At 40.6% G+C, this 144,179-nt stretch overlaps 2 protein-coding genes across 4 annotated transcripts in view; one reads left to right on the plus strand and one right to left on the minus strand.

The window, feature by feature from the left end:
- The first annotated feature begins 7,834 nt into the window (after positions 1–7,834).
- On the plus strand, positions 7,835–57,300 carry SLAIN1 (SLAIN motif family member 1). Of its 2 annotated transcripts, XM_057424048.1 has the most exons (8): positions 7,835–8,459; positions 11,637–11,776; positions 35,696–35,845; positions 37,747–37,896; positions 40,285–40,623; positions 50,244–50,408; positions 52,461–52,755; positions 56,240–57,300. In XM_057424048.1, the coding sequence occupies exons 1-8, from the start codon at positions 7,969–7,971 to the stop codon at positions 56,313–56,315; spliced, it is 1,806 nt and encodes a 601-aa protein (XP_057280031.1). In that variant the 5' UTR covers positions 7,835–7,968; the 3' UTR covers positions 56,316–57,300. The 2 variants fall into 2 exon arrangements, with proteins under 2 accessions (XP_057280031.1, XP_057280032.1); XM_057424049.1 differs by lacking the exon at positions 40,285–40,623 and having other exon boundaries at positions 7,838–8,459.
- Positions 57,301–133,827: 76,527 nt separating this feature from the next.
- Positions 133,828–144,179, minus strand: part of EDNRB (endothelin receptor type B) — a 14,602-nt gene continuing 4,250 nt past the window's right edge. Inside the window, exons 3-8 of one of the 2 annotated variants that reach the window (XM_057424045.1) lie at positions 139,255–139,367; positions 138,904–139,108; positions 138,440–138,589; positions 137,615–137,748; positions 136,950–137,058; positions 133,828–135,420 (exon numbers count right to left, since the gene is read on the minus strand). In XM_057424045.1, coding sequence (XP_057280028.1) covers positions 135,289–135,420; positions 136,950–137,058; positions 137,615–137,748; positions 138,440–138,589; positions 138,904–139,108; positions 139,255–139,367 — 843 coding nt within the window. In that variant the 3' untranslated portion in view covers positions 133,828–135,288. The remainder of the gene's footprint in view (positions 135,421–136,949; positions 137,059–137,614; positions 137,749–138,439; positions 138,590–138,903; positions 139,109–139,254; positions 139,368–144,179) is intronic. The other variant, XM_057424046.1, reaches the window with a different exon arrangement.

Below are 144,179 nucleotides of genomic sequence, written 5' to 3' on the forward strand. Positions count from 1 at the left end.
GCAAAGAAGCCGATTAAGGACAAGTAGAATCAGTGATTTTGAAAACTGGGGATAGGAATTTAAAATGTAATAGTGTGGCCATAAACAATGGTGACATTGAAATCGATAGCCAGACTTAACTGTAAGACGAATATGCCAGAAAATGTTGGTCTACTTTCATATCTTCTAGCTCCTCTAGGGAGTTTCCACTCCTGGAGCTTTGAATTATATTATCTCCATACGTAGTTTGAATCTCGGAATTAAGAATGAGAACCCAACTTACCATACTTGTAGCATTTTGATTGCATTAAAAATACTATTCTTTGGAAAATCTATAGAATTGTATGACTGATAATGCATCTGAACATTGGTCTTATCTGTTTATATAATTGATAATGCATTTGAGCATTGCTTTTATAAATTTACCAAAGTAATATATAAGTAGAAGAAACAGAAAAGCCTTTTGTAGCAAAATTCCAGTTTTCTTACCACAAACTTCTCTGTGGGAGCAGGCGTACCAGTTTTGACATGAATGACATCTGTGGAAAGCTAAAGGAGGAAAGCAAGGAAGAAAGCGGTATTTTTTCTGCCTCTTCTCATCTAGTGTGAGACATCCGCTATACTCAGTCAGAGAAGAGAACATGCATCAAGAACTCTGATTTCTAATTTTTACTCAGAGATCACCACAACTCTTTAAAAACTTCCCCTCCTTCTAATTCAGAATCAGGATCTTCTCAGTAGGAACATACATGAAACAGGGGAGCGGAGAGAGCAGGGACATTGCTTCCCATAACGAAACTGGAACGCAAGGAAAAGATCTAGATAAGAAGAATATTTAGTAATACCACAATTCATACACCCTTCATCAATCTAGAAAGTGTACTCAATAAATGCCTTTGCTGCACCACATTTCTTCTACTTACAGATTGTCCCAGAAATGGCTGATTATAAAGCAGCTCTCCCCCAGCCTTAGAGGTGTGTCTGCCATTGAACAAAAGGGACCCAGGGATGGCAAAACTTATAGATCCATCACTACCTGCACCCAGGAGACCTCGCATGGCAGGAGGAATGGCAAAGGTTTTTATGCTGATCTCATGATCTGCGGCAGGAAAGATTTCAAGTCTTTTGCACATTACATAGTATATGGAAGAGAGGGTCTGGAAGACAAGTTTAGATTTAGGCTTTCTAACGGTACCTAAATTCCTTTCTAGGTATCTTTGGCACTTATTGGATCTTTTCTGATTGAGTGTGTGACTGAGTGTGATTGTGCAAGGATAGGCTTTTGAATAATAGGTTAATTTTTAGATCCTCTGATGGGAAAAACAAATCATAAAAATAAATTACATGGACATTTCTGGATATTCAGCAAAGAGTTTTGTTTGATCAAACTGAACTTGGATAAAAGTTCAGGTACTTATTTTTTTAAATCATTCCCTATCTGGAAATTTAGCACAACCACTTTGACACAAGAAAAACCATCCAAGAAACTGCAAACTTTCCATGCTGTCGTGGTTTAAACCGAACCAGACAACTCATTCACTCACTTCCCCCCTTCTTGCCCTCCCCCTACTCCTGGAGGGAGAGTCGAAAAGAAGCAACCCCACAGGTTGAGATAAGAACAGTTTAATAGCTAAGGTATAACACAAATCACTACTGCTACCACCAATGATAATAATGATAAAGGAAATAACAAGGGAAGAGAATACAACACCTCACCACCAGCCAACCAATAACTTGCCCCCCCCAGCCCGACCAAGCACCCACTGATACCTCCTCCAACCCTGCAGACTCCCAGCCCTTCCGGCTAACTCCCAGTTACATCCTGGCCATGACGTGCTGTGGTATGGAATACCTCTTTGGTCAGTTTGGGTCAGGTGTCCTGTCTCTGCTTCCTCCCGGCTTCCCCTCCTCCCTGGCAGAGCATGAGGCTCACAAAGTCCTTGGCCAAACCAAAACATCATTGTTATCGGCTCTGTTCCCGAGCCGAAAGTCAAAACACAGCACTGCACCAGCTACCAAGAAGGAGAAACATGACTGCTACTGCTGAACCCAGGACACATGCTTTTTCGACATGGTAGCAGTACTGCTCAGATGCGCCTTCACAAAAAACACATTTACTGCTGGACCGAGGGGGGGGTTGTAATATTTATTTTTTCACTAAATATCTCACATAACCAATGCTAAGAATCTGGCTATTAATTTTTTTTACATGGTAACTTCTAAACCATTTTACATTACCATAAGGCATTCAGCCTTGGCCTGTACTTACTAAAATTTTGCAAACAATAAAAATCACTTAGTTATCTGTACGATGGATTGCAAATGGATAGTAATTTGGATAGTAACAATAGCAATTTTTTCCCACTATGTTGCAAAGCTGCTGAATTTCCTGAACCTGCTTCTCCAAGCACATGCAGATAGAAGATGAAAAAAAAAAAAAGGAAAGAAAAAGATCAGAATTTGTTGAACTCTCCAGTATAATCATGTCGGCACGAAATAAGGCATCAACTGCCACTGTTCCCTGGAGACAAATCAAGCTGAAATCTGGATTCCTGGCAAAATGTGTGCCATGGATTTTTAGCCTCCTGGAGAGAAGCTGCTATTTCAAAAACTTTACTCTAACATTAACAGGTCATTTATTAACAACCTTGAACTTCACATCTCCCCCTCCACCTTCTCCTTCTTATTCATCAGCAGTAAGCTTCTGTGAACCAAATTATACTCTCCAGTATACTCGAGGAGTATACTGGAGGCAATGCAAATGCTTAAGCTTCTTTTAAATCATAATTAGTCTTTGCTCTTGATGAAGACTCACTAGAATGAAACAGGCCATCCTGATTTGTAAGATTCAGGTTGATGCTTTCTGTCTATAAGGAAGGGAAAGGATTAATGCATTTGAAAGCCAGAGTTATTTGATACAGAATTGATGAGTCAAAATAAAATAAAAATGCATTGGATTAGAGCTGCCAAGGATAGTTATGCCTAGATTGATCTACAAACTAGCAGACCCTAATCTTAACGCATGGGCAATATCTTTGGATACCATAAATGCTGATTTTCTGGAGCAACTGGGACTTACTGAAAATGACACAATTTTGGATTCGATCTTATAGAAAAATCCATCCTAATGGTGATTACAATGTACTTCAATTTAATATTAATTCAATAAGGAAAAAGTCAGAAGGAATAATGGTAGCTTAAAACAAGAAACTATATGAAAAAGAAAAAGTCAATTAACAGGAAATTAGCAACAGCTAGGAAGTCAAAATGTTTGCAAGAGACATGGAAAATGAAAAATCCTTGCTGTAACTCCACGAAAATGTTTAATTGCTCAAATATTTCAGAGCAAATTTATAAATTTAGGAAAAACAAATTGCTAGGACCTGGTAGTATCTATGCAAAAACCCTACAGCAGCTCACATGTGACATTGTTGAACTTCTCACAGAGATCTACCCTATCGCTCAAAGCAGGCTTGGCGCCAAACAAACTGGAAACATCAGCTGGGACATCAGTTTTGAAAAACATGAAAGCTGCTCTGGGGAGCTACGTTTCAGTTAGTCTGATTTTCTATCAATCAGGCCAATTTGTACAAATTATAATACATAACAGAATACAGAGGCATCTGGATAGGTAGCATATGTTGGAGGACAGTCCACACAGCTTTTTTAAAGCAAGGTATGCTCATGAATATATGAATGTTTTGGAAGGAACCAGTAAGATTGGGGTTACGCTGTTTTCTTTATCTGAGTATATTTGGATTTACAAGAATTTTTTGACACAGTCTTTCCCTAAGTTATGACAATATGGAGTATTAACAGAAAGGAAACAATGAGTCAGAAAATTCAGGTTTCATTATGGAGGGAGATAGGAAACAATGGGAGGTTCAGCCCAACTTCCTTGGGGGCAAGGTTATATGAATTAGGGCTTGTCAGCCTGGAAGAGAAGTAAAGGAGTTTTATATAGTCATGAATGACAAAGAGAAGCTGAATAGAGAATGATTAATCATTCTGTCTTTCCCAGAAAACCAGAATGAAGGGACACCCAATTAAATTACTAGGCAGCAGATTTAAAATAGATAATAGGAAGCAGTTTTTCTTACAATACATAATTAAATCGTAGCACTAATTGCCACAGGGTTTTGTAGAGTCCCAATGTTTAAATGGTTTAAAAATGGGGCTCGGCAAACGCAGTATTATTACACATTGGTGGCTATCAAAAATAAATGGCCCAGATGTCCCAGTTTGTGAACTTCAGAAAGCTGGAGAAAGTCCCCAATATTTTTCTTGTTTCTCATATATTTTCCTTATGAAGCTACTATCAGCCTTTGTTAAAGATAGCATACTGTATTAGATGAACTTCTGCTGGCACGGTAGTGGCTCTATTTTTATAAAACTACATTCACAGTCATTTTTCAGACTGGCACTGCGCTTTAAAATAATCTCACCAGACTTGAGTTTACCGTCCATGCTCTGACCTTATTGTAACCCATCTTTTGTACAGCCCAGACTGGATTATTGCAATTAATTCTTTACTGGCTTGCCTGAAAGGCAGGTCCAGCCTGCAGCTATTGCAGCATAAAGCAACAGGCTTATTATCAGAGAAGAGCAGATGGGATTTGTAGACTTCCTGCTTCTTTGTTCTCTGCATTGGGAGCCTATTAGTAACTATACTGATTCAGAAATTTCTACTAATAGATATCATGTAAGTAGCATCCTGTATATGGCTTAAACCAGTAAAGATCTACTAATTTCTCCGGTCCAGGAATAACAGGTTTCATGGGCACATTAGGATGTTTGGGGTTGGTGTTAAACAGATTTTATCAATGCCTTAAAAAAATAAATTGAACCATCAAGCCTTTGCTGTGGTTTGTAAAGAGCTTATGAAGTTCTGGGTTGATCCAACTCATCAGGCAGTGTTGGGATACTGAATAGAGCTCATTAACAATTCATTAATAATGTCAGCATTGGGAGGAGAATAATTTGTGTTTCTTCAAACTGGTGTCTGCACTAGTTTTTTTTTAACCATGCAATATCCTGACCACACCATTCTGGCAATTGAAAAAAATCAGATGATACCCATTTCTTGGTTTGCTTGGTTTTTTTGTTTTTTTTTTTTTTTTTTTTTGTTGTTTTTTTTTGTTGTTTTTTTTTTGTTTGCCCATGAAATAACTCTGCTTGCCTGGTTCAAAGAGAAAAAGTAATTCCTCCATTTTGAATTTCTTTTGAGTATTTCCTCCGCCTCCTTGCAACATGCAGCACTGATATTGTCATAAACTTCTTCTTGGCTTTTTTTTTTCATTGTATATTACTGATGTCTAATAAGCTTATTATTACATGTGCTGCTTATAATTTGTATCCCTTTACAATCTTACTGGATTAGTTTATGCAGTTCTAAGAATTAAGGCGAGTATCACTATTAATGATAACAGCCCACTTTTGCCTGGGGCTAAAGATGTACAAACTCAATTCTTACTTTCACTTATGGGAATAAAGATTACAACTATCTGTAGTAGTGAAAACAGATTATGTTACTCACTCTGATGACACACAGTAGAATTGAGGTATCGTGGTTTAACCCCATCTGGCAACAAAGCCCACAGAGCTGCTTGCTCATATATTGGAATGGGGGAGAGAATCAGAAGAGTAAAAGTATGAAAACCTGTGGATTGAGATAAAGTCAGTTTAATGGGGAAAACAAACACCATACACACCACCACAGCAAAACAAAGAACCACTTCCCATGGGCAGGCAGGTGTTCAGCCATCTCCAGGAAAGCAGGGGTCCATCATGCATAATGGTTGCTTGGGAAGACAAACGCCATTGCTCCAAACGTCCCTCACATCCTTCTTCTTCCCCCAGCTTTACATGCTGAGCATAACGCTCTATGGTATGGAATATCCTGTTGGTCAGTTGGGGTCAGCTGTCCTGGCTGTGTCCCCTCCCAACTTCTTGTGCACCCCTACCCTACTCTCTGGTGGGGTGGAGTGAGGAGCAGAAAATACCTTGACTCTGTGTAAGCACTGCTCAGCAGTAACTATAACATTACTGTGTTATCAGGTTTCCAGCACTAATACACAATAGTTACATACCGGCTACTATGAAGAAAATTAACCCAGCCAAATCCAGCATGTGGGGCCAGACGGTTTTTATATTCTCAACATTTTTCTATTCCTTTCTTCCAAACGGACAGAGGAGATGCAACAAAACCTCTGGATTAAGCACTATTTGGTTGATACTGTAGTACACTGCTGGATGTGCTTAATCTCTTCAGTGACAGAAGTTGCATTATCTGGAAGTCAGCACTCTGTGCCCTGCTCAATCTTCCTTTCCAGTCATTCCTGTAGTACCAGTTATTATTATTTGCAATGTGAGAACACTTAAAAGACTGACAAACAACAGTGTCATCATCCTGTGCATGTGCAGAAGAAAGGTTCCAAACTATAAACAAGACAGAAAACTGTGACAAGCTGGATGACTTCAAAGTTGATTTATACTCCAAAGAGAGAATTCGTGTTTGTTCCTCCTTACACCAGAAACCTGAGACAGTGACGAAGCACAGTGAAGGCAGTGGTGGCTGTTGTTTCTACTACTCTGCCTAAAGCTGATGCTCGTGAACTGGGCAGCAACAAACTGATAGCTATTATTAGTGGGTGGTGGTTGGCTGAGCAGCTTACATGCCTCATGGAGATTTTTTCCCTATTTTATATCAGAGCATTAGGAGGCTTCAGGACAGTAACTTAAAGAGGTTGTGGCCTGTAGCTGTAGCTAGGGGAAATGAACCCAGCAAGGGTTGTGTGATGGCTGAACTGCCTCGGGCAACACTGAATCTTTCCTCACCTGCTGGGTGAGAGGAAGGGACATAAACAATGGCTTCTGAATACTGAGAAATGAAGGACAGTGTAAAAACACTAGCATGAGGGAAGGTCATTCTTCTCCCTCCCAAAGACTTGGAACATGACAAACCCATCCGTGTACCTGGACTATGTGACAAATTTCAGTATGAGGGCATCTCACAGGTCATGGAATCAGAATGGTTTGTGTCAGAAGATCATCTAGTTCCAATCCCCCTCCCATGGGCAGGAACACCTTTCACTAGACTAGGTTGCCCCATCCAACCTCACCTTGAACACCAGCAGGTATGGGGCATCCACAACTTCTCTGGGCAACCTGTTCCAGTGTTTTGACACCATTACAGTGAAGAATTTCTTCCTAACACCTAATCTAAATTTCCCCTCTTCCAGTTTAAAGCCATGCCCCCTTGTCCCATCACTACACATCCTTGTAAAAAAATTCCTCATACACATAAATAATCGCGTAGTTTTCTGCTGTGCTTGGCTCAGTCCTGGCTTCACCAGCTTCAAAAATACATTGCTTTCCCCGCTAAGAATCAAAACTCCTAGAATCAGTACGTTTCAAGCCCCTGAACGTCTGCTTTTGGCCGAATTCGTTCCTTTCAAGCCCAACAAAGCCTCTATTTGTGATTCCCATTCCCATCACACTTCCAATCTGCATAATCACAACCCTGGCACCACCAGGCTCTAATTACGCGGCTCACGGGAGGAGCAGCTCCCTGGGCCAGCTCCAGCGCGCAGGCGGGGTCCGGGGACGGCACCTTTGTTTAATGACGGGGGTTGAGCCGGTCCCGGGGGTGCCCGCGGAGCTCCCTAGGGAGGCGGCCCCGCCGTCCTTCCCCCGGGCCGATGGAGAGGGAGCCGGGCGCCTCTTTGTTCCCGCCGCGTGCGTGTGCGCGGCGCTCGGGCTGCCCGAGTGGGAGGGGATGAGGGGATCCCACCCGCGTCCTCGCCGCCACTGACGGCAGGCGCAGGAGCTGCAGCGGAGCGGAGTGGGTCGGGTCGGATAGGGCAGCACAGCGCCGGGCAGGGCCCCCAGCGCGGCGACTCCAGGCGCTCCCGCCGCCCGCAGGGGCCGGGAGCTGCCCTCCGGCGGCGCGGCGGAGCAGGTGCCGGTAGCGGTGGTGCCGGCGGCAGGATGGAGGCTGCCTTGCTGAAGCCGGCGATGATGGCGGAGGTGAAAGGGAGCGGCGCGGGATCCGCCGTCAGCGCCGAGCTGGAGGTGAAGAAGCTGCAGGAGCTGGTGCGGAAGCTGGAGAAGCAAAACGAGCAGCTCCGCAGCCGCGCTGCCGCCGCCGCCGCAGTCGCGGTCGCCACCGGCCCGCCTAGCCCGCACCTGCTGCGGGCCCCCGGCGGGCTGCGCCCTGCCAGTCCTCCCTCGGCGGCGGGCGGCGGGGCTGCTCCGTGCCTGCCCGGGCCGGTGCCCACCCTGCTGTGCGCCGCCGTGCTGGGCCCGCCGGAGCCGCTCGCCTATTTCAAGCCCACGCTCGGCCTGCCCGCGGCCGGCGGCGGGGGACAGGACACTGGCGGTGGTCCGGGGTCGGCGGCGGTGGCCGCCACCACGGTGCTGGACGAGGTGGCGGTGCTGGAGCTGGAGGACAGCTGCTGCGGACAGGACGAGGATACATGGTACATGCGGCGCGCCCCGCCCCGCCTGCGCACCTCGGACCCCGGCCGGAGTCCCCGCGGGCGCTCCCCAGGCTCCGCTTAGCGTTAGCCCCCAGATAATCCACCCGATCTCCTTCTGCTTAAACTTAAATCTGTCTTTTTTCCCCCCTAAAACATGTCATCAGTGCGGTACCCCCCTCGCGGGAGGGGCCCGTGTCCGTGATGAGGTTCAGGTTGGGCGTTTGCCGCCCGGTCTCGCTCTCGGTAGGGGATCTGTGTTTGTTCCCCACTTCGAGGAAGATCGCTTTTCTATAATTTCAGATCTCAGCCTAGTTTCAGCCTCCTGTTTACATAAGGAATGAAAAATACAGGAATTATTCTGGGAAAGCCTTTATCAGAGCAGTGGCTGCCTCCCCATCCTAAAATCTGCTCAGTTGTCTCCTGTCTTCAGGGATTTGGGAGGGCTTTTGTCTTTTAGACATTGATCTAATGGTTGGTTGTGTATCTCAGACGCCCATGTGGCTCCAAAAGGCTCGGCTGGGTGCTAGGAAATTGAATTAAGCAGAAATGAATGGCAAATGAATGAAAAGGAAAATAAAATCGACCTAGAGGAATGATTGGGCTCTCTTGAAAACTATATAGAGGGGGAAGTTATAGACTGGAGAACAAAATAAACCTGGTGCCTCGAGACTTGTCAGCAACATGGACAAACATTGTAGGGACACTGCTGGAATGCTGTGGAAATCGTTGGCTGTGTAACCATGTTAAACATAATTGGTGCTCAGTTATTCTAAAGTGTCAGTTATAAATTATGGATAAGCTATAGTTAAAGAACTGTTTTAAGGATCTGTCAAAGCTTTAAGGCAGGTTATGTGGTTAGTTTTCAAATCAAGCTGAAATTCATGTCATCTGGAAATAAAATACAGTGTAAGGCTTCTGAGATGCATTTGGCATCCTTATTTTCAGTAGAAGAGAAAGGATTTAAAAATTAAGCTAAATAGCATAAATATTTCTTGAATGCTCGTGGTCTGTACTTCACAATACAAATAATACCTTGCTGCAGCTTTGGAAAATTGCTTTTGAGAATCATCAACAAGTATGGAAATTTGTGCCATTGTTGATTCATTGTGCATAGTCTGCACAGGGCTGTTCTGGGGTTGTAAATCCAGACTCGAACCAAATTTTACATCAGCCCTAACCCATAACTTTCCTTTGCATTAAGAAATATCAAACTTGTTTGGTCCTGTCCTGTTAAACAAAATGTTTTCCCTGTTTACATTTCAGGCTGGTGGAAAGTCGTTATTTTGTGTGCCTTAGTACAATATCCTATTTTCCCAACAATTTCCTATAATTTCCATCAATTTCCTATTCCTTTCAACCTCTGGAAGCAATCCTAAATGCTTGAGGGGTGGGGTCGGGCAAAACTTGACCCTCATATCACACAACTGTGGGTCCACAAGAAGAATTTAATGGCAGGGTTTTTTTAATCAGTTTATTCCACCAAGAGTGAGTTGTTTTAGCTGTTGAACGTTTTCATTTCAAGGCTAAATCTCTGTCATTGTCCATGAAAGGTCAGCGGTGTGATGCTAGCTGCTTGGAGCTTGTTTGTAGTGTCAGTCTTTAAAGCAAACTGCGATCTGGAAAGCCAGAGGCCGATGAGTCAATCCTAGTTGTTGATCAGTAATTTTAGTCCTTGAATATCTGTGCAGTTACAAAACCCCATAGAATTAGAATCGTTCCAGATAAATCCAACCTATTTTTGCTGTTCAGCTTTTCACACGAACTCAGTTGTTCAGCTTTTGAAATACTTTTGCAGGTTAACAGGAAAGATGAAAGCTTTTCTGGTTTGCCTTTTTTTTTTTCTTTCGTTTCCTTTTTTCTCAGTATTTTTTTTTTTTTTTTTAAATACGCAGCCAGGCACTGCTGGAAGTCGAGGGAAATGAGTCCTCTCCTTGGAGAAATTCAATAGTTGATCTCTGCTGGGATTTCTGAAAGAGATAGCAATCACAGCAAGGATGTTTATTCCTTGTGAGCTGGATAGAGAGTGCTGATTGACTTCAAAGGGATAAAAAAAAAAACCCAACCCATTGATCAGACAGTGGAGAGCAGTTGCTCTCCGGGGATTTGCCTAGCTGTTGAGCCAAAACCCTGAAAGTGAAAGGCTGCTACCTGTTAGTGTTCCTCTGAGGAGCTAATCCCTTGGGGTTTTTTAGGTGTTGCCTTTTGCTCCACTGTGTGCAGGCCAGATTCCTTTGCAGCCTGTGTTTTCCTGGTACCTGAAAAAACTTCCTCTCACTGAAGCTTCATGGATGTAATCCGAAGTGGTCAGGCCAGGGAGCTGCCAGCGGTCTCCAGCAGCCAAGAATAGTTTCCTTCCTGGGAGACTTGCTCTCCCCCAGGTGAACCAGCATCTGCTTGTGCCCACTAATCTACAAAGACAGCAGCGGCAGCGCAGAGCCCAGCTTCAAGAATTTCCCTGATTTGATACCTGGCTTCCTAATGTGCTGGAGCATCTGCTTAGCCGCCTACTATTGTCTGAGAATAGCACATATACTCTAGCTTTTTTCCCTTTTATTTTCCTGCTGGAATTGAATATCAAAATTGGATTTCATTGTTTCTCAGCAAATGTTTTCTAATCTTTAAAAGCTTGATTTGCACAACATTTGATTCATCTGAGACAAGATACTGTGTGTGAATATCAGCAACACTGACAAGTTGATTAAATCGTTATAGGTAAAAGAGGGGAATAGTTAACAGTGAAATTGGGATTTAAATGTGAAATCCAATACTGAAATTATCTAACCTCCAGTAAAGTCAAATCTGCAAGGGAAAACTGACAGCTCCTTTGGTGTATGTACAGCACCTAGTGCATTGGAACTTTGGGCAGTGCTGAAATTCAGACAATGAAAACAAGTTTAGATTTTCAGAAAGATGAGATGGAAGATTTTTATGAGAAATCTACTTGAACTTTGTTTTGACGTGCCAGACCTGTAGAGTTCATATTTTGCTGTCACTTTTTCAGAGGGGAAGGAATCAAACTAGTGAAAACTCTTCTACTTTGGAAATCTTTTGTTATTGGATATCATATTGCGGGTCTCTGCACTGTTACACATTGTTAACAGGCAGGAAAGTGGGAATACAAAAGTAAACTTTGAAGTATTATGTATCTTCCTGATACTTATGTGTATTTTGGTTAAGGTTGTATGTCTTGCCTACCAAGACTCTCACTCCTCAAGAGAAATCACTGAGTCCCCTGCAGTGGTGCAGGCGTGTTCTGGATCATCCAAGTCCTGAGATAGAGGCTGCAAAACGTTCCTTATGCTTCAGATTGGAACAAGGTAATCTTATTCTTTAAATTTCTTTACTAGTAAGTTACCATTTTTGGTCTGGTATTTCACTCGTGTTTGGTGTTTTTCACAATTTAGCAAGATCCACAGATGGCACACATGCAAGGTTTTTTTTCTATATATGCAAGTCTTCCTCCTGTAAATGCTAACAATTGTTTGGGTTTTTTTTCTGCTCATGCATGTTTTAAAGTGTTCTCCTTTGTTATCCTTTTCTTCCCTGCATAACTCGTGTCTTTTAAACTTGGCAGTTTTTATCCATTGCTTAAAATAGTGAACCTCCCGGCAAGAAAACATTCATGTAAACTTTACTGTTGGTATCTCTATCAAGATTTTAAAAATGATGCTTTTGTTCTTTTGCAAAGTCAAAATTATTATGGTGCTCTAAATTTTTAGAGGCATATTTATCCACATCTAATGTATTATCAGGACTTTGCTGAGTATAGGACAGACCAAGAAGAGCTGTAAAATGACTGCTAGCACTTCTTTGTTAGGCTCTCGGTAGTCTCAAGGACTGGGATCTATCTGATGGATGTTTGGTGCCAGTGAACTTGTAGAATTATAGCTGGATGTGCTGAATTTTGTTCTAAATAAGTATCAGCCAGCATTATTTTTACTTTTTTACCACCCAGGGTCCTATTAAGATTGTAATGAGTGTTGTTGAAGAAAGTGGTTAAGGTAGGATGTTAAGGTTTATAACTCACTAAGAAAGAAGCAGCAAATGAACTATATAGGTGACAGGAGAAAGGAATAAAGCTAATGACAATATGAGCATATGGCTGTATAATCTAACTACAGCCATCATTAAAAGACTGAACATGTTCCTGTGTGCTTTGGAGGGTATGAGTAGCTGGGTAGCTGTGGATTAGTATTATCCAAAATCGGGTATTTAACAGAATCAGCCTCTGCAGGCATCTGTCTTTATATCAACTATAAAAGATTGTACAGTGATTATTGTCCTAACAATATTTAGTTCAGCTCATTTGCCTTAAGTTAGGTGGGCTAAACTGTGGTTCCTATGTTGGTAATGATCCAGCCTAGGTTTAGGGTGGAATTTGGCTTGTGATTTAGAAACTTCAGGCTCTGTAGTGTGAGCTTGTTGTCCATGCTTGGCAGTAAGTGGGAATTTAGTCCATAGAGTCAGAGGAATCAGGGGAGATGCTCAGGTGATGAGGTGTAGGAGATGTCCTCAAAATGAAGTCAGTGGCTCTCTTGAGATCAGTAATGAGTGCTTGAAACTCAACTCCCATCTAGTCATCTGTTGTCTGTGTGGTGTAAGATATCCCTGTGTGAATGCCCCATCCCTGGAAGTGTTCAAGGCCAAGTTGGATGTGGCTTTGAGCAGCTTGGTCTAGTGGAAGGTGTCCCTGACCATGGCAGGGGTGTTGGAACTGAATGATCTTAAGGTCCCATCCAGCCCATACCATTCTGTGTTTGCAGTCTGGAGCTGACTTTCATGTAGAAGCTTAGTTTGGATTGCCCCACATAGGTATCCAGTGCCATTTGAGATGTCTTTGGTTACTCTGGTTTCCACTCAGGACAGATACAGACTTTCCACAAGTCCTGTGTCATATCTGCCATACCTTTGATGATGTCTTGGCCTTTCAAGGGCCTCTCAGATGGGCAAGTACACTTAGGTATAGGCAACTAAATCAAGCCCCTAATATGAATGTAGAAACAAGCTCAATCTCTTTCTGTGCAGAAGTCACAGTGAGTGACATATGTCACAGAGTTCTGCTGACAGTGAGTTGGTTTAATCCATATGTTCTACTCATGATGGGTTCATGCATTTCCTGGGCTCTGTACAAAGTTTCTGAGAAATTACATGCCATGTATAAAATTCATTATGGGCGCAGTATGTTCAGGGAGGGAATAGCCTTGTGTTTCTGCTGCAGCAAATCTATGCTAAAATTGTTTTAATTAATAATTCAGTTAGACTTGATTAACTCTCATATTTCTAAAGATTTTATCACCTATACCTTTACAAATAATACATAATGAACCAATGTTGTATTTCTTACCCTGTGTAGAACTTTTTTCACAATATTTATTTCTCCCTCAGTTTGAAACCAGATGTGAGGTTGTTGTAAGAATCTAATAATTTTGTTTTAAAAGTACAACAGACTTTCTGTAACCTGACTTTCCTGGGGTTTATTTTGCAGTGCACTCTCATCAGTAAGTATATGTGTATAAATACATACAAATAACTTTAGCCTAAAAAAAAAGCATCTCAGTAAGAATGTCATTTTTCTTTTCTGGTCCTAAAATTTCAAACTTTGTCAGTTGGACATTGTCTTCCCCCTTTTAGCCATATGCCTTGCAAGAGCATTTTAATATTGAAAGAGCATTGAAATCTAGTTGTGCCTCTTGTGTTTGGCACTGAGTCAATGGTAACACTGAAGTACTTGAGAATTATTAAAACATGGAGTGAAAAACATTTATGAAGTACCAGAGCATGGTTTCTGAAATGAATTAGAGGTAGAATTGGTTTAGTAAGGTTGTCCATGGTGCATTAGCCAAAAATTAATCCGGTTTAGATTGTCATAGCTTTTTAGGCACTGTAGTGCACATAGAAATAAAAAGCAGTAAAAATTGATTTTTGTCTGCAAAGTCAGCATGCCTAAGTAAGTGCACACAGAAAAAAGAGCCGTGAGCCAAAAGTAGTGAATTTTTGCCAGGCTATTTTTCTGAGTTTTAAGGAATTCCTGTTGTCTTCTTAAGATTTTTAAATCTGTGCTCATTTATTCCTGTTGATGTAAATTTTCTGTGTTATGTTATATCTTGATTTTCATAAAAGTATTAATTTGCTCTCTGAAATATCCCAGCATTAAGATAGGTCATAACAAGGCTAAAACTCTTGTGAGAAACTCCTGGCAAAGCAGTCATAGGTGATGAATTAGTACAATGATTACTTGGTCTTCCAAGCTAGAGAATCAGTTGGATGATGCTCTTTTACTTTTTGCCTTGCTGTGCTCAACAGTCTGTTTCTTTTTGAGTGAAATTGACTGCTTCAGGTATTTCATTGTGGAAGTAAGATTTCATCTTGGAATAAATCTTCTACGGGAATAAGCACTATGGTGGTCTCCAGCAGGTGGTTCATCTGTGAACCCCTGTGAGAACTTGGACAAGGTCTACCGCTAAGTAGGTAAAGCTTTTATCTTGTTCATAATGAACTAGGCTTATTACAAACTGTGTTTCTGTGGATTAAGCATGCTAGCTTTAAAGAGGATGACAGTTAAATGTAACCTCATACGATAAGATCTTTGCTTGGAGTTGTTCCTGTTTTCCATGAACAATTAGTGTCTGGGTAATATTTGTTTGTGTGTCTTTTTTTCTTATTTTTTTGTTTCTCCCTGACCTGATCTAGATCACTTCTTTCTTTTTGCTCTTCTTCAGTCATCTTTTGTTTGAAACCTTTCTGGTTGGCTTTGTTTACAGCAGTTGTCTCTCTACCATAGGGTCAGTTCCCTCTCCCTTTGTTTTTTAATCTTGCCATCTATTTTATTTCCTTCAGATTCATTCAAATCAACAGGGCCACATAACAGCCTTAACAGTGTGATGGAGCTTCTTCTGTATTTTCTTGGTAGTATTTGGAGATTTTGGGGCACATCAGTATTAAGCCCAGTTAGCAGAGAGAAGCAGTGTGTAAACTTCCTAGCTGGTGCAGATGGGTATAGCCCCTCTGAAATGGGTGAGATGGTGTTGACTGACACCCTGGCTGAAGACACCCTGTATAGCTTCACTTCTGTAAAATGCTCTGGAGGAGGCAGGTGGATAAACTGAGGAGTTAAGAGGCTTAGTCAGTCTGTAGGAGCTCAGCTTTTATTCAGGGCCTCAAGGCATATCTCATCCAATTCAGCCTTCCAGACAGAAAGCTCCTCTTTCTTGGAGAATGTGAAATATTGGCTAGTTTCAGCGTTTGGCTTAGATGAGTTCTTATTCAGAAGTGCTGCTTCAGATGTTTAAGAAGTGGAGGCAACAGAAGTCTGTAGATTATACAGTTGGCTGCAGTAATTTACAATTTCAAGATTAAACTCTGCTTCATTTCCTAAACTGAGTAATGCACTTCAGGATGAATGCTGTTATGTCATCTAGAGAATGATAAGGTGTGTTGTGAAACACACCTGTTGTAGTTTCTTTCCAATTGCTTATTATTTCACAAACCTCAAGAACGTAGTCAGTAACATTTTAGCCTTTATTGTGTTGTATCCCAATGTCAGATGTCCATTAAGTTTGGTGGCCAAGCATATAACATATCCAGAAGAAAAAACCCAAACTAAAATGAATTGTTTAATTTAACAATGGCATATTCTTTTTACTTGTAAAAAAAACAGTATTACAGCTGGTAGGGATCCAAGCAGAAGATTTTTGCCTGGATATGCAACTTCTTGCTTAAAGAGAAAGAGGTGAGGTCCTGTCCCATGCTCCTAAATCTCTTTCACTTCCCAGGGATTCATAGTGAAGTGATTTAATTTGTAATCTTTAAGATACAAAATACATTTCATCAACTGTTAAGAGCTGCTGTCATAGGGAACTTCTGTGCTGTAGTCTGTTAACAGCAGAATCAAACAGAAAATGCTGTAAGTGGACGAAAGCTTTTATTTTGTGTGCTTGAGCTGGATCCAATGGTGCGCCCAGTGCAAGGTGGGATTTTTCTATTATTCTGATACAGGTTTATTTGCTGTCCATTGATAGATCAGAAATGTGTGTTGTGGCACTCGTACTAGATTAATAAGATTTAGTCTTATTATATTTTTCTCATCATTATTTTTCATATGTAATGGAGGTATAAAGTTTTATGTAAAATGCTTTTGGGGTAGAATGATACCATGTTGGAGCTTGCAGATGATTGGATCGTTGCTTCCATTGTAAATAATAAAATGCCTAAAACTCTACAAGGAATGAAAGAAGTGGCACAACAGGTTTGGTTCCTTTTTCTAAATGTTTCTGATAATAAAAGGTGATGAGCAACTGTAATTTCTGTCATCATAGGAGCACCTTTCGGGGAAAGCAGTATCTCAGAGGACAGGATGCATAGCTGTCTTCTGCAGAAGCTTAGTGCTTGGAGGGCACACATCCATGCACAGGAGCAATTTTCTATTAGATTCCATTTATTTGATGTAACCTGTTGTAACAGCTGCATAATTCCAAGCAGTTCTTAGAGGATTTGCAAATGATGATATCACTGGGTTTTCTGATGCAGCTGCTGATCATGATTTGTGTATTGCATCTGGGAAGAACTCTGGTTTGATACTCTGCTTGCATTTCAGAGTACCTTCTCTCTCTTACTGGAACATTTCTACTCTGCAGATACACTTCCAGATAGGAATATTTGGTTGAAAACCCTTATGGCAGCAAATGCATAAAAGATCAGGCACTTGTTCATTTCACAGATATCTCTTGCCTTCTTAATCTAGTTCTTAGATATGACTTCTGCTTTTTATTAAATTATGCATACTATTTAAGAATTTAATTTCATATTTGGGGATTGATTGTCATGCAGCTCATAAATGTTTTCTTAGAATTGATTTCTAGTTGTCATTACATGTGCCAGAAGATGCTGAGTTCTGGAATTTATCTAAAGGTTTGTGGAGAGGTGGTGTTGGATCTTACCTCAGTTGGGAAGATACCCATCCCATTTTAGAATATAAGTGCTCTATTAATTCATGCTAGCTGCTGAGCTCAGATTATCAACTCATCCTGAGTATTTAAACAGCTAGAAAAACACTGTCAAATTTTATGTGAGGATTTCAGCAGGCTTATTTAATATAACTTATTCTTGCCATATAGGCTCAGAGTCTGTAACGCAGCATATGTCTAAAAGCAATAGTAGTAGCATCAGCCCTGACAGTTACACTAAAAGCCAAGTTAGTGTTATCCAGCAGAGTACTAATCACTGGGTTTGTTTCCAAAGTATGCGGCTACTTTCCTGGATAGGCATTAAAAAGAAACATTGGATTTATTTATGGTTCTGGGGGTACTTGAAAGCTTATCCTCCAGAGATACCTTTTGTATGGAAAAGAGGATCTTTTCAAAACTGGGTTGTGCTGGAAGCTGCCATTTCATTTTTGTTCCTGACAGTCTGAGTCTTGGCAATTGTTTGCTAGCCCCAGTTATTGTTACAGCTTTTCTCTTACATGCTGACTTTCTTTCACTGCTTATTTTTGATGTCTGCAGAAGAGAGCTGGAAGTAACATTTCATAATGTAGATGAACCTCCCCCATGTGGTACACAGAGGTGGCACTGCCTCTTTACTAGAAGGTGTATTTCCATATTTTTACTTTCACAGAGCACTTTGGTTCTTGTTCTTACAGCATTGCATCTTTTGGGAAGCTTTTGTTCAGACTGTTCTATGCCATGGCCCCTAAGTATCTTTTGGTTGGTTACTCTTGGGATATAGTCCATAGTCCTGTAAATGTGCCATGCAGTTTTTCTCCTTGGTAGCTGGCCTCACGTGTTAATATATTAGAAGTCAGTTATCTGCACTTGCTTTACTGACTGTTCCACATCCAGCATATCTCTGTTCATATTTCATGGAAATAAAATATTTACACTAGTAGTTTGCTTTTACCTAAGGGTTCATGCCAAAATCCTTGTAATAAAATAAAACCTTTTTGACTCTCCCTGTTAATGAAATATAGTCGGTAAGCTCTAATCTGAATACTTGAGGTATAAGGATATAATTTTTCTTTTGTGGCCCTCCCTTCAGCTTCTATTTTATTAATTCCACTTTTAAAGTGGAATATAGTTGTAAAACTTACAACAACAAAAAAGGTTTTCTTGTGGGATGTTCACTTTTGGTGGGCTCCCTAAGCCATTTGTGAAGTCTTTGAATGTGGCTTGATCAAACACTACAATGGAATACTTCATTAAGAGATTTACACTTCTGAGAAATCTCAGGGAGAAAAGTAGTATAAATATGCCTGTGGGACAGAAAATTGCTTTTGTCAGTAAAAGAGGCTGAAACCTGGGTAATTCTTGTTTTGAAAAGCATTTGAAGCAATGTAAAAATTACATTTTTACTAATTTTAAAGATTCATATGAAAATAAGTCACAAAATGTACTTCAACATGTTCTTGAATATTTTATGATTGAAGTGTGAGATGTTACGGAAAACTGATCCAGGGTAACAATTGATTTTTAAAGTGACATTAAGCTGATAGCTTATACATTATTTATTTATTTCATCTTTTTATTTTATGTATTTTTCAAATTTTTGTGTTACCAAAAAAACCCCAAACTGTGCTACAGTGTAAAGTACCTGCAAACTGAGTCTATGTAGCTGTCTGAGCTAAGATCGAACCCACTTTCTAACACCAGAGAAATCTGTACAGTAACACTATTTTGGGATAGCTTTTTTCAGAAAAGCAGATGGCTGATGTCTGTGTATATTTAACCCTGTGCACCTCCCTACCACAAAGGGACACTGCAAATGCATTCTGACTTGGAACAAATAAGTTTCTTACTTTTGGAAAGAAAGCCAGCTTCTCTTGTATTCATCTTTCCCCATTATCCCTGGGAGTGTTCAAGGCCAGCTGAGACAGGGCTTTAAGTAACCTTGTCTAGTGGAAGGTGTCCCTGCCCATGGCAGGGGGTTTGGGGCTGTATGATCTTTAGGGTGCCTTCCAACTATTCTATGATTGGTACTACATAACCATACAATGTTGATCTTGCTACCTGCGCTGCATTAATTCAGGGTGAGTTGACTTGTATCTTGAAATGCACATTTCTGAAATGGTTGCACATAGGGGTGGTGGTGGCTAGCTTTGGTGAAGTCCTCATGCAGTCAGATAAATTCCACTAAGTGAGAAAAGAGTTGATGAGCTGTATCTTCTGCTGCATAGGAGAGAAGATCAGTTAATTTCTCAGTTTTGTCTGCAGTTGCTGGAGCACAGATTGTATCTGACTAAGCAGGGTGAGGATTTGTAACTAGAGAGCTTTTTGTGGTGCTAAAGGTTATGAGTAACTTCACCTAACCTTACTGGTTTGAATTAGATACCTGGGAAAAACTTAACTGTCCACTGACTCTGGAGAAGCTAAGGGGCAATTCATCCAACCTGTCTTCCTCCATTCTTAAGCAGTTGTCTGAACTGAGTCTGGGATATTCATTTCTCTCCACTAATTAGAAAAAATTTGGGAGTACTTAATGTTGGAAGGAGTTAGATGGCAATATTCCTTTTTACTTTTAGCAAGTCTTGAATACTTGCTGCATTTTGCAAGACTAACCCTCATACCCTTAATTCAGAGACTGTTTCTCATTGTCTCCTTTTTTTCAGTCATTGCACTTCAGACCCTGCTTGTAATCATTTGTTCAGATGTCTAAGTTCATTCTGCAGAACAGGGACAACTGGGGTCTTTTCATTTTTTTTTTCACATACCGATAGCTCATCTGAATCTTTCTATGATAGGCACAAAAATTTTGTACAAGGGTCCATACATACACTGATGAAATGGTGTGAACACTGTAGTATGTGTCTGCTAGTCATAAGTGAGATACATGGCATACTGCTTTGTGTTGCATATGAATCGCAGGGAGAAATCTGTGTGATTCAGTTTTGCTCAGACAGATTTTTTTTTGTCTTGATTACTGGAGCCAGACATGGAGCTGTTTCCATTGCGTCTGACTGCAAGTACCTTGTCCTTGGATCTCAGACATTTGTTACTTAATTCATAGAACATATTGCCCAGATTTATTCAACCTAATTTTAGGCATGTGTCTGGTATACCTAATTTAACAGCACAATCACTTTGGCCATGGTTCATTTACCTTAACAAGGTTACTAAGTGTAATTTGACATGGTCTTGGGTCCTTGAAATATCTAGATGGGGCAGATGGTATGATACAGGACCTGCACAGCAGCCTCACTTAACTAGACCAGCTGGAGCACCTCAGATGTCATTACAGTCTAGTTTTAGACAGCTGAACTATGCCCCTGCTGTTCTGTGCTAAAGGGTGGGCTCTGCTCCAGACTGCAGGTGTTTAAATGAAGCTGGCTAAGCATATGAGATGTGTTTAGTGTGCCCAAGTCTGGTGGACTTCAAGTTGCAAGGACAGCATTGCTATGTTTCTCCAGAGCTGAAGTTGTTGGGAGTCTCAGACCCAGGTGATTTCTCCTCTCCAGTCCACTAGATGCGAGGCTGCTACAGTTTCCTATTTTCATGTCCAGCCAGTTGTTAAGACTGAGTCTTGCCAGAAGGTCCCACACTCTCACTTGTCCATGTGCAGCCACAAGGATGTGTTTGCCACTTGCCTGGACTTAGGTTCCTTCCATTGTTCGGTTTCCGACACCCGTGCTGTGGTAGCTGACCCCTACATCCATTGTCCAGGCAGTATCCAGGCCCCAAACCTCTGGTCCTGTTTGCTAGCTAGTCTGATTTGATGTTTATTGGCATCTCACATGCTCGTGGACATCTGGTAGCTGGCCTAGACCCAAAGTCTCTCCAGTGCCAAGCCTGTAGCCCTGCAGTTGCTCAGTAATGGGTTCCCAGACCTCATCTGTCTAATTGGCTAGCATGGTTTGGAGTTTTCTAAACTCTCTCATACATGCATATGCATTTGTGCACTCACACGTGGCACAGACAACACCCTTTGTGCAGAAAAATAGTTGAGAGTTCAGTATGAAGTAGAGACTGATCAAGTGCAGGGCTGGCTCACATCAGTGACCTCTTGGTCACTTTTGGGAACTTCACAGTCTGTTCCTTGTTATGTCGAGCAACATTTCATGTTGCATCTGGTTACAAGTCATCTCCTGGCATACCTTCATACAAGCAGTATTTAGTATCCCATTATAGCCAGTAGAAAGACAGGGCTAGGTTTGGTTGTCCATATATGTGTGGCACTGATGCCCTTGAAATGCGCTGAGTGGATATCTAAAAGGCAGAATATACCTACTTGCGGGCAGCTGAATTGAGCTGTAGGTCTTCATTGACTGTAATCAGAGCTTAGGTGCAAAACTTAGTTGTGGACATCATAAACACTCAGAGGACATGTCTGGGAAGGTAGAAAGGTAGTGACAAATGCCTGAAGCAATCCTATGACAAAGCTTAATTTCTTTTTCTTCTTAGAAATGTGTTCATGTCTTATGACTTTTTTTTAATAGACATTGTTTTTATTGGTAATGAAATTGAATTACCTCTTCAATGATACAGGTATTATAATGCAGGCAACTTTAATATGTCACCTGCTAATTTGAAAGAATTAAGAGTTTTGGAAGGACAAATTGTAATTATTTTCTCATTCGCTCCGGATGTAACTTCAGGCAACTTTTAAATTATTAGAATGTTGGCATATGGCTTCTGTGGTTTTTCATGCATCATACAGCAGTATGTATTCATTACTTTGTCTTTTCCATTTAGAATTGCTGTTTACATATAACAAAATTCAGTATGCACTTTATATTAATGTTGTCATATCATTGAAGAGTTACCAGCACATAAGAAAGTAAGTGGTGCAAGATAACTTGTATTTTCAGCATGTGAATGGACTTTGGGTAGTATTAACTACTTGCCACTTCTTTTAAAGCCACTTGAAAGCCATGCAAAGATTTGTGTCAGAAATTTAAGTAAGCTGTTAAGGCCAGGGGCAGTCATTTGTTGTATCCTTCAGGAGTGACTCATAAAATGCAGTTCCAACTTCACTGGGCTCAAGGTACTACCACAGTATAGTCTTATTGGTAAAAGTAGGATTGAGTGTTAAGTCTTAAGAATTTGCATCTGACTGGTAGCATATCTTTTTTTTTGTTGTTGTTGTTGTTTTTCCCCCAATTTTAGAGTTATTTGGCACTTATGTGTTTGTGATTTTTAGCTTTAGGCAATGTTTTCTTCATAACACCTCTTAAGTCTATTATGGGTTCAGGGAATGGTTTTGTGGGCTGTAGTATGTGATAGCAGTTTAGTTATCTGTGGTGTTGTTGCCTGCAAAAACAGAGGACTGCACTTAGCATCCTAACAGCTTAAGGTCCTTTCTTCCTAGAGGTGCATGTCCCTGAAGTAGATCTGTGAAACACTAGAAAAACCTCTTTGTTCTTCCTTCCCAGTCCTTAGGAAAATTAGGGAAGGGAGCAGTTTATAGGCCAGCATGGAATAGGGTATGATGGAGTGATGGAGTCATCACTTCAGCCTCTTGCTCCATGGTGTCACCAGTTTTCTTTTTTTGTCATTTCTGCTTCACGTGTTGCAGTTATGTAGCCAACGTTAAGAGTGCCTCAGGGTTGTTTATTAAATGTCTTTTGAAACACTGTGAAATACTTCACTATAATCACAAATTAGTCTTTATTTCTAAATAAAAAAGATCCAGTCTGTAAGTAGGCACATATGTTCCCACTGTATTGGACTTGGTCCAAAAGAGATTTTATTTTTGGCCTATGTGGGTGCTGTTAAATCGGAGGTAATTTTACTTGGAAGAAACAAAATTTTTTTTTATGGAGAAGCTTGAAGAAACATCTCAAGCTTTGTTGTCTAAGACTGCTTTTGCTTATTGTGGACGTGACAGGTTCTAGTGGTGGAAAATCTGTAAAAAGATACTGTAGAGTTCTTTTTATCCTGAAAATAAGACGTGGGCAGAAGGATGTTGCAGCAGCGTTATAATTGTATTGATGGTCATTCTGCAAGTTGTATGCTTTGACTTGTCCCTTGTGCCATTCTTGTGCTTTCCCTGTTGTACTGTGCTCTTGATCGATAATGTTATATTCCTCTCTCCTTTTCTGTATGCTTACACTTACGTTACTTGTTTGCAAGGAGCAAGGATTGCCACTTTATTAAATGCTTGTACAGCTCTTGCTAGAGTGTATGTACCTCTGCGAGGTACTCGGGAAGTCTCTCGTGATGTCTAAAGTCACCCCATGAGAATTTAAGTTTAGAAATGTGCTCTAAGTTAGTGCCGGAAGAAACCTGGCTTTCTCTAGGGAGTCAGAAGAGAGTTGTCTATTTAGGCTAAAAATTGTCATTGCAGAAGCCAGAAGCCCTGACCCCCATGATAGTAATGATAATGGTGTCTATATCAAACATATGTATGTTCAGCCTGGAGAAGAGAAGATTCCAGGGAAACTTTATTGTAGCTTTTCAGTTCTTAAAAGGGGCCTATACGAAAGATGGGGAGAGACTTTTTATCAGGGCCTGTTGTGACAGGACAAGGGGTGACGGTTTTAAAAGAGGGGGGATTCAGGCTGGATGCGAGGAAGAAATTCTTTACAGTGGGGATGGTAAAATTCTGGCACAGGTTGCCCAGAGAGGTGGTGGATGCACCATCCCTGGAGATAAGACTGGGCTGTATGTGGTTCTGGGCAACCTGATCTAGATGAAGATGTCCCTGCTCATTGGGATTGGACTAGATGAGCTTTGGGGGTCCCTTCCAACCCAAACTATTCTATGATTCATTGAATCTATGTCATTTCATCCATTCTTCTAGAAGTAACTGTTTGGTTAGTATTTCTTCATTTTACCCTAGATTGGTGTTGAACCCTAGTTCTACACAACGGTATGTATTCTGAATACTTTATTATAGTTGACAGTCACATAAAATTCTATCAGTACTTTTCTTAATCCTAAACTTTTGTGGTTGTTTTTTTTTTTCCTTATTTGGTGTTTCAGAAGTATGAAAACCCTATTTTATAGTGTCGGGGGTTTTTTTGTTTTTTTTTTTAAAGGGTTTTGTAGTATTTCTCTGCTTTGGGTGATAGTGTTAACACATTCTCATAGTAAGCACATAACTGTAACACCTGCTATATTTATCCAGATTCCACAGGGGTCCTTGAGGGTAAGTGCTGCTTTTGACCCTGATTTAAGCCTAACTTGTAGTTTTTCCAGTCAGATTCAGTATAGGCAGCAGGTATACTTTTGCAAAAAAAAAGGGAGTGTGGTATTTTGGAGCAGGGTGTCAGAGTGAGAAAGTGTAGACAGAGAAGCCCTCTTCAAAAGCCTCCTTTCAGAGGTTTAACCTGTCAATAAAGATGGCAAGTAGATAATGTGTTTATGGGTGCTTCTTGAATGCAGGGGAAATTCAGAACTAACCAGTAAGGTTAGAAAAAAAGTGCAGTTTAGCATTAATATTTGAATTATTTTATCCTTTTTGTGTTATGATAAATGCTCAAGAGATTTATATCCCAACAGAGACACATATTTGAATTACACCTGGTATGTAATTATGACCCTATACTGTTTGGAGGAGGATGGGAAATTGTCCTTCTATGAGTCTGTTATTTACAGAATAGATCCCTTATCTCGCTTGCAGATGGTAACTTAAAAATGAGAAAAAGAATTACATATACTACCAAAAAAATTGAATTTAAGGAATGTAATTAGCTCTGTTTTTCTCCAGACAACTGTTCCTCTAAACAAAAATTTACATCTTTGATTCAAATTGTTGCTAGCAGTATAGTACATGTCCACCTAGAATTGCTGTACATCCTTTGTGGCATATGGCAATGAAGTTCTGTCTTATTAACTGGGGCAAAACCCTATCTACCTTCTCTGAAGGAGTGCACTAACCACTACATAATAGTCTTTTTTGGTTTGTTTTACCTCTAGTTCAGTGGATAGTCTAAATGAACATGCTGTCTTCAGCAGATCATGAGAGCACATGGTGTGTAGCTAATCTCTGATCTGCAGGGGGAGTTGAACTGATACCTGTTCTGTATAAAGCAGAGAAGGGATAAGTAGCCTTGTTCCTTATCCTGGAGAAGTCCCCTAAGTGTGGACTCACAGGGTGAAAGGGCAAAGGCGCCATTCCTCTAACTCCATTTTGTGAATGGCAGCTGAGCCTGTCTCGAAATCTGTATTAAAAAAAAAAAAGGCAAACTATTTTGTTCTCTAAAATAAGCCTTTCAACATGGGTTTTAGTTTTGAATGAATTTATTTACACTGCAGTTCAGTGTTTGCCCTATTACATATTTGTCAAGAGTTTTAGTTGATACAATTTTATTTTATTGTGGTGGTGTTTGCTGTTGTTTGTTTTTTTTCTTGAATGGCACTTTTACTACTGACTTCTATCTTTTATTCAACTCCTGAGACCAAAGCTGCAGAAAGGGAGCCTGTCCAGCAGAGCTCTTTGTGACTGCTGTGACTGCGATGACTCAGCTCCTGTACTGAATGCACAGGAAGATAAATATGATGGCACTGATGATCTTAGATGTACCAGTACAAAGACACAAAGACTCAAGAGATCACAAAGCAGCTGTTGTTCTCTAAGGGATGAAAACAGCATTTCCAAGAGTGGGTGCACTATTAACACTGGTGTTTTAGAATTGCTTTGGGCTGATTGAACTGGAGACATCTAATGTACAGTTGCAAGATATTAGGGAGATTTAGTTCTGCACAAAAAAGCTCTATTAGGTTAACTGGTTTTAAAAACAGGCTTCCTTCTCAGACTGAAGTTGAAAAATACACAAAACCTGTAGTTTTTTTGCTATGTAGATGGCAGCTTGCTGATAAGGTACAAGGTTTTCATGTTCTTAGTAGCCTTGAAGGGTATGCTTGTATACAGAGCATATACAGGCACACAGATTACCTCAACCGTCCTTGTTGTGTTATCAGAACATAAGTAGACACTAAGAGTTAATCTTGTCAGTGCATACAACCTGTCTACACTGCGCAGAGGCATGCCAAACAGCCTAGCTCTAGTACATCCATCCACACACTGCAGTGCAGTGCTGCATTGATAATATAGTAATAATATATATCAGTATAGCTGTCGCTTGGATCCAGCTTGAATGAATAACCCAACACTCCTCTATTTCAACTCTCAGGTTATATCTTCTCTAGCTACCATATGTGTCTGTTTCTCTGTGTTAAATGTGCTAGAAGTGCATTCAAATAAGATTTATACTAGCTTTTTTAAACAATCTTAAACTTCAGGGTTGAAACTGGGGACTAATTGAAAAATAGAGACATCTGTGGAGCATGAGATATTTCTTCCTCCAGTGACAGGGAAGGACAGAGAGGAGTATAGCTGTTTAGGTAGGACTGGAGGTCAAATTTGAACACTGAAAAGTAGTTGAGGTGAATACAGACCACAGAGTTTAGTAAAGACAGAGGACATGCTGCATTTTTCAAAATGTTCTTCCTCCATCTCTCCCCTCATGTGTAGCTGGAATTCAGATTGGTTTCCATACAATAGCTTCTGTAATAATTTTTAGTCATCAAGCAAAATTAATTTCCGGCCTTCACTTACTAGTGAAGTGTATGGTAAACTGAAATTCTGTTGAAAGCCAGACCTTCCATCACTGTAAAATTAATCCAAGACAAGAATTAAGTGAAATGTCTCTAACCTTATGGTAGGAGGGAAGGTAACTAAATAAATAGTTTTTTTAAAAAAATGTTCTTCTGTAATTACATCTCATGTACAAGATAGAAATAATGGAAAAAATATAGTAGTAGAAACACAATAGGAAAAGGACCATGTTGATCCAAAACCTACCAAAATCTCTAGAAGTCCTTCTTGTTGTTTGTGCATTGACCTTATGTTAGTTCCTTAAGGTATTTAGCCTACTAATTGTAAGCTTTTTGGAGTGAATGTCAGATAACTTTGAGAGGAGTCTTCTGCTTTATATTTAAGGTTAGAAATATGGTAAGATGAGATTCAGTATTTATTGGTTCCCACATGACTGAAAATAGAATGAGTTCATGCTCTTGACTTGGCTGACAGCAATCAATACAAACTGTTTAAAACTCTGAAGCTCGATTCCCCATAGTCAGAGATTTTGCTTGAGGAGGACTTTGCAAAGCCTGCCTAGACACCATGCAGTGGTTCTGACACACAGTAGAGCTATACATGGTATTCTTGCTGTTGTTCAAGTGTTGGGAAGATCAGGTCTGTGCTGGAGACCTGAATGCAAAGTAGTTTGGTTCATCAAGAGTGTGAAAAGATGTGGATCCATTACCTGCTTTGGGAATGGTTGTCGGGTGTTGACATAAAGATCAACTTTCTGTAGTGGTATTAAGAGTCATTTACACATCATACTATATTGTATTGGCAAAATACCCCTGCACTAACACACTATTTGATGTTTTAAGTATTTTGAAGTATTAAGTGGATGTGGCAAGTGTACTGCTATGGGGAAATAGTTATCCTTGAGCTGCAAGACAGATGCCCAAGAAAGTACCATAGAATAGTTAGGGTTGGAAAGGACCTTAAGATCATGTCATTCCAACCCCCCTGCCATGGGCAGGGGCACCTTACACTAGACCACGTCACCTGAGACTCTGTCCACCCTGGCCTTGAACACTGCCAGGGATGGAGCATTCACAACTTCCTTGGCCAACTCATTCCAGTGAAGAACTTCTTCCTTATATCTAACCCAAACTTCTCCTGTTTAGGTTTGAACAGGTAATTATCATAAGTGTTAGTTCAGGAGTAATCTGACAGAAATGTCCAAAAATGAAATTACTAGCTTTTACTGAGTCTCAAAAATGTCACTGCACCTGCATGTCTTGTACAAAAGTAAAGGAAGCCCCTTTAGGAATAGGGGATATGAAACTGCTTCTCCTTCCCTTGAATGCTGAGGCAAATTCCACATCTAAGGGAAGCCCCAGGGGACAGAGCTGTGTGGCTGGGGAAGAGGAGGACCTGTAACAAGAGTCCCATACCCAGTACGTGCACCAGATGGATTAGTAGCTTGAAAGCCTGCTCCTGAATAATAGATAACCATGTCTGAAGAAGTACAGGGCCAGATTTCTCTAAGTCAGTTTTACCACCAGATGCTTTTTAGGATTAAGTGCTCACTGAAGTGCATAGATCATGATCATGGGCCCATATTAGAAGCAATCCCCCCACCTCAGCGTGCATTATTAACCTTATATATGAAACTAGGTTTCTCACTCCATTGATTCCCAAATCTCTGCTAATGAGAGTGGTGAGTTAGAAGGCTCAGTACACCCCAGGGGACATGCCCAAGAAGGGCTCCCCAGATCCTTCCTGTAAAGTGGTTTGCAGAGTCTTTCAAAATAGCAACTCTGATAACTACTCTCTGTCTCAAAGTGAAAGAAATTTCTGCCTTCTCCCTTGGTTAAGGAACTTTAATTAGCATTTTTGTTGAATATCTTGATTAGATTATGGGCCTGGATTTAGACTTTAAACTTTGTTTCTTTACAGCAGACCCTAAAATTAGTATTGTAAGAGCACATTTTATACAGAAATAGGAAATATTAACTGTGTATATTCTGGTCAGCACTCTACAGCTGTATATAAGCTTTGCACAGGGTCAACAGTAAAATACAAAGCATACAACCAACCCTACACATCCCATTGCAGTTAAAGGCACCTCTTTGAGAGGTGATGACAATATGACAGTGTTAATTCAGACAACACAGATTTAGGTCTTCCTGGTTTGATAATACCACAGAACTGTTAGTAATCCAGCGCAGTAGCTGTCGAGCTGCTGGTCAGCAACGCTTTACTGTGTGAGCGCTGCATCCTAGGCAAGTATCTCTGCTGCAAGTGTTGAATTATGGAGGCTGTGGAGGTGAGTCCTGCAGCTTCATACTCCTTGCTGCTGCTTGTTGGCAGACATTCCCTTAACTGCTTCAGAACTAGAGAGAATGTCATACTCAGTTGGTTTTACTATTTGTGTTGTGGCAAACAGAATTTAAACCAGTGCTGAGTGATTGCAGAATGTGCTTTCTACAGTACTCTGTAGGATTTTGCTGTATCACAGTCAGTGAAATACAGACAAAGCAGTTACCAAAGGTAATGAATTCATGAAGGCAAATAAGGTTGGGATGAGTTTCACAGCACTTAATGCAATGAGCATGAGCGTTCAAATTTTGCTTATGATGACATCAGAGAATATGAGCGTCTCTCCCAGTGTTACACTTGTGTGTAAGCAATGATAGAATAATGTTTTATGAAGGAAAATGTAAACTATTTCACAAAGTGTGCCAAGCCAAATGTTTTCCCTTTGGATTACAGGCAGTGAGTAAAATGTGATTCACCCCGATCATGATGCTCAAACAATGTTTTAAGTGGTATATGTATCATGACTTCTGACACAGCTCTGCTTAAATGTAATTCTTTGCCATGATGCAGACCGCAATAGCAATGTCTGTGTCAAGACACCTGTTTCACATTAGAAGAGTGAAGCCACCACTCATAAGTGTGGCATGGAGCTTTCTGCAAGGTTATATGAACTATTTGAGAACAGATTAGTTACGCCCGCCAGGTTTGGTGCTGCTAGCGAAGGTATGCTGATAGTAGAAGAGGCATTAGTTTCTTGTCACAGTCCTACCTTTCTTTAGGTAGATGCACCAGTCTCCTCAGAGCTTATGCAGGGCTCTTGGACACTCTGCTCTGCTGTGTTATAAACCAACCTCAGTCTCTTGTGGATCTGCTACATTTGGAATAAGATCATAGATGGTTTGGTTTTGGAGGGACCTTAAAGACCATCTCCTTCAAAACCCATTGTCAGGGCACCTTCCACTGGACCAGGTTGCTCAAAGCCCCATCCAACCTTGCCTGGAACACTGCCAGGGGTGGAGCATCCACAACTCTCTGAGCAACCTGTTCCAGTGCCTCATCACTGTGGTTGTCTTCCTTTCATCCCTTTATACAGGAATGTAACTTGCTTTGTCAGGGACATATGTCCTGTTCTAACTTCATTTGTGCTTCCAGGAACTGCTGCCCATTCAGATCTACTTGTGGTGAATAGATGATGGCTTCCTAGCTTGTTTCAGTCGCTACATGCTGTGTGAGCCTAACTAGAGATCTGATAATTTACAGCCAGAATCAGCAGAGAGAGGAGGTCTATCCAGTTGGCACAGCAAGGGTTGGAGGAAGATTTTTCTTTTGCTTGGTGTGCACTGTCTGCACATCACAGTGATAGACTTTTACCCTTTGAATGATATTGTAAGGTCATTATTATTTTGTTCCCTTTTTGTTGATAATTGTTAAAATGCAATGAAAGTGGTGGTTTTCTCTGCATTGTATGTGTAAGCAAGCAGTTGGTGTCAGACATTGAGTTAATCTTGCCTGCACTTACACACATTGTGGAGGCTGCTCTTGTTTCTTTTGGAGGCAAAGTGGGCTTCAGCAGCCTCACCTTCCTGCTTCTATTTTCTGCTTCTCCATCTCTCCTTAAATGCTCTGGTACAACTTGACTCCATCTTGCTGGCAAAGGGCATTGAAGAACTCCTCATTGTTTGTTTTTTTGTTTGTTTTTTTTTTTAATAAATTAACAAAAACATCTTTTTAATACAGATTGAAAAATTGATCTAATTGAGCATAAAGTCTGTCAAGGACATCAGTACTTGGGACATTGTACCAGTGCAGCCGAGAAGATGGCATGGGGAGGACTGGGGTAAAGCATTAGCCTGTAGGAAGGTAGCGAGGTTCCCCTTTCAACTGGAGGGGCTGCCAAAAAAGGTGTTCAGCCACTTTAATTGGGTATCTACAGCTGTTTCAATAGGATGCATGCAAGCATTGCAGTGCTCTAGCGCTGCAATAGAGTTGCCTTTTTCAGTTGCTTAGGAAAAGGGAAAACTGAATGCAGTCTCTGAGATGTGTTTTTAAGCTCTGTTTATTGTTCTCTGTAATGAATACTGTCAGAGTGAGTTTTGTTTGAATACAAGATACAGAGATCTGTATCGGAGCCACTCACACTGTGCTGCCTTTGTAGGTAGTGCAGACAAATGGGCACGGCTCATGACCTTTTCAAGTGGATGTGAGATCAATTCTTTCCCATCCTTTCTCTTAGAGTATATTGTGTCTTGTGGTGACTAGGTCAACTATCAATGTTTATACATTAAAGCATCTTCATTGCGTCTGTGACACAGGTTCGAGCATCCAAAATTGCCATAAATAGATATTGGAAGGGAGTGAGAATATGGGGATAGAGCATACATACATGCCTGCCCTAACACTCTGCTGGTTGTATTTCCAGTTCAGAGACTGACTGAACCAGGTGTTAACTCTGTTTTAGATGTGATTTATTAACCTTTGGTGGATTCCTCTTCTGTGAATTTGTGCGGTCTTCCTATGTAAGTCTCTGCATTCACAGTGCCCTTTGGTAAGCATTCCTTGTTTTGGAAAGCTCCTAATTTCTTATTTGAATGCTCCTAAAATTAAATGAGGTAAACATTCTCCTTAATAAATGAAATGGTAATAGTTTGGCTGAAGAATCTGGGGCCGTATATTTTGTTCCAGGTTACCTTATATAGTAATACATGAGAATGAGTCTTCTGCTCAGAAAAGTGTATCTTTCTTCAAGCTAGCTGAAATGTAAGAGCTTGTATGCTCATGAATTCTGGTTAGGAATCCACCAAATGGAATGAAAACGCATCAAATTGGCAGTTTATATAAAATAGCACTTGCTGAGTATGAGAACTGGGGAGGGAGCAGACATTTGGGTCCTAGGTCATGCCATACTTCAACATAACATTTGGCCAGTTTCTCAGAAAAGGGAAGCTGGAAAGCCAAGTTTGACTACTGTATCTGCTTAGAAAATTTGCTTTTGGACCCATGCATGTGGAGAGAGGTGTGCATGCAGAAGGAAAATGAATGCTGAGACAGTTACATTTTTTCACAAAGCCTCTGTGCTTGTCCATCTGTTTATTTAAGGATGTACACTAAGTTGTATTTTGGAGACCCTTACTTACTAACTCTTGAAAGAAGTCCTCTTGCACAGTCTACACTGATACTGTTAAGTAATAGAATTACAGAGTCACAGAATGGTTTGGGTTGGAAAGGATCTAGTTCCAACCCATCTACCATCAGCTGGGACACTTTCTACTAGACAACGTTGCTCAAAGCTCTATTCAGCTTGGCCTTGAACACTTACAGGGATGGGGTGTATCTGGCTCATCAAGTAGAGGACCTGTACTTGATTTGTCCTTGTTTATATCAGTGTAACCCCGCAAAACTAAAACATAATGAGAGTCTATGCTGATTTTTACCTCATGTCCCAGATTGTTAATATTGCCATTAACTTGAATAGCAATTTTTTTCTTCACTTTCAAAAGCATTCTTCTATATATGTTTAGCAATATGTACCTTATATAGTTTAAATGAGAAATTGCTTTTAGTAAAGGAATTGCTTTAGATATGTTACAGCATCCTGTGGTTTTGCAGGGTGCTTCATTCCTTTTCAGCCATGCAATTCTGTAGATGTTTACTTGTTCAGACTTTCATGTGAGATTTTCCATCAGTTCTTACCAAATGCCGATTATTCACAGGAGTCAGTATGGTGATGTTTATGTAGTTGCTGATATTTTTCAATGTGAGGTATTTATCTATTTTAGCATTTTTGATATCTCCAGGGAAATTATAAAAATGTCTTAATTGTACTTTGATATTTCCATTGGAAAACTAGTGAAAACTCCCTTCTATATTTGATCCTGAACAATGGAACTAATTGTATGCCAGAAAAGTATCATTACTTTGCTGATGCTTGAACGCTATGAAGTTTCATTTTAGGCACAGTGGTGAAAGTTCCAGAATTGGGGATATTTTACATTGGTTCATTATATAGAGAGATTGGTCTAGAGTTTCTTGGCTTCTTTGTCCATCTTGAAAACACATACGGTTTGAAAGAGGAGTTTGAAATCTGCTTTGCCATAAATACTAATTACATTCTTCATGCGGGCTCTTGCTTTCATAGTCGCGGTAGCTGTTGCTTTGTGCTTAGTGGGCCAGTGCACAGTGGTTATTGTAGAGGGTAATGAATGATGTTTATTTGTGCTGTGCGGTTGACCACATCTGGGGTGAGAACATGCTGGCAGCTAATTGGCTTGGCAGATGATCAGGCTGCTACAAAACAGGATCTTGTGTTAGGCAGAAAAATAAAATCACAAGGAACTGTCAGCGCTTGCTCCTTACCGATGGTTTCTAGTGGAAATGACAAACATTAACTGCGAATATGATATTGAGATCTACTCTATTGCACAGATTTCTTTCAGGGAATGCCTCAAATCAATTTGCAGTTTTTAACTCCTTGTAAATTAATCTCATTCCCAGCAATTTGTGTTAGTTACTAGCTTATAGAGTGGCGTTCATCTGCATGTGCTGTCCTTTTTGTCCTGGAGCACCTGTGTGCCTGACTTCTGAACCGTTCATGCTAGTGGATGTAAAGGACAAATAACACTGCCAGGAAGTCTGTGTTGTGTTGCTTGGCATCAAGCAGTTTCCTAGAAGTGGTGCTGATGCTGCTCCTAGTTAAGGTCTCAGACCTTGAGGTTTCTTTAAGCTTGAAGAAACTAGAATCATCAAAAATGAGGAAGTTGCAATTATTCTTTGATGAGAGGACAGCAAAGATCACAATTTGAATTTTTATATCTTACTAATGTGTAAGTTTAGCTTCTTCCCACAGAGACTGAGCCTTGCAGGTACTCTTCCCTGGCAAACTGCTTTGTGCCAGTGCTGGAATCAGGTAGCTGCCTTCAGTCTGAGCTTAGCAGCACTAGTGGGAAGGATAGGAAAGGCTGCTTCTTCCTTAAAACTCCTGGAGTAGCTCTGAGTGGGTCAAAGCAAAAGGGAAAGGTGGAAGTAGCATATTTTGAACTGATTACTCCAAAATGTTGCAAGGATGTAACTGACAGACTGCCAATGAGATTCACTTCCCTGATTTTCTGTGGCCACTTGGTGCTGATGTTAGCAAGAAGGAATAGTTCATATGTCCTGATAAATCATTTGGTGACAGTGAGGTTTTAAAATAGAGAGGGCCTGAATGCTATTTGGGTATCTTGTGTTTAAAATGACTGGATCAACAGGTCCAAATAACATGGTATTAACTAAGCATGTGATGGAGAATAGCTTCTGGGGGCTTTGAGGCCCTTCTAGATTTGAAAACCAGTTAGCAGCATCTGACACCACAAAAACCTGGTAAGGATCGAGGTTATGCCATTGATTTTTAAGTTAGGTAGAGCTATGTTCCTAGCTCCCTCCCTGTGTCACTGTTAGAATTTATTTTGTCCTGACAGATGTTACAATCACAAATAACTATGTGATATTATAGCTTGTTTTTCATCTGTACAAACTTTGCTTGTACCTGTTTGGGTTGTCTGAAAATTCATTTTTTAAATTTTGCCTTTTCCTTCTAATTAAACCCACTTCATTTAATTTCTGAAGAGCATGTGGATATTGTTTATTTTTTCTTTTGAATGCATGTTACAAAATAAGCAAACCAAAGGGCGGTTGTATTCATATTTTACTGGATGAGCTAAGAAAATGTAAATTAAATAAGCTTTTAGCTTTTTTTTGCCTGCTCTGAGCTCTTGGTGATGTTACTGAGCAGACCAGATTTCTTGCAAGTTTATTGTAAGCGGTATGTAGGAAAAGAGGTGCCCTGTTCTACTATGTGGTTAATCCTCAAAAAAGAAACCAAAAACCAAAACTCAAAGAGTGAAGAGTAAAAAGAAACAACAGACTTTGTGCTTACGCAATCAGGAATCAATGCTGTGAAAAGAGAGAAAATATGGTAACTTAAACCTGGCTATGGAATTAGAGTTGTTTTTAGCACTTGATGGTTAAGTGTCTTTTACTGCTCTGTCTCTGAACTCCCATAACTGATAATTTAACTGCTAATTCAATTGTGTGATGGTTGATTGCCATGAAGAATTCCTTGAAGAGCACTGCCAATTTAATATGTGTTTATTAACTGTAGTGGGTTTTACTTCCCCTGTTACTTTGTGTGTTTGCACCCAGTGATGTATGTGATGAATATACACCAAAATGGTGTATACATAGAAAATAGCAAAAAAGACATTTGCTAGAAAACTTTCGGAGCACACTTAAATGTAGAAGACTGTGCTGATCCTTTATTTTGCTGCTGAACTGTGACCATTATTTTCCTTTTACTGTAAGTAAAAAATGTCTAATGAACAGATTAACATGAGATGATTTTTCTCTCTCTGACAGCACTATTCTCTTCATAATGGAACATCATTTTTTTTTTTTTTTTTTCCCCCCCTCCTGCCTCATATCTGTAACAGCTAGCCGATGGCGGAACCTCTTCTCTACACCTGTCTCCTTGGCTTTTCCCTATAGTCCCGTTGCAAGACTCACCCCATATACCAATGGCTTTAACAGTCCCAGCTTCTCTAAAACCTCCAGTAAAGCAATACTAACACCTGAACGAACAGGTAATGCTTATCTTTTTATTGCTTTATGGTGCTTACAAAATTACTTGATTTAATCTAATCTTCCTGGCATGTAGCAGCAATGGACTGTTCCGATGATTGTATATAGACTCTCACCTCAGACGGAGATGTTTTTAAAAAAACCTAAAATGTGGCAATTAACTAGTAGTGTAGGTTATCCTCTGTGTTACTCAGCATGTCATAGGAAAGTGGTGCTACTGAACAGAGCCTATTTCTCAGTAATGATTTATCTGAGAGTATAGTTGTGACAGTGTCAGGTTAAACAGTCTCCAGCCTTGCCTGCCCTTTACTGCTCATTTCTGCCCCACTGTGCCCCTTCCTTCTGTCTACAGAAACATTTGTGCAACTGTGTAATGAAGTAGCAGGGAGCATTTCCCTACAATAAAAACAGGCAACAGAATCATGGCTGTTTTCAAACTGGTATTCTTTAAACAATAAATCCAAGATTATTTTATGTTCACCACTGATTTTCAGGGGACATAGGCATGTAGGAAAAATGTAAACTTTCTGTGGGCTGTAAATTGCAAAGAGTTGCATTTTTCTTTCTTCTCTACAAATATCAGGAGTCGGTTTGCATCTGTCACTAAACTATAGTGGCAGCGGAGAAAATAATCTTGGCAAGAGGCATTAGAATTTTATTGCTGCAAGGAGCAGGCATGGTCTAAGGAAGCTAGCTTCAGTGTCACACTGATCTGTGCCCACTGTTCTTTTCAATGTGTGAAATCAGTGCAGAAAGACCTGTTTTAAGGGATATGGGCACTGTGGGTGAGATACAGCTCCAGACTGAATGCCTGGTGTAGGTGTATGTGTAAGATGTCTGAACTCCCCTATTCAATGGGATGTAGTTTAGTACCTAAATGAAGGCATCTCATGCTATTTGAGATACCCTCAGGTATCTTCTCTAGCTTCCCACTGCTGCACCAAATAGGCACAGCTGTTACTACCTCTGCTAAGCCTGGAGGACCATTGTAACTTGCAAATTTAAGAAAAGCAAACACGTTTACTCCTTGCAGTCCTTCCAAAACAAAGTAATCCCCAGCATCTTCTTTTCTGTTGGAGATACTATTAGAGAACAGCTGAATGTAGGATGAATTTTACGTGGCTGCTTTCAGCAGTGCTAGAGGATGCAAATAACACATCTGTGTTATGAGGACAGCTGATGAGCCGTAGCCACAGTGGTTCTTGCCTTGCAGGCAGCTGTGGCCCTTTGGTGGTCCAGAGGTTATTAGAAAGCAACTTACTGTTTTATTGGAAGAATTTGTCTTTAAAGTTGGACAGCAAGTAGCTCATGCAACTAACTGCAAGAAGAATCCAGACCCCTCTCTGAAAGGTAGCTCTCTGAAGGAGGCAATGCTTTCTCTGGTGCTGCATAATGTTTAGTTTTAATTGTTGACATTGATTTATCTGATTATTTTAATGAATTAAAAAAAACAAAACCAACAAATAAACAAACAACCCAGCCTGCAAAACTTTGTTAAATGACTCTGAAATAGAATCTGATTACTGAGTATGACACATGCTTGCTTTTCAGAACAAAGTAGGGAGAACCAGAGTCCTGTAAGAAGTATTCAAATGCAGATGTGTTTAGACTATGCTAAGTAATCTGAGATCAGTCAGAACTGTACTGAGTAAGTTATTAATTGCTGGGCTATCTGGTGGTATTTTGGAAAAAAGCAGAGGAATTCATGATCCATTACTACACTTACTATGTCTCACAAGAATCAAAACAGTTTTGCTAATTTAGTGGATTGCACTACACTTCTGAAAGTTTTTATCTGCTATGCAGAAAGTATTTTAAGGTAGTGTAACATAAAGGGCAGATAGTAGTGAATGAAAGATGGACAGATGCAGTCACAAACTGAAGGTTATGCTTTCTTACATAGGTTACCTTTCTAGGAGTTCGCCTTTGAGCCCACAGTCATCAATAGACAGTGAGCTGAGCACCTCAGAGCTGGAGGATGATTCCATCTCCATGGGATACAAGCTGCAGGACCTCACCGATGTTCAGATCATGGCTCGTCTACAGGAGGAGAGTAGGTGCCTTTTGTTAATTTTCCAAAACAGTTTGAAGAAGATTTCCCATAAGTCAAAACTGCTCCAGTCTGGTCTCAGTTGGGTGGATCTTTCTTAAATGGTTTTGCCTCTTGAGTGGTAGGTGGAAAAACTCTTCACCTGCATAGACAAGGTATGCACATTGTTGGGTTCAGGTTAATAGTACTGGATCTTCCAATGCTTGATGCTTATGTTTTATGGAATCCCAACTGGTGTAGCTCCGTATCTGTTGAGTACATTTAGATTTAAAAGATTTATAATGTCTTACCATGTTAATTAAAATAATTTTATTTCTGGGAAGGGAAGATGCTAGAACATTTTTGTCACACATACGTTTTATGAGAAAGGTAATAATAAGCAGCTCTCATGGATTTCTTTTCCTCTACTTTGCTTTTCATGTCAGATGAATTTTAAAATTAATTCCCCTTTAAAACCTGAATTGGGGCATTTAAATTTAGCATTTCAGTTTAAGACTAGTTACTATGCACATATCTGAGCCCAGAAGCTTGTTTGACATAGATTTTAGTTTGGCTTGATAGTAATTTTTGGAAAATGTCTTTGTTCATAAATAAAGGGCATTTGACTTAGAAGTCACTCAGACAGTAAGTGCAGTATCTTTCTCACTTCCTATGAATGCCAAGTAAGACATCAAGGAGAGGACATGATGAGGTGAAAAACAAGAGAAATTCAGAGATGACTGAAGGAAAATGCCAAGTAATAAGTGATTAAATAGAATAAAAATAAAATGTGAATTAAAAAGTAGGGCCGTGGTCTAGCTGCAGCAAAACAGACTGAACAAGTTGGAGTGATCACTTGTGAGCACTTGAACTTGCTGAGCATCTGGTGGCACTCATTATGTTCAGCAGAGAAATTAGCAAGTGTGAGGCTTTCCAAGATAGCTGAATTCTCTCTTAGCTGGCAAATGTGTGTGGTTACAGCTGGGAAAATTTCTGATATTATGTTGAAGTTGTAATAATTAAAAAAAAATAAAATGGTGACTATCAAATACAAAGGATTGCATTGGTTAAATGCCAGCTGCGCTCATCTCCTTCAGAGTGAAGTGTAAAAAAGACTTCTCTTTGAGGAATCAGGTCATTGGTAAACTGACACTGTGTTCTTCCCATCTCTGTCAAGTGTAATGGCTGTATCTCATCCTTGTAGCAGCTAATATAGAGTGTTTGAGCACATGACAGTTGTTGTCCACTTATTCCTGTGAAAAGTGGTAGTACTATACGTGTACACAGGCACACTCTCCTCAGTGCCATGGATAGAATGCTTGCCTCCCACTTGAGGGTGGGAGGAAGCATATTAAGAAGTTTCCATTATGAGGCAAAGACATCTGTCAAAGATGAGGGCTTTTTGCAAATCTAGTGAGGCTGTTATCTGCAGCTATTGCCAGAGATACTCAGCTCCTGGAAATGGGATGCGCATCCCCTTTTTCTCTGGCTGCTGTGGGGGTTGTACAAGGGATGTGGATGTTTCCCTCTTGCTTCACCTGGAGCTAACATGCTTTTCTGGGGCAGTGCTAATAGTGGGATGGTTTTCAAAACCTGGTGTTCTGAGAAGGGGGGGGTGGAAGGGATGGTGGTGCATACCTGTCTAAAAGTCAGCCAGGTTACCACTAAGTCTTGTCTTGCTACCAGGAAATAATTCTGGTTCAGGGAGGTTGGAGAGCCAGAATCCTTACATGGGTTATAAGTTTAGGAAATGTCATTGTCAGCATTTTCACTGCATGAATATAAAAATTTAATAGCAATAACTTGGAAACCTAATAGACTGAGTGTTAATACCGCTAATTGAAAAAAAAAAATACTCATGTAGTCTTTCTGTTGGCAGAGAAATAAATGCCTCCTGAAGGCAATACATCTTGTGTTGAGAGAGGCATCTAAGACGTCTCACAGGTACTACATTTTGGAGGTGCCTGTATTCTTTTATTTTTATTTGTTTAAAAAAGGGATCTTGAGGGAAATAATTCAGAATTAGATGCCTGAAAGGTAGACACTGAAAGTTAGATGAGATGAGTCGTACCTCAAATCTTCAGCCTGGTGACACAGTAAATCCAATTCACAGTATCACAGTATGCTAGAGATTGGAAGGGACCTCAAAAGATCATTTAGTCCAATCCCCCTGCCGGAGCAGGAACACCTAGATAATGTTACACAGGAATGTGTCCAGGCGGGTTTTGAATGTCTCCAGAGAAGGAGACTCCACAACCTCCCTGGGCAGCCTGTTCCAGTGTTCTGTCGCGCTTGTGTTCCAGAATTCTTGCTGTAAAATTATGTCTACTCTTCTGCTTAGTTTTCAAGATCGAAGTGCATGTTAAGAGTTACTTAGCAGAAGTTGAATTAACCTCTTCTTGGAATTTGCAGGCCTTAGGCAAGATTATGCTTCAACTTCAGCATCTGTGTCAAGGCACAGTTCCAACGTCAGTCTGCATGCAGGAAAGAAAGTGACATGTGCTGACCAGGAGTATGATCGCTATAGTCTTGAGGATGAGGAAGAGTTTGACCACCTCCCACCTCCCCAGCCACGGCTGACTCGCTGCTCCCCCTTCCAGAGAGGGATTCCTCACTCACAGACTTTCTCCAGTATCCGGGACTGCAGGAGGAGCCCTACCTCTGCACACTTTCCTTCAAATACTTATCAGCAGCCCTGCTACTCTCCTCAAGCCCAAACTCCAGAGCAGCAACCAAATAAGATTAATGGAGGTGGGTTGCATGCTTTTCTGAGAAGTGGTCTTTTCTCTGTGCAAAGTGACAGTGTCATTTCAAAGATCAAGTTGTGTCAACAGAGTGAATTGTGTTTGGTGTTTGACAGCTAAATCAGCCCCTGAATTGTGACAAGCAGTTTAAGCCTGTGCAAAAGATTGAGGTATGTTATTAAGTCATTTGCTGCAAAATGTAATCTGTGACCTGATCATAAAAGCTGTTGCTTTAGTTTGTTTTAAAGTGCTACAAGGGTGACCACAAGTGAAGAACAAAGAAAAAAGAGCATCTTTTAGCAGGTTAATAGGCAGTTAGAAGAACTGATTGGGCTTTTGAGCATGGCCTGTGCATGTCCATTGTGAATATAGTAAAATACAAAATAGGGTTTTCAGATTTTCATTCTTTTTTATTGCTGACTTTGTTGTTAATGCAGTGAATCCACAATGAGTGCTTACAGCAGGAGTCAACACCGTGCACTTGTTCCAGGTCTGGTAGTAAAAAAGTAGTGGGAGATAATGTCAGTCCCAAACTATCCTGAGCTATTGCTACTTTTGTACGGCATTTGATATTTATTGCAGAGTCTCTGGACAATTTGTCTCTTGGTGCTTAAGTTTTGCTCCGTTGTTGCTGTTACCTTCCTTTCATTCCTCATTATGATCACTGTTTTCTTCCTTCTGCTGTGTCTTACTTTCCCCAAGCTAATTCAAAACAGTCAGTTTTCTGTCAGGGTCTTGTTTGTAACATTACAGATTACAGCTCATCGTAGGGCCAGAAAATAAACCTTTTGTGCAAAAAACCCCACAAAGTTGCTATTTATAGAGCACTACAGGTATGCATGTTGCTTTCCTGACAAATATTTCAGGACAAGTTGGTGCCAAAAGCGCTTACATTCAAAGTAAGACCAGTATAGTTGACAAGTGGCAGCATGTGAATCAGAGAATCATAGAATAGTTTGGGTTGAAAGGGACCTTCAAAGATCATCTAGTCCAACCTCCCTGCAATGAGCAGGGACATCTTCAACTAAATCAGGTTGCCCAGAACCACATTCAGTCTGACCCTGAATGTCTCCAGGGATGGTGCATCCACCACCTCTCTGGGCAACCTGTGCCAGTATTCTACCACCCTCATTGTAAAAAAGAAGGCTGACACTAATAGGGTAGAGCAACATGGAAGTTTGTTGGTACAGCATATGTGCCATATTAATTTTAATGTTATTTTTCTTGCTGGTGAGGTACAAGAAAGGGGCAGCACTGATGGGCTTGCAGAAATGTTGGGGAGGTAGAAAGGTTATGGAGCATTTTTGATTCAGGAATAAGGACAGGGTCTGGTGCTATGATCTTTCTTTATGGTCCCCAGATACTTTTTCAATGATTTTTTTCATGTTCTATGCCAGTGGACCTTAAGCATTGGATTCTGACATGGAAACGTCTCAGAAAGTACTTACAGGGCGCTAAAAACACTAGGCGCCTAGTTTATTAACTAGAAAGCGAATAAATGTAAAAGGCCACCAATTTTATGACCTGGTTACCTTTTTTCTCAAGAACTTTGAGGTGTTAGGTAATCTGTTTGGTGTTCCCACAAATGGATTGTCAGTCCCCAGCAGCTTGCCTTTGTTCAGGAGCTGAAAAGCTCCTGGTAAATGCTGTCATAAAGTGGGAGATATGTGCAACTGTAAATATGTTAAGTTGTGAAATATGTGAAGATGTGATTAAGGCGTATTTGGGTCCACTTGTACCATAGGCTGTAGGTGTACCTGTTGTTACCTCTTAAACAACATTTTTGCTGCCATAACCTGTAATATGTAGGTTAGCTCTGCTTTCTAAGAAGTTTTATTTCCAGTTCCAGCAAGAATACACTAAGAAAAGCTTTGCATGCAGTCTGCCTCCCCCCCACCCCCTGCGCCCTGCCCCGCTCTTTATTTAATTACACCCTCTCCCTAAATCAGGCTAAATCAGCTGAATTGTTTGTAACACTGAGTTACATCAGAAAAATTCCATCTGTGAACATTTTAAGGCATTCTGGTTTTCAGAGATTTTGTAATCAGTTAGTGGGTCAGCAATAGATCACTTAAGATCCAAGAGATACAGGAGGTAAATAGTTTTGGGTGTCTGTTGCAATTAGCTAATGTGAGTCCATCTAGTTCATAGAATCACAGAATAGTTAGGGTTGGAAAGGACCTTAAGATCATCAAGTTCCATGCCATGGGCATATAGGACACCTCACACAAAACCATATCACCCAAGGCTCTGTCCAACCTGGCTTTGAACACCGCCAGGGATGGAGCACTCCCAACTTCCCTGGGCAACCCATTGCAGTGCCTCACCACCCTTACAGGAAAGAACTTCTTCCTTATATCTGATCTCAACTTCCTCTGTTTAAGTTTTAACCCATTAACCCTTGTCCTGTCACTAGAGTCCCTAATGAAGAGTCCCTCCCCAGCATCCTTATAGGCCCCCTTCAGACACTGGAAGGCTGCTATGAGGTCTCCATGCAGCCTTCTCTTCTCCAGGCTGAACAGCCCCAACTTTCTCAGCCTGTCTACATACGGGAGGTGCTCCAGTTCCCTGATCTTCCTCATGGCCCTTCTCTGGACTTGTTCCAACAGCTCCATGTCCTTTTTATGTTGAGGACACCAGAACTGCACACAATACTCCAGGTGAGGTCTCACAAGAGCAGAGGGGCAGGATCACCTCCCTCAACCTGCTGGTCACGCTACATTGATGCAGGCCAAGATACGGTAGGTTTTCTGGGCTGCAAGCGCACAATGAAGACGGCTCATGTTCATTTTCCCAACAGCCAACACCCCAAAGTCCTTCTCCACAGGGCTGCTCTGAATCTCTTCTCTGCCCAACCTGTAGCTGTGCCTGGGATTGCTCCAACCCAGATGTAGGACCTTGCACTTGTCATGGTTAAACTTCATAAGGTTGGCATCAGCCCACCTCACAAGCGTGTCGAGGTCCCTCTGGATGGCATTCCTTCCCTCCAGGGTATCAACCGAACCACACAGCTTGGTGTCATCAGCAAACTTGCTGAGGGCGCACTCAATCCCACTGTCCATGTCAGCGAGAAAGATGTTGAACAAGACTGGTCCCAACACCGATCCCTGAGGGACCCCACTCGTTACTGGTCTCCAGCCAGACATTGAGCCATTGACCACAACTCTTTGCATGCGGCCATCCAGCCAGTTCTTTATCTACCAAGTGGTCCATCCGTCAAATTGATGTCGCTCCAATTTAGAGACAAGGATGTCGTGTGGGACAGTGTCGAACGCTTTGCACAAGTCCAGGTAGATGACATCAACTGCTCTACCCCTGTCCATCAGTTCTGTAGCCCCATCATAGAAGGCCACCAAATTGGTCAGACAGGATTTCCCCTTAGTGAAGCCATGCTGGCTGTTACCAAGCACTTCGTTGATTTTCATGTGCCTTAGCATGCCTTCCAGGAGAATATGCTCCAAGATTTTGCCAGGCACAGAGGTGAGACTGACTGGTCTGTAATTCCCCGGGTCATCCATTTTCCCCTTCTTGAAAATGGGGGTTATATTTCCCTTTTTCCAGTCATTGGGAACTTCACCTGACTGCCATGATTTTTCAAATACAATGGATAGTGGCTTAGCAACTTCTTTCACCATTTGCTGCAGGTCCCGTGGATGGATTTCATCAGGTCCCATGGACCTGTGCACATTCAGGTTCTTAACGTTCAGGTTCTTAGTGTGTTTTATAATTTTACAAATTTTCAGTATTTTGGCAATGGAAAGATTTACATTTATACCTCTCTGCCCAGTCAAAATGCAGTGTATTCAGTATGCAGATACTGAAAATGGGATTGATCTTCTTGTGTTCAGACCCACTTACCAGATCTTGAGAAAAGCTTTCTCATAAACATTATCCTAGGTACCCTTTGTTTCATGTGCAATTTAAAGTGTCCATTTTAATAATACCTGAAAATTGGAAAATATGTATTTTGGATAAACTATTTCAGCTAAAGAAGGAGTTTATGATAATGTGGTAAGAAGGGGCAGGTGAAAAATACATCCTTCGCTTAGTAGCAGTGCGTGCTATTTGTTTAATTTGAATGTGTATTTGACATTATCTTTTCATGTTGATTGTGAAGTTTTTAGTTTGGTTGATATTCTCATAAACAGGCCACAGATACAATTCACTTGGAAAACTTTGCTTTTATTTTCCAGTAATCACTAGGTTTGAGTTACTTTATTGCATATACTTCTGCAGGATAACTTATCTCAGGGAAAATATTATGAACGTCGTCGGCTGTTCCAACACCCTTGCCTCATTTGTAAAGCTGCTGAGTTTTGTTTAAGTGTTTTTTTAAGCAAACTCCAGCAGAAATAAAAGAGGGGCATTTCAAGGGCAGTAGTCTGGTATTTAGATACCAGTTCAGTATAGACTAACACTGATTTATGTGTTTGGTTAAAGGTCTGTTCTTACTGATTTACAGAGTATTTTTCTGCTCAGTACCTCTCTTGTTCAGTGAGGAACGGAATTCACTATAGGAAGTTGTTGCAGATTTTATTAAAGGAGAAAAAAAATCTTATTTTGTCACCTTTGAAAGTTGTATTGGGAATAGTAGTCAGTGGGGAGAAGTCACGGAAGAATAATGGAAAAATCTTTACCTTGCTGTAAGTATCTGTAACTATTTTTAACAAGACCGTGGTGTATTTGGGATGTCATAAATGTTATAAATATAATGAATGTAATGCAGATACTCAACTCAGGTCTTCAACAATGAAGAAAAGAAATTAATCCCTTAAGGTGAAGTTGTAATTGAGTCTAAAAGTTTGTTAAGGATTTCAGAACAAACTCTGAATAACACATAATATAAAATAACATTTAAAATAGAAAAGCACAGATTTTTTTTCCTTACTTTTTTTTCCTGACTTATTTGTGCATATGGTATGGATAAGGCAGAGTTGAATTTGCAGGGCTTGTGTGAAGCATTTAATTATGTGTAATGAACTGCTAACATAGGTTATATGATGATACAGATTTCTGAGACACTAATAATTATGCTTCATTGTCTCACATTCCTTAATGATTGTGCACTTTTGGCAAGGCTTGTGAGTCCTTTTGTGCAAATAAAACATTGACAACACTTGCAGAGAATAACAATGAGTGAATAAATGGGTCTGAAGATACTTGGCTGTAGCATCAACTTAAGCCCTCCTTGCAAGGAGAGCCTCACTGGATGAGGTGTTTTGGCAGAGAGATGTTAGCTATCAAAAACTGCTACAGAATCCCAGCCTGGCAGCCCACCAAAAGAGTACCTTTTCTGGGGCAGCTTTGCTCTGAGGGCGAAGTCTGTTTGTGTGCTACATGGACATTAATCTTTGGCCAGTGATAGTATTAGGTCAGAGAAGGAAAAAAATAGCAGCAGTGAAATGGGGGCAGCCACCAGCAGTGCTGGGACCAGAAGAGAGAAGCAGGTGATGCCTGTTCTGGTGGCCTGCCAGAAAGAAGCTGGGCCATGGATCCCAGACTGACTTTAGAGAAGAAACAGCACTGGGGGAAGAACTTGCTGGAAAAAATCAGAACTGAAGCATCTGAGTAAGCGGCAAACTGTGTCTTTCCTGTAATTTTGTGGAATACGTGACAAAATAAAGGACACTTTTGTCTGCTTTTTGACACATTTCTCACCAGTCATGGATATGATCCGTGCTGTTGGATGCACATTTTCAGGAGGGGGCAGAAGATCTTATATTTCACAATTCCCTGTTTTTCGTGTGCTGTAGCCAACAGGCAATTCAGCATGGATGCCACACAGGGGAGAAAGCGTAAACATGCTGTGGGTGATTTTTGGTGTATCATTCTGCTGCAGATATGTGAAAAAGGGGCAACGTATGCCACCAGCACTCATGAAGTGACAAGCATGTGTATTTATGCATGAACTATTCTGAGAAGGTGGTAATAAACAGTTCCTGGTTAACTCCCTGGTGTGAATTTGCATTTTCTTCAAACTTTAAAATACCTCAATACTACAGTGTCTGTAGGTCATGCTGTTACATCTCAAAGAAGCCTGGGAAAGACGAAGATTATCTGTGATGTTTTATATGGCTGCTTCCTACTTAAACATCATACTCACTTTGGCCTAGATTATCATTGAGACTCAGTGGTGGGTCACAATAACTGTGGATGCTGTAGAAGGTACAGGTCCTTTGGAGTTCCTTGCTGGTGTTAATATCAACATCTTCCCAATGAAACAAACTGTAAACAACTGATATTTTTAGGCTTGCCACTGAACCAGATTAGTGCAGAAGAGGTAGCAGAAACTGTAGCAAATTTCAGCATTCATCATAAACAGGCCAATTTGGGCAAATTACTTCTTACCTGAGAATACATCTCTATTCTTTCAATCCTCTCTGTTAATTTTCCTATCAGTCATAGGAGAACAGAATGCTCTAGGAAGGGAAGGTTTGCTACTAGCAGCTTGGAAAAACACTTGTTTTCTTCTCATAATTTCCAGCAAGTTTGTTTCTAGTCATGTCTTGGCGGCCTGAAATAATGTTAAAATTTCATAACTTGCACCTTCTGCTCAAGCTCACAAGAGCCAGCATTCCATTTACAAACAAAATGTCTCTAAGACTCTTTTCACTGATCTTAAGGGGGGAACAGGTGACAGACTTCAAGAAAGATAAAAGAGGATGCATCATCCACGGAGATGAAAGCTGCAGAATGTCATCAAGACAAACATTTCTGGGTTTTCCCCAAACACAGAACTGACCTGCTATTTTCATTGCTTTTCAGGGCCATTTATCTCAGCAGACACAAGGACCCATCAAAGAAGTAAACACAGATGCTTGATGGATGAGAACTTGCAGGTGCAGCAGGAGCCTGCTGCCTGAGGACTGAATGAATCAGCAGCAGAGCAGATTGCTGCAAAGAGAAGGGACTAATGAACAGGAAGCAAAGGACATGGATGTCCATGACATGGAGGAAATCCAAGCTACTTCTGTACCTGTTCTTACTGCTACTGTAGCTCCAGCCACTGGACAGTTCAAGGCGCAGATTATGCCTGTATTGGCTGATACAGTTCCTGACTGGAAGAGCATGTAGAGTCTAAGGAATTCTGCTTATATAACATTATACATGAATAGTATTAGAAAACCTATCTTACGCAGTACCATCTTCCCTACCACCATCTTGCTGCTCAGACCTTTTTTGCCAAGTGCTGTAATGTTGACCTAGGATTTTAAAGAGTAGGCTGGGCTAGAATTAACAGTAGCTATGGACATCCCATATTCATTAATTTTCTGCCACTCTGGGCCAAGGATTGCATCGCAGGAAGACAGTTCCTTTCCAGTTTGCAAAATCATGATTATTTCAGTAAATAGAGTTATATAGTAGCTGTATGATGCCATTATTTTCATCCCCAGGACAGTTTTGGAAGCCTGATAACTCTTTCATTAGTATTATATGAGTGAGATTAATACTCACCACCTGACTGAACCACAGTGGTAATTCCTTTGCTAATGTTTATTGCTGTACCACTGACAGTTTCAGCCTGCCATCCTTAGTGATGTGTGACTGAAGCACAACAGCTCTGACTCTTTGATGAAGGATTACCCTTAAGCTGGTACTTTATTAGGATTTGGTTGTATTCTAGTTTCCAGGAACTAAAACCTTGCATTTCCTTTTCCTGCATTGAACCCTGCCCTATCTCATCTTCCATATCTACTGTTTGATTTAAAAAATATGAAAATGTAGGGTATTTAATTCATGGGAATATTTAAACTACTTCCTAGACAGCAATGGTTTTCTGTGTTTGCCTGTGGTAACTGAAAGTCAGCCTTGGGTGAGGTGGAAGAGAAGAAGGTCTTGTCATCACAGGACTCATGTGCATGGCACAGTGTCTACGGCAGACAGGCAGTAGTAATTGGGATTTGGGACATGGAGATTAGAAATGCTGGACCTTTGAAGTACAAGGATGTTTTTGACTATTTGCAGGATTTTGTACCATTCTTATCCTGAGGACCAGTCATAAAAAACAGCTGGAGTTGTAGCCTTGCTGTGACTGCTGGAGTTACATAGGCATCACATATATTAAAGTTACTGTTAGTGGCTATTAATACCTTGTATAGCTAGATCTGTACTGTCAATTCTTATTAGTCATCAGTTGTTAGCAGCTTTAAGGATTAGAGGAGCTCATGCTGGTGCTAAATAGGTTATATATTCATGTGGACTGATAAACAGAGATTCATAAGTCAGTTTGTTATTTCTGTGGACTCAACTCGCCCTGTGTGAGCTACAAGGTCAGCCCAGAACAGCAGTTCCAAGCCATGTGATGTGTCTTTCCTGTGCAAAAATCCAAACCATCAATCTTGAAATGCCCGGCTTGCCACTGGAGAGAGCCATCATAGCTGCCTGTTTTAAGACAAGCATGCCCCTGCTTTCTTTTGTAGTGGAAGAACTGGAAGCAGACATCTGAACCTATGACATGGGCAGGAGCTGGTGGCCTCCACGCTGACCATGATACCATAAGAAACATATGCCACCTCTGAGGGGCACAGCACTGGTGCTTGTGAACCTGGCCAAGAGGCCAGCATTAGTTGTAGTGTCAATTGCAGTTTAACAAATGACCTATTATTTCCCCACAGTGGTGCTTTACTGAAGTTTGTCACATCACAGGAGGCAATTCAGACCAGGTCATTCAGTGTGTGCCCTTCTGGCCCCCCCCCCAGTCTCCTCTGATTATACAGAGTCATCCTTTGGCCCTGTGGAAGAAGAGACTAAAAGAGCTTCATCTTGGATTATCTAATGCTGTTGTGTTTGGGAAGTCTTCTTAATGTATCAGACTTAGTTTTGGCTTCTCTCTCCAAATCAGCTAGCATGAGTGAAGCTGCAGGCATCTTCTGACTTCTTAGGTACTTGCCTTAGCTGTTGAACCTGACCCAGAAGCATTTGAGGCATTTGCAGCTTTCTTCCTGTGGAAGACCCTTACAGGCCTGTTGTGAAAAAGCCCACCAAATCAGGCACTGCAAGTAAGTAGGGTAGGAGGGAGCACCACCAGATGTGGAAATCCTGATGTCAACCCGGGACTCCAATCAACTGAAAAGCATCAAGACTTAGCAGGTTTTGTGCATGGCCATCTACAGAAACTTCACATGCTAATAAGGTTAGGTACTGAGTGGAATTTTTTAGCATCTCGTTGGCACCTGAAAGCAAGACTTCAGTCACTTTGGATGGACTCATCTCACTTGTCTTTAGACATACATCCACAGTGTAGATACATTTGTCTGACTTTCACTGCAGCCTTACTTTTTATTCACTGCAAAGAAACAGGCACATTCAGGGCATGATTCATCTGACCTGCTTTACACATTTATGTGAAACTCTTCCTATTATGACACTTCAGTGTTTAAATCCTTGTGATTCCAAAAATGTACTGTATATTGATGTCTTTCAAATTATTTGTGAATAATCTTGCTGTTACAGTAGTCAGTAGGGTTCAGTTAGTAGGCTGTCAATAACGTCTTCATATTCTTTCTGCAGAGCAAAACTTTTTGTTGAATTAATTTAATTTTTATTTTCTACAGAGATTATTCAGAGGCTGCTTCTGTTTGTTGGAAATTCTGACATGACCATGAATACTGTCTTCTTTTGTTTCAGATAAACTTCGAAGAAGCATGCCTAACCTTGCTCGGATGCCAAGTACCCCCACTGTTAACAGCAGTGCTGGCTTTGCTAGTTCTCCAGTCACTGTGAGGAACAGTCAGAGCTTTGACTCTAATTTGCATGGAGCGAGTAATGGAATTTCAAGGTTGCAATCATGTAGTAAGTACCTGTGTTCTTTAGCTGCATGCAAGGAAATGACAGAGTGCTAAAATATATGTCCCAGTCACTGATTCTCTGCTTTATGAAAAGTTAAAATCAGATTGTGTTCCTTTTGCACCAGATTTTAATATCACAGTATCACAGTATCACAGTATGCTAGAGATTGGAAGGGACCTCAAAAGATCATCTAGTCCAATCCCCCTGCCAGAGCAGGAACACCTAGATAATGTTACACAGGAATGCGTCCAGGCGGGTTTTGAATGTCTCCAGGGAAGGAGACTCCACAACCTCCCTGGGCAGCCTGTTCCAGTGTTCCGTCACCCTCACCGAGAAGAAGTTTCTTCTCAAGTTTAAGTGGAACCTCTTGTGTTCCAGTTTGTACCCATTACCCCTTGTCCTATCATTGTTTGCCACTGAGTAGAGCCTGGCTCCATCCTCGTGACACTCCCCCTTTATACATTTATATACACTAATAAGGTCACCCCTCAGTCTCCTCTTCTCCAAACTATAGAGACCCAGCTCCCTCAGTCTTTCCTCATAAGGGAGATGCTCCACTCCCTTAATCATCTTCGTTGCCCTGCGCTGGACTCTCTCCAGCAGCTCCCTGTCCTTCTTGAACTGAGGTCCCAGAACTGGACACAATATTCCAGATGCGGTCTCACCAGGGCAGAGTAGAGGGGAAGGAGGACCTCTCTCGACCTACTAACCACCCCCCTTCTAATACACCCCAGGATGCCATTGGCCTTCTTGGCCACAAGGGCACAGTGTTGGCTCATGGTCATCCTGTCGTCCACTAGGACCGTGGATTATAGGAATATAGCTCAGGATTTTCAGAGTTTCTGTTTTGGAAAGCGAATTCTGCCAGTCTTGCTATGCAGTATTGAGAGTTTCATCACCTCCTTTTTTTTTCTTTTCCCATTTCTTTCGTGCCAACTGTAAAACTAAAATTATAATACCAGTAAGTAGTAGTAGTAGTGCAGAAGCACTGTAATGCAATTAATTCCTATGAACTTATATTTTTAGTTTTGATACTAAAATTGAAAATGGCTTTTCTTGGTAATTTATACAATGCTGGGTTTATGGTACACTGTGTAAATACTGTCTTAAAATACATGACCTCTCTCCTGCTGAAGTTAAGCCACTTCTGAGCAAGTGTGATAAACAGAGGGTTATGTCCTCAAGTGTAATATACTTGTTGAGTGGGGGAATTAAAATTACTCTGTAATACGTTCAGTTTAGGTGACTTCTTGATGGGGGGGATAAAGAGAATATTGATCTAGTGGATGTTAAAATTATTAATGTAGAACGTGTCTTTAAATAATTTGCTGAGAGTTCAAAAAGGATTGGCCTGTATGTGCTGTGTTAGTTTTATATGCTTCAGGGTTTTGACAGTTTGCTTTTGATATGTGGCCTCTGAAACAGATGCATGTCTGGTTGTACACCAGAGGGCAGGATTGTGTAGAAAATCTGTGTATAAAGCTTCTGGAGCCTGTAGCATTGATTTAAAATGATAGTTTACATAACATTTGCCTTGGAATATGCTATTATAGTCAAGATCTTTTTATAGCCTTTTGGTTGTTTTTATACATAAAGCTGAGACTTCTGTGATATTTTATAATGCTTTATGCAGTGTTCCTTAAACAAGATACGGTTATGGTCAGCTAACTTACAAAAATCTAAATGGTCTAACTAATTAATTTATATGTCAAAAGTTTCTCCTACTTAAAGCTCTATTTGTAAAGGTGGAATTAGTGTGCTTGTGATGGCTAATAAAACTTTTCTGAGGAGAAAAAGAAGGGTGGGGTGAGAATTTTGTTCAGGACGGGGATGGAACAGGGTATTTTAGTTCACTGTAGTGTTACTAGACACAGTATTGAATACAAGGGAATTTTCATCAGTTTCTAATTAGTAAGTAAATTGATAATGATGTGATATGTAATGATACATATAATAATTTATCCTTATTCATATCTCTTTAGAAATGAGTAATACTACCTAGCATCATCTGTTGCATATTGACCTTGCTGCTTCCTTTTCTACCACTCTTTACAGTTCCATCACCAGGACAGCTTCAACACAGAGTTCACAGTGTGGGACATTTTCCAGTGTCTGCCAGACAGCCTCTCAAAGCTACTGCATACGTAAGCCCAACCGTACAAGGTAGTAGCAGTAGTAGCAGCAGCCTTCCAGTGTCCAATAACTTGCAGTTATACTCTAACACTGGGATCCCAATGCCAAACAAGACTGCCAGTCAAGGGATTGCAGGGCGCAGTGCTCTTCCAAGACCATCACTGGCCATCAATGGGAGTGGCATCCCTAGAAGTAAAATTGCACAGCCAGTTCGAAGGTAAGAGTTAAACAGGCCTCCTTCCATATGTAGATGGCTTTGGCTTAGATTGTGTTTGGGTTTTTTTTGTTTGTTCGGTTGGCTTGGTTTTGTTGGTTTGTTGGTTTTTTTTTTGGGCTATAAACCAGAAGATTTTCTGGCTCCCAATGCTGAGTCAGTCACTGAAAGGGTGAAGATTTCTTTCCAGAAATAGCGAACAGGTTTTACTGGTAGTTCCTAGTAAACTATGATAATTGATAGGATGTAATCACATATAAGTAAGAATGGTTTGCCACCTGTCAATAAGAAATAAAAGCAAATGTATCCCTGTTGTTGTGAATGGCAGTAGACTGCAAAATTGCAGCTTGTGACATTACGGCATTGTGAGGAAGAAACTATCTTGGGTAGTACAGTCTTGGGTTGAACTAGCATCTCTTCAACTCCAGCTGTGAGAAAATAGGGGAACAGGGAATCCTGGAATATCACATACTTGGCAGTGAGCTATGCTGTTAGGTGAATGTATTTTTGCATTTTTTTCCAAGAGAATATGGTTTCCAAATGATTTTATTTTTTTGGGGTGAGTATTAAAATAAGCTTGAATAAAGATAACAGAACATACACCTTGAGTAAATACTCTTAGCTGTATGTTCTGTAATTAATAGGTGATGAAGTTTCTCAAAGAGAAATGTCTATCAATTTGCATCAACTCTTCCAACTACTCCCCATCACATGCATCCCTCCTCGTGTGAGGACCTGCTGTACGACCACCAGGTTTTCTGTTTGATGAACTGTCGCTGTTTAGATCACACCATTTTTATACTTCTCATTAGATACTGGCTAAATCCAGAGTAACTTCAATTGCTCACATTCTCACTTTGGTTGGGTTACTTGGGAGTTACACCGATGTGACTGACAACAGATTTTGACCAACTGTGGTGAAACTTTCATAAAGAGCCATTAGGTTTCTTCTTTGATGAAGCCTGTACCGTGAGATTTCTATTATAACCTCCTTTGCTCTCTGCTGGAGCTCTTTCTGTTAGAGCTCTTTATAGTAGACGGTTTTCTCACCATTTTTTTTTTTTCAACTTTCCCTCACTTCATAGTGTTCTGCAGAGCTCTTAAATCTTTGGTAACAACATGTGAGAAAGATATTTCCTAGGCCATGAAGACCAGTCCCTTGCTATTTTGTACCTTTGCATCCAACAGACAATATTAAAGAAAAACAAAGTTGAGATTTCAGTGGGAGGGTGAGACACCTCCGTCTCCGCACTGGTTTTATTAGAAGCTGGTTCACATCAGTAACAAAGCTATTTATAGTCCAGAAAGTCAGAGCTCCTGTCCTCTTGCCTTCAGATGTACCTTAGCAGGATCCTATGTTGACAGAGCCAGAACAGTGATCATTGATGATGGATGGTCTTTGCACTGTAGGAATGACAAGTTTATACGTCTCTAAAAGCACAGGCAGATTGGAGCTCTTTAAGACCCTGGATTCGTTTTATTTATGCATGTGAAAAATAAGGGCAGTTTCAGTTCATATGGAATTTTCTTGGAAGCAGTTCAGCCATCAGAGACAGATTTTCTCTCTGTTGATTTTTGTCACTGTGGTCATTCCAAGAAATTGTATTTCACATTATCACTCAAGAGTCTAAACTGAAAACTTAAACTGTTCTGTTCATTACTTGATTAAAAGTAGAACAGATCTTTTATTTTTTAAATAAATCAGATGTTCAGGGATAAGTACACATTCAGAGCAGAGGTGTATCTTCATACTTATGGCCAGGCTGTTAGGTAGCCAAATTATTGGTATTTTAGCTATTTAAAATAGGTTGTTAGACACTTTATATAGGATCTGCATTAGGGAACTTCAGTATTTACTGCATAGGATCAAACACAGGATAAGGGAGTGCTTTAGATAATTTGTAAAATAAATTATAATAGACAAGATAACAACTTGGCTAAATATTAAACACTTTTCTCCTGAGATTCATGCATCCACAAGCAGCATAAAAAAGTTTTAACCATACAGTCAGTCTTTTCTTGGCCTTACAAGTGAGGCAGCACTTTTTTTTTGTTCCTGTTGAATGGGTTCAGACAATCCCTCAGCTCTCTCCAGCTCTATGCTTGGGGCTTCTTGCAGACCCCTGCCTTCGAGTCCTCCATTTTCTATCCTTACATGAGGCAGCATGGCAAGGTGTACTGGGAGATGAGCAGGATAGTTAGGCTGCTTTACAGCAACCAACCAACAGAGTTATTGATGGTGACCAGGGTCAGCCAAAAGTCCCAGTCTCCAAATAGGTCTACAGTGATGAGGCAGGTTGCACCTAAAGCCAGGAAGTCAGTCAGCAGCTCAGAGTCTGGATCAACCCAGGTACCAGGCACAGGCATGGTAGCAGTGTAAGCTCAGCTCTCAAGCCAAGGTGGAAGGCTTGCTTGTTCCTGCTGCCTTGTGCTGGAGCCAGTCACTGCGATCCAGCTGGTGATGGAAAAGTAGAAAGGGACTGCAGACCCTCAAAACCTGTTATCTCAAACCACAAGGCATTATACTGACAGCCTGTGCCTGTTTGAGATGGTTTTCAATGCTGGCACATGTTTCTGTTCACTGCCGGGGATATACAGCGGTATTCTTAGTTATTTTTAGCATAGTTAATTATTCTTTACTTTGGCCCTCTCATAGAAAAAGTGTGAGAACAAGGCTTGAGACCTGGCTTTATGAGAAACAGTTTCATGGAATTGAGATGCTTTATTTTCAGCAAATTCTAGTGAAATAAAAATAAGGTTGCAGCGAATTAGAGATAACCTTCTTCATCAGCAGTGTGTTGACAGTCACATAGACTCAGATGGTTGGTTTTCCTTTTTTAAATCTTACTTGAAAGATTTAAAAGATACAGCTACCACTAGTTACCTGGAGAGTTTGGAATGTGCTCAGGACTCAGGAAACATTTTATAATAAGAATAAGCACTCGATTAGTGAGAGAGGCAGCTTGGGTGTGAGGGTGGGGGCCTGGAGCATGGCGAGTTCCAAGTTGGAGTAGTGGTGCTGAGAATAGCAGCTCTCAGACTTCAGCTGTGGGGTAGAAACACATTGTCATGGGTCTTGGATAAAAAGGTCTGGAGCAAGATTTGGTAGAGTTCTTCAACTGCAAAGATCTTCCTGTTAGATCTTTCCTGACCATAGTGACAAAAATAGGTTTTTATCATCTTTAGCCCTGAAAACACAAATCTTCCCATTTAGAGGGGTCTCTTCATCATGACAATTATTCACCAAATTCCTTTTTACAGAGCTTTTAGTCTGTTAAGACCAGGAACAATAATGGGGTCTCATCGGAAGTGGCCTTAATTTCACTGTAGATCTCTACATTAGTGTGAAGCCAGAAATGAACCAGAGTGATGTCTTTAAGTAAGCCATAAAGCTAGTGTCACTGGAGAAGTAAATGATGTTTCTTACCTTGATCTTTCACATGAAATATGACTTCCTTCCCCTTTTTCTGTCATTTGGTTAATACAGTTTTCTTCAGCCTCCAAAACCACTTTCATCACTCAGTACGATGCGGGATGGGAACTGGAGAGATGGCTGCTATTGATGAAGGATACCCATCAACAGTGGAAAATAATGTGGATTTCATTACCCAGCTGGCTGGGTAGCAATGTTTTGGGAAAGGAGGGTCATACAGTATTATTTCCCCTGAGATTTTAATATGTAACCATCCATAATGCAATGTCATTTTTAAAAAATGAACATCTTATTGAGTACTAAATATTGCACTTAATCAGTTACCTGAACAGCTGCATTGTTACCAGACTAACAATGACAGTGTTGGCATTTGGAACTGAAGAAAGTTCCAGAATATTTCCTTGGAAAGAACTAGGAGATAATGCTTTTGGGCAGCTTTGCCATCCTGAAATTCTAAGTTAATTTATTTAGTGTAAAGTCATCATGCGTTTTATTTTGAATTTGGGGGGACCTATGTATGTGCTTGAATTTTTTTCTAGTGTTTCCAGTACATTTTATTTTGTATACTTAAGTTCATTTAAACTTGCCTGAACCTTGAACAGCAGAGAGATAATTTAACTTTTCTGTGCCATAAATAATATTTTTGGGGTAATGTACTTTTTTAGCGCTAGGAGCATATCTTACAAAGTGGTACCATTGGCAATACAAAGCAGTATATTTATGTTGCAGAAGCACAAAAAAAAAGTAGCATTCACTGGAAATTGCCATCCAGCTGGATCAGCATGATTTTGTTGGTCTTTCACCATTTGTTCAATTGTCATAGTGTTTTGTGTTTCAAACGGCAGCAAAAGTCACATTGCACTTACAAAGTGGTCTCTAAAACTACAGTTGATTTTCAGTACTTTATTACAAAAGAATTAAATTGTAACATTTTATTAACAGTTGCTTATGGAAAATGAGTTTTAATGCAAATAAAATTTTTGATAGACCTTTTACAAAATCCAATTGCACTAATCAATGCTTTCTTATAATGGCATATGACTTAATATTTGATTACAACTGTGTATACTGCTGTTTTGGAATGTTTCAGAAATAAAGAATCTATTTCAGCAATAGTTCAGCTCTTGAGTGTGCAGTGTAAACATTGTCAAAATTTAGCAACTGACATCTACTTACCTCCCAGAGTTTTTATTACTTAGTATTTATAAAGGTTATTCTGGATTTTTGCAAATAGTAACTAAGTTCAGCTGAAAATTTCTGGGTCATTTTAATTGTGTTATGAAGCCATAGTATGCATCGAAGACATATGTATTATGTTTTAGTCAATCTTACTATGACCTTAAGAATTTTTTTCAGTTCAGTGTTCAGATTCTGCAAGTGCAAATATGACTTACAGTGGGAAACAGATGATGTACCAAGTGGGTCTTTCACTGTGGCTCTGAATTCCTTTCAGTTTTGCTCTGAATTTGCTCGAGGACCTGCTTTTCTTAAATGGGCAAGCTAAAAGAAAAAAAGAGAAGCATTTAGTGGTGAGTAAAACCTTCATTACACTGAGAAGTGATTGTATAGTAGTGCAGTAGTGTCCCTGCACGGCATGATATTGTTTACCAGAGGTAAACGATTTTTCATGTTAGTTCTTATAATCCAGTTAAAATCCATTTTATAAAAAAAAAAAAAAAAAAAGGCAAAACTGTTGAAGAGGGTAGCAATAAATATTCCAGTGACGAAATTACCTCTACACAAGTAAGTATTCCAGCAGGAGTGTCCCACACTTAGTTCATAAGAAGCTTTCATTGGAAGAAATTACTGCTGGTTAAAGCAATGGGTCGTTTGTGGACAAACTGTTGTCTTGCTTGTTTACCTTGCTTTTGGACTGATTGTTGCAGGGGTGCAGAGCCAGGTTGGGAGGGTGCTTTGACATTTGCCTGTGACATGAGGGCTGCAGAACCTCTCAGATTAATGAACTGTCATGCCTTGTGATGCTAGGGAACCAGCACTATCTATTTCATGAAAAATGGTTACAGACTAGTGGCAATGATTAGCTTTTGCTCGTTGCTGTCTGTGCCAGCCCTGGTCGGAGCTGTCTCTTCACTCTGTTCCCTAGCACCAAGATTTTACCCGTTTTCCTCCATTATCTGGGACATCACAACCCTACAGTACTCTCAGTTTTACAAATAGGTCGCAACTGTTAGAGGTAATACTGGTTTGTACACAGGAGGGCAGTATAGACTTTGAAAATGTTTTCTTTTTTTGGTAGTTAAAGCTCTTCTGTTTTCCAGGCTCTTGGTTTGAACCCAGTGTGTATGTTTTCTTCCAGTGTTGTTTATGTATGATGCCAGCACGTAAAAGGAAGGTGTCCAACTGTTTGTGATTTGCATTTTTAAATTTCACACTGCAACATGTGGTGTGAACTGGAGAGTCAAGCATTTTGGATATAATAAGCTATTTGAGTTAAGATGCCATTGTTTTTCCTGTTTTAGTTATCCTGTTCCCTTGAAATACATCATGTCAGGATTTGGTAACCTTATAACTTTGCTGTTCTAAGTGTTTTTGTGAAGTATCTGTCACACTGGATGCCATCAAACTTCAGGAGGAAATTCAAGGTGTGAGCAGCCTGATCTGTTGTACCCTCAAAAGAATCTAGAGAGTCACACTTGTTTCAAGCACAGACTGTGGTACTGGTGCTGTTTGCCTTTTGACGGCGGAGCCGGCTGTCTCCCCTGAGATTAGCATCAACTAAAGAGGTACTACTGCACAGTGTCACGCGTACTTCACTGAAGTGTAACTGGGGGCAAACCATGTGAAATATGCAACATAAAACCACCTCTGACATGCTCAATTTTGTGAGAGGCAGAATCTCCCCCAGGGCAATTGCAAACAGCAAGGCCACTCGATTATTTTTAAAAGTAGACTCAAACTTACTTTTCACAACCGAAACTTAATATCTAAGTGTAAGGGAACATTTGAGAGCTCTGTCTTTACTCCCTCTTTGGTGGTTCTCTATTGGTCCATGATTGCAAATCCCATTCCTGTCTCCTTGTTGCTGCATCCCCAAAATTGCCTGCCTCCTTCTGTTGAAACTGTAGTTGGGCTCAGCTCTTGAGCTCATGGCAGAGTCATGACTCTCAACCTTTTTCTCTAAGGTTTTTTCCCCTCCCTTTTTAGTCACTGGGGATAAAACCTCTACAATTCCAGTCATTCAGCCCCATAAATGTCTTTGCCTTTTCTGGAACCTAATATTCTGGGTAGGTTAAAGGCCTGCATGCATAATAAATTTCCTTAATAATTTTCCTTTCTCATCCCTCAGCTAGTGCGTTCGTCCATTACCTCCTCACCTGAAGTCATCCTTGGACTTGTAGTGTCTTCATCAAGAGATCTATCCAAACTAAAATGATAATATAATAAATAACATTATTATATCTTATAAGATTATTATAAGATAATATAATAAATGCTAGGAGTGATGTAGAGATATTTCAGCTGCTCCAGCCAATGAGCAGGTTTCATTTGGAGCTCGTCTCAGGTGCCTCTATACAAACTCCCATAGTATGGGGAACAAACAAGAGGAATTAGAGATGTGCGCACTTCTACGGGGGTATGATGTAATAGATATCACAGAAACAGGGTAGGATGGCTCCTGTGACTGGAGTGTTGGAATGGAAGCTTACAGGCTCATTAGGAAAGACAGGCCTGGCAGATGGGGAGGGGGAGTTGCCCTTTATGTTAGTGATAGGCTGGAGAGTATGGAACTCTGGGGACAGGTGAGCAGTCAACAGAGTTTGTGAGTCAGGGTTAAAGGGAGAACAGCGATGGGAGACATTACTGTGGGGATCTGTTACAGGCCGCCTGATCAAGAGGACTCTGTGGATTAAGCATTCTGTAGACAGACAGGAACAGCCTCACACTCGCAGGCCCTTGTTCTCATGGGTGACTTCAACCACCCTGACATCTGTTGGAAGGACGGTACAGCCCGGCACGAGCAATCCAGGAGGTTCCTCAATTGTGTAGAAGACAACTTCCTTCTGCAAGTAATAGAGGAGCCGACAAGGAGAGGTGCCATGCTTGACCTCATGCTCACCAACAGAGATGGGCTCGTTGGAAATGTGACTCTCCAGGGCAGCCTTGGTTGTAGCGATCATGAGATGGTTGGGTTCTTGATCCTCAGGACAGTGAGAAGAGCGTGCAGCAAGCTCACTGCCCTGGACTTCAAGAGAGCAGACTTTGGCCTCTTCAGGAACCTGCTTAGTGAGGTTCCATGGGATACAGCCCTAGAGGGCAGAGGGGCCCAAGACTGTTGGTTGATATTCAAGGATCACCTGCTGCAAGCTCAGGAGTGTTGCATCCCAACTAGAAGGAAGTGCAGCAGGAGGGCCAGGAGACCTCTTTGGATGGATAAGGAGCTGCTGAGGAAAATTGGAAGGAAAAAAGAGGCTTATAAAAGGTGGAAGCAAGGACAAGTGGCCTGGGAAGAGTACAGGGATGTTGTTCAGGAAGCTAAGGACCAGGTTAGGAAAGCTAAGGCCCAGTTAGAATTAAATTTCGCTAGGGAGCTGAAAGATAACAGGAAGGGATTCTATAGGTACATAGTGAATAAAAGACAGACTAGGGACAATGTGGGCCGTCTACAGAAGCTATCAGGAGAACTGGCTACACAGGATTTGGAGAAGGCTGAGGTTCTGAATGACTTCTTTGCCTCGGTCTTCACTGGCAAAGGCTCTGACCACACCACCCAAGTCTTGGAAGGCAGACGCAGGGACTGTGAGAATGAAGACCTTGCACCCGCTGTAGGAGAGGATCTGGTTCAAGACCATCTTAAAAATCTGAATGTGCACAAGTCCATGGGTCCTGATGAAATTCATCCTGAAGGAGCTGGCAAACGAAGTTGCTAAGCCACTGTCCATCATGTTTGAATAATCATGGCAGTCAGGTGAAGTTCCTGATGACTGGAAAAAGGGAAATATAACCCCCATTTTCAAGAAGGGGAAAATGGATGACCCAGGGAATTACAGACCAGTCAGTCTCACCTCTGTGCCTGGCAAAATCTTGGAGCAGATTCTCCTGGAAGGCATGCTAAGGCACATGAAAATCAACAAGGTGCTTGGTGACAGCCAGCATGGCTTCACTAAGGGGAAATCCTGTCTGACCAATTTGGTGGCCTTCTATGATGGGGCTACAGAACTGATGGACAGGGGTAGAGCAGTTGATGTCATCTACCTGGACTTGTGCAGAGCGTTCGACACTGTCCCACACGACATCCTTGTCTCTAAATTAGAGAGACATCAATTTGATGGATGGATCACTCGGTGGATAAAGAACTGGCTGGATGGCCGCACGCAAAGAGTTGTGGTCAATGGCTCAATGTCTGGCTGGAGACCAGTAATGAGTGGTGTCCCTCAGGGATCGGTGTTGCGACCGGTCTTGTTCAACATCTTTGTCAGTGACATGGACAGTGGGATTGAGTGCACCTTCATCAAGTTTGCCAATGACACCAAGCTGTGTGGTTCGGTTGATACACTGGAGGGAAGGAATGCCATCCAGAGGGACCTTGACACGCTTGTGAGGTGGGCTGATGCCAGCCTTATGAAGTTTAACCACGCCAAGTGCAAGGTCCTACACTTGGGTCGGAGCAATCCCAGACACAGCTACAGGTTGGGCAGAGAAGAGATTCAGAGCAGCCCTGTGGAGAAGGACTTGGGGGTGTTGGCTGTTGGGAAAATGAACATGAGCCGTCTTCACTGTGTGCTTGCAGCCCAGAAAACCAGCCATGGAACTGTTGGAACAAGTCCAGAGAAGGGCCACGAGGATGATCAGGGAACTGGAGCACCTCCTGTATGAAGACAGGCTGAGGAAGTTGGGGCTGTTCAGCCTGGAGAAGAGAAGGCTGCGTGGAGGCCTCATAGCAGCCTTCCAGTATCTGAAGGGGGCCTATAGGGATGCTGGGGAGGGACTCTTCATTAGGGACTGTAGTGATAGGACAAGGGGTCACGGGTTCAAACTTAAACAGGGGAAGTTTGGTTTGGATATGAGGAGGAAGTGCTTTACTGTAAAGGTGGTGAGGCACTGCAGTGGGTTGCCCAGGGAGGTTGTGAATGCTCCATCCCTGGCGGTGTTCAAGGCCAGGTTGGACAGAGCCTTGGGTGACATGGTTTAGTGTGAGGTGTCCCTGCCCATGGCAGGGGGGTTGGAACTAGATGATCTTAAGGTCCTTTCCAACCCTAACTATTCTATGATTCTAAAAGATCATTTTCCTCTCTCCCTGCTTTCACCATGTCACTGCTTTGCCCACTTCTTGTGTATCACTACTGATTTCCTCCTCCCTTTGAAATACAGTTTAAAAGGTTATGAGCTTATTTTAGAAAGCCATGGACAGTATCCTATCCCTTTACTAGTTACTTATTGAGCGTGGCTTCCCATATCCATGATGTCAGGCTGCATTGCGCCTGTTCCAAGCAAAGCACCTCCTAGCTCCCTTCCATGTTGTCCATTACTGTGGGGAACGTCCCTCATAAACATAAGGGTCTCAATTTTTATTTGTCTGCATATCCTTCCTTAAAAGCTTTTTCACTGGTACAGTACCACTCAAAGCAGGACAATGGTGTCTTCTTACTGCTCTTGAGTCCTTTGATAGATGCTGTCTAACCAATTTTCCTTTCTGTGATTGATGACTATTGCTGTACCTAAATTGCAAGTTGTTGGAAACCTGGATTCCTGGATTTTTCCTTTGTGCTTGTATAGCATGAAACCCAGTAGGATTTCAGGCCTGACATTACAATATCTGTATGCTAACACAAATACTAAAAATTAGCATCTTCATATGGAAAACACTATTTAAATATCTACTATGAATGGTGGATGAGGTTTCATACTTTAAAAGAATTGGGGCAGTAACACTGTTAAAAACAGGCTTGTGGTGTTTAATCTTCAGGCATGACTTACAGTTGAGAAATCATGGATAAAAAAGGAAATTACTGAGCCTGGGGAGCAGGTCCTCAGTGCATCTGTCTGTTGGGACTTTAAGCTGTTACCTGGCAAGGTAAGCAGTTATACTTAATCTAAGTTAACAACAGTGGAAGGGATGTTTAAGGCATGAAGAGATGCTCATAGCTCTGTGAAGTTAGTAATTAATGCCAGAGTCAGTGATGCCTTAGCAGGGTTACACCTCTACTGTCTGATATGACCACGCTGCCCATTAGTTCCAAATGCAATTCAAGGGATTGGCCTTGACCTAAAGAGGGCTGAGAGATTATATTTCTACATGTGCAGTTCAGCAACACTTTCTACAAAGCGTCTCATGAAAGGAAGTGGGGAGATCAGATAGGTTCATTCTTGAAGCCTCGTTCCTCTTTTATATAAGCCAAGCATTTAGGTGACTTTGGCATTACAATCCCTTACCCATAAACAAAATAATAATTTAAAGAAAAAGGTATTGGGAGTCCTTTGGTGCCTAAATGCTGATTTTAGCATAATCTTCATGTCATTTTCATGGTTGCACCGCTGAAGGCTTTACAATACCAAGCAGCGCACTCATAGTCTGTTTTAAGCATCCTGAGCCCCTAAGGGGAAAGGGGTGAAGCGAAAGGTCAGAAGTTTATAAGTCATAGTATGAAACCTATTGTAGCTGCCATTTTCTGAACAGTGGCTCTGTATTTTGAAATGTCGTTATGACACATTTTTGCAGATCTCATCTCTTTTTGGTCATGACTAGTTCATATGGCTCCCCAATCCATTTAAGTGTGTATGTAAAGATGTGCTAATTTCTTTGCATGTATTCCATGCTGCATGGGAGGTTTTAATAATTTCAACATAGTGGCAAGACAGGGTACTTTCAGCATGGTATTAGTTGAAAACTGGTTCTTGGTTTCTGGGTCAGTTTTAACTCTTTGCTTTACCATGATAGATCTCTCAAACCATTCACATTTATGGCCATCTCATCTTGCACTGTGACTTTAGCAGCTTTTTTTCCTTATTGAAAGTATGTGGACCAGTGCAGTGATGTTTATGACTACAAATAGACGAGGTAGCTGAGAAGATAATATTTTTTCAGATATTGATAGGTACACTGACAACATACTCATCTAGATCTGGAGATGTGAATGGTGCATTCTTGGGGGGGGGGGGGGGAGGAATGAGGAGGGTTAAGTGCTAAATATGAATAATGAAGTGCTTCATTCATGCATTACCTTGAGCAGAGTATGAAATTATAGCAGGCAGTTACGTATATATAAAAGCGACTGGTAGTCTCGTCTTTCACTGGCTCATGTAGAAAATTGGGCTCTCTGAACCATGTTAAGAAGCTTGGAGAAAGATGATGGTTGAACTTCAAATTTTCTGCAGAGAAATACTTTAAAAGTTAATCTCTTCTATGGACTTCTTGACTTTTTTGAGGTGGAGAAAAGCTTAATTTTTAACACAGTCAAAAGACATGCCAGTTCCCAGATGCAGCTATCAAAATTATATGAAACTGCAAGTAGATAGACAACAGATAACATCCAAAGGCCATAAAGTGACTCTTACTTGAAGTAAAATGTGACAAATACATAAAATGAAGGCGACTGTCACTGTCTTCACTCTCATTAGCTATTTGGTGATGCAGTATTGTATTCAGTCCTCTTAATGTAGAGGGGCTGAACATCTGAAACCAGTTGAGCCACGTAAGTTGTTCTTGTGATTGGACAGAAAAACACCCTTGTGGCTCTTGCACACTTAGTAGTAGACTTGGCCATGCAGTGTGGAACTGCAGCAGTCCTGATGCTTCCCCAGGAGTGCAGTGCTTGCTGCACGTGTGGTACCCAGATGCACAGCCATCGCTGCCTACTATTATCTGTGAAGGTACCAGGGAGCAGATGTTCATTTGTTTGCCAAGGTGGAGTGCTTAAATGAGGCTAATTACTGGGGCAGAGTCCAGCTGGGCTATGATACTCAAACTTGGTATTTTTGTTCTCTAAGCATAGCCAGAAGATGTTTTGTCTTTTTAGAGACAGTCTGCTCTGTAGAGCTCTTTCCCGATACTTAATGCATGCAGTATTATATTTTTCTATTGTGACTAATTTGAGTTAAAGAATGAAAATAATCTTTCTTTGTTAAAAAATGAAAACAATATTTCCTTTTTTGTTTCTGTTCACTTTATTTACTCCTTGCCCCTGAGATTTCTGTCATTCCCCTAGAAAAATCAAGTATTATTCTTTTATCCTTATGGCCAGACCTATAGACAGAATAAGCCGGCAGCCAAATTCCCAAACTGAGCTCTAGCAATCCAGCCAACTTTCATACTTTGCAGTCTGCACACAGATGTTACTGAAAAAAGGTATGTTATCTGTATCCAAGACTGAACTTTTCAACAGTAGAAGCAGCAGAAAGCATGATGTGGACGTCAACTACAATACACCTAAACTGGATTATTTGGAATAATTTTCGTTCAATAATAGAAAATGGAGAAAATGCTAATATGTTTCTCCACTTTTCTTTTCAACCCTTCCTACAGGAGGTTCTAATAGCCTCATTTTTGGATATTTGTAATAAGTGATTTTCAATTTCTGATTATGAATTTCACTGAGCCCATAAAGATGTTGAATTCCCTTTTAGCAAAATGTTTCGTGGCTACTGACCTCTTTAGGAGGCTTACACTGTTTCTAAAACTAAGGTATTCCAATGCCAGCATCAGCATATAATCCATTTTTTTTATATAATGTTGCTTATTTCCCGTTCAGTTCCTTTAAATGTGAATAATTGAAGTAAAAGTTGAAGAACTAAGAAGAAAATTCAATTTAGAAAATGTGATTTATTTTTTTTTTAAGCCAAAACAAATCATAAAAATGTGTTTTGATTTAATCCATGTTTTTCTAGGTAGTCACTGACTGCACTGGACTATGCAACACTGATTATATATACATACACAACAGCAAAGAATACACCTATCCAGGCTATGAGCAGCCAGTTTCTCCAGGAGAGCATTGTGGGAAACAGTGTCAAATGCTTTACTTAAGTCCAAAGAGAAAATGTCCACAGCCTTTCCCTCACCAACCAGGTGATGAAGTTGGTCAAGGAGGACCTGCCCTTCATGAGTCCATGCTGACTGGGCCTGATCCTTCCATTTTCCCACATGTGCTTTGGAATCTCACTTAGGATCATGGGCTCCATGTTCTTCCTTGGCACTGAGGTCAGGCTGGCAGGCCTGTAATTTCCAGGGTCTTCCTGCTGTTTTTGTAGAGAGGCATCACGTTGCCAACCTCCAATCCTCTGGGACCTGTCCATTAGACCGGCACTGCTGATAAATAATGGAGAGTGGCTCAGCAAGCTCCTCTGCAGCTCCTTCAGCACTCCTGAGTGTAACCCATCTGGCCCCATAGACTTGTGTGCATCTGAGTGGAGCAGGAGGTCGCAACCACTTCTTCCTGAATTATGGGGGCTTCAACCAGTTCCCCATCTCTACCATTCAACTAAGGGAACTAAGTACCCTAAGAATGGCTAGTGTGACTATTAAAGACTGAGGCAAACACAGCATTCAGTAACTCAGCCTTTTCCTCAGTCACTATGTTTCCTCTAGTATCCAGTAGAGGATGGAGGTTCTCCTTGGACCTCCTTTTATTGCTAATATATTTGTAAAAGTACTTTTTCGCATCTTTTATGGCAGTGGCTAGATTTAGTTTCATCTGTGCTTTCACCTATCTGACTTTCTACATAACCTAACAGCATCCTTGTACTTTTCATGGGGTGACAGTCACTTCTTCCACAGGAGATAGATTCTCTTTTTTTCCCCTGAGTTCAAGCGGTATCTTCCTGATATTTTCAGTTGATGCAAAACAGCGTCAATGTTGTAAAATTGGACCCATTCAAATTTATAGATACGGCTGCTTGGTTGCGTGCCGATGGGCCTGACTCCTTTTAAGTATGCTCTCATCTGATTGATGTAGGTGAAGTCTGATCCAGAAGCTATGCCAAGTGTTAGTGGAGCTTATCTTTCTTCTTAAGACATCTTAATTACTTTGGCTACAGTCTCACGCAGATGCAGATCTGGGTAGAAGATCGTGCATCTCCCTTACCTAGTTCAGTACTGTCAGTCTGGTAGCTGATAGCTCATAACAAATCTGTGGCTTTGTTATCCAGCCCTATAGTTTGTAAGCACACTACCAAGTGATGCTCTTTGATGAAGAGCCAAATGTATTTATACAGTCTTACATTATGAGCATGTTTTTTCTGGAGCACTGAGTACTTGCTGCTACCATTGGAATAGTAGAATGGTTTAGGTTGGAAAGGACTTTAAGATCATCTAGTTCCAACCTCCCTGCCATGGGCAGGGACATTTTCCACTAGACCAGGTTACTCCAAGACCCATCCAACCTGGCCTTGAACACTTCCAGGGATGGGGCAGCCACAACTTCTCTGGGCAACTGCTTCCAGTGTCTCACCACTCCCACAGAAAAGAATTGTGTCTAGCTCAAGTGGTAAAACTTCTAGCACCTTTGAAATTACACACTGGGCAAATTTTATCTTCCTGATATTCTTTTACTAAAGTCTCATTTAAACTGAGGTTTCATTATTGTATTTTCACAGGGCAATATCTTAGAGACTGTTTCTGAAAGCAGTATATACAATGCCATTGAGCAAAAATGGCTTGGAATGAAATTACTGCCTGGACATGGATATTTTGTATTTCTGTGGAATTTCAAACTTGGTGCACAGAACATTCTGTTCAAAATAATGATTTAGTTTGTTTTGCATTGTCGACGATATATTTTCCAAAGGAAACAGGAAGAAAAATGCTATTTACTTCACAAGCTATTCCAGACAATTGGAAAGATAGTTTTCCCTGGCACCTAATTGCTTTATACAGAATTGAGTGTAAATGCCAGTATTGATTAAAAAGTCTCAGGTATTCATAAAATCCATGTTAACTACATAAAACAACATGGTAAAAACTACATCCAAGGGGCATTTACATAATAGTGGACTCCATCATGGTAAGTCTTAACAGTATTCCCAAGAGTAGCAAGAGTAGGCTTATGGCCTCCATATAGACTAAACCAAGAGTTTGCTCAAGAAATTCATGTCTTACTCCAAAATATAAATCACAGGTGCTTGTCGGGTTTACATAAGCACAGTATACTTCCAAGAAAGAAATGGAGATGTGGAAATCTTGGAGCATTTCAGCAGTGTTTCAGAGCATAAACTGCTGAAAAGAGCTTTGTTTCCTTCTGCATCATTTTGTAACCTCACTCAATATCCTGTCTACTTTATATCCTCACTGTGAACAATATATGATAAGATGAAAGGCAGTTTACATAAAAGGCCGTCTCCTTGAAGAGAACTTATAAAGTGCGTCTCCTGTATATTCCTTTAATCCTTTGTAAAGCAGTGAACCGCAGTTTTGCCCTCCGTTTTGAAACTTTTCCTTAGTTCCACAGAGCAGATAAGTTTGTTGTGAAATAGCTGCTTTTTTTTTTTGTCTGCTTTCCTGTGGGAGAGAAAAGATACAGGAAAACCTGTCTCCTGGCATGTGTTAGCCTGCTGACAAAATCACAAAGCAGTGAAAATGACCATATTTTCTAAAACCCTCCATACTGTCACAAAGCAAGCTTGACATGCCCACACTTGCATAATGGGATTAAATGTTTGTGCTGTGGTAGTGTCTGGGGGCTGGGAGAAAGCTGGGCTCTACACAATAAAACCAAAGAGCCTTGTCCGAAGCAGCTGCAGTCTAGGTGAGGGCATTGCCCAAGCTCTGTGTACCTTGTTGTAAGAATAACGCTCTTTCATCTGCAAGAGGATTGCAGAACCAATTCTGAGACAGGAGCAAATAGCCAGGAGAGTAAACTGGAAATTAGAAAACCTCGCTTGCCTTCCCCAAACATTTTCTGTAGGGCTGATCATTTTTATGTTCTTTCCTTACCAAGCATCTGCTCAAATGGTCCTTGCTTTAACAAGTTTACCATGTACGCATATAAGCCTAGTATAACATAGTTATTATTTAGATAGTATGGAAACTACAGTGAAGCAAATAACAATTTCTGATGCTATTGAACACAGGCAACCATTTAGCAATAAAGAAAAGCAGTAAAATAATAGAACTTTCTAATTCATATTTGAAAAAAAACAAACCCTGTGCAGATACATATTGTGGAGACTGGATTATTTTGTGCTATCGATGCATTTAATTAATGAGCAAATGCTCTGTTGCAAGTTTAGTTTTGTTCTTTATTCTGTAGGCTGATGAAGATTTTGCATCTTCATGCCATGGAATAAAATAGGACAGACCCAAGCGGAAGGAAAGGGGAGAAAGAGAATCAGAAATGCAGCTAATGGATGGCAATAGTACTGTGTTTGAGGGCCAAGGGGCAGGTACTGATCCATGAGGTACACCACCAGTCTGTGTTTTCCTCACTAGCTTAAACTCCCAGCACAAGAAAGGGTTTTTAAAGTAACCCCATTTGTTCTCTCCCCTTTCCAAGCTCTTTATGTTTTTATGTTGTTGGTTTAAGTGCCTGTTTCTGAGAAGAGATGGCTTTTCAATCTTCTGTAGCAACTTCAGAGCTGCCAAAGTAGTTTTCTACAGGGAGAGAAGTAAAAACTATTCCATGAACAGTGAGAACCAGTATGGATGAGGCAGAAACTTGATTTTTTTTACCTCACAAGCCATATTTATATTTTTTTAGCTTTTTTCATTTTGTTATTTTAAAATCTAATAGAAAAGTGACAACTGCGAGCCAATTTATTGGCCCTGTGCTATTCCCTTTGTGCTGTAAACAGAGGGCTAACTTAAAAGATCTTCAGAGACCTTAGAAGTCCAGTAAATGGTACTATATATCTCATCCTTATGTTACACATACTGATTCTTATCTAGAAGGTCAATGGACTTTTCTGGGATGTTCCAGAGACAAGATGACATAGATATGTCCAGAATTCAGGTAGCAGAACTTTTTTGTCTAGACTGAGGAAATATTAGTGTCCTTCAATGTCCAGTCTTACATATGCCAGCTGCTAATCCAGCTGTCAAGATTGAGGAAAGGAGAGAGGACGGGAGAAAACTGAGAGAATTGTGGTTCATCTGTATTTATTATTATATTATATTAAGGTGGTTCACAATTGTAGTAGTGAGCCAGAGCATCTGGGCTAAGGCACTTCATGTTCTGATACTGATTATGCATGCACTTTCCATCACAAACCAAACACTTCAGTATTTTTCTGTGTGGTCTTCCAATGACTGTAAACAAAATTGCTGTTCTGTTTTCTGATGTTTGGTGCAGCATTCCTGCAGAATCAGGCCTCTTGTACAGCTGCTGTGCACATGGCATGGGTAAGGAGGTAAAACTGGGTCAAATCAAGAACAAGCCCCTGCCTTGAGGAGCTTAAGAGTCTAAAAAGCGAGGAGAAACCAACATAAGAGGAAACAAAAAAAGCCATACTTTATATAGTGCAGTTCAGATATGTTTTAGATTGTATGTACTTGATAGGGAAATGCCTCTGGCAACTTTCTTTGGCATGCTCTTTTTTTGGATTTACCACAGAAGCTGGTCTTCAAGTAATAGCTGTGAGATCAAGGACTCTGAGTCAGCAACCACACGACTCTGGTCATCTGTCAGCTGGTGTTGACCCCTTAAAAGAGGAAGAAAGAGCAAGAATTACAGCATCTATGATGACTTAGAAAAGTAATATGATGCTATTAACTGATGTTTTAAAATCTCGTGATGTTCTTTTTTTCCTAGCGTGTGAGCTTCTATCCTGCCTGGGCTCTTAACCACTTCTAAGCTGTTCCAACCAGGAAGCTTCTGTTCTTTGTCTAAATTTGCATCAGCGGAGACTGCATGAGCAGAGATTAAGTCTAAGCCTGGTGAAAACCCATGAAAGAAAAACTCTCCATGAAGGAGTGTAGGGGCAAATCTGATTGTGGAGGTGGATGCTTACATGATACAGTATGTGATGCCTACCTTTGATGTTCCTGCCGCCCTAGGAGGTAGTCCAAAATCCTAAGTAAAATAAGAAAGCATCCTAACTGCTAAGGGAGAGAGAAACACCTCAGAGGAGTGCTCCCATTAGGGCTAACTAATAAAAAATGCTAATTAAATCCTTCCCCTTTTCTACACTGGAGGTGCTTGAATTAAGTCTGCAACAGAGATGACTCTGCTCACTTGGGATTCACAACCACAAATCCTCTAATGAGGTTTGACACCCACATATGTTCTTTGAAGCTATGTTTATTCTGCTAATTAAAATGGGGCCATGAGCCAAACCCTGACCTCAAAGCCAATTGGCAGAAACTGGCTTATGGCTGTGCAGCCAAGAGTAGCTCCTTCTGGAACAAAATTGATCTTAGAGAGTTACCTGAAGCAGTCTGAAAGAGAGCCAGGGTATGAACATTTAAATATTGTGGATGACTCGTGGGCTTACTTCTTAGCCTAAATTCCTAGCTCTCTTATTTAACAGTAAAGATGTGCCTTGTGAGAACTTGGCAGGGCTTTAATCTTAAAGGATAGCCTCCAAGACCGTAACCCTCTATATAGCTCTTGATGGCTGTAATGCTTCCTGAAGAAGCAGTAGACCTGGTTTCTAGGATGTCACAGCTCATATCCCAGAAGAGTAACACTGTCATGAGGTTTCCTCATTGAACTGGATAGAAAAGACTAATGGAAACTTTGGGCCAGAGAGAGGACACAAGTTGCTGCATAACTTTGAATACTAGTGGTTAAGGAAAAGGATCAGTGTGTTGGGTTTTTTTTTGCTCGTTTGTTTTTCTCCTGGTACTATTTCAGTGTTATAGATGTAATGGCTCTTAAATACAGGAATTTCCATGTAGTTTACGTGCCTACAGATACTTTTATTGGCTCTATTTCAAAAACAAACAAACAAAAAAAAACCAAAACCACACACACACACAAAAACAAAACCAAAAACACACAAACAAAGCCCCCCCCCCCCAAAAAAAAAAAACAAAAAAACAAAAAAGAAAATTGGAAAAATTACCACATATGCTACTATAAAGCAGTCATGACAAATGTAGGTACAAGATGTGTACAAGATGTAGATGTAGTCTGTATATATTATCACAGAAAGGATCATGTACTGCAGGAGGATCTGAAAAGCATCTGTTGTAATAGCCTTTTTGACTGCTACTTTCCTGGAAGCAGCTGCAGCTGTTAGGTATACTCAGCATAGTAAACGTTAATGCAGATGTCACTTACTAACATCAGCAGACAGAACCTGTGGTTTCTGTCTGGGTTTTTTTTGTGGACATAGCTTACAAGAGTTGTAATTATTTCTTCAAAATGTGACCGGAGAGGGAAGATTATGGAAGGGAAAATTAGCAGTCTTAAACCCTTATGTTAATTACCTCAGTGTTTTGTTGCTATACTTAAAACCATATGCGAAAGGAACGTTTTCTTTTCTGTAGCTCTGCAGATGAAAAGTGGAATGTAATAGCCAAAGGCAAATACATTCATCCACAAATATTTTGCAAATACTTTTATAGAGTGCTTCCACAAAGGTTCGTGCTCAGTTTTCAGAGGCTTTCAGGGTGCATCGGTTTTGAACAGTTTCCAGAAAAAAGTGTCTGCAGTTTCTGTGTCCTGAAAGAAATCAGGGAACATTTTACTACCTGAAATGATGCAGAGTCTCCTCTGCATCTAAATCAAGGCTAATGTCATACGAATATGGTTAGGGTTGGATAGGACCTTAAGATTATCTAGGTCCAACCCCCCTCCTGCCATGGGCAGGGATACATGTGGTTGAACTGTTGCTGTTTGTCATCTAACATAATCCCAGTTCTCTCTTCTGAACAGAGCTGCATGTCAGCCAAAATACCAGTTAAATATTTTGACAGCCCAAAGAATAAGGGAAGTGAAAAGGTTTTCTTTTTCTTCTCCATGGTTTCAAAGCCACCAGCAACAGGCACTGCTAGGACATCAGGAAACTTTCTATTTCTGCAAAGTAGAAGTTTCACAAGTAGAAGAACATGGAATGTTGCAACTTAAAATACTATGCTGTGCGATATCATTACTTGGTTTCTAGAGAATTCCTGTTAGGATTAAATAAATAGAAACTTTATCTACATTTCCCACTACCCTAGAGCCTCCAGTGTCTGGGTACCTTTCATAAATGCCTCAGGCTCTTGCCTCCTGGGCAGGACTATACATACCATACACAACATCGACAAGTCCTGAAGTGGTTGTGGAAAGGCATCTCTGCCCAGAAGAGTCCTCCAATTCAAATAATAACATTCAATATAAGCATTTAAGCTTATTTAAAGCAAGAGTACTATTCTGGTTTTGTTCATTTGGCTTGGCTTGGCTTGGTTTGGTTTGCTTTTGTGACGCCATAGTGATTAAAATCTTTCCTGGTTTTTTAGTTTACCCACTTACCTTACCATTGACCTCTGTGTTTAACTGAATCTCTGGGAAGTCATCTAGTCATGATTTGAAGTGCTCAGGAGAGAGAAAGACATAAAATACCTTCCCTAAGAAAGTTTTCTTTTGCTAATAGCCCTCCTCACTGTTAAAAATAAATGCCTTGCTTCTCACTTCAGTAATGTAAAAATCATCCACCATCATCTTGATCATTTAGAAAAAATAGCTCAGGGAGTTCTATATCCCATGTTAGTAACAAAGACAATTTAATAAAAGTCCTCAGGCTTACCGAGAAAGGTAGGAGGCAAAACTTGGGAAAGAAGACTGTAAATGCCTGTCACTAGAAAGACAAAGGAAATAGGTGTCCAGCTCAATACATTTGACTAGATTTTCTCAGTGGCAAGAACTGGTAAACTAGGAGCATCATGAGTTGCTGAGTTTGTCAACTGGCATGTCCTAACATCTCAAACATTCTTTGCAGTATTAAACTTCCGTAGTTCAAACCATTTTATCAGACACACGCAAACTAGATTTGCCAGTAATACAGGAAACACCCTAAGGATATGGTTTTGAACATTTATTCAAACATATTTTGAATGCTGTTTCAGCTTTCATTCTTAGATATTCCAGAAACATTATTGCTTTTGCTGGAGATGAGCAAGTCTCTTTAATCACTGCAGATGCCAGGGAAATGAATGCTGTGAAAATAAAGTTGCAAAAATGTTTAGAGAGCTTGTACTCTGTGAGATGAACATTGAATAGATGTTGTTTCACTACACACAGGGGACATGAAGTTCTGTTTTGAAGCCTCAGAAACAACCCTACCTGTCTGATTATTTTAATAATAACTGCAGTTGGAACCTGACTGAGAAAGCTCTTAAACAATGCTGGTATCGCTCCTATTCAGGAAAGCATGAAAATAGGTGCCTACAATTAATTACAATGTATATTTCATTAAGAAGCACTTAATTACAGCTTCAGGATGGCCTGTTCTAAACCTGAAGAGCCAAAGTGCTTATGTGTTAATTTCCAGTTCCCAAATGTTTTAAAATTATACTTCTTAAAACCTGAGGACAGTTTTTAATGAGTTACATCCAATTACTTCAGCAGACTTCAGTGCAGCTGCTTTTCTGAGGATCTTCTTCTGAGTGTCTTAGTAATCCTAAAAAAAAAATATAATTTTCTAAGATGGAATTGGGACTCTGCATTAAGATACCTCCTTTTCTATGTGTTTCTGTCTCAGAGAACCAAACACACATGCTGTGAGAAAGCCTCAGTGTACTTTATTAACAGTGATTTGTTAAGCTTTTTAGCAGCCATTCAGAGGAGAACAGTGGCAGTTCTTCCCATTTTACAGAAGAGGTCAAAGGTACAGATGGTAATGTCCAAGTCTCATGGAAGTCTCATGACTTTCAGGCTTGTGCCAAGTGCTCTGCCTTCTGGAAAAGCTGCATTCACATCAAAGGTTGCCATCAATCACATGGTGTCTACCTGTGAGCCTCTACATAAATCAAAAACCAGTGCTCAAGAAATGTTTGATTGTCTCTGGCAGGGGTGCTATACCAGCTCTCAGCTTTTTCAGTGCTAAAAGTAATTGTGGAGCTTTTTTCTAGCAGACCCAAATTTTCTTTGGCAAATATATGTCTGCTTAATAACATGCTGGCTTCATTTTGAGCCGTGAAAGTGAATTTGGAAGTGCTACAACAGTGTGTAACTTCATTACTGTACTGGAAAAACAATGCCATGGGCCACTCGTGTGGCTTCTGTGTATGTGAATGCACATGGCTTTAAATCTTCATTCCACTTAGTGGCAAGATTGCAGATTTGTACAGGCTAGGTCCTCATAATCATGCAGAGATGAGAAGGGCTGTAGAAGCTCCAGATTAGTTTTTTTCTCATGTTGGCTCTGCTATGTATATTATCTGTTGCTAGTTAAGCGTGGAGAGAAAATGCATCACTGTACATGTACAGCCCAGCACAGCTGGGTCTGTTTTGTTCCTCGTTACTCTTACTGAACACAAAAAAAAGCCTAAATGGGACATTTGCACAGTTATCTAAAATACTGGAATATCTTCTCCCTTCCCTGAAGGAAATATAAATACATAAAAAGGTAAGTTCTAAAACCATTTTAAAACACAGACCTGAAAACTAAACCCTTTTTTACTCGAATGCCAAGAACCTGCTTGAACTCTTTTTTTCTTTTTTTTTTTTTTATGTATGCTATTGTGAGCAATAGAAACTGGCTTTCAAAATCATTATAGAAAATATGCCATGAAATAAGATTTATATACTCAGAATAGATGCACAGGTCACCTACAATCTTCTTGTTCATTTTATGAAACATGTTTCTAAAAAACTCTTTTCGGCCAAGAGCAGAGTACTGGTTTTTGAAAGAAAAAAAAATCTTGTTGGCATAAATTGCTTCTTTTGCATACCAGAACCTGGGTATCTGGTAAATCAGCATCCTTGATTTTAAGTGCATATTGAAAGGAAGAGCAAGACTCTTGCAAGTTATCTTTTAACAGCTGAAGGGGAAAGCTCCCTCCCTTCCTTTCACACCAGCTATTCTTGACCACTAAATTGTCTTCCTGCTTCCTCCCTCTTAGATTTCATGTTTAAAGCTGCAGAATGTTAAGATAAGCAGGAGTTGTCACACTAACATATGACTCAGTAATATTGCAAAGCTTTGTTGGTTTAGGGTTTTTTTTCTTAGCACTAGGACTACTAGTGCTGCACAGGATAATTGTGGGGTCTTTTTAAAAAATATAAGAAGCTGCCTGTGGGTGCTTTAATTGGAATATTTTTGCTCATAAGAGATCTTTAGAATCTTACTCTTTAAGTAGGTGGCTGTCATCTTTTACAGTCAGACAAGCTATACATGACTCTCAAATTTCATTACCTTCCTTATAACTTACATTTATGTGGTCTTTCAAATGATCCAAAAGCTGTTATATATATGTATGTATGCTACCACAGAAGAGTGAGCAGTCTGTTGTTGGTGAAATCTAAAAGAAAAAAGGCCTAGTTTTATGATCTGTATCCCAGGATCTCAAATCCCCACTCGGAATGAACAGGAACATTCAAAGCTTTGTGCATGACACATACTCCCCAGAGCACTGGTAAACTGCACTGCATTTTTATAGCCCGGAGGATGGGAGGGAGAGTAAACATTCACGAGTTTGAAAGTTTTGATTCTGAGATAATAGGATACTTTGCCACCTAACACTTAAAATAGGTATCTCCTTCCTCTTTGGGTAAGTAAACGCCTAGTGTAGGGAAAATAAAAGCTTTTATTTGTATTTATTTGGTTTGTAGGGTTGTGGTATTCCCCCAACATCTATGGTTCTGAAAATGGCCCCAATATATGTCTGCAGATTTTTCATATTCAGTGAAGTAAATCACATTTCTTTTAGGTCAGGGAGTAGCTTCTCAAACATCTGAGAAGAATTAACTATATTATCAAAAAAATAATATATACCCAAATGGTATCCAGTTGGCTATAATGAAGCACATTCAGTCCTGAGCAACAACAGCCAAAGTATACACATATTTTAAGGCATCTAACAAACGCTTCTCAATATTGAATGCCACCAAGGAACACCCAAAAGCAGAAGCACTGTGGTGTGTGGTTCCTCCTACCAAAACTACAGGAAAAGAGATTTTTCTTTGATTCATTATTTTTTTTTTAATCTTTAATAAAGCTTCTCTGCCCTCCTGTCAAGCCATTGTTTGGGAGGGTATTTTCTTTACTATGTTAAAGGGAACTATTTTTTTTAATTCCAGCTCTATCTTTCCTGTATATTAACTATCACAAATTATTTTTCAGTCATTCCAGGATTGTTTGGGTACAACTTCTTTTGCATCTTTCCATTTTTGCTTTACTGCAAAACATTTCACTAGTGCATTCAATGCACTTTCTTCCCTTTCTTTCAGAGATTAACTTAGAAATCGTTTTATGCATTTCTCTTTTCTTCTTAATCTCACTTTTCTTCTTAATCCCATCTTTCTTTTCTCTTGTGCCCTTGCTAGGGCACTGTGCTTCTCTTTCCTGAACTCTGGCTCCATTTCTACCCCATGCAGCGGGGCTACTTCCACTGTCTCCTTTCCACAACCTCCCTCCTGAACATCAAAAAAATTTAATGGAAAACCTGTGGCAAGCAATTCTAAAAATCATATAACATATTTGTGTTTATGCTGCTTCTTGTTACATCCCTTCTTGGCAAGCATTTCTCTGTACTGACTACTGAATTTCAATTTATAGAGGTAATCTATATTCAGGAGCAGTCCTTACTTCAGGTATCGATGGGTGTGTTGCTTGTTGATTGAGGAAGACAACCCCATCAGCTGGAAAAGGTTCTTTAAATTAAATAGTGATTTATTATTTACACTGGCTTACTAGGGTTTTTGCCCTTTAAAGACTGTAAAACAATGGTAAATTGTTGTGGAAATGTTTCTGACTTTGGTGCCTCACGTCTAATCTGATGTCCACAAAATCAAAGGAGATATTCTGTTTTCAAGGGGATTATTGGTTTGTTTAATTTTGGAACAATACCCTTTTTTGTTCTGTGTGACTGTGGCACTGGAAAGCTTTCTCAGTAAGCATGCACTCAAAGACCACCTGGCAAATTCAGCTAGAACAAAACATGGCTTCTTGGTTTGCTAAGCAGTGAACCTGTGAGGGAGGATTTAACACTTGGCCAAAGCACAACTCTCACAGCTCTGCTGTTTGGTTGCAGGTGAAGAAGTGGTTTACAAGAGTGCCCTTTGGAATCTGGGGTGTCTTTTGGATGGCCTGCTGCCTGCTGTCAGTAGGCATTATTCAGAATGCTTGAATGTACCTGTTCTGAGCACAGGATTTGGGCTAGGGCAACTCACTGATGGATCTGGGCCCTGTGCTTGTGGTAGAAAAGCAATCCAAGGACCTACAGGTTTGTGGTACCATAACGGACTATTTTTGGTTTAACACAAGCAATGTGTTCTGGATTTGCAACGTCTTCTGTTACATTGGAAAGCACTATTGGATGTGAATAGCCTAGGGTTTATGAGGCAGACATAGGAAGATAGGAAATTCATTGATGGAGATAATTTAGTGCTTATTGGCATTGTTTACATGTCTTCTAAGCTTTCTTGAGTAATATTTGTTTTTATTACTTTTAAGTATTTTATATGAAAGACTGGCTAAATTATACAAAGCAAACTCAAAAGCCAGCAAAGGCAGTTGACCAAATATATTTTAAACACAAAGGGCAGAAGGTAAAAGCCTTCCAGCTTGGAGAAGGTAGCTTTTCTGTGCATGACTGTTAATATAGTGAGCAAAGCACAATGACACTGAAAAATCTAGACCTTTAATTTAAGTACAGTGCAAGATTTCATCTCTGTTTCTTAGCCTATTCAGTTTTCCAGGGCAGGTGTAAATCACTGCCTCAAGGGTTCGACCTAAATCTGTCATGATCAGCTTGCTGGTGGAAATGCAAACTTGTTTTAGCAGTCACCAGCAGTAACTGCACTAAGGCACAAACTGTCTAGTCAATATGAGTTGTTTCCAGCACCGTATCTTGCTGTATTAAAATGGATTTTGCTTGTGGGTTATAGTTTGAATATAAAAGGTGCCTTTCTCTTTTGTTTGATTTGTAAAGTTTGCCTACTCTATATGTCTGCTTTTTCACTGCTTTCGTGTCTTCACAGTTCAGCACCAGTAAAAGCCTAAAACACTACAAACAAGTAATAAAATAAGAAAGGAGGTTTAGGTATTTGATTTATTAATCTAAGTGGAGAGAAAATCTGGCAAGTGGATCAACTGATAAAGAACAAACATGCATGCTGCTCACTCCTGCTGGGCTCACTGCCTTCCCCACTCTTTCAGTGTCATTATAGGTGTGCTGATGTTTCTCTGCCATCTGTTCTTCACTATTTTGAAACATAAAAAATATTTATTCCCAAAACATAATTTTTAAAGGTATGATTTATGTAAGCTAAATTTAACCATCCAAAAGTTAGGTATCACAGTATCACAGTATCACAGTATGTTAGAGATTGGAAGGGACCTCGAAAGATCATCTAGTCCAATCCCCCTGCTGGAGCAGGAACACCTAGATAATGTTACACAGGAATGCGCCCAGGCGGGTTTTGAATGTCTCCAGGGAAGGAGACTCCACAACCTCCCTGGGCAGCCTGTTCCAGTGTTCCATCACCCTCACTGTGAAGAAGTTTCTTCTCAAGTTTAAGTGGAACCTCTTGTGTTCCAGTTTGTACCCATTACCCCTTGTCCTATCATTGTTTGCCACTGAGTAGAGCCTGGCTCCATCCTCGTGACACTCCCCCTTTATATATTTATAGACACTTATAAGGTCACCCCTCAGTCTCCTCCAAACTATAGAGACCCAGCTCCCTCAGTCTTTCCTCATAAGGGAGATGTTCCACTCCCCTAATCATCTTCGTTGCCCTGCGCTGGACTCTCTCCAGCAGCTCCCTGTCCTTCTTGAACTGAGGGGCCCAGAACTGGACACAATACTCCAGATGCGGTCTCACCAGGGCAGAGTAGAGGGGAAGGAGGACCTCTCTCGACCTACTAACCACCGCCCTTCTAATACACCCCAGGATGCCATTGACCTTCTTAGCCACAAGGGCACAGTGTTGGCTCATGGTCATCCTGTCATCCACTAGGACCCCCAGGTCCCTCTCCCCTACACTGCTCTCTAACAGGTCGTTCCCCAACCTATACTGGAACCTGGGGTTGTTCCTGCCCAGATGCAGGACTCTACACTTTCCCTTGTTATATTTCATCAAGTTATTCCCTGCCCAACTCTCCAGCCTGTCCAGGTCTCGCTGGATGGCAGCACAGCCTTCTGGCGTGTCAGCCACTCCTCCCAGCTTAGTGTCATCAGCAAACTTGCTGATAGTACACTCAATTCCCTCATCTAAATCATTGATGAATATATTAAATAATACTGGTCCCAGTACTGACCCTTGAGGCACTCCACTAGTTACAGGCCTCCAACTAGACTCAGCCCCATAGACTACAACTCTCTGGCTTCTCTCCTTCAGCCAGTTCGCAGTCCACCTCACTACCTGATCATCCAGTCCACACTTCCTCATTTTAGCCGTGAGGATGCTGTGGGAGACTGTGTCAAATGCTTTGCTGAGGTCAAGGTAGACCACATCCACCGCTCTGCCATCATCCATCCACCGTGTTATTTCCTCATAAAAGGCTAAGAGATTGGTCAAACATGATTTCCCCCTGGTGAAGCCATGTTGACTGCCCCTCATAACCTTCTTATCCTTGATATGCCTTAAGATGGTACCAAGGATAAGGTGTTCCATCACTTTCCCAGGGATGGAGGTGAGGCTGACCGGTCTATAGTTACCCGGGTCCTCCTTCTTGCCCTTTTTAAAGACTGGAGTGACATTTGCTTTCCTCCAGTCCTCAGGCACCTCTCCCATTTCCCAAGACTTGGTAAAGATGATGGAGAGTGGTCTAGCAATGACTTCCGTCAGTTCCCTCAGCACCCGCGGGTGCATCCCATCTGGACCCATGGATTTATGGATGTCCAGATTGCTCAACTGGTCTCTAACCCATTCCTCATCGACTAAGGCAAACCGCTCCGTCGACCTGACTTCATCTAAGGTCTCAGGGGTACAGGGCTCTTCAGGACTGCCCGCAGCAGAGTAGACAGAGACAAAGAAGGCATTCAGTAACTCTGCCATCTCTTTATCTTCTGTCACCAGGGCACCCATCTCGTTCATCAGTGGGCCTACATTGCCTCTGGTGTTAGTTTTGTCTGCCATGTATTTGAAAAAGCTCTTTTTGCTGTCCTTGACCCTTCTTGCCAGGTTTAATTCTAAGGATGCCTTAGTCCTCCTAGCTGCCTTCCTACATCCTCTAGCAGCAGCCTTATATTCCTCCCAAGTGGCCAGCCCCTCCTTCCATGACCTGTAAACTCTCCTCTTCCACTTGAGCATACCCAGCAATTCCCTATTTAGCCACGCAGGTCTCTTGGCCCTCTTCCTTGACTTCCTACGTGTCGGGATGCTCCGATCTTGAGCACGGAAAAAGCAGTCCTTGAATGTCAACCAACTATCTTGGGCCCCTTTACCTTCAAGCAGCCCTGCCCATGGGATTTCCCCTAGCAATTGCTTGAAAAGGCCAAAGTTTGCCCTGCTAAAGTCCAGGGTTGCAATTCTACTTGGTATTCTACTAGTCCTGCCACACAAGATCCTGAACTCCACCATCTCGTGGTCGCTGCAACCAAGGCAGCCCTCAATCCTTACTGCTTCAACCAGATCCTCCTTGTTAGTGAGGATGAGATCCAGCAGCGCTCCTCTCCTGGTCGGCTCATCCACCATTTGCAGGAGGAAGTTATCATCTCCTCCAAGCTAGTCATATGGGATTTCCATGAAAAATTGAATCCATATGGGATCAAATGGATCCATATGGAATTCAATGAAGTTTCTGTTTGGAGAAATTTTTCTCTTTTACGTCAGCTTCTCTGTGGAGGTGTCAGTGTCTCTTTCTACATTAAAGCAGAGATCAGCTCAACAGAGGCAACTAGATCAGACTTTGCAGAGAGAGGAATCCTGCCCCCAGTCTAAAGTATACCTGTCATTTCCTAAGGCCTCTGGGATGGTTGCAAAGGCTGTTGTCCGTGCTTTCAAGATTCCTGCCAGTCAAACATTAGCTTTTATATTGAGAGTTAAAAGACTCTTTTGTTGTCAAAATTAAGGTACATTTCATCCAAACACTAGTGTTCTTAGTGACAACTGTGCTTTTATAGGTGCTTTTATAGGTGCTTTTATATATTTAAGGTAAGTGATCCAATGTCATTTGGTGTATGTCCATGGACAACTTAGGAAAGACTTAAATGGCATTGGAAGAAAAACTTTGTCTCCTTTGTACAGATGCTCACATATAATATTTACACTGCTCATATAGTAAACATGTCCGAAGCACTACAATTGCTAAGTTACTCTAGGTGGAATACAGCAAATATGATGGACTGTAGCTAATCAAGTAACCACTGGAATTTGTGCAGATATAAGGTGCTGATAGAGAACAGGGGAGGCACCCATCATACTAATTAAGCAGCATTAGGACATTTGTCCTCAGTTTTTTAATTTCATCATGTTTTCGTTTTCAGTGCTCTGCCAAATTATGATTATTTATCCTTAAATGTCAATTTGTCATCGCTTACTGCTGTTCCTCTTCATTACACAAGTATGCTCCTCCATGGTTTCTGCTCACAAATTGTTTACTTCTGACTCCTGGAGTCACATGAACCACTTGTTTCCCCAGTAGTTAAAGTCATTCACACTTTGTGCATTCCTAGACAGATATAAATGGGATAGATACATCTGATGTTGATGTGTAGTGTCTTTACAAAGTAACAGCTATGTACATGAAGCAGAGCTGTCTTAAGAGATAACAGAGAAGAAAATCAGGTTGTCTGTCTTTTGTCAGAAAAAAGTTTTCTGACAATTGAGTTTTCATTTTTTACTAGAATTTGGTACACAAAGAATATAAATTATCTATGTTCTAAGAGGGAGAACAAGACAATGAAGAGGTCTAATTTTTGTATTGAACTTAGTAATATTCCTAGAAAATTATGCAAGATTTAATTTTCTAGTTTTTATGAAGAGAGATTTTTTTAAAAAATAATTAAAATATTACCTTGAAATTCAAGGCTTGATATTAATCCCACTAGCTACCTGTCGTGGTTTAAACCCAGTCAGACAGCTTGTTCACTCACTTCCCCCCCTTCTTGCCCTCCCCCTACTCCCGGAGGGACAGAGAGGAGAATCGAAAAGAATGCAACTCCCATGGGTTGAGATAAGAACAGTTTAGTAACTAAGGTATAACACAAATCACTACTGCTACCACCAATGATAATGATAAAGGAAATAACAAGGGAAGAGAATACAACACCTCACCACCAGCCGACTGATAACTCGCACTCCCCCAGCCCGACCAAGCTCCAACCGATACCTCCTCCGACCCCGCAGTCTCCCAGCCCTTCCGGCTCACTCCCAGTTACATCCTGGGCATGACATGCTGTGGTATGGAATACCTCTTTGGTCAGTTTGGGTCAGGTGTCCTGTCTCTGCTTCCTCCCGGCTTCCCCTCCTCCCTGGCAGAGCATGAGGCTCACAGAGTCCTTGGCCAAACCAAAACATCATTGTTATCAGCTCTGTTCCCAGGCCGAAAGTCAAAACACAGCACTGCACCAGCTACCAAGAAGGAGAAACATGACTGCTACTGCTGAACCCAGGACACCACCTCAGCCTGACAGCAGTACAATTGCTTTGGCTTTACTATAATAAATGCAAAATAAACAGAGGTAAATCCACAAGAGGTTCCTGGCTTCAACTTGACCATTTTACTTTAAGTTAAAAATATAATCCTTTTTTTCTTGGAGTATTACCATGAAAGTCAGGCATCTAACTACAGTATCTGCAATATGAATGTCACTTCCTTACGTAGTCAGTATGGGGAAGTATGTATCAAGAAAGTAATTCAGTCTTTCTGAAATGCTTACTTCTCTCCATTGACATGAGATTTTTTTCATTGCTGCTTCAGTTTCCTCACTTAGATATTAGTAACTACAGGTGATGAATCTCAGCTCTACTATTGTACATTCAGATTTTATGTTGTGAAATGTTCTGACAAAGTGCTGGATCTAATGTAGGCAAAGCACTTCCAGATGAGAAAATGGAAAGTGTAGCAGCTATCATATACTTTGAAAACTTGCAAATCCAAAGCAAGCAACAGGAGATAGGACTTGAAAAAGAGAGAACTTGCAGAAATATTTTACATTATCCATAATGCTACAAATGAAAGAGCCATTAGTTAAAAGACTCTGAGAAAACAGAATCATTTTTAGGAAGCAATGAAGAAAAATTAAGGTAATTCTCCATCACAAAATAGCTCCAGGGTGGGAGGATGGCCCTTGAAGTCTTACTTGGAGTAATGAAAACCAATAGATTTTTCAGCATGGTAAAAGAGAACAGGGGTTTTAGAGAAAAGGTGATTTTTAGAGAAAAGACAATGCTGGAATTCAGACTCTACTGACTGTAGAAAATGGAAACTCTTGGCACTTAAGTTAAAGCAAATTCAAAAACTAATCTGAAAAAGATGTGAAGATATAAAAACAAGGTCCAGCACCAGCTGTCCTGGGGATTAACGAAAGCTGTTAATTATCAGATGAAAGAGTTAATTTTGATGTGATTTTTTTCAACTCTGGATTTTACTGTGACAACCATTTTTTTTCCAGTCCCCTTATCTTGGTTTTCATGCTTTTCCGTGAAGGCGATGAACCTTTTAACTACTCTCATACCTGATTTCCCCATCCTTGTTAACAACTTCTTTCTGATTTAACACACCACAAAACCCATCTTATTAAGAGCGAGTTCCTTACATGGCTGTATGAGTTCTTTGCTACACTTCTATTTTGAAATTCCCTATGGCTAATGTAATTTCTTGCTGTTTGGTGGTTTGGAGTTTTTATTTTTAATATATTTTAACATTTATTCCCCAGAGCTCTTCTCAAATACATGCTTTTTGTTGTCAGACTTGAGGTTTGGCAACTGCAGTCTCCCCTGTCCAAGACCAAGTTCTTTGGCGTGATGTTATACCTGGAGAGTACCTGCACCAGTCAACCTGAAAGGCCAAGGAAAACATGAAGGACAACAGCAGTATGAGAGCTTTTGCATTAGTGGTAATGCATGGCTACTGGCACACCGAAACACTGAAATGTAGCTGGAAACTGTAAGTTTAGCATTATGAACAGTTCTCTCTCTCCAGGACAAGAGCCATAGGCAGTGATCTAGTGGAAGGCGTCCCTGTTCATTGCAGGGGGGTTGGATTAGATGACCTTTAAAGGTCCCTTCCAACACAAACTATTCTATGATTTTATAGGAAACAACATAGGTGCTTTCCTTGTTTTCATTTCAAGGAGATACATTTGACACACCTTCATGGCAGGGTATCTGTCTCTGGATGCACACAAAGACTTAGGTGAACTTTACTTACTTAGCTCTACTTTAGGATTTTTCAAATGAAAAAAGTTTATCCTCCAGCTGCTGTTGAGTCACCAATACCCTTACACAAATCATCTGCAGTGGAATTCTGCTCACTTTTGATAGCTGAGCTGCCACCTATTCTTTCTCTAGTCAGTAGAGAGAAGCAGGCACTTCCATGATATTGGTCATCTCATCTAAAGGTTGATATATGGAAATAATTCAGTTGCTAAACACAGTTGTCTGCTGCCATAAAATGTCTTGAGCCATCCACATGGGATCAGAAGATAAAGCAGAGGAATTATATGAGGCCAGTGTTCTTCTCTAATGGAAGACAGGAGGCCCAGTATGGTCCCCTGTTGTATTTAAACTGTTGAATGGAGTCCTAAATTCTCAAAATTTCACCGTTAAGCCATTTAGGAATAAGATTTCATACCAGACTGTAACTACCTAAATGTAATGCTTTCAAATGAACTGTGTGTCTAAGCTCCCATTCTAATCAAAGCACATTCAATTACTACTGTCAGTGGTGTCTGGAGAGCTAGGATGTAACTTAACAGAACTTTTTCAAGATTGATGATTATAGTAGTTTTTGACCTGACTTCTAAAAGCCAGATTCTTCTATTTTCAAGCATACGGAGGAGTGTTTTAGGGATTAGTCTCATGTGAGAGCAGTGGACTTATTAGGAAAATTTTTCCAACCTGTGTACAGATGACAGACCCATGCTTTGCATTAAAGTAATTGATCCAGCACCAATTAGATGAACTTGAATATGTTCATTCTAAACTGTGACTTTGGGTTTATCTAGCTCACAAAAAAATGACCCCACTCCCCCCTTTTTTTTCATGCTCACTTTATTCTCATTTTTTTTAATTTTAAGTGGTATTAATCAGTACATGTGTATATATTTTAGGATGTTTATATTAAGCTAAGTAGTGCCTCAAGGAGCTCTGCAGGACAGAGGTACTCTGTACATCAGTTTATTTTTACTGCTGATCCGATGATATTCTGTGACATGACAGTACACCCTGTACTTGCTTAAATGTTGCAGAGAGTTAGCGCCTGAAAGCATGATAAATGTACTATTGAAAAAAAAAATCTCCAGAACGTGTTTGTAAGAGATTTTGGAGAAGGAAGAATATATTTATGTCACAGAGGACAATCAGTAACATCTGTAAAAAGTGTGAGCAACATAGTAGAGGGTTTCAGGTTTTATTTTTTAAATGGCAATGTTCACATGTCCAAAAGATAATACCACAGGATACAACTTACAGCTGGCTGTTCATGTAACATAATACCTCTAGCAGCTTTTGGTCCAGAAATGTGTTCTGTCACGGCTAGAAGTCCTCTGGATGCTCTATAGTGCCTGGATGTTTTTAAATCTGCATTAAACCAAAAGAATGCAAGTACAGCACAGGCCTGGAGGTGACAACGCAGTCACTTTCTCGCTTTGAGAAAACAGTTACTCTCAAAGAGGGATTATCTGGCTAAACAAATAATCTGTTAAAAGGCAACCTGGAAAGTCTAGTGCAATGGAATCATTCCAAGCCAGCTCTGGGCAGGGTGGCTGACAGTCCTGAGATCCTAATCATAAGACCTTTCCAGAGAGCTGTCAACACCTTCCCTGCTAACAGTTAGATTCAGGAACTTCTGTGTCAGTGCCAGTTTCTACAGAGCTACTTGCAGAAGAACTCCCTGGAACTTTGTTGTATGTCCTGTGAATGGTGCAGGACACTGCACACAGAAAAGTAAACTATGGTGCAAGACTACACAGTCTGACAGCCTTAGTTAAAAGCCGTGTACTAGGATCTCCATACAGGTAATAGCTTGGAAATACAAGAGCTTTCTGAGGATCAATCCAAACCAGCTAGCAGAGCTACCATTTTTTTTCCTGAGTGACTTCATCTGCTTTCTTGAGCTGCAGTAATGCAGCTCTTTGCAACTGTCATTGATGCCTGAAAATGGTATGAGCTCAGAATCAACTTTTCCATAATGCTTGGAGACTCTGATCTCTCTTTGAGAATTTGGTCTGGTCTCAGGTGCAGCATTTAGCTGTGCTACTTCTGCTCTCTGCTTTTCTGTTCTGCAGCACAAAATTTAACCATGTAACTCAAATACTGTCCAGTCCCCCTGGCAGATAGCAAGACCTAGTACTGGCTGTTCCTAAGCCTCCTCTAAAAGGGTGCAGACACTCATGAGTTGTATGTTTCTGCCACCTCATTTCCATGGTAGGTATTGAAAGGTGAGGATCATAGAATCATAGAATCGTTAGGGTTGGAAAGGACCTTAAGATCATCTAGTTCCAACCCCCCTGCCATGGGCAGGGACACATCACACTAAACCAGCTCACCCAAGGCCTCATCCAACCTGGCCTTGAACACTGCCAGGGATGGAGCATTCACAGCCTCCCTGGGCAACCTATTCCAGTGCCTCACCACCCTAACAGGAAAGAATTTCCTTCTTATATCCAACCTAAACTTCCCCTGTTTAAGTTTTAACCCGTTACCCCTTGTCCTGTCACTACAGTCTCCAATGAAGAGTCCCTCTCCAGCATCCCTATAGGCCCCCTTCAGACACTGGAAGGCTGCTATGATGTCTCCACGTAGCCTTCTCTTCTCCAGGTCTCACAAGAGCAAAGTAGAGGGGCAGGATCACCTCCCTCAACCTGCTGGTCACGCTCCTTTGGATGTAGCCCAGGATACGGTTGGCTTTCTGGGCTGCAAGTGCACACTGCTGGCTCTTGTTCATTTTCTCATCAACCGACACCCCCAAATCCTTCTCTGCAGGGCTGCTCTGAATCTCTTCTCTGCCCAACCTGTAGCTGTGCCTGGGATTGCTCTGACCCAGGTGTAGGACCTTGCACTTGGCATGGTTAAACTTCATGAGGTTGGCATCAGCCCACCTCACAAGCGTGTCAAGGTCCCTCTGGATGGCATTCCTTCCCTCCAGCGTATCAACTGAACCACACAGGTTGGTGTCATCGGCAAACTTGCTGAGGGTGCACTCAATCTCACTGTCCATGTCACTGACAAAGATGTTAAACAAGACCGGTCCCAACACCGATCCCTGAGGGACACCACTTGTTACTGGTCTCCAGCCAGACATTGAGCCATTGACCACAACTCTTTGCGTGTGGCCATCCAGCCAGTTCTTTATCCACCGAGTGATCCATCCGTCAAATTGATGTCTCTCCAATTTAGAGACAAGGATGTTGTGTGGGACAGTGTCAAATGCTTTACACAAGTCCAGGTAGATGACATCAACTGCTCTACCTCTGTCCATCAGTTCTGTAGCCCCATCATAGAAGGCCACCAAATTGGTCAGGCAGGATTTCCCCTTAGTGAAGCCATGCTGGCTGTCACCAAGCACCTTGTTGTTTTTCATGTGCCTTAGCATGCCTTCCAGGAGAATCTGCTCCAAAATTTTGCCAGGCACAGAGGTGAGACTGACTGGTCTGTAATTCCCCGGGTCATCCATTTTCCCCTTCTTGAAAATGGGGGTTATATTTCCCTTTTTCTACTTGTCGGGAACTTCACCTGACTGCCATGATTTCCCAAATATGATGGCCAGCGGCTTCGCAACCTCATTTGCAAGCTCCTTCAGGACCCGCGGATGGATCTCATCAGGACCCATGGACTTGTGCACGTTCAGATTTTTAAGATGGTCTCGAACCAGATCCTCTCCTACAGTGGCCCCTAGGTCTTCATTCTCACAGTCCCTGCATCTGCCTTTCAAGACTTGGGTGGTTTGGTCAGAGCCTTTGCCAGTGAAGACCGAGGCAAAGAAGTCATTCAGAACCTCAGCCTTCTCCAAATCCCGTGTAGCCAGTTCTCCCGAGAGCTTCCTGAGGGGGCCTACATTCTCCCTAGTCTGTTTTTTATTTGATATGTACCTGTAGAATCCCTACCTGTTATCTTTAATACCTCTAGCTAAGTTTAATTCTAACTGGGCCTTAGCTTTCCTAACCTGGTGCCTAGCTTCTCGGACAACATCCCTGTACTCTTCCCATGCCACCTGTCCTTCCTTCCACTTATTATAAGCCTCTTTTTTCCTTCCAATTTTCCTCAGCAGCTCCTTATCCATCCAAGGAGGTCTCCTGGCCCTCCTGCTGCACTTCCTTCTGGTTGGGATGCAACACTCCTGAGCTTGCAGCAGGTGATCCTTGAATATCAACCAACAGTCTGGGGCCCCTCTGCCCTCTAGGGCTGTATCCCATGGAACCTTCCGAAGCAGATTCCTGAAGAGGCCAAAGTCTGCTCTCTTGAAGTCCAGGGCAGTGAGCTTGCTGCACGCTCTTCTCACTGTCCTGAGGATCAAGAACCCAACCATCTCATGATTGCTACAACCAAGGCTGCCCTGGAGAGTCACATTTCCAACGAGCCCATCTCTGTTGGTGAGCATGAGGTCAAGCATGGCACCTCTCCTTGTCGGCTCCTCTATTACTTGCAGAAGGAAGTTGTCTTCTACACAATTGAGGAACCTCCTGGATTGCTTGTGCCGGGCTGTACCGTCCTTCCAACAGATGTCAGGGTGGTTGAAGTCACCCATGAGAACAAGGGCCTGCGAGTGTGAGGCTTTTCCTATCTGTCTATGGAATGCTTCATCCGCAGGTTCTCCTTGATCAGGCGGTCTGTAACAGATCCCCACAGGAATGTCTCCCATAGCTATATTCCCTTTAACCCTGACCCACAAACTCTCTGTGGACTTCTTACCTGTCCCCAGACAGAGTTCCATACTCTCCAGCCTGTCACTAACATAAAGGGCAACTCCCCCTCCCTGCCTGCCAGGCCTGTCTTTCCTAAAAAGCCTGTAACCTTCCATTCCAACACTCCAGTCGTAGGAGCCATCCCACCATGTTTCTGAGATGTCTATTATATCATACCCCCATAGACGTGCACACATCTCTAATTCCTCTTGTTTGTTCCCCATGCTACTGGCATTTGTATAGAGGCATCTGAGCTGAGCTCCAACTGAAGCCAGCCTATTGGCTGGAGTAACTGGGATATCTCTGCATTGCTCCAAGCATTTATTATAGGTTCTGGCAACTGACCGGGTGTGTTGGAATGGAATGATGCCCCCCTCCCCCAACACATCGAGTTTAAAGCCTCCTTGACCAGTCTGGCAAGCCTCCTACCAAAACTGCTCTTTCCCTTCTTTATCAGACCAGCTCCACCAGCCCCCACTAGACCTGGCCTACAAGCTTGGGTCCCGTGTTCAAGACACCCAAACCCCTGACTATGGCACCACCCTTTTAACCAGTTATTAACCTGGCTAATCCTCCTAGCTTTTCTTAGGTCCTCCCCTGTACCCTGGAGAATTGATGAAAAGACCACCTGAGCTCCAGAGCCCCTAACCACCTCCCCAAAGGCTCTGTAGTCCTTCTTTATGTTCCCCAGGCTACTACTATCTATATCACTAGCACCCACATGTATCACCAGGTGTGGGTAATAGTCAGTGGGACTTACTAGAGCAGGCAGCCTCTCTGCCACATCCCTGATCCGTGCCCCTCGTAGGCAACACACCTCCCTTGAGATGAGGTCTGGCCAGCAGACGAGTGCTTCTGTCCCTTTCAGTGTAGAGTCCCCTACTACTACGACCCGCTGCTTTTTCCTAGCAGCACCAGTAGAGATCTTCTTTAGCAGTGCATCAGCCGGCTGTTTCTGGCGCGAGTGCGCTTCCTCATTAGCCCCCTGCAGGACAGCAAAGCGGTTCTGCGTGGGGACAGGGGATTTAGGGGGAAGCCCCTTGATTTTGGTTGTCCTTTTCTTTCTTTTTTTTTTTTTTGTTTTTTTTTTTTGTCACTAATTCCCAGCTTCCCAGGTTAACGGCCTCCTTCTTTCCTTCATGAGGTAGAGGTGAAGCTCGAGGCCCCTGCATCGTTTGGGCCGGGAGCAAGCAGTGCTGCTTCCTCTCAGCTTCCCTGACATCTCGCAGCCTATTAACAGCATCCCGCAGCTCAGCCCCTGCTGCAGGAGGACCTCCACCAGGGAGCACCGAGTGCAGCCCTGCCCACTGTGCACCCTCCCCCTCACCAGACCAGTGCAGGCACTCTCTACACCACGAGCTCTGCGCTGCAGCCTCCCTTCTCATCGGCTCTGTCTGGGTGCCTACGCTGGCCACCGCCGGGGCAGCCAGGGCAGAGCTCCCGGACCGGGCCCTGATCATACGACGAGTGCTCACCGTCCCGCTCTCCTGCCCGTGGGAACTGCCTCGCCGCACCCCTGGTCGCTCGCGCTCCCTGGGGCAGGTTTTTAACCAGTCAGGGCTGGTGCCGCTGCTTCAGGCTCCGCCCCGTGTGAGTCAGCTGCTCGCTCTCGTCAGCTGAGCTGCCGGCTCCTGGGCAGGGCCTGTCGAGGACTTGAGGCTCCCTCGGTGTCTCTCGTCGCTCTGAGTTGAGGCTCCTGGTCGCTGATCTCCCCCCCAGCTCCAGTGTTGAAGGCGTCCTCTCTAGAGCTACTCACCTCAGCAATTGACAATAGGATAGGGCTCAGTCATCACTGCTGAGCAGAAGATGTGTAGGGAAAGAGGTCAGGCACTATACCCAAGATGAGCTACATCGCTTAATTCCTAGTTCATTTGCTGGACTGCTTCAACTAGCTGCTTCTGGGACAAATTTCTAGGAGGTTAGTCCTAAACCAGTTTCAGGTAAGAAGGCTGGTGCTACCTGGCCTTCAGGCTAACCAAAGTGGCACATTTTGTTGAGCAGTTTAGATGTAACATCAGTGAATGTGGTCACATTTGGATCAGTGACACACTTCCCAAGATGAATATCCTAAAGGTAAGATTTCATACACCACATCTTATTTTCCCAGATAAAATGTAAAAACGCTAATCTTTTTGTCAGGTCTTACTGACAGCAACAAAAGGCTTCTTGAAGTCTCTCTACTAAAAAAAAAAAAACAAAACTGAATATCCACCTAGAAACCTGGGAAAATGAACCTAGTTTATGTGGACAAATACTTCTGCAGATGTATGTGATGAGCCCATCAAATGAACAGATTATTTAAACAGTGCTTTGTGGGAAGGAGGGAAGCAGAAAGGGAGGGATGGGAAACAAAGAAGCAGAAGCAATGTACAGCTCCTTCCCTGAAGTACGCACTTACTATTTGCCTTATAAGAAGAGATTTAGTGTGCTGGTTGCTTGCTTCTGTTATATCTCCCAGTTTAGGATGAAGGATTAGGACGTATTTTACTGGAGTTGCAGTATTAAGGAACTGGGATCTAGCTGTTATATCTGTTGTAACACTGCCTTATAATGACTATCTCAAAGTAAAAAAACAAGTCAAGCTGAATGGCACTTATTTCCTCTCCTGAAAATTGAGATATTGGCATTTGTCTATTGATGCCAGTCTCATGAGCATGTGAGACGACTATATTGAAGTCCATCAGAGGTTTAGATGGCTGGGTCTAGCAACAGTATAAACAGGAAAAGGTGGGAAGTTGTGGAAATTTGGTCAATTTTTATAAGATTAGAGTGCATGACATGAGACACTTTTAATTTGACTTTGTGATTCCTCCATCTTCTTTGTTTTCTGATCATTGATTTCCATCATGTTCATATATGGTGCTTCAAGTCAAGGGATTGTTGAGAACTCCATGACCGCCAGATCATACTGCATATAGCTGTATTTATACTTCCACAAAACTCTGACATAGACCTTTATCACCAGTAAAAGCATTATAATTCTCCCTGTCTTCTAAAACAAATGTCTACAGGTGTGTCCTGGGTTCAGCAGCAGCAATCATTTTTCTCCTTCTTGGTAGCTGGTGCAGTGCTGTGTTTTGACTTCCAGCCTGGGAACAGTGCTGGTGATACCAATGTTTTCGGTTGTTGCTAAGTGCTGTTTACCCTGACCAAGGACTTTGTGAGGCTCATGCTCTGCCAGGGAGGAGGGGAAGCCGGGAGGAAGCAGAGAAGGGACGCCTGACCCAGGCTAGCCAAAGAGGTATTCCATACCACAGCACATCATGCCCAGGGCAGGAGGTAACTGGGAGTTACCCGGAAGGACACAGGCTTCTGGGTCGGACTTGTTTCTTGGCAAGTGGTATTGTATTCTCTTCCCTTGTTATTTTCTCTTATCATTGTTGGTGGTGGTGGTAGAGGTGGTGATTTGTGTTGTACATTGGTTGCTGGACTGTTCTTGTCTCAACCCGTGGGAGTTGCACTCTTTTGATCCTCCTCCCCATCCCTCCGGGAGCGGGGAAGGGGAGAGCCCCGGGGGGGGGGGGGAGGGGGCCTCGATTGCTCTCAGCCTGGCACCACTCACTGGGAGTGAGTGAACAAGCTGTCTGGCTAGGGTTTAAACCACGACAGTTCTTTTGGCGCCCAACGTGGGGCTCGAGGGGTTTAGATAACGACAGATCTGACCGGATTAATAGTCACTTGTCACAATGCTGATTTATTGGCTCTAAGGTTGTTCCTCTTGATCTCACAGTTTCAGTATATCGTACCTTACTTCCATCCGGTATTTGCTATGTTAGTGTTTTTCAAGTGTGGGGCTTGGTCTAAGGTTTTTGTCTCATTGTACTTTATGGTAATGACTTGTAATACAATAGAATCATTGATCATGAAACTGATCTGGCTTATGTTCCCAGTGTGGTCACCCCCTTTATGCTTTGGGAGGTATATAATAGAAGCGCTTAGCAATTACACATCTTTTTTCTCCTTCTCGGGTGGTCAACCTGTGAAGGAGACATTCTTTTACCCTCCCAGTCCTCCCCCCAGACCATTTACATCTGAGAGTTTTGAAGTTTCTGAATGGCCTTTTAATGCTGTTGAGACCTGTTTGCTGATCATGGTGGCAATCACCATGTTGGCACGCATACAGAGTGTGTTTTGCCCACGACTGATTTCAAGAGTTAAGCAGAATCAGGTTTGGGTCTTGTCTAGGGTCAAACGATGATGTAGGAGGACCAAGAGATTTTCCCTGAGGCTGGACAGTCATGAATGGCAGGGTGTGTGTGATAGTATGGGCAAGTATCTAGGTCAGTGGGCCCCTCCAGTACTTTGGAATTTCACCACCGAACAACTGCAAAATCCAGAAGAATTAGTAAAACACTTAAATGAGGTGTGTGGTCATTCTGGCCATACCAGAGATGGACAAAATCATGGCAACGTGCTGGGGCTTGGCCTATGCTTACAGGGCCTTGTTCAACACTATCCAGCACCTTCAAAAAGAACAGAATGTTGGTGGATCAGAGGGCAGAGCAGCAGTCAGTGCAGCTACTCCAGCTCCAAGCACAGCAGCCTCACCATCCCCAGCGACAAGCACAGTCGCTACTCAAACTTTGGCTGCAGTGAACAGCGCAGCTACCCCAGTGGCAAGTACAGCAGCTGCTCAAACTTTGACTGCAACAGACAGCGCAGCTACCCCAGCTCCGAGCACAGCAGCCTCACCACCCCCAGCAACAAGTACAGTCGCTATTCAAACCACAGGGATAATCACTGCAGCCAAAAAAGAGGACCAATTCGTACCAATATTGGTTGCCCCTGTACACAAGAGAAAAAGCAAAAAAGAGGCAAGAAGGGTGAAACAAGATGAAGAAACAATGAATTCACCACCCGGTCTAGCATCTGATCAGGAGTCATCATCACATGATGAAGAAGAAGAAGAGGTGACTTCTCGACCTCGGACCTCAACCGAGCAACGGAATATGCGAAAAGATTTTACTCGTCAACCAGGGGAGCACATCATCACCTGGTTACTCCGATGCTGGGACAATGGGGCCGATGGTCACGAACTAGAAGGTACAGAAGCCAAGCAGCTGGGATCACTTGCTAGAGAAGGGGGAATTGACAAAGCAATTGCAAGAGAGAAAAAGTCCCTCAGCCTTTGGAGGCGGCTCTTGGCAGCTGTGAAAGAAAGGTTTCCATACAAGGATGATGTTATGAGTCATTCGGCCAAGTGGACTACTATAGACAAAGGCATCCAGTCTCTGAGGGAATCAGCCATCATAGAGATGATCTATCACATCAAGCCGAATAACAGGGATATACCCATAGATCCAGATGAAGTTGAATGTACACGACCCATGTGGCGAAAACTTACACCCAATGCACCATCATCATATGCCCGTTCATTGGCAACAGTAACCTGGAATGACATAGTACCACTAACAGTGGATGAAATGGCTCATAAACTCCGAGAGTTCAAAGACAATCTCACCCCTTCCATAATCTCAGCTGTGGAAAAACTGTCCCAGGATCTCAAACAATTGAGGGATGATCTATCTGATTTATCCAGCTCCTCACATGTACCAACACAAGTCTCAGCTATTAACAAAAAGCGTCCTATTGTTCGAGAGAGGAGATACAGGAGGTATACGCCACGGGCTACCCTATGGTTTTACCTGTGGGATCACGGAGAAGACATGACAAAGTGGGATGGAAAACCTACTTCAGCTTTGGAGGAACAGGTGAGTGAATTGAAGAGGGGAGCAAGGGCCAAGACTGATCATCCCATGAGAGCTACAGCTTCAGTCTCTGGTGAGCAGTTTCCCAGATGGAGTGGAAGAGCTGATTTTACTCCAGCTCCTGTGATAATGAAGAATAATCCCTTTCACCACGACTTAAGTGTCCAATGCTGTGATGACCATTAGAGGGGCCCTGCCTCCAGCCAGGTGGAGGTAGGGGACAATCAGATTTACTGGACTGTGTGGATCACATGGCCTGGCACATCAGTCCCACAGAAGTATAAGGCTCTAGTATATACCAGTGCACAGTGTACCCTGATGCCATCAAGCTGTCAAGGGGTGGAACCCATCTATATTTCTGGAGTGACAGGAGGATCCCAAGAGTTGACTGTGCTGGAGGCTGAAATCAGCCTGACTGGGAGGGAATGTCAAAAGCACCCTATTGTGACCCGTCCAGAGGCTCCATGCATCCTTGGCATTGACTACCTCAAGAGAGGGTACTTCAAAGACCCAAAAGGGTACCGGTGGGCTTTTGGTATTGCTGCTTTGGAGACTGAGGAAATTGAGCAGCTGTCCACCTTGCCTGGTCTCTCAGAGGATCCTTCTGTTGTGGGGTTGCTGAAAGTTGAAGAACAACAAGTGCCAATTGCGACCACAACAGTGCACCGGCGGCAATATCGCACCAACCAAGACTCCCTGATTCCCATCCATCAGCTGACCCGTAGACTGGAGAGTCAGGGGGTGATCAGCAGGACCCGCTCGCCCTTTAATAGCCCCATATGGCCAGTGCGAAAGTCTGATGGAGAATGGAGACTAACAGTAGACTATCGTGGCCTGAATGAAGTCACACCACCATTGAGTGCTGCTGTACCGGACATGCTAGAACTTCAGTATGAACTAGAGTCAAAGGCAGCCAAGTGGTATGCCACGATTGATATTGCCAATGCATTTTTCTCCATTCCTTTGGCAGCAGAGTGCAGGCCACAGTTTGCTTTTACTTGGAGGGGTGTCCAGTTCACTTGAAACCGACTGCCCCAGGGGTGGAAACACAGCCCTACCATTTGCCACGGACTGATCCAGACTGCACTGGAACAGGGGCAAGCTCCAGAACACTTGCAATACATTGACGACATTATTGTGTGGGGCTATACAGCGGAAGAAGTCTTTGAGAAAGGGAGGAAAATAATCCAAATCCTGCTGAAAGCTGGTTTTGCCATAAAACGGAGTAAGGTCAAGGGACCTGCACAGGAGATTCAATTTTTGGGAATAAAATGGCAAGATGGACATAGACAGATCCCCACAGATGTGATCAACAAGATAACAGCAATGTCTCCACCAACTAATAAGAAAGAAACGCAAGCTTTCTTGGGTGCTCTGGGGTTCTGGAGAATGCACATCCCAAATTACAGTTCGATTGTAAGCCCTCTCTATCATGTGACCCGGAAGAAGAATGATTTTAAATGGGGCCCTGAGCAGCAACAAGCCTTTGAGCAAATTAAACACAAGATAGTTCACGCAGTAGCCCTTGGACCTGTCCGGACCGGGCCAGGTATAAAAAATGTACTGTACACTGCAGCTGGGGAGAATGGTCCTACCTGGAGCCTCTGGCAGAAATCTCCAGGGGAGACTTGAGGTCGACCCCTCGGCTTTTGGAGTCGGGGATACAAAGGATCTGAGGCCAGCTATACCCCAACTGAGAAAGAGATACTGGCAGCCTATGAAGGGGTTCGAGCTGCTTTGGAAGTGATTGGCACTGAAGCACAGCTCCTCCTGGCACCCCGGTTGCCCGTGCTGGGCTGGATATTCAAAGGCAGGGTCTCCTCTACACATCATGCAACTGATGCTACATGGAGTAAATGGGCTGCACTAATTACACAACGAACTCGAATAGGAAATCTCAGTCACCCAGGCATTCTAGAAGTCATCATGGACTAGCCAGAGGGCAAAGATTTCGGAATGTCACCAGAGGAGGAGGTGATGCATGCTGAAGAGGCCCCACCATATAATAAACTGTCAGAAAGTGAAAAGCAGTATGCCTTGTTTACTGATGGGTCCTGCCGTATTGTGGGAAAGCATCGGAGATGGAAGGCAGCTGTATGGAATCCTGGATGACAAGTTGCAGAAACTGCTGAAGGAGAGGGTGAATCGAGTCAGTTTGCTGAGGTGGAAGCCATCCTGCTAGCCCTGGACATTGCTGAACGAGAAAAGTGGCCAGTACTTTACTTCTATACTGACTCATGGATGGTGGCAAATGCCCTGTGGGGGTGGTTGAAGCAATGGAAGCAGAGCAACTGGCAGCGCAGAGGTAAACCCATCTGGGCTGCTGCACTGTGGCAAGATATTGCTGCCCGGGTGCAGAACCTGGTGGTGAAGGTACGTCATGTAGATGCCCATGTACCCAAGAGTCGGGCCACTGAGGAACACCAGAACAACCAACAAGTGGATAAAGCGGCTAAGATTGAAGTGGCTCAGATGGACTTAGATTGGCAACATAAAGGTGAATTATTTTTGGCCCGGTGGGCCCATGACATTTCAGGCCATCAGGGCAGAGATGCAACATACAGATGGGCCCGTGATTGAGGGGTGTTTTTCCTCAGGGACCCAGATATACTTGGTGGGTAACGCGGGAAGATGTGGAAGTCCGATGTATACCTCAGGGGGATTTGATTTTAGGGGCAAACAGCCAATGAACTTAATTGTATGCTGTTGCCTCCTGTGTAATACTTTTATAGCCCATCAACTAGATGTCTCCAGGTCACCAGCAACTAGCCCTGACTTCCCTCCAACCATCATCCCAACAAAGAATGAACTTTGATAGAACCAAATGAGTTCTGCAGTAAAGGAACGACCAGCATCAGCAGGCAACGATCCAATACGGGACGCAGCCTTTCCTGCCCTGAAAGGTTGTTACAAGAGATGGAACCTGACATCATGGACCGAATGGACTCGGCAGCATTATAGGGATTGGTCCATGCACTAAAAAAATGATCTCCTTCTCTTGTTCTGTGTGTATATGGATGTATATAAGTGGGAGAGCGATGGTATATTGAAAATGTGGGATTTGAGCATGACGTGAATGGTATGGAATAAGGGGTGGATAATGTCCTGGGTTCAGCAGTAGCAGTCATTTTTCTCCTTTGTGGTAGCTGGTGCAGTGCTGTGTTTTGACTTCCAGCCTGGGAACAGTGCTGGTGAAACCGATGTTTTCAGTTGTTGCTAAGTGATGTGAGGACTTTGTGAGGCTCATGCTCTGCCAGGGAGGAGGGGAAGCCGGGAGGAAGCAGAGACGGGACACCTGACCTAGACTAGCCAAAGAGGTATTCCATACCACAGCACGTCATGCTCCGGGGCGGGGCGGGGGGGTAACTGGGAGTTACCCGGAAGGACATGGGCTTCTGGGTCGGCCTCTTTTCTTGGCAAGTGGTATTGTATTCTCTTCCTTTGTTGTTTTTTCTTGTCGTTGTTGTCATTGGTGGTAGCGCTGGTGATTTGTGTTGTACATTGGTAGCTGGACGGTTCTTGTCTCAACCCGTGGGAGTTGCACTCTTTTTATCCTCCTCCCCATCCCTCCGGGAGCGGGGAAGGGGAGAGGGGGGGGGGGGGGGGGAGGGGGCCTCGATTGCTCTCAGCCTGGCACCACTCACTGGGAGTGAGTGAACAAGCTATCTGGCTAGGGTTTAAACCACGACAAGGTGGCAACCTGGTTTTGATTGTTATAGCCTGTAATTTCATTGCAGTAAACTTTTTCAAAGTCACTGACGGATTATGACTACGGGAGCACTAGCAGTAATTTGTCTGTATTCAAACTTCACATAATACTGCTTCTTAGTGAACTTAATCTAGAAAAAGGTACATTTATGTTCTTGGCCAATCTAAACAAATCTAACTGTACATTGCTTCAGGGAACAATTTTTCCTGTGCCACCAGTAAGGGCTCTTTTGCTTGACTTGGCTTGCTCTTCTGGCATATGCAACACATCTTGAATGTTTCCTCAAGACCTCTGCTTAGCTGAGCCAATATAGAATCATAGAATAGTGAGGGTTGGAAAGGACCTTAAGATCATCTAGCTCCAATCCCCCTGCCACGGGCAGGGACACCTCACACTAAACCATCTTACCCAAGGCTCTGTCCAACCTGGTCTTGAACACTGCCAGGGATGGAGCATTCACAATTTCCCGGGGCAATCCATTCCAGTGCCTCACCACCCTCACAGTAAAGAACTTCTTCCTTATATTCAATCTAAACTTCCCCTGTTTAAGTTTTAACCCATTGCCCCTTGTCCTATCACTACAGTCCCTAATGAAGAGTCCCTCTTCAGGATCCTTGTAGGCCCCCTTCAGATACTGGAAGGCTGCTATGAGGTGTCCATGCAGCCTTCTCTTCTTCAGGCTGAACAGCCCCAACTTTCTTAGCCTATAAAGCATTTCTGGTTCTCTTAGGCTTTTTAATCCTTAAATGACCTGTATGGTCTGGTTCATAATAGCAAGAGTGCAATAATGACCTCTTTTTTGTCCTTAAACTAGAATTCCATCTGGGTCTGAAAGTCACTCTTGAACTGGCTGGTGGGGCCACCCTCCTCTAATTACTTTTATTACTTTTTAAAAGTCATATCCTTTTTGTTCATACTCTGCATAGGCATTTGATGCTTAAAGATCCTTGCAAAGATATATAACTTTCCAAACCAAAAAGTATGGGCTAGGAATCACTAAGGCTATGTCTAGATGACACTAGGGCTAGAGAGCATCTAGGACTGAGGTGAGCTTTCTCAGTTTACACTGAAATGAAAACTAGGAATGAGAGCTGAAAAGAAGTTACTGTGCTCAAACACTTCTTGATATGGACATCTGGGAGTACAAATGCCCATCCAAATGGTAAATTGGACAGAGCTTAGATGTCTTCCTTTGCCACGCAAGTTTTAAAACCCACAAAAGAAGCAGCAGACCTGAGCCAGCCAAAGAGTAAAGATGACAAAGCCACTGTAGAAACTGTGGAAGCTGAAAGCTTTTAAACAGGGATGACTTTAAAAGCTTATTTCTGTTGCCTTAACTCTGTATAACCTGTTGTCCATACAGATTTATGTTTGCTCTCACAGATCTGCTCTTATCCTATTTGTTTTTCCACCTGCCTAATTCCTTCTAGAAGTCCTTTGAAAGGATTTAAGCAACAAATAAAGCAAAGAATAACAATGCTAACAGAGCTAATGTTTGCCGTGCTTGTATGTTCTTCCTTCCCTTGCATATCTTGTGTATGTATTTTCTGACTTCTGTGGTCTTGAGACTTTCTCTGACCGTGTATTTATACAATTAAAGTCAATTCCATGTTTCTTAATGGTTCTTAGGGCACAGTTTGAGCTTCTATTAGGTCTGCATAGTATATATGCATACCATATATATGCATTTCAGCATCAGACTTCAAGGTAGAAAGAAGAGAGTCGGATATGGTGATAACAAGAGGGAAGCAGTACTTTGTTATGTGTTGAACACCAGAAAGTTGTTTCTTTGACACAGGTTCTTGTGTTTGGATGCACGCAATTACACTTAAGACTATTACTAACACATCTTCTATTTGAACAGAAGCTGCAAATATACTTTGACCCTGGAATACAGACTACAGGGCAGGATTTCATGTTTGAGTCTGTAGATACATGTTTCCTCCTTTGAAAATTAGTGGAAGATGCAGACTTTCATTAAAATAGTGTAGTCTCATGCTACATATATTATTTGTCACAATGTGTTATGTACAGTGAATGATTTACCACATGGAAAATTACGGCACCTACAGTAATTTGAAAGTTAGTCCATGCTTTCTGTTGTATATGTTCTGTTTATCACATATATATAATGAAGATGGAAAGACAAAAATAAAGAAAGTAGGTAACAAAGATGGAATTTGAAGAACTTTCAAGCTTTACATTGTACTATAACAGCTATTAACGATTTAATTTAGACTACAATGGGTCTTTTAAGTTAAGTGTTTGGGGTTTTTTTCTCCTACAGCTGATTGTGATATGCTAGCATAGATAAGAGTTAGAATCACTGAATGAAGGAGTAATTTGAGTTGGAAGAGCCCTCTTAATGTGCTTTGGTACAACTCCCTGCTTCAAAAAGGGTCAGCTTAGATCAGGTTTCTCAGGATCTTGACCAGCTGAATTTTAAATATCTCCAGTTCTCTACATGATACAGACACAGGCACTTAACATCTTATTTGGACTTGCTACATAATCTGTCTATTGCTGCGGCTGCTGATGTTGTTAGTGGCAGTGTTATATCTTTGGCTGGGAAGAATATTTCAGGTTTATTCACACCTTGTGTATTGGAGCAATGATGTCTAGCACAGGAGGAGTAGACACTGGGTTGTCTGTGGACAGCAAAGCTCTTTGGACTGGGACATTACCCTTTATCTCTCTTTGTCAGGGATGCAGTCACAGTCTTTGTTGTTGAGCAGCAGTTTTTGACTAGGGAGCACTCTAGGATGGTGGCATTATATTTTAGACTTGGGATACTCAAAGTACCTCCAAAGCTTAAAGGTAGGTGTGGGAACACAAAGTTCTTTGTAGCGAGTTCATTTCTGCCCTACAGCAGCAAGATGCTATCACTATCATCAGTGCTTTTCTGCCATGGGAAGGAAGTTGCCCTGGGACCTGCTCACCCCAAGCCAGTTTGGAGAGAGAAAGTCCTCTGACAGATAATTCAGAGGAAAGGTAAGAAGACCCTTCTCAACTGTCCATGAATTGCTGTGCTCTTGGCCTCTCTGAAGCAGTATGTAAGACACTGAAGGGACTCTTTCTCCCAGATTTCCCAGTGCTACCAACCTACAACTGTGTGAATCAGTAGAGGCATCACTACCTGATCCTGCAAAGCATAGCTGATTAGTGAAGAGATTCATGAATGCCATGACCATGTGCCTGTTCACTTCTTGCTTGAGCCCTCACCAGCATGGTTACCATGATCTGGAGGCTGCTCCTGTGGGAGGAGTTGTACAGCTGGGCCCTGGGATATCTGGAGATGCAGAGACACAGACCTACCTCTTGGAATCTGGCACCTCTGTGTGGAGTTTGGCCTGAGAACGTGGAATCATGGATATTTGATAGTTACTTCTCCATCCAAGTTTTGCATATTTTGGAAATGCTGAAACTTCCTTCAAATTCCAGCTTCTTTCTTTGGCCTCAGATGATGTTTTTTGAATTTAAACTGGTGAAACCAGAAGTGCTGATCTCCTCTTGACCCCAGCTGGCACTTCTCTAAATGCTCTTTAGCACCATTCTATTCAGCAATGGACACAAATGAGATGGCCACCTCCCAGTCTAATACAGGAATGTTTTGTAGCATGTTGCCAAGGCTAAGGCATGTTGTTTTGGTCTATAGCATGAGAATCGGAAGGGCACACAAGGCCATGAAGCCTGCAGGCTGAAGAAGCCAAATCTGCCAGGAATTATTTTTGTGTTTTATATAGGAATGAAACCATGGCATGTACTGTTTTCCAGTTCATGCTTGCAATTTTTTATAATTCTTTTTTTCCCAACAAGGGAACTGATTAGGCTCCTGCCCTTCCAACACCACCACACAATGGGATCTTGGGTGATAAATAAAATGTATGTAGCCATGAAGATCAAATGACTAAGACCTGAGTGTGAAACATGGTACACAGCAACATGACAGTATAGATATTATTTAGAATTCTACAATGGCTAGGACTTCTCTATATTTGATGTTCTTCTAGCAAACACAGAAAACACAGGCCCTGTCCCAAAATTATCTGAGACAAGAGCTGAGAGAAGGGTATGAAAAGATGTGGAAACAGAACAGTACTATGACATAGTTTTATCCAGCATAACATGCAGGCTATCATCTCCCTCATCATGTAAGAGATGGAAGAATACTACCAAGCATTGGATTCACAGAGAAGTACACAGAGAGCATCCTGTATCATGCAAAAACATTTTTGGAAGAAGGCAAGTGAGCATTTCAAGCTACTATCCAAAGGCACTGGACAAAAAAGTAAAACTTTTGGGAACTTGTCTGCAGGAGCATAATCTGCCCTGGAAGAAGAGAGCATTTCAAAAGTAATAGTAACATTTTTACTGTTTGTTTAGGGATGTTTAGGAATGTGGAAAAGACATGCAGGGCTTTTAAACTTGAGGTTATTGGTATGAACTTGGTACAGCCTGATAAGAAACCAAAAACATCAAAGTCTGTGTGTTTTCATGCAACTCTTCCAAACAAGCCTTTCCAAAAGTAATGTCAATGATAAACACAAGATGAAAGAAATATAGAAGAACCAAGCTGTGAAGGACCAGGAAAATAAATGTTTGTGTTTATACCATGAAAAAGGAACATAGAAAGTTATGTAAAGAGGATTGGAGAAGACAGAAAAGCACGTTCCTGATTTCAGGTGGTTAACATTTAGTGTGTGTTAGTCCAGGATACTCCAGCTCCCTTAAGAGCCATTAGTACAATGAATTTTAATCCAGCATTTAAATTCAGCATCTAATAACAAAAGGGTTAACTTATCTGCTTAAACCAACAAATAAATCATCCTACAACAAGCTCTTTTGACTACTGTTTGGTTTTTTTTTAATAACTCCCAATAACATTAATGGCATGAGTTCTTTCAACTTGAGCCTTTTGGAAGGGCTCCCATTAAAGTTAATGACATAAAGGTCGTTCAACTAATGTCTCTTGGAATGTGTCCCTATAATATTAATGTCATACAGTCAACTCATTCATCATTGTAACATGCTAACAATTACACGTTCATTTTCCTATATATTGAACTGCTTTTCTTTGTAATAGAGGCACATTTTAGGTAATTAAACAACATTTTGATCTAAACTGTATTCAGTATTAATATATGCAGTGTTTACAGCTAAACACGGAGAACTGAATTAGTAAAACAAAAATTTCACTGAACTGGAAATACTGACATTTTCAGATGCAGTATATGCATTAATGAGTGATCCTATTATGCAGTGAATTCAGGTATAAAGAAAGTAGAGCAAAGAAGATTTGTTTCACCATTTACTCAGTGTCATGGTTTAAGCTCAGTAAAGCTGTCAAGCTAATTGACATAACAAAATTGTCTGACTTCTTCGTATGGCTACATGGAAAAGACTCATAGAAACATAATTTATCTTTTAACCTCTTAAAAGTGCTGTCTCTGAAATGCTTTCATTGTTATGAGATGTAACTGTTCTTTGATGCACATTTTCATGCCACAATAAAGTTGAGTCTTTTAGACCCATCCCAACTGAATTGGATCTGTGGGTTACTGTGGGCAATAGTAACTTGCCTCTTTACACCATCTGCTTAAATTACAACTACTGATTTTTTTTTTCTATCTGGATCATGCTTAGAACTTTAATGAAATACCACCAACTGACCCAGGACAGGTTTCTTCCAACAGCTCCCTGCCCCTCTTTTTCTCTTTTTTTTTTTTCTCTTTTTTTTTTTTAAATCTTTTTTAAGACCAGAAATGCTGGATGCTCAGAAATTTTAAACAAATGCAAAGGAAGACACGTGGATAGACGTCTGTATCCAGCCTCTATGCCACATTTTTTCTGTTTCACCTGTTTTGCCCTTCTTTCTCACACAAATGCTGACCTCTAGGAGAAAGAAAAGGGGAAAAAACCCAAAATACATGTTGTGTATTCTGCTCAGAAATAAAATATCAGCCTCAGGTGGAGATAAAGAGAGAAACATCCTTTCTGTCAAACTTGTGACCTGTTGGAAAGTTCTTTTATTGCAGAGACAGGAAGACCAGCTTTGTGAAGTGATCTGAATATAAGCCTTTCTAGAAAGAAGTGCTTTTGCCAGCTCTTGCTTTCCTTTTCATGCTACAATGCCAGTTCTTTCTCTACAGCCTTTCCACCATCTTCTTTCTGTCTTTCTTCCAGAAAGAGTAAAACTGAGTATGTTTCCTTACAAGTGGAGAGTTGAAGGAAGAAGGCACCATGACATTATCCGGTTAAGATTAGCTCTCACTCCACTGCTGGCCTATGGAAAGGCCCACATGGGCATCATGGATAGGATCCGAAACAAAGACTTCTCCTTCCTAATGCATAGGGCACAAAGCCCTTGTGGAAGTGCTGTCATCTTCTTGGTTCTCTTCCAGAACCTCAGCTGAAGACAGCTTCTCCTGTCCTGTTGCAGGCAAAACAATCTTGCCCCTGTGAATTTAACTTTATTGAATTTATAGCAAATTAGCATAAAAGTACAGACTTGGGTGTTGAGATTCAACTTAGCCCTCCTTTTTTGTCACTAATATATTTATACAAATATTTTTTATTGTCTTTTATGGCAGTAGCCAGATTAAGTTCTAATGAGGCTTCGGCTCTTCCAATTTTCTTCCTGCATAACTTCACAACATCCTTGTCTAGAATTAATTTTTTTTACAAGGCATATGTAATTCAGTGGTGTGGACTTCTGAATAAGGCATTTTATTTGTAGGAAGAGTTGGAATGTTTAGGAATGTGGAAAAGACATGTAGGGCTTTTAACCTTGAGGTTATTGGTTTGAGCTTGGTCCAGCCTGATAAGAAATCAAAAACATTAAAGTCTGTAAATTCTCATGCAACTCTTCAAACAAGCATTTCCTAAAGTATAAGAGGGAGGTCACTGCTTTTGTTTTTCCTTGTTTTTCCTGCTTTCCCTTCTGAGCTCAGATTTGAACACTCTGCCTGGTATGATGATCTACTTCTGCTTTTAGAGGAAGTGCAGCAGAATTTTTAACGAGATATTTCTTCTGTAGGAAGAATGTTTCTGCTTCCCACATACATATTGTATAAGAATACTACTTCACTTTGTAATTACCCAGTTGAGTTCACTATGATGTTTAAACGGAGTCTCAGCTAGATATTTTTCACTGTGAACAGCCTATTGTCCAGGCCATATACTCAAGATTTATTTCACGTAGATTCAGGCATCTAGGCAAATCGCATAATTTAAGGGAGGGTTTCTCTGAACTCTGTCATCCTGGGATGCACTAGCAAATCATGCATGAAGTTTGTACATGTACCACCTTCTCTACAATAGCAATGCATTTGTGCAATTTTGCTTAATGCATTTTGAGAAGCAATATAATTTGGGATTATGCTCAGGTTCAAAAAGACACTGTCAATGTCAAATTAGAATGTTCATAACTGGGATTTAGGTGTATTCAGCTGGATTTAGTTGAGTTTTTATACCAACGTTCAAAATAGAGATTAAGGATGTCTACAATACATAGCTGACAGCCCTTGAAAACATCTAATCATATTAGACTTGCAGTGCGGAGTTCCCTGAGCACTGAAAATGCAAGATCCCACACATCCTCTGAAGTTTCCCACTCTAGACCTGTGGGAACCTAGATTCCAGAAATTTACTCTAATCAGGGCTGACTTACAGTGATCAGACTGGTTAACACATATGGAGAGCATTAATTTCACTTGAAAACACACAAGGCAGAAGGTGGTAGCACTACCTAAAGACTCTTTGAGGCTGAAGTGGTCCTGGGATTTGAGTCCCCTGTTCCTGGCACTGCTGCCAGCTTCTTGTACTTCAGAAAGGTTCTCCTCCCTTCACTATGCAATCCTAGGTTAGACACCAGTACAGGAATGAACAAACGCCATGGCTTTCTTATTTGCTACACACTCAGTGTCTCAGATAGCCTAAGATCCCTGGATAGTAAATGATACTACCTAGGTAACTCTCCTTATTTTTTCTACTGTTAATCTGGATACGATGTTTTATTTCTGACATCTATTGTGCTATGAATATTGCTTTTCATTAACAGATGGACTTTTTTTTTTTTATATATATATGTATACCTAAGGGTATTTTATGGTTACTGCCACAGTCATTACATTATGTACAGTCCTTGTTTCTGAACTAAATAATTTACAGTCTCGTTTTAGAAATACAGGTCCCATTTTAGAAAAACTGTTCTCCCTGCTGCTGATCATCAGTTAAATATTCTTCCACCAGGACTCACCACTGCCTTGATCAGGTTCCTTAACTTTGAACATGTTTTTCCCAGCTGACACCCTAAATATCAGCACTTGGGGTAACAAGGTACTCAAACAGCTTGTGAGCCCTAATCCAAATAAAGTAATTGAGGAAGAGGTTGTCAGCATCTTCAGTCTTCAGTTCCATTTGTTTTCATGGTCAGGAAGCAGCATAGACACAGTGCTGGTGGGGCTTGGTGCTGTTCTCTCTTAGTCCAACTTGTATCTCCATGTTGCTTGTTGCTCTGAAGCAGCTGAGTGTGCCTACACTACTGTTTTGGTAAGAACATATGAAGGCATTAGCTTTATGTTCAACAAAAATGCCTGTAGTGTCCAGCTGGCCTCCTTTTGTCATTTTAGCAGCTGAGCGGAGCAGAAACAGAATGAGGAAGAGAATACGTCCCTTAATGTTCGAGCAGACAAGTGAATGGGTTATGTGTTACTTGCAACTGTTAACAATAATAGGGTACTGTTGATGTTACTGGAGTCAGAGATCTGAAAGTGACATTTTATTTTCAGCAGCAGAAATACATCATTTGAATTGCTTGTAATTCCCCATGTAGTAAAATTGCTGATACAAAGAGGAAATAATCAGCTTTTTATGGGATTTTAACCATTAAGAGTTGAGCATTCAAATAAATTTGCTTGTGAGCTTTCCAGCATTGGTGATGCACTGCAGGCATTGTATGCCACTGTATGCTGTGGGAAAGCTGGGGTGGGCTTGAACTGGGCATGGGAGAATGGCATCAAAAGCTCTGTCTGTGCAGCAGCCCTAAGCTATTTTATAACCCAGTTAGAGAACTGCTTTTAGACAATCGTAATCTTTGTCTATACCTGTCATGGCTTGGTCACAGACACAAAAGCTATATTTTAGACATACTTTAACCCTGATCACAGTACTGAGCAGTTATTGCATTTTACATCATTACTTCCATGTGCATAAGCCTTCTTCATACCTGTATAGGTGTCATGTCAAGTTGTTCATACTGACTGTAGTTTATACTTGAGGTTATCTCATATTTATACTTCTCATATTTATGCTTGAGGTGATGTGGACCTGCTTGAGTGAGTCCATGGGGAGGCCACAAAGATGGTCAGAAGGCTGGAGCACCTCTCTTATAAAGACAGGCTGAGAGAGTTTGGCTTGTTCAGCCTGGGAAAGGGAAGGCTCTAGGGAGACCTTAGAGCAGCTTCCAATACCTAAAGGGGGCTTACAAGAAATCTAGAGAGGGACTTTTAACAAGGGCATGTAGTGGTAGGAAAAAGGGTGATGTCTTTAAACTGAAAGAGGCTAGATTTAGACTAGACATTGGGAAGAAACGATATACTGTAAGGGTGGAACAGGTTGCCCAGAGAAGCTGTGGCTCCTCCGTCCCTGGCAGTGTTCAAGGCCAGGCTGGATGGGGCTTTGAGCAGCCTGGTCTTGTGGAAGGTGTCCCTGCCCTTCTCCAAGCTGAACGAGCCAGACTCTCAGTCTGTCTCCAGCCTATTACCCTCCTTGAACTGAGGAGGTTGCTCAAACTGATCATATAGTTGGAAGAACTTCACCTATAGGGAGAGAGCATCCCCTAACTTCTTGTTTCCTGTGAGCTAGACCAGTAGACCTGCACTGCAGTCAGTGATTGTGATACAGAAGATTTAAATGCTTCCCACACCTCCATATGTTTTGTTTTAGTTTTAATCATAGTTACACATTACAGATTTCTTTTTTCAGTGCTGAACTTGTCTTGAGAGGTTCCTGTCCACCCACAGCTGCTTGCTTTCCTACTTCAACTATTTCCAAAGTCACAATAGCTATGTTTGGCAAGGTGTACAGCTAGGGTGCTTTTTTTTTTACTCTTTTTTCAATCTAGGTCACTGTAGAGACCTGGCACAGCCCTGTGATGGTTCCTGAACACAGGGCAGCGCAAAGAACTATACCAAGGAGTGGGAACTGGTAGGGGATGGGATTTTTCAAGAATTAATTTTGTTATCAAATGGAACATGTAATTAGTGCTCTAAGAAAAAGATAGGTTAGAGGCCATTTCCTGGATAAATTGCTCTTAAGCAATGTTAACTTTAGGCTTCAGCGTTCAGGCACTCTCAAAATTTCTTCAGCTGAAGTCTCATGATGTTCAAGAAGTCATAGAGGTTTTTGGTACATCAGCGTGACATGCAGCACCAGCTCCCACGTTGAGAACTCCCCTTTTTATGTATGTCTCTCTTTGGGTTTCTTAATCAACCCTGTATGAGATTCTGATCAACCAGAAATTTTCACAGAAAGCTAAGTGACTCATTGGGCCGTCATGGAAATATCCACAGCTTCCTGCCCCTAGCAGGGCGGCTGGATAGTTGCCGGTGATTCATGCGGGGCGTGGTCCCAAATCCATCAAAAGTATTGCTAGCACTGTAAAAAACGGTAAGTTATTGTTGGTACGTGGACCCTGCCAAAGGCAGAACTGAGGAAGCTGGGGCTCAGCTACTGTCGAGTCAGCCTGACTTTGCTATCATCAGCAGAACAATCCCATTTTACACCAGCTGACAGCCTCATCGCAGATATCAGGTTGCAAGCCCAAATGCAATAGGATTAGAAGCAATCACTGCAAGTTACTGCTTTGTGCAGGACAATTGGGGGCTCAGAGACGGATGTGCTTAGGTAGCGTGGAAAGAATTAGGCAGCAGAGACAAAAAGTAAAGACATCAACTAAACGAAATTATCAAGACAATATCTCTGCATATTATTGAGGTTTACTTTAATTTGTTGAACAGCAGTTTGCTTTATAAAAATGTTGTTTGGCATGCAGGAATATTCACTGTCTCATTAGCTGATCCGGTTCTTTGCAGGAAGAGATTATTCTGTCTGCCTTTTTCAAATTCATTTTCTGTTTAGTATGGAAACAGTGGCCCTGGATCTGGGTTAATTCATCTTCTGGTTGGACAAGATGAAGATCTAAATGAACCGAAAAAAAAAAAGACAAATTGCAGCGGACATGTAACAAGCCCCTATTCTTTTTGTTAAACCTCTGTTAATAACGTGTGAAGGACTGACAACAAAGAACTTCTGTCTTCTTTACAAAAGACCCTTAAGGGCAGAGGCAGGCTGTAAGAAACTATTCTTTTGCTAATGATAGCTGAATTAGTGAGAAAGCTCAGTGTTAAAAATCCACGACAAGGATCTTGTACATGGAAAGGAAGTATTTCCTTGGATGACTTTCTAATGACTGTCAAACATTTGCAGCCATCAGACAAAAGGAAGCATTGTAAAGACAAGGCACAAGCAGACTAATGCTACTGCTGTGGTTACATCTGCCGGCTGGATAGCTGTGAGCTGTAAGCACTCCAGTGGTCCCACAAGCAAATTAAAATTTGACTCCTGATTCTGAGTTTTCTTTACTTTCCTCTTCTTACTTATTTCTGTGTTTATTTTTTTTTGTTTGGGTTTCTTTCTTTGTTTTTTTTCCTAAGGTGAGATCAATTGACCATGATTTCACTAGAAAGATCTTAGAGACTTTCATCCACATGTAACTCTTTTCCTGAGAGTCTTTCTCGTACCAATAAAGTAATACATCTTTTCAAGATCCTTGGGTTTATATGTCACCATAACTCTTTCCTCAGCTTAAACAGTACCTGTTAATATATTTGTTATCTATTTAATATATGTGTTATATGTAAAATTGAGTGGCTTGAAGAATACTTTTACTTAGACCTAGCTATATATTTTCTATGTGACTTAACAGCTTATATTATTTCCTGTGTTTCAACATGTATTCTAGTGTATAGTTTACAAGTGGGAATTTAGTCCTAGACACGTATTTTTTATTCTTTCAGAAAAATCCACCCCCAAAAAATTACCTCCCTCTATGCAACTGTAACTTTTTTTTTTCTCAAATATGAGGCTGAAAAAGAACCAAAGATTCATGCTTCAGTAGCTACAACATATATAACAATGTAACCTCATCACAGAGTCCACAACTGAACTCTCATAATAATAATTTTTATAGTCATATTTTGGCAATATCCAGGAACATTAATAACTAAATATTGGGGAGGAAAGATCATTCATGCAGCTCACATTGCAAGCTAGACTCAAACTGGTGTTACACACTTTTTTCAATACTGTGATAGCAACAAGAGAATGACTTTTTTTGGGATGGCACAACAAAAGGCTTAGAAAGGAGCGTATAGAAGTGTGTAAACATGTAACGGGGAAAAGTGTGTTTACTAGTGGAGCTTACAAAGTTTTATACCAAAAATTACTTCTTGTTGAAAGCTCTGTGTACATTGGGATTTATTTTTTTTGGTTGATTGTTTTTTTTTTTCCCCAACCTAACTTATTTGAAAGGCTCTGTGGGCAAAATTTTCAGTATGGATCTGATCTATGACAGAAAGTTTTTCTGTCAGTTTGAGATCTCAGCTGAGCTAGGGAAAAAAAATCACATGCCCTAAACTCATATATATATGTCCACACAAAATGCAGCTCTAATGATTCTAGCTTATCTAGTGTCATTAAAGTAAGTGTGGTAGATAGACTGGTGGAAAAACGCCTTTAGTATCTTGTTTTGCTAAAATAGCTCTGCCAGCAGGGTAAATTCACAGTTTCACTGGAGAGAAACAAGTTCATAATGCAGCTAATTATGGAGCATTCACTGTAGGAAAAGTGAATATAAACTGTATTACTATTCAAGGATATGTGCCTTGAAAAGCAACATGCCTTAAAGCACTAAGGAGTTTCAGTGAATGGCAAATTATCTATGAGCTCCTCACATACTGCTGTGATTAAAAGGGCTAATGTAAGTCTTGAACATATGAAGTGTGAACTACAAAATAAGAAAGGATTACATCAAACACTAAAGAAATGTTAAAGTTCTACCAGAGCTAAGATAATATGTTTAGTAGTAAGGATGATTAATCATAGCAAGAGCCTAATAAGAGATGTGATAATATCTCAGTAATTCAAAGTATATCATAGACTACCAGGTTGGAAGGGACCTCAAGGATTATCTGCTCCAAATTTTTTTGGTAAAAGCACAGTCTAGACAAGATGATCTACCTCGTCCAGCTGAATCTTAAATATATTTTTCCATAACACATCAGCTTCTCTAGGAGCAGGCTGTGGGAAACTCTACCAAAAGCCTTGGAGAAATCCAGATACCTAATGTCCATGGCTTGCGCCACATTGACTAAGCAGATTACTTTTTCATAAAAGGTGATCAGATTTGTCAAGCACGACTGGCCCTTGGTGTGCCCATGCTGGCTTTTCCCACATGCTTCATTTGACTTCTGATAGCACCCAGGAGGATTTGTTCCATAAGTTTCCTGGATACTAAAGTAGGACTGTTAGGTGTATAATTTCCTGGATCCTCCTTTACACCCTTCTTGTAGATGGGGACGATATATATATGTGTATATATGTATATACATAGATACGCACATATATATATTCTTATAAGATGGGGTTTTCAGCTAAAATATATATTCTAGTTTATAAAAAAACCAAAACCAAGCACCCTTCTTACACAAGTCAAAACAGCGTGTTATGCTCCTTGCATCTAGCCTTAGAAATGGAACTGAACACCAGCACAGTAGAAGTGAACTACCTACTTTCCAGGCTAAAATGGTATCTCTTACAGTTTTTAAAAAATCCAGTAAGGGGTGAGATAAAGCTGCCTTAATTATAGATGTCTAAAAATTAGATAACCCGAGTCTGAGTTATCTATTCAAGCTTTCCAGCATGAACAATGGTGAGAAATAAGTATCAAAATAAGGCTGTTCATGTCAGCTGAAAATACAAATCTAAGACTGGTCAGATGAATTGTCTCTGGAGGTGACTCTTCCTTTTACTGTGAAGGGAACCTGAAGGATTAGGTTCCAACTTTTAGGCAAGCTCGTTAAAGCAGATGAATTCCTCCAGAGGTGTCCATCTGGCAGAGTGAAGGGCTTCAAGATTTTACATCTTATTTACTTTGCTTTAGCTTTCCTTAAAGGATATCTTATGCTCTTATCAATCAGGAAGATACACAAAGATATATTTTTTCATAGTAATATGCACTGATTGCAACCATTCACCTCCCATTGCAACAGTATCTACATCACATACATCACATTCATAATTTTTTCTCTGTGAGTGACACAGACACTGAGGATTAAAGACCTGATTTAAATCCCATTAAAATGGGAGAGACTTGCATTGACTTTAATGGGATTTAGATTGAGTGCAGAGGAGTCTGAATGCCGAACTGCTGTCAGGTTTGAAGTACTGGGTATTAAAGGGCAAACTAATAATGCTTCTGTTAAATGTAAAGTACTAATTCTTCAGATAGACTTGCCAAACTGGTCCTTCAGTCTCATTCAGGGTGACTAAAGTAACTCAGTAAGCAATAAACAACATTATTAATATAATTGCTAGCTGTCTTCATGTGTTCTAATCTTTGCTACATTCCAATAAAGTATGATAGTGTGTAAGACATGATGTGTTTACTAGATACCACTAACAATTTATTTTATAAGGTACTTTTTGCTGTCTGATGCTGTTAAAGAATGTCTGTCTTCTGTCAGCGCATTCTTTGATCAATTTACAGGCCAATGAAAACACTGGAGACCTCCAGTGTCCCTTCCAACCTCAACCATCTTTATTAAACCTACCAGACGTGGTACTTGAAGTGACTCCTGTGGACTGTAAGCACCTATAGTCCTTAGATACCTGCATGAAATGAAGAGAAACCCATACAGAATATTCTAGGTGCCTATGCTCCATTGAGTGTACGGAAAACATGCGGTTCAGTTCATTATATTCAGTTCAGCTCTGTTCTGCTGTGACTGCTCAAATGCTTTTTGTTAATAAACTATGCTATTACACCAGCGCTTGATCTACGGACCTCAATACAAACTCCCTTGGGTAGCTCCTATATCCCTGATCTACTGAACAATGTGTTTTCTTTCCCATGCTGTCTCTGGCTGCCTGAATCTTGAGGTCCTTTCTGCACAGTGGTCCGTTTCAACATGGAGAGCAAAAGGCATGGTCTTCTTTGCCTGTGTTATGGTCTACTGGGAAGTGGGGGATTGCTCATTTCATCCCTGTTCTCTCAAGCTAAAGTACTTCACATTCTCTTCCTGTGTTATGCTGTATGTGAAGAGTACCTCATTGACTTATCTGGGATTGATTTGTAGTGTGCTATGAGGTATTATCAGTACCTCCATCATACCTGTAAGATGCTGGTGTCCCTCACCAATTAAGGTTATACCTTAGTCAAATTGAACCACAGGCTATTTCCTAGTTCTCTAGTGGCAGAGACAGTCCAACATCCAAGCTGCTTAGGGTTAGCTTATCTCTAGAAATTTATCTTGAAGAGAGCTAGTACAAGCAACCTAAAACATGTCTAGGAAATCTAATTAATAGCCGCTAATAAAAAGCTGTAATGAAGGGGTCTAGTGTCTGACCTCACTCTGTTTCTCTCTACTTAGTAGTATAGATGTACCCGTATGCTACAATTAGGCACATAAACTAAACCTGCCCGTAAGCATTTGCTAGAATGGAGTGGTCTACATCCATAGAACTGAATTCCCTTAGCCCTTGACCAGTGTGGCTGTACTATGTCTACAGGAATTGGTGCCTGGCCCACTCTAAAATCAAGTAAGTGCTTGGAAGAAGCCTGATTTACACAGGCCAAACTTCTGATGGGGACCTACTAATAATTTACAAATTTATGCCTACTAAGTATTGTATGGGTTTTAGGTCTGTGCTTGGAGGAAGCAATGAATACCTCCCTTTTTTTTTTGTGCTATTTATTTCATTTATGTGAGTGTAAACACAAAATGTGTTGTATATAGCTTATGTTCTCAGTGAACCTCCTATGCAGTTGATCTTAAATCATACTGCAATTAAATCCAGTTTATGTAGACAGGAGATCAGGAGGATACCATTGAGGATCTCCATGCTGAATCTTGGATGAATAATCTTGGGTTATTCAAAATTCTCTTAAATCTCCCATAATTAAGTTTCCAGGCAGAAAATGAAGCTATACAGAAGCAACATGGCCACTGACAACTATGTGTATTTTCAGGAATTCTGAGGGACAGTAAAATTCCAGCATACTTCTCTGTTGGCTGCCTGGACCAGGCAAAAGCTGTGCGCAATGTATAGTCTGGAAAGTAATGGTCCTTTACCTTGGAGTAGGAATGCCGTCTCCTTGCCTGAGGACTGCTCTGTGACTTTATTGGGAGACCAGATGTCAGTATAGATAGGGCATTGCTGGCTTTACCAGCCTTGTGGTAAGAGTGTAGTTCCCCTTGGTTGCAGTGGCTAGGTTTTCACAGAGGTTCCACAAGGTGTTCTCACACAATATATATATTGACTACATTTGGGATTTGAGACTGAAAACACCCAATGTATCATATCAGATTAAATCAATTTTTCTATTTAAAAGAGTTCAAAGAATCTGCATACCCGGAAGGCATAATGCTCTCCACAGTTCTTGCTAAAATTTAAAATATTATATAAGTTTACTTAAAGTAAAAGAACCCACATGAGCAATTCTAGGTTTGAAATTTAAGACATGCTTCATTGTTTATTTTTGTTTAGAGCTGGAAAAAGATCATATATAGTACTGGAAATTAAATTGAATTTAAATGTTTTTGTAGAGGTTCAAGATATTAAAACCCCCAGAAAAACTTCAAAAAATTCATCTACATGCAGAACAACAAATAGACATGAGTACAATGACAGAAATCCAGAGTTGCAAGGCAGTCTGTCACATGATATTCAGTTAAAGTCAGTCTTATTCACAGTTTGTCTGAAGAAAAGAAAAAGACTTTATCCAACAGCAATCTGAGATCTGTGGGTATGTGTGCCAGTGATTACACTAATGTCTCTTTGCTATATATGCCATATTAAAAATCTGAATTTTGAAAAAATTCCTAGCCTGCCTCACAGCTTGCAGCTTAGTGGATTTCTGCTCATTTTCACATATAACAAGAAATACAAGTAGCAATCCAAAATAATTTGATTTCTGGGTTAGCCGCTTCTGATGATTGATTTACAATGACCTTACCCTCCTTGTTCTAAATAAAGACTTGAATAGATACTATTTAGTAACAAAAAGCAAATCCAGCTTTTTAGTGATGACTTTTGTGATGTGTTGATGAGGCATTCTCTTTCTGGTGAAGGGAGATAGATTTCATAGGCTTTTTTTTTCTTTATATTCAGGGCTTTGCATAATTTAACAAGAAAAGGATATTGTGCTCATACTAGCTGGTGACTGCTTTATGTCAAACGCAGACTTTGGCATAGGAATGAGAATCCCACATTTGTGAGTGAGTGTCCTAATTGTTGGAGAAGAGTAATCAGTTTTCTGCTTGTTCTCCAGACTAATCAATCTTGACTGCAGTTTTAATATCTGTATAGTGGCACAGATGAACAGCAGGAATGGATAATCTTTGCTACTTAACAGCAGCATCTTGTGGCCTGATGTCTGGTGAGAAAATGAAAACTGACATTTGAATACAGTGTGTATGTATCCCCACTTTTTAGAAAGTACTGTGTCTGTTGAATTACTCTATAGAATGTTCTAAGGGAATAAGACAGTGAATAACCTTTTATTTTGCATAGTGAATAGCCTTTTTTGCATAGCAAATATGCTGGGTTTGAATTTTAGAATGAAGATGGTCATGACTGCTGTATTCTTCATGGAGTTTATGCCTTAGAAGTGTGTTACGTGTGCATAGTCAACCTGCCAGACTGGGCTTCTTGGAAAATAGTCTTAATTTAAAATCCCGCTTATATATAAACATGAGATATATGCTGAGCTGCTCAGTTGTGCCAAAATGGTAGCAATCTTTTGCATGCTTAGAGGCAGACTATTACAGGAGATTCATGGGTAAAGGTGTGGGACTGCATCCAACATGTCACTATAAATGTGGTCTTCTTGTGTCAATAAGTGGTGGTGGGAGATCTGCGGGAGATGACACAGAGACCTCAGGGAGGTTTCTCATCACCCATCACACTGAGCACACCAACTATGGCACACAGAAAGAGACACTGGGGAGAGCAGCCATAGGACATCTCAAATTATTCCAGTCACCTCAGTTTAGGCAACTGAAAACCACCAAATGGGCTTTAGCATGGCTGGTACCTGATTAGAATACCCATTAATGTGTCTATTTTGTTCCTGATTTCTAGTGTAGCTCAAAGTACCAATTCATGCTATGTATATAAAACCATGGATCTAGATTTGGCTCTTTGTCCTTGGTCTTGTAAGGTATTTTCACAGTTTCTTAAGACAAATGATTCATGTTCTCTAGGCTTCCTACAACAAAACATAGGCCTCATCTGACTTGTTCTTCCTCTTTCAATTTTTCTTTTAAGTATTCTAGATGATGGTTGACACTAGAACCAGGAATCCAGACACATTGACATCAAAAGCAATTGTAATATGTATGTGGCAACAAGGGTGGGGGGCAGAGTGGAAGGAAAAGGAGCACTTTGAAGATGTCATGATAACTCAGGCATGTTTAGATTCAGTAAGTAGGTGTGTCTTTTTCTGTATCCTGCTCATCTGCAGACTAGGATGTTTGAAGAGAGGGAAAAATGAAATGTTATTTCCAGTAAAGGGAAGGTTACTTAATTGCAGAATCATCATGAAAAAACAAACAGTGGAGAGAACATTAGAATTTTTAGCTAGGAAATAATTGAAAAAACAAAAAAAAGAGTTTGTATTTGAAATAAAGAGGGAAATTGCTGCATTTAACTGTTTTCTGAAGCCCTGATATTTATAATATATTTGTGGTTGAGTTTTATAAAAGCTGTTATAATAAATATAATGCTCGAACGGAACAATATTTTCCCCCATCAGTTTGGTTATTTGGTAGAAGTGTGATTGAAATTGATTGCAAATTTAACTTCTATTTGCAAATACAAAATTTGGTTGGTTGTGGTTTAGTTGGTAACAGATAGATCAGGACTCTGGACATCGCAGATTTTAGCAAAAGTATCTCACAGGGCTGATGTACCCTCTGGTGAGTGGCCTCTGGTGTATCACAGAACCAAACCCAGGGGAACCAGTGAGCTCCCCCAACCTTTGCCTAACATAACAGGCATCATAGTCCTAATAAACAGAGACCCAGACCACTCATGGAGAAGGTGCACTGCCAAGGGTTTGAAAAATACTCCACATCATGTCTGGTAAAGGGTATGGGAGAAGCAGTTTCCCACATGGATCTGAACCACAGAATTGGCAGCGATGGTCAATAAGACACACCACTTAGTGAACACATTTTTAGCAACAGGACAATGGCATGTTAAAGGCCAAGAACTGTGATTTTGCACAATGACAAGACCCACCTGTAACTGATGAGAGTTTCTTCTAGCTCTGCTATTCTAGAAACTCTCCAAGACTGCTGTTGAGGACAACCAGAAGTCACCACAATCACTGCTGGAGCAGTTGTGCACTTAGATCCAGCAATGTGGATATCCAGCAGGACCACAAGGAGCAGACACGAATAGTTCTGAAGACCAGCTAGTAACTATAAGAGTAATTTTTAGTTTGCAGATGTTTTCAGGGCTTTGTCCACAGAAAAAGAAAGCAAAAAACTGATTCTACTTTTCTTCTGAAAGTTGAGTGCTTATCCCATAATCCAGATCATGGCATTACTCTTGTCTGAGATAAATTCAACTCCTGCCACTGATCTGGCCTGAAATCTGTTTTTGACATTATTCTCATAATCATTCATTCTCCCAGGTGAATTAGTATTGAAGTATTTAATTGAAAATGAAGCAACGTCAAGAAGAAACAAAATACTCCAGGTATCAAGAGGCACATAGGGTATTCAAAATAACAAAATGGATTTAAAATTATTTGTTCAACTATTGCACATATGTATATATATTTGTGTACAAATTTGTGTGTTTCAGGGGGAGTCTGGGACATAGCTTGAAAAATGTTCACTTTGGTTGGTGCCAGATTAACCTTTCCTAATTTTGCTCTAAATTTTGCCAATTTGAGCTTAGGCTGAAGACAAGCCTGAGTTTCAGTGGCCTGTTCCCATTCACTGTTTGGTACCAGCTTTATGACATTTACTGCCCTATATCCAGCCAGTAAAGTAGTTTCTGAGTACTCCCTAATTCAGGAAAAATTACTTTGACTGATTTCATTAGTTTAAACAGTTCACCTGGTTTGCTTTGTCTGAAGTGGATTAGGAAACATTAATATAAATTGTTCTTCTAGCAAAACTGTAGAAACACTAAAATCTTTGGCAGTGCCTTCTGTAGCAAGCCCTCACTCAAAGGCACAGGGCAGGGCAGTGATCTCCAGGGACAACTCCTCAAAGCACAAGAGGATGTGCAGGAAACAGCAGGTGTGGCAGGCAGCCAGCTTGGCCGAACAGGGAATTCCTGACTGAGCTCAGACACAAAATAGAAATACACAGAAAGGACAAGCGAGGATGGACTAAGGAGGAGCATGGAAAACATTTCTTGAGCTTGAAGGGATGAAATTAGGAAAGCCGAAGCCTGGCTGGACTTTAAACTGATGAGCAATAGGAAAGACAACAAGAAAAACTTCCGTGAGTACATTGAGAGCAAAAGGAAAACCAATAAAAATGGAAATCTGCAGCTGAATTGAGTGGATGACTTGGTGATGAAGGATGCAGAAAAGATAGGTTTCTGTTTTGCCTTGCTTCTTACTGGCCAGGTCTGCTTTTAGGCTTCCTGAGTCTCTGTGGCAGAGTTTGGGGGAAAGAAATGTTATCCATGGTAGACAGTACTGGAATTAGAGATCACTTAAGCAAACTGGATATACACAAAAACGTGGGAGTGGACAGAATACATCAAAGATTGCTGATGGAGTTGGATTATGTCATTGTGATTCTCCTCAGCATCATCTTTGAAGGGTGGAAAAGACCAGAGGATTTTCTTGAAGACATGAAAAAGGCGAATGCCATGTACATCTTCAGGAAGTGCAAGATGTAGGGACACTACAGGCCAGTCAGTCTCATCTCAGCCTGTAGAAAAGCTAGAGCAAACCCTCCTGGAGTTCATTTCCAGGCACATGGAGGACAAGATTATGATTACTAAGGGTAAATCACACTGAGCAAGTCTGATTGCTATGATAAAATGACTGGCTATGTGGACAAAGGGAGAGCAGTGGGTGCCCATGAGTCCTGAAAACAGAGGAAGGGATTTCTGGAGGTAGTGGCATGTAGACAAGAGGCATATTAGAAGACAAAAATAAAAAAATATATGTATATAAAACTTTTCTAAAACCTGTTTGTTTTTTTTTAATACATGAAATTATTGTATTGACAGATTTCATGTATGAAATCTCAGCCACTGCTGAGAAAACAAGTTCATACAAAGGCTAACCGGAAGGACATTACTGTCGCATATGTGCTAGCAGCCTAGATATGTGGGGCCAAGAAAAATAATGAAAAGATACTGAGTCTTTTCCTCAGATCAGACAGCAAGGTAAGTCATAGGTTTCAGACATGTGTTCAAACATGCCTGATTCATCTGAAAGCAATAGACTTTGCCATTCAATCTGCACCTTTTAGTTGTATGCACAGTACTGTATCTTATCATCCAATATGGTACTCATGCACAGTTAGAAGAAATAATATGAAAAGAAATATGAATGATAACTAGGACCTGCTTAGAAATATTTTACTAGATGATGAAAAAGCTACAGTTCTTCAAAGAAGACAGAGAGTTGTTTCTGAGAAAAAGCAGCAGTCTGGATGTAGGGGAAGTCAGCACAGAACAAATAATAAAAGACATTTATGAGTGATATTAGTGAACAGCATAGAGGTCAGCATATAAAGAAAATTAATGAAAGAAGACTAAGGAATGGAAGAGGAAGCCTGTAACCATCTGGGTTAAAGATAAAGTATTTTCTGAGTAGGTCCAAACAAAACCAATACCAAAAATAATAAAGCATAGATGACCCTAGCAGAATTGCAATAGTTGACACAGAAAAGGCACGGAATATTCCATAAATGTTTCAGTTCAGTATTGCAGACTGGGGAAAAAAATGAATGCTGTCTTCCTGATGGGTGATGATGATTTAATATCCTCCAGTGGTACTAAGGATAACTAGCAGGTGCAAGACTTCACGTGATTTTAAGTTAGCAGCTCTGATAATCTTGCAACCAAAACCCTGTCAAGATTAATATTGAAATTCCTTTAAAGAGCCTCTGGTGTTGATTTTCAGGAAGCCTTGGAAATTCCAGAGGACTGGAGAGAAGCTAACACTGTGCCATTATTTTAAAACAGAAAATGGATAAAAAACCAGAGCTGGATAATGCAGGCCTGGCAGTCAGACTACAGCCAAACAATGGATGAGTTTACATGCACTAATTAATAAAAGGTTAATATCATTAATTGCAGTCAATGAAATTAAGAGGATTACATCATTGCAAAGTTATTGAATATTATAAATGAAGATCCAATTTTGGCAACTGAGAAACTTCGGGCAGACATTTGACCTGGCATTGTATAATATCAACACACTAGGAAAACCAGGTCAATGTAGCACATACTACATTGATGAAATACTGTTTATCTCCATACATAACTGTAAATAAGAGTGTATCTGCGTCTTGTTTGATTACAGAATCATAGAATCATAGAATATTTAGGGTTGGAAAGGACCTTAAGATCATCTAGTTCCAACCCCCCTGCCATGGGCAGGGACACCTCACAATAACCCATGCCACCCAAGGCTTTGTCCAACCTGGCCTTGAACACTGCCGGGGATGGAGCATTCACAGCTTCCCTGGGCAACCCATTCCAATGCCTCACCAACCTAACAGTAAAGAACTTCTTCCTTATATCTAATCTAAACTTCCCTTGTTTAAGTTTTAACCTGTTACCCCTTGTCCTATCACTACAGTCCTAATGAACAGTCCATCCCCAGCATACCTATTATCTGTGTTTTCCACGAGATGTCAGAGGGACTATATGTGTCTTGTTTGATTAGCTATGTTTTCCACGAGATGTTAGAGGGGCTACTTTTTTGCCCTATGCCTTTCAGCACTCTTACCAATGACTGCAGAAAAAGACGTAACATTTTGTCTGACAAAATTTGGTGATGACATGCAGATAAGAGGAGTAAAAAATTAAGAAGAGATGGATCAGTGATAAAGAGTGTTCAGGGACACTGCATAACCAAGAATAGACAAACAAAATTTCTGTACAGGGAAATAGAGGGTCTAACATGTAGGAACAAAAATGTAAGCCATAACAACAGGAGAGAGGACCTTCCTGTGAAGTAATGATTCTGAGAAAGCATGTTATAACCCTTTACTGAGACCACATGGACAAAAAATGGCAAACGTTATCTTGAGGTGTATTCACTGAATAGGAGTGAAAGGTTAAGTCATTGCTGCATTTGGCAAACAAGCAATTGCCACTGGAATAGCATGTCCAGTTCTAGTGTTCAGAATTCATGATGGATGAGAATAATTTGGAGAAGGGTCAAAGAAAAGCCATGGGAATATTAAGGACCTGGAAAGTCTCCAGGAGTTCAATCTACTTAGCTTATCAATGTGATGACTCAAGGATAACTGGTCACAGTACACAAAAGCAGAACAAATAGCAAAGAGCTGTTCAGCAGTCAGGGGTCTGACAAGCTCCTTTGTCAAAAAGGTGAAGCTAAATATTCAAAGAAAAAATAAAGCCCTTTTTTTTCTTGACGATCCATGAAATGAACAGATAAATTCACTGAGGAAGTGTGGCATCACTGGCAGCTTTCAAATCTAGATTGGACATTTTTCTAAAGACAAGTTTTCATTTTCAAGGGGACTTAAAAGTAGAAATAGCCCTGTGAAACTCTGTGGACTCTGCCATTGATGGGATCAGAATGTATGATGATGTTTGATCCCTTCTGCTCTTTATCTCTGACTGTGTGGATATTTCCATTTTTCACTGTGCTGTGAAAAAGCTGGTTTCTGTGTCTCTATGGCATGATATAGGAACGATGCTACCTTAGATCCGATAACCAGTGCAGTGGTGTTCTAGTGGTGAGCTCAGGCTAATAAACAATATCATGCACAAGAGCCAGTCAATCATCTCTGGTAATGTGACTATGCTGCTTCCCTTTGTGGAGCTGGCTGCACACAAACCAGGGTTGTGCAGCTGTTTGTTGTATGTACAGTTCACTGTAAATCCTAAGCAAGTATGTTTTCATGTACTCAAAAATGGTTGCAATAAGGTACTTCTCCATTTAATGAAGGTAAACTCATTACTGTAAATTGCACTCTGGTATTTTAAACTGTTTTATGTATCCAGACATCAGTGATAGCTGAGACATTACAGGGTGTCTGGTTCCCTTAACATATCAGCCACACTGTGACACACTGTTCCTGGTTTTCTTAGATGTTTTTTGGCTCTAATGCATGCGATGTCCCTACTTGTATCATTTAATGAGAAACACTGAACAGAGAGTTTATTGTGACATTATTTATGCTGAGAAAAGAAATAGTTGACAAGAAAATGGATAACTCTTCTGTGAAAAATTGTGAAATTACAAACATCTAATGGAGACTTTTTCACAGTTGTTTGTAATTGTTTATCATCTCAGCCAGTACATGAGTCATTGCACCAGAACCTCTCTCACTCTTTATTTACACCATATAAATATTTGTAACATGCAAGTAATTATTTGCATTACTATATCTGATGCCTGGAATATTCCAGGCATATTCTCTGATTCCTTGATACCTGTATGGGCTTGGGGTGTATATTATATATTCTGCCTTAAAAAAGAGTTTCCTAGATATTATAGTCACTTTGAACTTTCCAACATCTTTCTAAAAAGCATTCCCCAAACAAACAACTCCAAAAAATAAATATGCAATAAAATTCAGAATTAAAATTACAGCTCTCTTGCTAACTGCAAGTATAGAAACACTTTAATAATCTGAAAAATAGAAAGAAATTACACAAAAAAAAAGAAAAATAGGGAGAAGGCCAAGGATGGAGACATAAATAGTGAAAGCATATGTGGCTTAAATCAATGTAGGCCAAGAGAATAATCTCTATCAAAATTTTAGGTGCCTTATGAATCAGTCTTCCTAAAGTAAGAGCTTCTGTCTCTGTCTGCAGCATTTTGTTTCAGAGCAGTAGGGTGGATTTTGAAATAAACCCCTTGATTTTCTTCACTTGCTAGGATTTAGTTTAGCTCTTAGAGCAATTTCAGTGGTTTCAAAGTCGATTAGTTTCGGAAGAAACTAAATCCATCTCCATTTGAAATATCCTCCAATATCTGATGGGATATCCACATCATCACATAGTGTCTGGTTGTAGTTTCAGCAGTTGAGTGAGCTGCCCATGTGGCAGCCCTGAGAATTTCTAAGGTCCTTTCCCTTCCCTGAATACAGCTCCTTTGAATGATACTCAGTTCAACACTGTGGAGCGTAGTCTTCAGGCCCAGAGCCTCCAGTCAACTGCTCAAAGCAGTAACCACAAGGACACCAATCCTGCTTGTCTTCTACTTCAGAAAAAGGGAGATCCCAGAGGACAGCTCTCTGAACAAAGTTCCCATTCCTCTCCTATTGTGTCTCACAATCCATGCTGTCCAAACTCAGAGTGGCAAGGTAGTTTTGGCAGAAGGTACTATGGCATCACTTGGAAAGAGGAACAGAAAGAAGGGTCTGTGCAAGAGACCTTGCATATGCAGTGGATGGGCAATGATATATCTGATTTACATGAGACAGAAATAGACTGACCAGCTTAGAGGTTAGACTTTGAGCTCTCTGAGACTTCTGACCTTGTCTCACATGGTGTCCTCATGAATACCCTGAAGATTTATCTAAAAAGTAATCACTATAAGGTTGGTCTTAAAGTGAACCCAGGGAATACATAGTTTTTAAATCATACTTAAATAGGAGTCATCTCTGTCAAGTTGGTAGATTATTTCAAATAAGACCTCACAATGATCATTTATAGACATGGTTTTGTTCAGTACTTTTACAATTGACTTGGGTTGATTATAATAGTGTACACTGAATAAATTGCATATGAAACAGAATATGGAAGCACTCTAGAAGGTGTTAGAATTCAAAACTGTCTTGAGGAATCAGAGTAAGGTGGTCTGCAGTCACCATTGTGAAACTTTATAAAGGCTTGCGTCTGTGCTACAAACAGGATGATCAGAAGGTAGTTATGGATCAATATATATAGATTATTTAACATTTTTACCATTGCAAAAAGAGAAAAACCTCATTCCGGAACATACTGAAAGGTGAATCATATGTACAAATATTTTGTAGAGTTCCAGTGTAAGATAACTTTGATTTTAATACCTTTCAAATATTGAGTAGTAGTTTGTGTCTATTGTATGCCTGTTAAGGCAAAATAAGTCACAATCTTTAGTACTTACATTGTAGTTGCAGCTGAAAATCTGTAATCCTGTATTACGTATAAGTCTGGTGGTGTTTATAGTGTGGTGTATATTTTCAGGAATAATTTAAAAAGCATATTGGTATAAATTACATGAAGGAACTGGCATGCCTTGTCAGGTATGGAGCCTTGAAAATTCTTAATCAAAGTGGACAATGTGTACCCTCCTTTTGTTTAATTACTATTAAGGAATGCATCTGCTTATCTTCATTAACTGTACTTGACATCTGTATATATATATATAATGTGTGTTTCACAACTTCCTTCCTGCTTTTCAAGAAGCCCAGCAAAATCAAAAGAACAACAGAATTACTACTTCAGCATCACTTTAAATGCAAACTGCTGTTAATGGGACAAAATAGAGGAAAGTGTATGCATATCACTAGTGTCACTTTACAAATAAAATAGCCTTTTGCTTCTTACTCTCTAAAAGATGCATGAGGTTCATTTTATTTAATCAGGCCATAGAAAAAAATATTTAGAAAATTAAAATCTTGAGAGATCAGGGCTTCATTTTTACTATACAATGAGTTGATGCAATGGAAGACACAATTATTAATTTAATCCCTGTTGAAGGATATAAAAAGGTAGACAAACCTCACATATGCTAGAGTCTACAGAAAGACATGCAGGCTTTGTATATTTATTTTAAACTAAAAAGTAAATATTCCTATCTAGCATTATTAGCACTATACCTGACATGCATTTGTATAAAATAATATAAAATAAAATAACATTAAATTAATCACTCAGTGGAATTCAACTTGTTTATCTCTCATGAAATCAACATGCCAACTACAGCATAGATCTCCCATGGTACCCTTAAAAAAATTATGCCCTGAAGGGCCTTTTCTAAGAAGGTCCTGTCAGTTCTCTTACACATCAACACATCTGTGCCTGGCAAACTTCCACTGGCTTCAGCTGTCCAACAATCCCAAGGATTTGGTGCTCTGTAAGAAAAGCTTTCCAAAACGTCCACTGACTCTTGTTGTAAGTACATCTATGCTTGTTCAATTCTACATATCAAAAAATCAGTTTTTCATGTATAATCTCCCAGCATCTTTGCAGCCAAAGAAAAGTGATTGACAAAAAGACTTGACCAGAACTGAAATAGGAAAAGGGCAAAAATGGGGTCTCCACTTTTTTTCTAGTGCAGAACCCTGTCTATCTGATCATCTGCTCATTCTCCTACAGTGGAAGTTTTTCTAGGTTCAGGTAGGAATTGCATACTTGACAGAATAGACGACATTTGAATCACAGAGCTGTTGAAGTTGGTAGAGACCTTTGGAGATCACTCCACAACCACATTCCAAGCATGATCACCTGCAGAAGAGATTGCTCAGGGCTGTCCCTCATCAGGCTTTGGGTATCCCCAAGGATGGAGGCTCCACAGCCTCTCTTGGGCAACCTGTTCCGCCTGTTCCAGTTTTCCACTAAAGAATGTTTTTCTTATAAACAAAATTTCCCGTGTTCCAATTTGTGTCCACTGCCTCTTGTCTGTTCACTGGGCACCACTGAGAGCTGTCTGGCTCTGCTTTCTTTACTCGTTCCCATCAGGTATTTATACACATGAGAGCTTCCCTAAGCCTTCTGTTCTCCAGGATAAGCAGTCTCATCTCTCTCAACCTTTTAATATCTGTGGAGCATTTCAATATCTGTGGAGCATTTAAGTAATGAAATACTTTAACCCCAATATTGCCAGTTCTTCGCTGATTCTTTCAAAGAAATACAATCAAATCCAGTTCATTTCATTATTTATTTATTTTTTAAATAAAGCCAATAACTGGTGACTATCTTGTTAGACTTGTAGAGTCTAATGGTTCAAACACTTAGTCTTGACTTAGTAAGTAGTCACACATCACTTAGGATCTACCAAGATTTGAATTGAACGGAAGTTAGCCAGGTCTGCTCTGGAAGTAATGCAACTACCTTAGCCTGAGCTTGGTGCATACTGAGCTCTGCAGCTCCTGGCTTTTTACATTCAACCTTGTAGACAAGCCTAATGCCTATTCAAAGTCCTTTAGTACTATTTAATGGATTCCAGATCATAATAAATCTTTCTAACTATACAAATAAAAGATATACAAGGATTTAAAAGCCTTTAAAAATCTGTGTTTATAAAACTCCTTAACAGAGTCAGTAAAAAAAAGGAGTGATTTAGATCCACTTAACATTGAGCTGACACATACTGAAAGAAACTCTGAGTGTTAATGATTTTACATTTAAATTCTGCTTTTCATTCTGAAACACCCTCAAATACTCTGCAGACTGACAAAGGATTTTCAAGGCTCCCATTTTCTAACACTGAAAGACAGTCACCTCCAGTGCGAGACAGAGCAGATGCCTCCATGCAGTGTGAAACTGCAGAACAGGGCAGTGTGCTCTTCTAAGCTACAAGAGAGGAACATAGGAAGTAGATTGTAATTATTTAAATTGGAAATTGGCCAAGAGCCCACAGCTGGCAATCCTGGTCTTTTGCAAGAGTGCCATGAAATGTAATTGCACTCCAGGTTTTACATCTCATTTTAAAGACTGGAGTAATTATGGTGAGACATTCAATGATTGGAAAAGTTACTTCTATGAAAGCTGTAAGCTCTTGAGTAGGCAAAAGCATATTGGAAGTCTCAGCAAATCATATATACTAGAAATTTTTGGTATTTTTACCCCCAACTCTATCTTCCCTAGTTCTTTCTGCTTCTTTTACTGCAACAAACACTTTGGCTTATGTAATTTACGTATTTTTGTGTGTATGTGCACACACAGGTAAAAACACATATATATGCATAGATATATTTATACAGTATTTTAAAAGCATTTGACTCGTATATTAAATATAATATCAATTTCACAAGAGAATTCTAATAGTCCTACAGGAAGTATCTTCACAACCTATGGAGGTGCTTGAAACAAACTATTGATGTCATGGTTCATTTCAGATTTCACAGTCTGTTTCTATCTCCTATCAAAATATAAAGTTCTACTTTTTTTTTTTTTAAAAAAAAGCTTTTCTAGTATCATAAAATGGTCATAATGGTTACAAAATTCAAAGTTATGGAATAATTAAATTGCCAATTATTAAAGTAATAAAATTTTACACTTATTTCTTAACTGTTTCTCTTTGCAACCTCAGGTTTATGAATAGCACTTAGTAAATGCTTATGCATCTTTTCATTTCATAATTTTGTAATTCAGTGTGAGTAGTGCATAATTAGTCAGCATTTGAAACTTTCACATTACATCTATGTTACCAAGTTAAGACCAATGGGTCCAAATTTGTAGGACATGCTACCTGCTATACATGCATTTCAGGGGAAAGCTTCCTACACCTTTAGCAAGGTCCAGTCTGGTCCTGTGAAAACCCACTGGCAATTCAGACACTTTTACTGGTTCAGTTTAATTAAAAAAAACAAAACAAAATCCACTTTGCATGAATTCTGCTCTCTCTTTTGCAGCTCCAACTAAAACTTACCAAATCCACCAGGTTTGTTTTATTAGCTTGCCATGTTTCTCTCCCACCCCTACAAAGGTTGAGCATGTGTTGAATTCATCCTTCTTGTGAAGATGTGAGCATCCTGGGGGGTTTGTCACTCTTTTTCCTGGCACCTTCAAATGACACCCATTACCCACCCCACTTGTTTTCACCACTGATCTGTTTCTTCAGGATAACCAAACCTGTGAGCCACTAGTGCAAATTTTGGGAAATTAAAGGACAACAAATTCCACTCCCTCCCCCCCCCCCCCCCCCCCCGCCCCAAGAACAAAACAAGTAGAAGCAAATTTTGGAGAATACAGTTTGTGAAGAAGGTATGGTAACACTAAAGTTATAATTGTAGCTACCCAGTGATAGCATCATCTGTATTAATGTGGTATTATCCATGTTACCATTCTGACAAATTTGATGCATCCTCACGTCCCTTAACATATGTAGGTTTATGCTGAGCTGTATGGTCTAACTAGTTACCACACTAATATGGCAAATTCCTTCCAGATACTACCTCCCACAACCAGAACACCTTTGTCTTGTCACAGAGATTTCGTGGAGCTTTAAGATAAAGGTAAAACATAAATTTCTGAAGGTTTTGCTTTTAGTTATAATAGGATTTTCTGAGCGATGAGTTTTCTTTTTCAAAAGAAGGAAAGAGGACTGACAGGGCTGTGCATTTCACTGGTGAGAGCTAGCTTTGAGACCTCCTTCACAGCTAAATTTGAGTACTTGGAAAGACAAGACCAAGTAGATGCCAGGGTTTTGTTTAATGATAGCATTTTAAAGTTAGCAATTGAAAGCCAATAAATGACTACTGTTGCTATGTAATACAGTAATCTTACCACTGCTGACTGAGAAGAAAGATGACCAGCAGAACACAGAAGACTAATGCCAAGTCCTTTTGTTTCCCTTGATTTTCTGATGTGGACACCAGTTCAGCAACTTGGATTAGAAATCTGAACAAAAGTGCTCAGCATGTACATGGAGAACTCTTGGGCCTTCTTGAGCAGACTACAAGAAGACAATGGTCTGAGCAGCAGGGTGCAGAAGTTGCAGTAAAAAGTGAACCACCCTATGGACCAGACACAACCACGGGTTGCCAGTTGGACCATCCTGCTCCACCAACACCAGTGCCAAATCCACCCTTCTCAAGAGTCGTAAAGAGTGAGTCAGTGTTTGAAGAACCTAAGCTACATGTATATCCATGTTGCTATGTAAGTTCCAGTGTGTTTAGAAAACAGACAACAAGCTGCAGTTAATCCCCTCAATGAAAGAGCCAAGACTGCAGTAGATAAAACTGTGGATGACAGCAATAGTTAGAAAAGCAAATTGTGGCAAGGAAGTAAGTTAGCTGGGCTGTGAAGACTATGGCCTACCTGTAGAGAGCTGTAGGATCTTAAAAGAAATATATATACATATATAACAAAAATTCTTCATGAGTGGTTGGTGGTTTGGACCATATGGTCCAGTGGTTTGGACCATAGCATAAGATGAAGAAAAAGGAACTGAAGAGGCGTAAGAGATATAACTAGAACATTTACTTACAAGGGACCTCATCGCTACAGATGCTCCCTGTTCCAGGAATGGCAACTTGAAACAATGTGCTAACAGTCCTTGGGCCATGAAAAAAGACAAATCTACCTGGATGCAGCAGGCCACCAATTAAACAAAAGGGAACATAACTACTTGGAATAAAACAGCAGTTGCAGCAAACACATTTTGGGGTGTACAGATAACGCAAGCATATAAAGATACATATTTAACCAGAATCAGCATATTTAGTCTGATACTGTTTTTCACTGCTTTAAGAAAGGTTAATGGAAGTATGCACAAAATTACACTGTCAGGATACAAAGGGGTAATAGTTTTCATGTGGCATATTCTAGCATCAAGTGCATGCAATCCCAAATTAACGAGCTAAAAGTTTTGTGCCTTTTATTTGTGATGTCCCTAAGACAGGAGGATTTGTGACTATATATGGGTGTGTAGACAAGAGATTGCAACTGACATTTTGAGCAAAAACAAACAGAGCAAAGACAGGCATGACTGATTGTTCCAACAAACATCAGGCAATTTTACAATGCGTATGCAAGTCTGAAAGCTCTCCAATTTTCAACTATGTAAAACCAGCTCACCCAAAAGCTTTTTTAGTTCTGAATTGCTTACTTCTTTTTTTACAGCACTGTCACTGCTTAAGAATTAAATGGTACCCCCTAGAAGAAAAAAGGTGAGACTTCTTTTTGTAATGAATTAAAATTACAAATGTTTTATTGGCATGTTTACAAATATTTTAGTATGCTTACATTGTCTGAGCCAAAATGTTGCTATTTTAAATGACCACAGAAAATGAAATATAGAATTGTTTTACATAGCTATACAAAACAATAAAAAAAAAAATCCTTTTAGCGTTATTTCAGTACATACAACATTCTTTTGCTAAGCCAACTACATGTTGATTAAGAGCTGTTTGGGACAGTTTTAAATACCACAGCTCATAGCAGATGCTCCATAACCATCACATTTTGCATTTGATTCTCTGAGGTGCAGTACCAGTGTATCAGTTCAGTCCACTCAGTTCAAAATACCCTCTCTTAAGTTCAAGAGAGCTGTGCACAGGCAAAATTCAGAGCAGCCGGGAAAGTGAAATCTAACTGCTGTCTGAAGGCCAAAACACAGGGATGTGATGTAGTTACTTACAAGTTTGTTTTTTCATCTTAAGCCATGCTGTGTCAACTCTTCAGGCCATTGGGACAGATGATTCTTCTTACTCTGTCACATCACTCTGGGCAAGCACATCGAACTCCTATAAAGATGCATGTGCCTCTGCGCAGTTGTTCTGCTACCTGTGACCCCCTGTTTAAGGCTTAAAGGGCCTTAGACTGCCTGGTTTACCCCTGCGAGCAGATTTTACCTTTTTTTTCCTAACTTTTCTAAACAACTCCTTGTCCAAGGTAGCTCATCAGCTAGGTTTTTGAAAGAACACCATTGCTGTGCCCTAATTCTGTTCCAACTGAATTGAATAAACATTCATTGATTTCAGTGAATGGACGAATAGAGCTGTACTGAAGACTTGAGAAAATGCCTGTGTTCAGTACTGAGATTTAATCTTAGCTAGAACTGTATAAGAGCAGAAAATATAAAAAGTCTACTAATATGCATATATTAACTCCAAAAAGTGGACAGTATATCTTAGCTAAAACTGTGTAAGAGCAGAAAATACAAAAAGTCTACTAATATGCATATATTAACTCCAAAAAGTAAACAGTATATCTGCAAAACCTAAATGCCTGACTGAGAGGACTTGTCTTAAAGAATTAGTCCAGGAAAAAAAAATGAAAACTATGTTACACAGTTGCCAATAAAACAGCTATATTTTAAATAAAAATAACAATAATATACATGTACAATATTGTAATGCTATAACTTGATGAAAATAATACTGATCAGTATCAAACTTAGTATTTAATTGATTATCCATCCTTAACAGATGAAATGCATTTCACAGTAATAGATGCAGGCAAGGTGAAGTGAAGTGATATTCACGGCTTACCATGAGTAAGTTACCGTGAAAGTTCAGGTAAAAATGCAAAGAACAAAACTTTAAATAGATTTATATTTATAAAAGTTCAGCATTGTAGCAGTTGGGTGCATGTGTTGCAGGAAGATGGCAAGAGCAACCTAATGGTAGACAACATATACACTTGCATACACACTCACACACAGAAACACATACGTGCCCATGCTCAAATGCATGTGCATTGGTCCTCAGCTTGATTATAGAAGCATACCCTTACTAGCTATTGATGGGGGAAATACTAGGAATGGGGTTCACCTCTCCTGTTTTCAGCTGTCTGCAAGGTAGCTGTAGCTACATAAAGTCAGATGAGATGACACCTATCTAAGGTTAACATCAACTGAACATTTTAATGAAAACTGCTTTCACCCTGAGCATATTTAAGGCACTTTATTAAAAAATCTGAAGTTAATAGAAACTGGGAAAAAAAAGTAAAAATCGTTACATGTGAAATTCGAAAATTAAAAAAAATAATTCCTGAGTCTTGATAAATATTTTTATTGCAATAAAATACCATGACTATTGAAAACATGTCTTTTATAAAAGCATGTTATATGACATTTTTTCTTGAAAAACTCATGCTTCAGTGCACGAAATATGTTAATAAGTCTTTGGGGACATCTGTAACAAATTAATAGGAAATGAAAAGCCAATGAATGCTCTGTCATGTATGTACAAAACATGCATTGCTCCCGGCAACACACATCATGTTCGCTACAGGCATCTTTACCTTTCTGTTTTCTTGCAGGGTCCTGCCCATATTTTAATACTTTACAATTATTTATGCTTCACTAAACTATTTACAGAAGCAGAAACTAATCACACATCTTCTTAAGCCCATAAACACAGAACTACAGAGACAACTGCACTACATAGTACTGTTCTCTACAGGTACAGTTTGTGAATAATTTTCTTCATGAAGATTTAAATGAAAATAGAAGTTCAAATTCTCTCTGCTTTCCTTGGGCACATTCTTTTGCACCTGCTATTTTTAGAAGATTTTGCCACAAGACAGTATTTGTATTGTAAAAACACTTGTAAATTGTTGCAAAAGTATCTCAAGTAAAGAACCATGATGCTCGTGAATGCCCATTGTTTACACAGGATACAATCAATTTGTTTTCAGTTCAAAATAGCTGATTTCCAATACTAGCCATCATCTGTATGGTTCTAGTAGTATTAGTTTTTACTTTTGGTATATTTTTCTTTCCTCCACTGTCTTTAAATACAAATAACATGGAAACAGTGATATGGACCATACCCAGAGTGCTGCCAAATGCAATGAACATGCACAGTGGTTACAGAATGGTACTTATAGAGGGCATGGGAGGTTCTTTCTAACACTAATAGGTAAAAACAATAATCAGAGTAAAATGCACTTGTGAATTAACTGCATCCTTTAATATTTTCATTAGCTATGTCTAAAATATCCCTGATAAAATTCTACTTTTTTTACATTCAACTTCTATTACGATGTATTTCATGTTTTATTTTAAAAAATCCTACAATAATGATGGTGGTTAATCTGCTTCATAAAAGATAATACACTAAGTTATATATAATAATGTCTTTGATCCAATTAACATTATATTATACTGCTCAGTAATTACTGTGACTTCAGTTCCTACAACTGTTATAGTGAATACAAATGATCGTTTAATGTACAGGAAGCGGGTTTCATTTGGAAGTGCTGATACAAAAGTATTCAAGTGCTAACAATGACTTGTTCTCTCTACATTTTTCATGTTCCATAAATGACGATTTTATATAAATCTGTGTTTTTCAACGTGACACAATTTTGGGCAATTTCTTTTAATGTTCTTTTTCCGTGCAAACACAAAACTAGATTTTTCTAAACGTTACCATCTCATTAAAAGTAATTGCCACTTTTACTTGAAAAGGCACCAGCATTAATGTAGGAGAACATATCATTTATGCTTGTTTTATGAAGAGCTGTACTTGTTACTGGAGCGGAAATTATCATATCCGTGATCATTAGCTTTGAACTTTAGGCAGGACTGCCTTTCCTCCAGGGACAACAGATCTTTGGATTGGCACCAGCAACACAAGCATGACTGTTAAAATAAAAGGGATAAACACTTTACATCATTTTGTTTTGCACATGTGGCAAACGCACTGAAAAGCTGCCCTTCTTCAGTGGTACAGTAGGAAATGGCAAATGTACAAGCTGCCATTTTCAGATTACAACATGAGCAAACAAACAAGGTTAAGCTCCACATTGCTCAAATGGTCACTATTGTGATACCCCATTAGCAACCTGAGTGCTGAAGGGCAGGAAGAGTTATATTGAGTTACATATATTAATAAAAGCCACGCACATGCCGCTTCAAGTCTAGTTTGTATTCCTAAATGCATCTGAAAATAAAATTATGATTCCTTGTTGTCCTTTCTCTGATAAATTTTCTTGGGAAAAATGTATGCTCTGTAATCTACACTTTCTAGGCAAGATGCTATTTTTTTCTTTTTTTTTTCATTTTTTTTTTTTTTTTTGAGGGGAGAAAAAGAGAACCAAATAGGAGAATGGTGAAAACCTACACACAGTTTATACATTTACTAGATATACTGCAGACTTTTTGCTGATGCTACTGACTGGTCTTTGGGTGCTGCAAGTCCATCTGGGGTCCTGCATACTCACTTCTTTCCATGCTCAGGAAGCTAGAGATCTCTTACATGCTCCCAGCTCCAGTGATTCTTTCAGGGGTCCAGCAGTGTAGACAGGGAAGGCAAGACTTACAATAAAGTCTCTGCAACATGTGCTGTCACAGTTATTTGGGAAATACACTAATGCTACTAGATGTAGAGCTGATTGGTTTCTGTTGGAAATATATAGTCAGTAAGGAATTCAACACAGCCAGGCAATAAGCCTAGCAGTGGCCACCAGTTAAATGCCTAGCAAGAAAAGAAAATCTAAGAATTTGTGGTAGACAATGTAATAACTCTGATACAGTGTATGAAGACATCAGGGGCCATAAAAATAAAAAATCTGGACATGAAAGTGGAAAGACAGATGGGCTGCAATCCACACGTGATCCAAAGCCTTAAATCTTGTGTGAAGAATTAGGGCCCAGGACTGTTCACGTAAACCAACAGAAAACTACAAACAGGTCTGTCTCAAAATGTTGGCATTGGAAAAGGATGGGTGGATACTTGCACCCTCTGCCTTACCTAACTGCCTACTGATTAAAGCTCTCCATCAGGATGGGGAGAACCTGGGGTCAGCACTCTCCCTGTTGGGTTGCAGAGGATATGGCTAAGTGAATCTCTGCAGCTCAGACTGAGTCTGCTTTGTCAGTGCTCTACAAGTGGCTGGGTGCCAGCTGGGTGTCAGGAAGTGATGTACCACTGATTAGCATGGTGCCAAAAGGGTTTATTATACACTCCACTCTTTTGCTTTCTCTTTTGTCTCTGTGAATCCTTAATTCCTTTCTATGTAGTTTCAACAGGGAGAGGACACCTACAATAACCCAGTTAAAATTTCAAGTCAAATTTAATGACCATTTAAAACACTTTTGCATGCTAAGGAATGAATTTTACTGCTGACATCATCTTTTAACCAGAGGAGCAGCTCTCAGCAGCTTCTTACCTTAAAGCAGTTTTGGAATCTTTTGCTCACCAAATACAGAGCTATCGGGTTGATGCAGGAATTCAGTGAAGCCATGTTAATACCAATGTAGTCCATCACAAGAAAAAAGCTGTGTGGAAATTAAAGCAAGACACCTCACATTTTTCTCTGAAAAGGTTTAATAGAGGTTTACAACTATGAAAATTTGAGTCGGCTTCACTCAACCAAGACTAGCTAACATAACAGTAAAGGGTTTTATATCAACAGGATTAACTCATGGAGTTAACAGTTGTGCTCAATAATTAAGTTTAACCAGTAAGATAATTCTCATGAAAGTAATTTCAGAAGGTCCAACCACTGTAGCTTGTGGGAGGAAATATTCACAAGGTTTTCTTCACAATCCTAGCTGTTCTGTTGAAAGAGAAATGGGGATAGAAATTCCCCCTCCACCCTCATAATGCCACAAGACATTAGGACAGCCCCAAAAGGGATCAAGGAGGAAGACAGGGCAAACAGGGGGATTGCTCATAGTTTTCTGACTTTGCTACTGGATCAAAACCAGAGTGTCTGGATGAAGTAGCAGGGAAAACTTCAGACACACAGAGTAACCTAGTTAATTAGGAAATCCAAAAAAATCTTACGTAAAATGCCATCAGCGCACAGGCATTTTATTTCTGCAATCTCACCTTAAAAGTTCACATCTGTTGGGGTCTTTCTGATCATAAATAGTGAGTTTCAATATTCTGCTTAAGTGAAGTGGGAGCCAACACAAGGCAAAAACAAGTACCAGACAGAACACAGTTTTGGCCACCTCACGTCTCTGAAAAAGAAAATTGGACAGAAGAGTTCTAGTTTCTGTTTCTTGGTTGCTGTTGTCTTTTAATATCCAATGTTCGATAAACAAACTAAAAACCCTATCAAAACACAGGAGTTTGGAGAACATCAAATACCTTATTTTCTTGGAATGTATACTCAATCTTTTCTATTGTTTTCGATGTCTTGCACTGATTCCCTGTATATCCAATTTTAAAAAGTATGAGTAATAATATGTTTGTGTCTGGTGCACTACTAACTTGGACTGTATTTTGGCATGTGTTTTTTTCCTGATAACATATACTGCTAACCTCACTATATTTCAGCATGAAATTGCTTCAAAATAGTTAACAGGTTTAGAGGACAACTTCAGTTTTCATTACAAAATATCCAGCTCTCACTATTGTGAAGAAATAAAAACTATAAAATCTGAAGCATTAACATCAAACAAGAAAAAAACCCACAAACCACCAGTTTTGTGATTGAAAGTTAAAATCTTAGGTTTCTGGGGGCTCTGATATATGTATAACTATGTATATATCTATATCTAAGAGCTCAGCAACACCACTACTAGGAAACTTCTTACTAATAATCTTGAAGTCATCATACAGGAACAGAACACTTATGTGAAAGTAAAGTCATTAAAGGTATTGTTGTTAACCTCTCTACAGACAGAGTTGTCAGGGATAACTTTTTACCTGTTTCAAGTGGTCGTTTAAAGCAATCTGCATCCCACTTTTCTTTCGTAACATCTCACAGGTCATAAGAGTATAGAAAAATGCTGTAATAGCCAGTGGCAAACAGAAGTAAAAGCTGAACAGCCACCAGTCTTTAGCTTGCTTGTAAAACTACAAAGAAAACAAAAGCAAAGCTGTTGTTAGGAGTTGAATGCTAAGCATTTTGGAAAGTATGCTATAACTAGCTGGTCAGTCTGTCCAGAAAAGCATCTCTATAAGGTGTAGGTTACAAAACAGGACAAGTACTATGCCCAAAGCCCCAAAAAAGTTTCTGGGTGCTCTTCTTTTAACCAATATACTTCAGGAATTTGTCAGCATTTCATTTGAACGTTATATTCACCTACACTTGTACAAATTACAATCCACGCAATGCTAAGAAGATGGAAGGAACTGTTCTGGAGACTTCGTAGATGTCAGTGTCTTACCATCATAAAGGATGTTTTCTGTGTGGGGTGAAGCAGGCAGATTCTAAGATCCTTTCCTCTGTACTCCATCGTAATCATGTCAAATGCAATAGCTTCTGGAACAGCCAGTATCACCGACAAAACCCAGATCAGTAAAATTTCAACAGCAGTCCACTTTGGCACTCCAATTCCTTTAATGCGACTCCAAGAAGCAACTGCTCGATACCTGAAGCAACAGCACACATTTGGAAAAAAATAAACCTGGTTTAACTGGCAACCCCACTTATTCATGTTGTGTCAGCACAGCAGAAAGGCAAATTTGAGCCCATATTGAAAAGCAATTAAGAGAGTTTGATGAAAAATGGGTCTCACCTATCTATACTGAGGGCACACAAACTCAGCACTGTGATGCCCACTGATGCCTTTTGAATGAAGGGTACTAATTTGCACATTTCAACACCGAAGGGCCAGTCCTCTGCAAGTAGCTGTGAAAAGAAAACAACAATTAGAAATAAACTGTTTTTAAAAGATAATTCCTAAAGCTGAAACACAGACCTTTGTCTTGACTATTTTTCTTTTCTGCCCTGTAAAATTTAGTCAAGACTGCCTTTTCAGAAGGGAGTTTCCAATGTGGGTGTCCTAAGAACTAGCCAGTAGCTTTACAGTTACTCCCTGGCTGGGCAAGAATATGCATAAAGGCTTAGTCCTGACTTCTTAAACCCCATGAACTCTACTTATTTTGCTTCCAACTTCACCACTCCAGTGTTTATGTGCTTTTCTTATGTGTTCAAGTAACTCTCCATTTACTAGAAATACAGAAAATTACTTAAGGCTGAGCAGAACAGGGCAATGCTAAACAAGTGCACATCTGGAGTGGGGTTTATTTGAAGCTTGGCGTCTAGGCTCCATCAGCTAAGAAGTCAGGCAACGCTGGAGAGAAATGAATCCCATAGTTCTTAGCTGACCATCTGATAATGAAAGAAGGGACCTACTGGATACTAAGGGAGGCTAAACAGCTTGCTTGATATTAATATTTAGCAGAAGGTAATGATGGATCAGATTAATCACTCACTGAAGATCTTCACTGACCAGTTTTTTCAATGATTCTTTATTACAATACTGAAAGGACTATCTGTGCATTAAGCATATTTGTAAGTGCTACAGAATAAAAGAGCTCAATGATTTCAGATTGGTCCAATTGCACTTTAGGTTATACACTTTAATGGAAGTCTGTCACATCCCATTTTTACATTTTAGCAGTACACTTTAGCTGATTTAGGGGACAGGACTTACTGGACACAGCAAGCACCTTCCCAGCAGCTGACGCTATGAACTGTTTGCCTTCAGAAACTGTTGCACTTCAGAAACATTTAAGCTTTGTACTTTGCTGTGAGCTCAATATAATGGCTCAAATATATCACAGCAGCAGCCAAATATTCCAATTACTCATAAAAAGAAGACTCTTTAGAACAGAGGTTATGCCAAGAAATAGTCGCAATCATTATATATGAAACTTTCTGAGTTTCTGTAATTAGTTAACGTTATCTAAAGCCATTTCTGTTTTTTGAAACTTTGTTTCAATGAGGTCTTTTGGATCTGTTGCAGATTGTGGGCTACAAAATGGAAGAGGAGAGGAAAGAACAATAACTATCCAAAAGATGATTGCAAAATCCTTCCCTTGGCTCAGGTCTCCTCAGACATCTTAGAAGGCTAAAATATGAAAAAGAAGAAGAAAGAAGAATGGTAACTACCCAAAAAGAGATTGCAAAATTTTCCCTTGGCTCAGGTCTCCTCAGATATCTCATTTACTATTGATGTACTATAAGAAGAAATAGGTCATCATACTGTATAGATTCTGCTGGGGACCAAAATGACTGAAGATTGATAGCCACAGAGTTGCCTGCTCAATTGACTTGGTTCAGCAAATTCCTTTAGCACACATACACATGCATCCCAGAATAAACAATTACAGGGTCAACAGTCTTTTAAAAGCCCTGATAATAACTTAAATATAATTTTACTTTAACATGAACAAAGATAAGTACAGTTCATGACAATGTGCTTTTGGAAATCCCAATAAAATGCCCACCAGTATTTTTAGATAGCAGGATACCTTTCAAAATCTGCTTTAGTCCTATGCCAAAATGGGACCTTCTATTTCTTCAGTGATCTACTCAAGTAAGACAAAGAGTATAATGCTTCTGCAGAAATGAAGCAGAATATAAATTCTAGGGATTTATGTTTCTTGAGAATTTTATGGAAAGTAATAAAGCAGAGGAAGTAGGGATGAGGTTGTAATAACCATACAATATCTTTTTATTTATGTGATGTGGGAAAAATAACTCAATCTGTAATTAAAGTTATCTTCAGTAAAGCCTCTCCCTAAGACTTCTTCTGAATTGCTGTAAGGGGGTGATAGCAACAAACTACTATTAAAATTGCTATGTGAATCATTACAGGTGTTCTAAACATACACTTTACATAATCTTATGACACCTGGACTCATTTAATTTATATCAATCAGGCAGTGAGCCTCCAGCCTACCACATGTAATTGCTACAGATAACAAAGACTTGGTAGCAAGTACATTTTATACTTGTTTATAGTACCTGTTACATATTGTACATGTGTACATATTAAACCAGAGATGACTCATTAAAAAAAGCACTTCAAAATCAAAATGTATTTTTTCTTCATTGAACTGAAATTAAGACCTTTGGTTAAATTTCTGTTGGCACATTCTGTTGGCACAAACCAGCTACAACTAGCTGGTTTACATGCCAAGACACTCCCTTGTCTCTCTTCCCTAAAATCACAACAGTTCAGCCACATGTTAGAGATTTCCCTGAACTAATGCTTATCTCTCAGGTGCAGACAGTCACACCTGTGCTCCAAGCTGACTGGATTTGAGCCAGCTCCAGCTTGGAAGCCGTATGGCTGAATTAGCATAGGACTGTGCATGAGTGAATGTGGTCAACTGAGAGAAAGGGTGCATTAGCTTGGGTTTAGCATAACATCAAAATATGACTTGCATTTAGCTAGTTTAAATCAGGAACAGAATGGACACACAGCTGTCTGCATTGGATTGGAAAAAACATCTCCATTATCTCTTGCAGCTGATGTATTGTGATACTTGAGCATTTTAATGCATGAGTCACAAGTCTCTCTATCATGGTATTGCAAGCAGCTAATGATACGCTTGCAGCAGAAGCTTGAAAATGTTAAAAAAAGTAAAAGGGGAAAAAACAGTGTTTTAATTGCTGAACTATGCTTCTTTGTTGTTTCTGCTTGTCCTATGTATTGCCATCTCCTTAAAACACTGCCTTAAAGTACTGTGAAAAATCACTGTATTCAGGAGCATCATATTTGTGGGCAAGAGCCATGATTATTCCTAGTGAAGTACAGATGCAGCCTAATGCAATTTTGCATGGGTAAAACAGTTTTCGTATAATTCATAATCAGGTATCTATACAAAGAGTGCAACTTCACAAATGACTTAGAGCAATGAGCTACTGCCAAGTGGCAGCAAAGAGAAAAATAATGTTGCGTTTTCATGAGTAAAATGCCAAGAGAAGTTTACCACTATCTGTATTCCAAATGACCTTTTCCAATGTTTTATAGTCACTTAGTGGCTGAAGTTTTAACTCCTAAGCCACAGAGACGTGCTGAAGATGAAATGAAATAGAACAAAGGGAAAGGGAACACACTGCAGAATGAAGTGAAATCATGGTTAAAAGAAGCAATACCTCTGATGCACTCCTATAGACAACACTTTTCTCAGACCAGACAGAGATCTAAGCCTAAACCGATGAAAAAGCGGCACAGCTATGAAAGCAGCCCCAAAAGATGGTGTGACTCAGAGACACACCTGTGAATTACAATTCCTGCCCTGCTTCCTCTTGGTTGTGCAAGAACAAAAAGATATTCATAATCTGCTGCCACAATATGCCAACATAGGAGCACAATATGCTGCTTTCAATAGCTCAGCTGCTGTGGCCACCAGCCACAAGGCTGATGCCATGGCTCCATTCCACAACTGTTGACTTGCTACAGTCAGACATGAAGAAGTAGTAAAGTGTGCACTCACATCGGTGTTCTAGTGCTGAGCAATGAGTGCATGTGAAACAGAGCAGGAATTCCTATTTCCTCCTAGCTGTGTGTTCACAGCAAGCCTAGTTCACAGGGTAAGAAGACAATCTTCATGAATGCAGCGTTCCACAGGAAATCAGACGTGCAACTGTACCCCCAATACACAAGCAACATTTTTTCCATGTATCTGTGAAATGACTGGCAGATTTTCACCTGATACTTTCTGAGATGGGGAGGTCATGCAGATAGATAAATAATTTTTTAGTATTTCATAGGAGCAAGCATTTTTCAAAACAGGAAATTTGCCCAGGAAATTAAGCTTATAGTCAGGGATAAGCCAGACTTTACAAAACTTATTAATATTTAACAATAATTATGATGTCAGGGTGGGGATATCCACTCTAGACAAGAAAATACATTTCCTAGTTAAGCTGAGAACTTTTTACATGTTTAGAATAGAAGTGTAAACCCTATGTTTTTAATTAGTAACTTCTGCTTCGAACATTTTTTTAAGTGCTTAATTAAAAGTAATATCATACGGACATATTGAAAATTACTGAAACCTCATAATGTGTTGCTGAAGTAGAATAATTCTGTGATTTCACAATCATGGTTATAGGACTGCAACAAAAAAAGCATTAAGAAAGCCATACTGCCGTCAGACTGGGAAGCATAAACAGGATAAAAAAAACCAAAACCCAACAACTCAAATAAGGTGATAACTTGTTTTGAAATTTGTCACATGCATCTTTTAACTGAATGTATACACAGCAAAATGTAATAAAAAAACAGATTTACAAATCTGTTCTGACATCAACTGACATGCTTCAGTTTGGAGGTCCATCATGAAAACTATATATGTGTACTTTTAAGAACATATTGACATTTCCACTACTTCATCAACTGGACTTCAGAATAGATTGTTCCCATCTAACTACAGAACAAAGTTACCCCCCATTGCCTGTGAAGTCTAGACAGATTCCTCTTCTGGACAATTCTTTCTTTCTAAGTGCCTATACGCTGCACTTGTTGACCGTAAAAGGATCCTAAGCAAAACAGACTTCTAGTTTAACGTGGTCAGAGATCAATGAATTTTATGTAAGAAATTCTGAGATGAACCTTGCAAGACCTCAAGTAAGTGGTTCAGACGTTGACAGAAAGGAAAGAATACATTTTCCCCTTAAATGGCATGTTATCTTTACGATCAG

The sequence above is a fragment of the Pezoporus wallicus genome, unplaced genomic scaffold (assembly GCF_028554395.1).
Source record: "Pezoporus wallicus isolate ANWC-B61680 ecotype Strahan unplaced genomic scaffold, APGP_CSIRO_Pwel_v1 contig_16, whole genome shotgun sequence".
Classification (NCBI taxonomy): domain Eukaryota; kingdom Metazoa; phylum Chordata; class Aves; order Psittaciformes; family Psittacidae; genus Pezoporus; species Pezoporus wallicus.

Coding starts and splice junctions, on each gene's coding strand:
- SLAIN1 (XM_057424048.1), top strand. CDS start 7,969: ATGGAGGCTGCCTTGCTGAAGCCGGCGATGATGGCGGAGGTGAAAGGG. Junction 35,846..37,746: donor ACTAACACCTGAACGAACAG/GTAATGCTTATC, acceptor TTTCTTACATAG/GTTACCTTTCTAGGAGTTCG. Junction 37,897..40,284: donor GGCTCGTCTACAGGAGGAGA/GTAGGTGCCTTT, acceptor TGGAATTTGCAG/GCCTTAGGCAAGATTATGCT.